Source organism: Canis lupus, chromosome 4 (genome assembly GCF_011100685.1).
Source record: "Canis lupus familiaris isolate Mischka breed German Shepherd chromosome 4, alternate assembly UU_Cfam_GSD_1.0, whole genome shotgun sequence".
NCBI classification, from domain to species: domain Eukaryota; kingdom Metazoa; phylum Chordata; class Mammalia; order Carnivora; family Canidae; genus Canis; species Canis lupus.
Genome location: NC_049225.1, coordinates 75,707,893 through 75,852,071, shown reverse-complemented (window position 1 = coordinate 75,852,071; position 144,179 = coordinate 75,707,893). Strand labels below are relative to the sequence as shown.

Here is a 144,179-nt window from a genome sequence, read left to right as displayed (position 1 = left end):
GGTAGACATTATCTGGGAAGTTGTAAAATTAGGAATCAAAAATTCTGGTTTACAGTGTTTCCTTTGGGTTCGTCTCCTGAAGGATATCTGTTGGGGGGGGGGGGGTGAGTATCCTTTTAGTGGGTCTTTGTCCTTTTTCTGTTGTGCTTCACCCAGTCCCAGGCATATCTGCATCGTAGAAGCATACTTCTCATATAGCTAGAGTGTTTATGTACTAACAAATTCATATGTTTGGGTAGTTGGCTGTTACAGGTTGATCTTTAGCTAATAAAAAAATACCTCCTTATCATCTTCTACTCTGCCTGTTTGTCATCTTGAAGGACCACTTGTTTGCTTCATACAGATCTTAGGTTAATTGAACCTAACCTGTTTTCTTATTCAGGGCTACTGCTGGATTACTCATTCAAGTCATTTCATTGTGCCCTATGCCAGATTTCTTTTTGTTCCTGCAAATGTTTACTAAAACAATTTGATAGCTTTAAAGTCCTTCCAAAGTGTTGACCCACTATGTTCTTCTGCCTTCCTCTCAATTTCATGGTCTCCCAGCAGTTTTCTGAGAAATACAGTAATTCTTCCACTTCTAGTTTATTTCTCTGTTTAGTTTATTTCTCTGTTTGTATAGGTCAAGTATTAGAATATTAGAAGTTCCAAGTGCAAAGTACTTTCTCTTCACATTTTTACCTCTTAAATAGAAAAGACCTGTTATTAGCTGACATTTTAAATGTTTACTTATGTGTCAGATGATAGGCTTTTTATTCAGAGTAACTCATTTATTGACTCACAACACCGCTTTGAGGTGTAAATACCATTTTACTGGTGAGACTGAGGCTCAGATAATATCCCTGCCCCCCCCCCCCCCCCCTTTTTTAAGGTCATATAGTTAGTGATAGGGAGGCTGGTATTTTAACCCGGACAGCAGGACTCCAGAATGCATTTTTAACCACTGTGTACATTCTGAGAACTCCTGTTTGGGTCACATCCCAGGAATTTTTCCAAAATGAAATGAATGCTTCTGGGAGAACTTAGCACAAAGTTGTTCACCTTGAATTCCTATAGAAATTTTGAGCAAATTTTGGAACCAATTAGATACAGAAATGGAGTGTCACATGCCAAATCTGGACCTGGCCACTTAGGCCTGCCTGCTTGGTTGCAAGCTTTTGTGAGTTACATCTTCAAATCATTTGTTCTCACAGGCTATCATAAGTATTATGCAGGATACAATGTTGGACATAAAAATGAACATAAGACTGGTCTGCTCGGGTAATTGTGATGAATATGTAATTAACAATATTTGACTCTCAGTATGGTACCATTGGCATTTGTCTATAAAAAAGTATTTTAGTTGGAAGTATGAAAATTGTCAAAGCTTAAATAGATTTCTGACTTTAAACTTTTAAAACTTTGTTTTAGGTATTTCTTTAAATCCTGAGCAATGGAGCCAGCTGAAGGAACAGATTTCTGACATTGATGATGCAGTAAGAAAACTGTAAAATCAGAGCCATATAAAACCTGTACTGTTCTAGTTGTTTTAATCTGTCTTTTTACATTGGCTTTTGTTTTCTAAACGTTGTTTTCCAAGCTATTGTATATTTGGATTGCAGAACAATTTGTAAGATTGAATACTTTTTTTTTATGTGCATTATTAAAAGTGTTCTGAGTGAAGCTAATTGTCAACTTGATTAAGGAGGATTGCTTTGTGCCCGCCACCTAGTGTAAAATAAAATCAAGTAATACAATCTTAACTGTTGTGGCCTTTTTTCAAAAGAATTGGTACTGTTTAAGGCCAAAAGTAACAGTTTATAGACCTGTTAGTTTCACCATGGCTTTTACATTCAAAAGGATTTGTATTGCATTGAATTTATAAACTCTGACTTGTGAAAACCATAGTTGATCTATTTTCTTCCAGCCCAATGTCTAGACTTGTTGGTATTTCCAGTGATATTTCCCTTCCCCCCCTTTTCTCTTTACATTGTTTTCCTTTTGTAACTTGTCATGTTCCGTTTTCATTTCACTTTTTGCTCTTTTTCTTGAATATATTATACTAATTTGGAAAGTCAGTGAAACTGTCAAAATGTTAGTTATCTCAATAAGGTACTTGTAATTAAAATATATGAGAACTACAATCACTAATTCTACTGTATTAAATATTAGGAGATATAGTTTGATAAACATGGCTTGTATGAAAACTGAGCAAGTAAGTGTATGTCGTTACCTGTAGTGTTCTGTGTAGTTACCTTATTGCTTAGTCTGCAGAGAATAATGACTTAGATGTCTGATTTGCTTTCACTTATTAAACTTGTTCACCATGGGATGATGTCTATAAAAAATCAGATACTGTTATATTAGATTAGGATTTAATAAAAATTGTGAAAGCTTACTGGCCTAACATTTTATTTTGTAACATCGAGTATGGATTATATATAGCCAGGAATATCACTGAGCTTTACTGTCATAGTAGGTCATCTGGTTAGTTTTTGGAAGAAAGAGTATATGGAACATATACTTCTGTTTTTTGGCCTTTTCTTAGTAGACTTGATTCCTTTGCAGTTAGTCTACTGAACAGTAGTATTCTAGACTTAATGTTACGAAGTTTTAGCAGGCACTCTGAAATAATTTTCATTGAAGCATAGTGATAAGCAGATCCAGATTGAGGCACAGATTTCAGGGGCTTTGCAGCAATAAACACGGCATAGTGTGCCTTAGGAGAATTTAAGGGAACTACAACTGAAATGAAAGAAAGTGGCAGTGAAGAAGAAGGAATTCTCTTCAAACTAAATGAAACACATGATATTTTGATCACATTTATAGAACACAATTCTAGATGGAATAGTTGAAAGGTTTAAAGACCTGTAAAAAAAAATTCTTGGTAACATTGTTTTTGGTAGCTAATCTTAAATGGTTTATTGCCATATCAGAGTTGCACTATTATACCAAGTTTGATTACTGCGTCTAAAACATTTTATAGTAGAATTGTCGAGGACTTGATTTCAAAACTAGTTGCCAGGATACACATAGTTACTACATTTTTTTCTGGCAGCTGTTCTGTTTTGAGTATGTTTTTACAGTTTTTAGATAATTTTTCTAGTGTTTTTAGCATTAACCCTAATAGGTGCATAATTGGGGGAATCTCTCCTGGTATTTTAGCCTCCTTCAAATAATAGGTATCAAAAATGTTCAAAATGGTATTTTAGACAAACTATACTTGATTGAAAACTTTCCCCTTATTTGGGAACATATATGTTCTATTAACTTAATTGGATGGATTTTTAAAGTATTCCTTTACTGCATATACAGAAAGGATATTAGAACTCAGAACTTTGATTTTGGTGTAGTTGAAGAGGAGAGGATGGGTCGATTTCCTAGGTATATATGAATTCAGGGTGTATGCACATTTTGAAGCAATCTGCTAATACAGGGATGGTGCTGAAATCTCTTACCTAGGCATTTTCTTAGCTGTATAGCATTATGTCATTAAAACCTTCATATAAGGAGTGCTTCTCTGACATATTTTGATAAGCTGACTGCTAAATTCATTTGAATCTATTACTAGGTATGCAATATACAGAAATTTTTGTCTTCTTTTGGGTATAGGAAATGAAAAGGTTTAAAAGAAGAGACTGGTTAATTGTACTGAGAAGTTAGAGGACTGAGGTTTCCTGTTTAAACTTCCCTTCTTGGTAAGATTTCTTCCAGGAAGAAAACTTGGCATTTTAAGGCAGCGGTTTTTTACTTTGTAATGCCAGAATGAATTTAATTAATGCCAGCCCTGAGTGTACTTGTAGAAGAGTTTTCCTAATGGGGTTATCTTCTTTATCTTTTAAAGTATGAGTAGCTTTTGAGCAATTTCCAGTGCTGTTGGCATTTTACTTAAAGAACAACCATTAAAAAAGAAAAACTATAATTTGATTATTCTCTTTTGCTTTGCTTCATAACTGCTTTTGAAGACTACTCCTACCTCATTAGCTCGTCACGTTACTGTGATGATGTACGTATTTCTACATAGGAAAAAAAGACTTCGGGAAAAAAAAAATATGTACATCCTGGCTTGGCTATTGAGGGGAGAGAGAACTGAGTGTTACATATGTGTTTCTGATTAGGGATGTCAGGAGAGCACTATAAAGTTTGAAATTTTTAAAAAGTGCTGGCTAATCTTTAGGTATCTCCTAAAATTCTTTGCTATTTAGTTTTTATAGAAAGTAATCCAGTGAAACACTTAAGTTTTTTTTTTTTTTAAAGTGGTATTTTCCAGATAAAGTCTAAGGGTATAAACATTGGCTTAGTCACAAATATGTAATTCTGTAATCGTGGAATAACCTGTGTGCTTTGTTCGGTGCATCTTCCATGGAGATGTCAATGAATATAGTATTCCATCTGTGAATATTTTAAATGTTCAAATAAAAATCAGAAATGTGCCCTATGTGTCATCCCAGTTTCACAGACCTAAAGACGAATGGCTTAGTTACCTGTTGAATGGGTTTTGTTTAACAAATAGAATGCCTTCCTGTGTGAGTGCTTTTGGAATGTGAATTCTTAGCATAAATCTTCTGAAGACCTCTGGGACCGGACCGGACCGGACTGGACTGGATGGAGCAGGGTGGGGTAGGATGTGCAGGTTGAGGTGGTGTGGGCCTGTTTTCCCCATCTGTCTAATCCAGGTGGAATAATGCAAATTCTAAGGTGTACAGAGTCTCTTCTCCTTTTTTAACCTTTTTGTTTTGTGGTCTGATTATTCCTTGTTATACTTAACTACATTGAATGCTAGACTCCATTGAGTATTTTAAACTTACATTTTCATTTAGAAAGTGTCTCTTTTCTTAGTACTTTCGCTTTGTTATATTTTGAAATCTCATTGTTCAGATTTCTCTTCAGGGAAACTTACACAGGGATAGAAAGATCCATGGAAGACTACCCATGACTCTTCTTGGTCCATCCAATCAACTGTAAATTTGTAGAGCATACTGAGTCCAGTCAAGAAGGAAAATATTATACTTGGAATTTACACAGTTAATCACTGACTTTACAGTTGTGTAGTATGTCTCAAGTTACGGGATTAAAAATGGATTTAAAAAGCATAAAACATTAAATTATGGAATTATTTACTGTATAACAGTTCATCTAAGACTTAATACATTTTAAGGTACAAGGTCTTGCTACACAGGACTTTTTCCCCAACTTGCTTTTTGTAAGTCCTTTACAGAATTTAGACCATCCTGTACCTGCTTTTAAAGCCATTTCCAAAAAAAAAAAAAAAAAAAAAGCCATTTCAGCCCTAGAGTAACAATGACGTGTTTCTGAGGAAAGGGAAACACTCCTTTCACTCTTGGGCTCTTGATCAAGTTTAAATAGTTTATCTTTCTTCTTGGGTGACTTATTTTAGCTTGGAAATGATTTTAGGGCACTTTCTTACTCTAGCTCAGCCAGGAAAAACACTTATTCTGAATCTCAGCAGTTGGATTCCATATCCCAGGGTAACAAAAGCACTGTGTAGAAAGTGCTTCCTCCTACCAGCCATACCAGAACTTCACTAAAATTGTGTATGTCGTGGCTCATGTGTGTTGAAAGTCATGTGAAGTTCCGATTTGCCCTATTCTAATAACACCAAGTCTTCTGATAGCTCCTACTCTGACTCCCACCCCATACATAGTTATTGCAATAGTGGTACATATGTAAATATATTCTCTCCATGGTAACATCGCTTAACCTAGAGGCCCCATTCAAATTCTGCCGTTTGAATTATTCCAATAATGTCTTTATAGCAAAAGCTTCTTAACCCATTTGATAGTTGTGTCTCTTTAGTCTTTGTTCTGACACACTTCTTCAGGCTTTCCTTGATTTTTACAACCTTGCCATTTCTGCAGATCTGTATTTTGTAGGTTGCTGGTGATGGTGACAGTGGGGAAGGCAGAGGCTGGTTGAACAAGAAGCAGAGATTCAGCAGCTTGGCTGTAAAGGATAAAGAGAAATGAGGGGTGATGGTACCCGGGTGGCTCAGCAGTTGAGCATCTGCCTTTGGTTCAGGGTGTGATCCCAGGGTTCCGGGATCAAGTCCCCCATTGGGCTCCCTGCAGGGAACCTGCTTCTCCCTCTGCCTGTGTCTCTGCCTCTCTGTGTCTCTCATGAATAAATAAATAAAATCTTAAAAAAAAAAAACCTAAATGACAGGTGGGAGGATGTGGGGTCAGGGGAAATCAGTGTGTGATCGAAACAGTGCAACATCTGGGGGTGGCTACGTCAGTATATGTTTAAATTGACTTTTGTGTGTCACCTACAGTTTCAGTCACTTCCCAGTTTGGTTTTCTGGTAACTTCTTCCTAAGTGCCACCTGAACTGTGAATACTTTCAGGTTTTTTTTTTTTTTAAGGAAAAAATCTCTGTCTACTTGATTTTAATGTGAATGAGATCATTTGGTTCTCACTTTTTGCTCTTCTGAGCAGCTCAGCTGTTCAAGTTCAGAGCATGGACTTGTCCAGCAGTGCGTGTTGGCCACTGTGCAGTCATCCCTGGTGCATGAGCCAGTCACAAGCCTCTCCTGTTTATTGCTTTTTGAGGCATGAGCTCTGTTTCCTCTGTTCACTGTTGGTCTTGGAAGATGAAGAGAGAGAACGTTTTCATGGATTCACGCTTGAGTGATACAAAAGGATGAAAGGGTAGTGAGAAAGGTGTATGGTAGTAGCAATCTGAAGATTTTCAGGAATTTGAGGGTTTCAACCTTAATCTAGGGTCAAGAGTATCTCCTGGTGGTCAGGTTTGAAGACCAACCCTTTATGTTATTAATTGGGAAGTAATTTCAGAAGCTTTATGATTTTCCTTAAAATTATTAATTTTTTAAGATTTTATTTTTTCATGAGTGACACAGAGAGAGGTGGAGACATAGGCAGAGGGAGAAGCAGGCTCCCTGCAGGGAACCTGATGCGGGACTCCATCCAGGATCTCAGGATCACGCTCTGAGCCACCCAGGCTTCCCTCCTTAAAAGTCTTTGTTCAGAAACAAAGGTTTTTTTTTTTTTTTTTTGTCATCCAAGCACTCAAATCTGTCTTTGATCTATGACTTTTTTTTTTTATCCCCCCCCCCCCCACAAATACAGGGAAATGCTTCTTGCTCAGCATAGAGTCATTAACTGGTAGGCAGAGAAAGCTCTCAAACAATTGAGAACATTTTCAACGCATTAGAGTCCTGTAACAGTGGTTCTTAAATTTTTAAACAGAAAGGAAGCTATTAACTTGCTGTAAAGCAACGTTCAGAGCAGTGTTGTCTCAAGCCACTTCCATTAGAAAACCGCCTCCAGAAGGTCAATGGGTGTGAGAACTTGGAAAGAAATTTAAAAATGCACTGAAGTCTGGGTCTGTAAGCTTTTCAACTCCAGCAATCTCCAGGAGGGAGAAAAGGAACCGGAGTACTTACATTTCTTTCCTGTACGTATTGAAAAAAATTTGGGTTAGACTCCTTTTTAGAAATTTTTTTTATCTTCGGAAAGGCGGAAGCACTAAGTTGAATTATGAAGTTCATGTACACTGTCCCTTCCTGTAAACTACCCAGTGGAGTAGCAACCACTTGGATTCGTTGAGCGCCAGGGTGGAGAAGTGTGGTGAGTCGGGGGCATTTTACTTCTCTTCCCATCCAATATTCATCATGCCATGAGAAGGTTCTCTTCTCACTTTACAAGTGGCAGTGGAGGTTTCCAGAGAACAGCTGACTTGGTAAAGCAACAAAGAACATGGCAGAAGCAGAGTTTGAATCCACGTCTGGCTAACTCCAAACCTGAGACTGTTTACCTCACTATGTTCCTCTGATGCAGGCCATGGCCAGTGGCGGAATTCTCTCGCTTCATCGATTGGGCGGCGGACTCGACCGCAGGAACCGTCGTCCTGATGTTCACTGGCATCATAAGCTTGGGTTGTTGTCTGACCCAGTGAATCTTGTTCATTGTCTTCAAACCACATTCACAGCACCAGCGGGAGGGGCAGTTGTTCATCCTTGCACCCCAGCACGTAGTAGCGTGCATGCTAGGGTTAGGTTGACTTTGCCGAACCCTTTAATCAAGGCTGAACTCCCCCAAAGGGTCTGTGTTGGATTGCACCTGTTAGGTTTTGCCACTGGCCAGAGCTCCTAAAATTGAGACAGGTTGAATTTTTTTTTTAAAGTATTTTAAGTAATCTCCACACCCAACATGGGGCTCAAATTCAGGACCCCAAGATCAAGAGTCACATGCTCCACCAACTGAGCCATCTACGCACCCCAGGTGGAACTATTCTTGAGTATAGGGACTAGGATTTCCTTTTGTCTTGGTCTCCACTAACTTCAGGCACCATGGGCTTTGTGATAGTGTAGGAAAAACAACCGGTGATGATGATACTGGGGAAAAGAAGAGGATTATATGGGATTTGGCCTTATGATCTCTTTTCCCTCCTCTCAACTTTTAAATGGGTCTAATGAAATTGGACCTGGAGGCTCTCCACTGTATGTGGGCTGTCTTCCAGTGCTCTTCTAAATCCACTCGGCTCTCTGGCCCTGCAGGCTGGCCGGATGGCCACAGCCCCAGGCGCCCCTGCGCTCTGGCTTCTGGCTGGTGCGGAGCCTCACTAGGAGATTGAAGAGACTTAAGAATAGAGGGAATATCTGTTCCCTTGAGTTCCTCCCTCCCTCCCAGGTCCCCTTGGGCTGGCTGTGTCCCTCCACTAAAGGTGACCTCTCAAGGAGCTTTACCCAGTTCTCTCCTGATTTCCAGTAGTCACCCCCTTACCTCGTCCCTTTGGGCCTAATGTTAACTATCTCTGTGGTCTTCTACTCGACTCGTGTTTGTAAACGGTCTCTATTAAACCCTTCTCATGCTGCGGTGTGAGGGTGCCACCTGCTTCCTGTTGGCCCTGTCACTGCTCTGGGAATGGTACCAGAAACGGCCCCAGGAAACACCGTCTAAGTTGCGTAGCGGGCACATGTATCTGGAGAGGACAGGGCGAGTGTCGGTGGGGGCATGAGACCTGAGGAAAGCGTGGTCTGCGGCTGTGCCACAACTACCGACTCCCAGTGTGGTAGCGGGAGGTGCAGTTGAGGGGCAAGGCTTCAGGGACCAAGCCGCTGGGGCTTGGAACCCTTTATCGATGCGGCAAGTGGGACTGACAGCCCGGAGAAAGTACAGAGGGAAAGAAAAAGTAAAAGCCGTGCACATAAAACTAAGATCCTGAAAGAGCTAGAGAGGCTCCTTGGCAGCTTTGGTGGAGCCTCATCTGTGGGGGCAGAGCAGTGCTGGAACGAGCCCAGGACTGGCTGGGGGGGGGGGGGTGCACCATCGTGGCTCCAGTTCGATGCTTAGTGCTCCTAGATCTCTTAAGGGTGCTCACTGGGGAAGGAGGCGGCATTGAGCTGAGGACTCGGAACCTCCAAATTTCCCTGGACCTCTGTTGCTTGCAGAGGCAGCCACAGCACCTCCTGCTGCCTCCAGCTCCACAGCCAGAGTGAGATCCTGATGTACCCCTGTTAGAGTTACAGGGCCTGCTGGGGGAGGGGAGCCTATAAACAAATGGAGGAGGGGCTGAGAGGGCGTTTGTGGGGGGAGCTCTAAGCATCTAAGACCAAAAGGGGTCCTAGATGGGAGTGGTTCCTGTCACTCTCACATCCAGTAACCAGGAGAAGAGTGTTTGCCTACCATCCCATGACCTTGGACTTGAAACCCCTCACCCCCCAGCAAACACACATTCTTATTTGGGGAATTTTCAGACCTACAGAAACATTGAAGGAACAGTAAAAAGAACGTCCTTATATCCTTTACCTATTATTTTGCAACATTCTTTTTTTTTTTTTTCTCAATTGTTTGAAAATAAATTGCAGATACATATGTATACGAACACACACTCATCTATACATAATGTACAAATCTTTCTGGATGGACTATTTGAAGCGAACCAAACCATAGATAGGCTATTATCTCGATACCTCAGTATGCATTTCTTAGGAATAAAGACATGCTAAACACAATAGTTTTAAAAGAAAAATAACCATGTTTTCCAAAACAAAAAAGGAGGAGTCACATTACCTATTACCATTCTCTTTAATAGAAGAAAGTGGGATTTATCCTACCTGCTTCTGTGATATGTTGTTTGGGTTGAAGTATGTGAAGAGAATTCCACCTCAGAGAAATAAGTGATTGGAAAAGAGAGGAGTATTTTAGTAGCCTTTGCAGATAAGGTTTCATAAGAGCCACCAAACTTGACAAGTGGTAGTTTCTGGAGGGTTAGTTGCACTGTGTGATTTTTGCTTGAAAGCTTGAATCCCACCAGTGGCAACAAATGTGGTTTTTTCCTTGAAATGAGAGACCCAGTTTATTTATATTTGAGAATGTCTTCAGATCCACAAGTCTGGATAATCATAGTTTGGCAGTCATTCCTGCAAGCAAAAATGGTGCTCCATGGAGGGCAACAGCAGTGTGGGTTCATAATCCAAACAGTCGTGTTTATGCTTTTCCTTGAGACAGCCATTGGCCCTCCGTATGCATCTCCTAAAAAGAAAAATATTCTGCCTAACTTCACTACCTATTACCACACCTTAGAAAAATTCACTCACTTTATTCAGTATTCAGTTTATATTTAAAGTTCTCGAATTGTTCCCCAGGGTGTTCTCGTTTCTTCCCCTGATGCAGTCAGTATCTGGTTGAGGTTCACGCCCTTCAGTTGGTTATTAGTGTCTTTTTTTTTTTTAAGATTTTATTTATTTATTCATGAGAGACACACACCGAGAGAGAGGCAGAGACACAGGCAGAGGGAGAAGCAGGCTCCATGCAGGGAGCCTGACGTGGGACTCGATCCCAGGTCTCCAGGATCACACCCTGGGCTGAGGGGGCGCTAAACGGCTGAGCCACCCAGGCTGCCCTAGTGTCTTTTTTTTTTTTTTTTTTTTTTTTTAAGATTTTATTTATTCATGAGAGATGCAGAAAGAGAGGCAGAGACACAGGCAGAGGGAGAAGCAGGCTCCCTGCAGGGAGCCCGATGTGGGAATCAGCCCAGGACCCCAGGACCACAACCTGAGCCAAAGGCAGATGCTCAACCACTGAGCCACCCAGGCATCCCTATTAATGTCTTTTAATCTAGAATAACTACCTACGATTTCTGTTTTCCAAAACACTGTTTTTTAAAGAATTCAAGCCAAGTATAGTGTATCTTATAGTATATCTCACCTTCTGGATTTGTCTTTTCATTTTCCTCATGGCTCCCTTCAGGTGAAATGTCTTTGGCAAGAAAACTACGTAGGTGAGGTTCTGTACGTGGGGCACACAGCACGCCCTCAGGCCCATCGGGCCAGGTTGCTTCACTCTGATCACTAGGTTAGTGAAGGTAATTGCCAGATCTTTCATTTAAGGCTACCTTCCCCCACTCTTAATTCTTTTTTTTTATTTTTTATTTTTTATTTTATTTTTTTATTTATGATAGTCACAGAGAGAGAGAGAGAGAGGCAGAGACACAGGCAAAGGGAGAAGCAGGCTCCATGCACCGGGAGCCCGATGTGGGATTCGATCCCGGGTCTCCAGGATCGCGCCCTGGGCCAAAGGCAGGCACTAAACTGCTGTGCCACCCAGGGATCCCCCCCACTCTTAATTCTTTGAGAAGCAGCTAAGTTTGGGGGACTTAGTGTGGGAGGGAGGAATGGTTCCAGTGAATTGGTGGTGGACATTGCCCTTGGCCGTCTTGGACTTATGCCACCGAACCAGTGGACTTGTGTCAGCTGAGTTAACTGATCTTGATTGTCTAGAGGAAGCTGGGCTATGGGGAACTATGGAAACCTAAGATTTATTGATGACCTTTTATATCCCCTTGACCAGTTGTCCTGGTGAATGAAAAATTGCAACAACCCATAAAATACTCCCAAGTGTCCCAGACGCTGTAGCGACGCAGAGTTTGAACCCTGGTCTGGCCAAGGTGCTGGGAGAGGTTAAGGAGCCCATGAGTGGACGGTGGGAAAGGGCAGCCACAGTGACCCGACACAGGCCTCGCAGACGTCAGGAGCGTCGCAGCAGTGGTTTATGTTACTCGGTTGTTTCTTGTCTCCCTTCTCTTTCTTTCTTTTCTTTTTTTTTTTTTTCAAGTTTTAATTTAAATTACAGTTAGTTCACATACAGTGTGATATTAGTTTCAGGCCTTTTCTCTGAAATAAGTTATACGGGTAACACCAGTGTTGGCTAAAGCTTTAGGTTTAGGTGGGAGTGTGAGAAAAATCAGTATCAACTTGTAACGACACGGTAGTTGATAGAACTTCATGCCCACCCTGTGGTGGGGGCTTAGTCCTACCAGATGAAGGACCAGAGAGGATGATGGGGAGTGTGTGTGTGTGTGTGTGTGTGTGTGTGTTACATGTTCCATCTCCCTCCAGATCCATTGTACCTTGTTCTGTGTCCTGGGAGGCTGATACGTATGTATGGATCACATCAACAGGCCATCCTCTCTAGTTTCTGGTTGGGTTTGGTCCATCATGGAAGGAGAAAGGGGTGGAATGGAATCGCTTCAGGCCTGCTGTGCTTCTCATCACTGCTCTTCTCAAGGTGACTTCTATGTGAATTTCTTCCTTTGGGTTCCAGTAACTGCTCTTTCCCCTCTTTTGGCTGTGGACGGTAACAGTTCCTCCATTGCTACCAGTTCCGTGTTAGAGCATGGTGACCTTTGGTTTTCCCGTGCCTTTTGCCCACACCTTTATAAATAATCTATTTTAATGAACACACTGCTTGAATTAGCCTAATTTACGTGCGTCTTTTCAAACTGGGAACCTGAGTGATAACAGGCAGATAGGGTTAGAGAGAACTAGTACTGGGATGAAAGCTCTGTTGCTTGGTCCTCTGGATTAAAGTCAAAGGAAGATCAAGTGAGTGTGTCTTCAAACCTTTCCTTTGGCCTTGCGAAGAACTTCCTTTAGTTATTTTCTCCGTGTGTGTTCTCCTGGCGAAGAGTGGCCTCTAAAAACAGTCATATTAATGACCAGAAACAACTGCTAAAGTCATCAACTAAAAACGATCGATTTCCCAAGGAAGAAAAGTTCTTCAAAGTTGGGTCCACCAATTTAATTGGGCAAACTCCTCTCTACCCAGGCCGCAAATTTTCACCATCTCAGTACCAGAGAATCAAGGTCGTGAGGAGGAACCTGAGATCAGCGGCAATCTCATGTTGCTGTGCATCAATGATTAGAAGTCGCCTGCCACTGTCACTGCCACTGCCACTTGACCAGGAAGAGGTTCCCAGCACATCCAGCCTCCGCAGCGGTTTGCCAAGTGGCTCTGGCAAACGGAGAGGAAGAGGAGGGTGTTTGGGTGCAGGTATCTTCTGCTTTTCAAAAGGTCGCAGTAGGCCACTTCACTTTTACAAGAGACCTTGTACCTGTTTTGGATAACTGAAAGAAATTCAAGGAAGATTTTCTTTTATATATACATATAAAAATTATATATATAAAGACAAAAAGCAAAAATAGTGCTCAGTGTTTTGCAGCAAGCTCTTACAGAGGCCCTGTGCACCCAGAGCAGTGAGGGTGGCGCCACCCAGCGGCTTCCCTGGGAACTACACGCAGCATCTCCGCATCAAGCTGCCAGAGCTTTGAACTGTGTCTGTGAACGTCTGTGCTTTATCTTGATAGATTCTGTGCAGCTGTTAGCAAGATGGGTACTGAGGTATCAGAAAAGCTTAAGGCTACTTTTTTGTGCCTGGGAATGCTCCAGATTTTTTCCATTATAAATTAATGGTGATCGCTTCTTTGCTTTCCACCCTTTTGGCTTATGAAAGGTTTCAGAGGAGTGCTCTGTTTCATGAGGGAATCTATACTTGGAAGCGGTGGGAGATGTTGGCAACTTTGGAAAAATGGCCAGAGTAAATTGTCAAGGCAGGTAGACAACTCGGACATTAGCTTGTAGTCGCAAGTGGCAGGCTTGGAAGCCTTGACAGTTCATCATGTGAGAGGTCAACTTCTGCCATAGACAGATTTTTATTCTCTTTGCTGTCTGCCCCACTGGTGCAAATCGTTTTACAAGGAAGGAATGTATTGAAAGGTAAAGGACTTGGCAACTTATAAAAGTGTTGGTGGTAAGGAAGTCTTTGTTATGACCCTGCCAGTGTGGCCAAAGGAATGGTTTGCTTTGGTGAACTTCGATGTCCGTCATAGGTTATGGCCGGGCTCATCGGGGATGGCTTTCCATACCTGTGAATGGAAAGCTTTACATACTTCATTTGTGTTTTTAATAGAATCCTGCATATCTTTAAATATCGGACTATTCTGTTGTGAGTGGCTCCTGAGGGAACAGCAGTAAGTGTCATGGGCCGTCTATTAATGTGGGGAGGTTGTCTTTCTATTGAACGTGGATCTCATATTTCATATTTGTGAGAGCTACATGCAAGGCATGTGGCCTCTTGAATCTGTTCTGTGGACTAATTTCAGCCAGTTATTTTTCAGAATTCCCTCCCACTGTTCCACTGTCCTGCTGATTCTGGGAGCTGTGAACACTGAAAAGGCTTTGTTATAGATTTCCTTTGTAATTTGACCTGGATGTAGTTGGCTTCTGTTATTATCGGACAAAGAATCTCAAAGAGAATCTTCTTGATGACAGTTGTTCTAACAGCTTTAGTGTATAGACATGCTTCAGTTCATGCAGGAAGCCTATTAGCAACAATTAACAAAATGTATTTATATGAAAATACACGTCTTCATTTGGGTCCATCTCAACATTTACAAATGTCCCGTACAAGGGAGACTGAATTGCCTTCTCTGTGGGCTTGACAAATAGGAAAGGTATGACAATATTGCCAGATAACGCTGGAAAAGTTCATAGCAAAGTGCCTGTTCCTTCTCAGTTGGAGATGCCATTCCAAGGGCCACACAGGCTAAGTCGATGAGGAGATCCTTGGACACCACCTAGTGGCCATCTAGGGACTGTCAAAGGCGACAGCAGCGCTGCTCAAATTACCTGTGGTGAAAGACATGTCATCTCTCCAATTGGTTGTGCACCAGTACTTTTGTAAAATACAACAAAAAATTATTAGAAAAGTTATATAAAAATACACACAGAATACAAGTCGCAATTCTTAATTATTAGATTCAACAAAGAATATAATTTTAATAAATATAATCAGAACAAAAAGTAGAAAGAAAATAAAAAATATCCATCATTCACTGCAAATGTAAATAAAACTGAACAAACTGTTAGGGTGGGATAGCTATCTTCCCATGTTAAATGCCTAAATGCAGTTGTGAACAAATGCCACAGATAACCAGCATTTTAGTTTTGTATCAAATGTTTGTTATAAATGTACTAATATTTGCTATGCACAAATATTAAATTTTTAACGTGATAAGTGAACTTGTTTTCTCACTTGTTCAAATTTATTTAACCTAGATTGAAAATTTGTCTAATCTAGATTTATCTGATCCCTTCTTAAAATGTATCTAGTCTAGATGATGATGTTACTCTGGGGATAATGTATATTATGCTGTTTCTATGTTTTGTTTTTAATAACTTACATAATAGGAGAATCAGCTCACAGGGGCTAGTTTGAGATGCTCATTTGTTACTTTAATGGAGATTGAGACAAGGGAGTTTATATTTTCAAAAGTCATCACCAATCCTTCACAAGTAATCAATTTTAACAATATTTCCTGTATTGCTATAGTTAAAATTAAATCATCTTTTGATGAAATGAATTCAAGACCCATTTCCATCTTTTGGTGGAAAATAAAATTCAAAATATTCTATCTAGTATCTAAAGTATTGGTAATTAATGTTAAATTATGGTAAATGTTATTATAGCCTGTAAATTTTGTCTTTCCAAATTATAACTTTCGTTTTTGCCCTCAGATCTTATTTGTAGCTGGAGAACATGTTGCATAAAACTATTAAAATCATTAAAAGTATTGATGTTACCAGGCAAAGAAGTAAGTAAAGCTGTTCAAGTCACATCTTTAAAAAGTAGGAACCAATTTCTATTTTTTTTTAAACTAAGAGCTTGTTCCTGACTTTGTCAGTGAAACTCCCCTCTTGAGTAACTATCATATCCAGTAAGAGACAATGATTATTTACAATCAGCTTCTATATTATCACATCATAGTATTTATCATGTCGAAATATTAGCTTTTATGTCATACATGATTTTTGCTACTTAATAAACATACTATTAGGATTATCTGGTTTTTTTTTTTTTAATATACCAAGACCTTCTTAATTAAAGGAGCAGCGCACTGCATTGATTTAAAAGGGTAAATACAGGAGGGTAAGGGGTAAGGGGGGTTGGTTTCAAGGGGTCATACACACACACACACACACACACACACAGAGAAAATTATAAAGCGAATGGGCAAAATGTTAAAAATTGGTAAATCTGGGTAAGGGGTAAAAGTCTTTATATATTCTTGCAACTCTTCTGAAAGTTTGAAATTATTTCAAACTAAAAAAAGAAAAGGAAAAAGATCATTATTTGACTGGGAAGTAACCACAACGCCAAAATCTATCTCATGATTACAAGTATTATTAAATCTTTCAACCAGGTAAAAATAAATAAGTAAATTAATAAACAACATAAATTACTTCCTAATTTAGCTGGTAGTATGAACCATAAATTTAAAAGAAAGCTACCTTGACTAAAATTAAAATTATTGTATTATTGTATTATTATAACAAGTTGTGAAAAGAAATACTTACATTTTCTAAGATTTGCACATGCTTTTTTTTACAGCTGACGAAATGTAAAACAGTGCATCTTGTAATATGGTTCTGCTGCTCAGGACTCCTACTCATCTCTGGCACACAGCTCACCAGCGAGTGGGACAGCCCTGGAATGTTCTTTGCCCTTTGTCACATACCCAGTGCTTGGATGTTGCACCAATGTCAAGTTACTTGAAGTGTTCCTGGCACCTCCTTTCAACTTCTTTTTTTTTTTTTTTTTTTTTTTTTTTTTTTTTCCTTTCAACTTCTGTACTTAATTTGTTTTGGACCAGTACTACCCTTCGATCAGCACTGGTGTAAGGGACTCTGGAAGGAAAAATGTTGTTTTCCTTCTCTACACACAACACTCACATTACTGGTCTCTATGTGGGGCTTTTCCTGTATACCGAGTGATTCTCCAGTTGTCCGGACAGCAGTGAGGTATCCTGCTGTGAGGTTCAGTTCCGACACTACCTGGAGTTAGCATCAGGTCCCACAGGACTGACCCCCTCCCTACTTCAGATGCTGGCAAGTCCGAGGTGTCACCTGGGCTTCCAGAAAGTTCTATAATTTGCCAGAATGGCTCACAGACCTCGGGAAAACAGTTTACATACTAGATTACCAGTTTAGTATATAAGGATATAATAACTCAGGAACAACCAGATGAAAGACCTGCATAGGGCGAGGTGTGGGGAATGGGGGCTCCATGCTCTCTCCAGACATACTGCCTGCCCACCGTCTCCACATATTCACCGACCTGGAAGCTCTCCAAACCCCTTCAGTTAAGGTTGTTAGGGTTGTTATGGAGACTTCATTACTGTAGACATGATTGATTAAGTCATTGGCCATGAGCGATTATCTCAATTTCTCCCCTTTCTCCTTCCAGGAAGTGGATGGGGGTAAGGGGGGTAGGGCAGGAAATTCTAACCTAATTGTATGCCCGGTTCCCCTGGCAGCCAGGCCCCGTCCTGACGCTAGCCAGGAGCCCCCAGCCACTAGTCAGCTCATGAGCATTCAAAAAGACACCTCACTTCAGAGATTCCAGGGGCCAGGAAATGAGACAGACACCAAATATATATTTTTTATGTCACTGACATCCTGTTGTTTTTCAAGAGTCTTCTCTGAATTTGAGACTTGATTTCGGAGCACAGCAACCAGCTAAGGGAGACTGGTTGGTGCATGTGAATAAAGACAAGAGTTGACCTAAAACTTGCAGAATTCATTTTGCAAAGTCCTGGTAATTTTTCTTTTTTGGTTCCATTTGCATGGTGACAGTACAATTATTCAGATGAAAAGAAAGTAAACCACAAAGACATTCTGTGCCCAACTTTCACTTTCTCCCAGCAGTTATTGGAATGCCAGCAATGAAGTCTCTTTGAAAATACTGATCTAAACACAACCCAAGCTTGGTTTCTTCAATGGTGGGATTGCATATTTATCAGGGACATGAAGAAGGGTTTTCTGGTCGTGTTAGTGCCTGTTTGAATATTACTGCCCACCTATGTTCACGATTTCAAATGGCACCAATCAGCATGTTAGTATGATTTTTCCCCCCTAGCAACATTGAGCTGTTTGGGTAGATAGTGAGTTTCTGTGACATTGAGTTTTGCAGGTAAGTAGAACAGAGGGTGAGATGGCCAAGGGGGTTGAATGTTTGAATGTTTGCAAGAGAGCATTTAAAGTGTTGGACATGGGATATATGGTGGGTGAAGTAGGCAGACAGTGTATGGTGCTGGGGGCGAGGGTAGGTGATGGATCCTGGAAAAATGGTCATGTCAGTAAATTGGGGGGGTCTCAACGAACTCAATGTTTTTGGAGTGGGACTTGGGGTCAATAAGCTATAGTTTGGGTACTTTAGTTCAAGATTTGAGAGGTGGCTGAGAAGCGGAGGAGATTTTTAGATGAGAGGGTTGGGGAAAGGAGGGAAGAGGATATTAACAGATGAAGTCATCTTTGAGGCATGAAGAAAGGGTGACCAGGGGGGCTTAGGTGGCTCAGTGGTTGAGCATCTGCCGTTGGCTCAGGTCATGATCCTGGGGGGATGGAGTCCTGCATCGGGCTCCCCGCAGGGATCCTGCTTTTCGCTCTGTCCATGTTTCTGCCTCTCTCTCTTGGTCTCTCATGAATAAATAAATAAAGAATCTTAAAAAAAAAAAAGAAAGGGTGACCAGAAGGTCAGTAAGTGACACTAACACAGAGGCTTAGTGAGGGCTCTTTAAAATAATCTGACTTCAACATAATCTGTAGTTTAAAAAAACCTTTTGTTTGTGAAATAGTTTCGGACTTTAAAAAGTTACAAGAACAGCACAAAGGATCGGGGTAAGCACCTACTCAGGTTCTTACAGCGTTAATATCTTACATAACCACAGTATAATCGCCAGAATCAGGAAATACGTAGTCTTATAGACATTACTTGAATTTCACTAGTGTCCCACCGAAGTCCTTATTTTTGGTGCAGGTTCCAGTCCAGGATCACACACTGCATTTTCTCGTCCTGTCTTCTTTGTTTCCTCTAATTTGAAGCACTTACTCAATCCTTCTTGACCTTGATATTTGGGAAATACACTGGCCAATTATTTTGTAGGGTATCTCTCGATTTGGGTTGTGCAATGTGCGCCGATGATTAAATTCAGGTTCTGCATTTTTGGCAAGGATGTAGCCTAATTTTAGAACATCTTATCAGGAGGTCCGTGGTGTTTATTTGTCCCACTATTGGCGATCACTTTGACAGTTTGGTTAAGGTGGTGTCTGCTGGGGGTCCCCTGTGCCGTTACCCAAGGGGAAGGAGGAATATACGGGTGGGACAAGGAGCACACTTTGGAAGGAGCAAGGAGGACCCCTATCCTCCACCCCTCAAGTGAGGGAAGCCCCAGCATCGGTGAAGAGGGCTGGGGTGGTGGTGTCCTCAGAGGGCACCGCGCCTCTTGTAAGACAGGGGTGAAGGGGCGCCTGGGGGCTCAGTGGTTAAGTGTCTGCCCTCAGCTCGGTCATGATCTCCAGGTCCTGGGATCGAGCCCCATGTCAGGCTCCCTGCTCAGCGGGGAGCCTGCTTCTCCTCTCCCTCTGCCACTCTCCCTGCTTGTGTTCTCTCTCAAATAAATAAATAAAATCTTTAAAAAATAATAATAAAACATGGGCATGATGGGATCACTTGGAGGAGAAGCTGGCAATGCTAGAGGATTTGCTGCCAGCAGAAGCTGATTCCGGAGGACCCAGGGAAGGAAGGGAAATTGGGTGAGATGGGGTGCAGTGCAGGGCCACCTGGGGGTATGGACTGTGATGACAGGCGACCTGGGGGCTCGGTCTGCAGGTGGTGGCTGAGGGGAGAAGGCTGGTGGGGTGTGGTGGGCTCAGGCCCATGGCCAAGCCACCGAGAGCTCATCGAAGTGTGAAATTTGGGCCCAACTTCAGACACTGAGAAGCAGAATCTCCAGTTTTCATGAGATGTCCGAGTAGGATGTAAACATCTTTTCTTTTTTACGATTTATTTATTTGAAAGAGAGCGCCGGTGCGTGTGAGTGGGGCAAGGGGCAGGGGAGAGAGAATCTCAAGCAGACTCCCCGCTGAGCACGGGGCCCCATGAGGGGCTCAATCTCACCACCTTGAGATCGTGACCTGAGTGGAAATCAAGAGTCAGATGCTTACCCTACCGAGGTGCCCAGGTGCCCTAGAGTCTTTTTCTTTAGCCGTCTCAGCGATTCGGAGATACAGACCTACAAACAAATCTCTTTTTACCTAAACCGAGTGGGCCGGATTCTGTTGCCTGCCACTGGGGAGCTTGACCAGTATACCTCCTCTCCCCAAGCAGGTAAGTCACAGCAATGCTCCATGGTGAGGTGAAGGAGGAAGCCACCTGTGGGTGTGTCCTGCTTCATGGATTTTCTCCTAATGGGACCACAGACAAAGGGGATCTAGAGATGGGATCTAGCCCATTCACAGACTGGAGGCCATGAGACTCCACCCATGAGCTGGCCTCACTCCTGTTACGAGCTGAATGTGTTCTCACAATATTCAGATGTCGAAGCCCTAACCCCCAGTGTGGCTTTATTTGAAGATGGAACTTCTAAGGAAGCGAGTAAGGGTAATGAGGTTGTCATTAGAGTGGGGCCTTGATCCAATAGGATTAGTGTCCTTATAAGAAGAAGCACCAGAGCTTGCTCACATTCTCACTCTCTCTCTCTCTGTCTCTCACTTGCACCGAGAAGAGGTCATGTGAGCACACAGAGAGATGTATAAGCTAAGAGAAGAGGTCTAGGAATGAAACCTACTTTACTAACACCTTGATCTTGGACTTTCCAGCTTCCAGAACTGTGAGAAATAAGATGTCTGTGTTTTAAACCATCCAGTGTATGGTATTTTGTTATAGCAACCCAAGCTAACACGATTACCGTAGCTGTCCCCACACATGATCTTCTGCAGAATCAGTACTGTTTATGCTGCACAATGAGGTCTTTTTCATAGTGAGTAATGAATAACATGGTTCTGTATTATGCTATTTTTCAGCAGGTAAAGATTTTGTCACAGAATTGGTGCCCATATACATCAAGAATTTATATAAAACTATGTATATATATTTATTTATATATAAATTATAAATGCATTATTTTTATATAAATATATGTTATATACATATTTATATATTTTAATGTCGATAAGAAGGGAAAGCCTTGAGTGGAAATATCAGGAGTCGAACTCTGGGAAACAAACAAGGGGTGGTGGAAAGGGAGGTGGGCGGGGGTGGGGGTGACTGGGTGACTGGCACTGAGGGGAGCACTTGATGGGATGAGCACTGGGTGTTATGCTATATGTTGGCAAATTGAACTCCAATTAAAAAAAAAAAAATCAGGAGTCAGGGGGCGGAGCTGTTCCCCAGACCCAGCCTGGTCCCTACAGGGTTGTCAGCGCTGACTTGTCACAGCAGAGTCTGGTTTTGCCTGCGTGGCTTTAATGACCTGTAGCTTTCTGCAGTATGCGTCCTTTTCCATCCGACTTCGTGGTCTCAGCATTTGGCTTGTGAATCCATCCACGTTGTGATGTGTGGGTGTAGACTGCTCGTGGTCATTGTGTTGGTAGTCTGTGTGCCGTTTCTCTGCATGTTGTTTATGTTTAACGTGGGCAATTCTGTGAAAACCTAATTCCTCTTATATGTACCGTGTGGGTAAATCTTCCTTGACATTTGCTCATCTTGTGTAGGGTCTATTTATTTGAGTGACAGTTGAATGGCTCGGTATTCTTTCCCTTCCTTTTGCTGTGTTACAACAATATGTTTTCCTTGTGGAGGGCAGGGTAGGGAGGGCAAGGTCAGATCTTGGGACTAAGTGAAGCCATTGGTGAGGATCCTGATCTTTCATTCTCTTCTGAGCCATTGAAATGTCCAGGACAGATTCACACAGTCATTGGTGTGTCCCACCCCAATGGGCATAAGTTCGGTCTCCTGACTCAACCTGTTGCCCTGGATGAGCTACGGCAACACTTCTTGCTTTTGTTTTTAACCTTGACAGGTTAAAACAGGTGAAGTAAATAAGTATAGAACAGAATGAAACAAAATTGTGGAAACTCATTCTAGTCAAAGATCGTAAGATGTTCATTATTTTGCCAGAAGGTGGTAGCAAAGTTACAATCAGAACGTGAGTAAAAAATTTCAACACTCAATGAAAAGCAAACAGAACCAAATAAAAACAAAACAAAACAAAAAAAAGGAACTAGGAAAATTGTAAAATGGCACCTGCTTATTTAATACGTAATTTTTACCTTATAATCCAGTTATTAGAACTCAGTATTATTAGAAGAAAATACTCTACAAAATAAAGATAATTCTTACCTCTTAAGTCTGATGAAATGAATGTGATGAAAAAATTCTTGACGAGTCCAAAGTCTTTATCAGACTAAACTTCTATCCTCTCAACAACATTTGCTACTGAATTAAGAGATTGGAAACCAAAGTGGTAAAGTAATAAAGTTCACAACATGCTACAAACTTTCACAGTGGTATCCCATTTGGTGTCCATTTACATTATTCAACACATTGTCCAACAGGACAATGTTGGGAAAGAAGCTAAAATCTAATAACTAACATGGTCTCTGTTGAGACGATCATGATTAATTTATGAAAATTTAAGTAAAGAAATGAGAAGAACCTAAACAGACACTTCTCTTGCTTCTTTTTTCTCTCCTGTTCAGGATACTTTCAATGCTCCTTCATTTCCTTTCCCACCTAATGAACTTCCAGTTCATTCATTCATTTGTTCATTCATTCCTTCATTCCTTATTCTTCACTGAGTCTACCATATGCCAGGCACTGTTCTAGAGGCTACAGAAATCATGGTGACCAAGACAAATAAGGACTCTGGCTATAGTCATGCTGGTATATTACTAGTTTTTAATAGACTGAAATAGCAAATGTTGTCTTTAAGATTTTCAGAGGCTAAGCCTGTTACCTAACACATTATATGACATGAACTTTGAAAAAATTTTACAAAACCTAGTCTCTTTTTGCTGTCAATCAACAAACAAGTTCCTGTTGAAGGTCTGATTGGACCTCTCTGTGCTCTAGCCATGAACACAAGAACCGGCTCCACGTGGGGATCTTTCTTTCCTTCTATTTGTTAATGTTTTTCTTCAGAGCTGGCAATTCGTCATGGGGTTTGGTGGGCAGAGTAGGGATGAGAAATGCCTTTTATCTGGGCAGAGAGAAACACAGAAGGGGAGTTGTTAAGAAAAAGTGCCCCGAAGTTTTAGAACAACCTATCTCAAAGGATGGCTTCCTGAAGTGCACTTTCCCTGCTCTGTTTCTCTAAACCATACAGGCCAACCAGTGAATACACACACCGGATCCAAGAGCCCCCTTTCTCACCTGCCTGACGGATCTGCTTTGTCTTTGAACGTTTGAAGCAAGAGTTGGTCACTGTGACTTCCTGAGGCCAACAATTCCATTTGTGGAAGTCAGGAAGTCTTCAAGGGTCTCTCCATCTATCGAGCTGTAGTTTGTTGCTCTGTAAGGTCACCCTAATTTGATACTTTGAGAGCTAAAAAAAGGAAAGATCTGCTTTTCCTTTCACAGGAGGAAATTCATATGTTGGGAAACCCATGGACACACTGGGTGAAATCCACTTGATGTTCTCCAGGGCGCTGGAGTCTCTCTGGGGCAGAAGCTGCTTCCCTGGGGGTACATTTCTCTGAGACCCCCTTACTAATGACAGCCATCATCACCTTGGCCTTAGGAGGGCCTTGACCCCAACCTATGGGTCAAGACCAAGAGCAATTACCTCCCATCGTCCCCACAATTTTTTTGGTACACAATGATTTCCAACAATGTCTTTTGCTTGCTCTCTGGAAGTCCCCTGCCCATCAGATCCTCCCAGGAGGCCAAAGAAAGACGCACGCTCAAAGATTTGACCCCTAATGCCTTTCTCTTTGAAATTCTGTCTTGCTCTTACCTTCCTTGCAGCTTCTGGGCAAGGGCCCTGCAGTGTGAGCAATGGATCCAAAGGCAAGGGCAGTTGCTGTTGCTCCAGACCATCGTTTCCCCCTCAGGCTCGGAGGTAGCTCTCTGGGGTTCCGAGGAGATGGGAGCCAGAAGCATGAGAGGCAGCCAGGCAGCTGGGCTGGGTCCCCACCAGCCTCCCGCCCACCCACATTCTTAGTCACATCATAGTTACTTTTGCATTCACTCCTTTTCTTGATTTGGCAAGGGGAAGGTGAGGTCTACTTAGGAAACCTGTTATGGCCTAGTTACTCTTTCCGAAAGGAAAATAAATAGTACAACGAGAAGATGAAGAAGAGAATCGAGCAAAGAAAACGTTTGGGGGGTGAGAGATACGGGATGGGAAGGAGCAGCATGTTCGCAGGTGCGCGTCTATCAGAGGAGCTTGGTCTGGCCCAGCCCCTGGCAAGCATGGACTTGGGAGGTTTCCTTTAGCCTTGAGATTCTGTGATTCTATTTTCACCGAGCAAAATCCACAGACTCCTCTGGCAACTTCCAACATCTCACAAACCTTAGAGTCAGGAAATTTCATGGAAATCCTCAGGAGAGAAGTTATAATCCGTGGCACGCTTCTGAGCCTTGCACACAGCAAGGTGTCCTTAGCGTGTAGGGGTGTGGGCCGAGGCGAGACCCAGGAATTAAAGGACACTTCTCTGCATCGATGAACTTCTTCCGTGTGAATTCTCGGCCTGGAAGTGGGAATGTTTTAAGGGAAGGGAAGAACACCTCTGCCCCTGAACCTCAAGTCACTGCACGCGCTTTGCTTCACGGTGGCGGGACCTCCCTGCCGTGTGCAGAGGGGAGCCTCGATCTGCAGGGACTTAGGGCGGAGGATGGGCGCTCCCTGGGTGGCGCAGAGGCCCCGTGTGGACCTTGGTGCCTCGCACCAGCCCTGCCTTTCAAAACACTAGCATGCTCAGGACTCCGATAATCCATCCAGTAGCTTCCGTGGTGCTCACTCTCAGAAAGGGCTCCGTGGCGCACGAGAGGACGGCCGGCCTGCTTGTACAGGGCTGTCTTCCTAACGACGGCCTCACCGGCCGCGAGCTCGGCGTTTGGAGTCAGGAGACTTGGATTTCAGTCTTAGATCCTGGTTAGCAGGGGGGCCTTTATCAGGTCGCCTAACTTTGCAGAGCCACGATTTTCTCATCTGCAAAAGGGGATGATACTAGCAATAGTGTTTGCTGTTGGAATGAAATGAATATTTCATCATCTATGATATGTCACAAATGTATCGTAGATACTGTATAAGGGACTCTTCAATGACCAGTTGGACACGGCAAGACAAGCCCGTTATGTGGTGCACCAGCCACACTCCTGGCGGTCACGGCTCGTCCTCTTAGTTCGCGGGGGTTGGAGTGTGTCTTGTAACCGCCCGGAAGGGTTGGAGAGGACAGCCTGGGTCCTATTTTAGGAGCAGAAGGAGGCGGTAGAAAAGAGCTCTGGTTCTAAGTATTTTGATGGAAGCGCAGGTGCCACCAACTTCAGGAGACCACAGCTGCTGGCTCAGGCGGAGGGTCAAGTGGTCTTGCCTTTGGTCATTCCTCCTCACTAAGCGCCCTGCCCCGGCGTCTGTCCCCTCTCCCTGAGGCTCCCTGTCTTCCACGGCGTCCAAATCAGGCCTGGACTCTCTCAGGAAAGGCTCCCAGATCACACTGTGCCCCTCGGAGGAATGCTCTTTGTTCCTTTCTTTCAAAGGTTTGCTGTGCTTTCCAAGCTGGTGAGGTGGGGCCACTGCGGCGTCTCCCAGTTCCCTTCCATGCCGTGCGACAGATGTCCTCCCTAGTCGGGGTGCCTGGGAGGCAAGAGGGCCGGCAGGCAGAGGGGGAGGCTCTGGAGACGGGGAGCCAGCCCAGGAAGGGGGCGCTGCGGACTCCTGTGTGCTGCTCAGTGGGGGCCGGAGGGACAAGCCGGGGGACTGGGCGTCGTTGGGCCTGCTTGGCTTCTCTGTTCCGAAGAGGGGAGCACTTGTGGCAGCAGCAGCGGTGAGGCAGGAGCACCCAGAATGAAGACGCTGGCTCTGGGGCACGTGGGTGGCTCAGCGGTTGAGCGTCTGCCTTCAGCCCAGGGCGTGATCCTGGGGTCCTGGGATCGAGTCCTGCATCGGGCTCCCTTCAGGGAGCCTGCTTCTCCCTCTGCTTGTGTCTCTGCCTCTCTCTCTGTGTCTCCCATGAATAAATAAATAAAATCTTTAAAAAAAAAAAAAAAAGAAGCCTGCTCTGATCCCATGGAATGTCATAGACTGACATTTGCCAGTGGAGGACAGATTCTTTCATTCTTATTATCTCTCTTGGTCTAGACCAGCACTATCCAGTAGAACTTTATGCTGTTATTTTAAACAACTATGAAAAATTAAATAAAAAAAATTTAAAGTCTATTTTGTGGTCACATGAACCACATTTCCAGCACTCAGTACGTACGTGTAGCTACTGGCTACCATTTTGGAAGCCCAGGTCCAGACCAGCCACCCTGTGGATGTGGGATGGACATTACTGTGCTCCTTGGATCTGCTGGTCCATGTCCAGATTGAGAGAAGAGAGCATGGACTCGAAGGCCCTCAGGAGCCAGGCGGGTGAAGAAAGGGAGTGTGGTGGGTGGGTGAGCTGTGGGAGTGGGGGGCCCTGGGCCAGACAGACCCCAGAGTATGCGCCTTGTCCTAAGAGCAGCTGTTACTTGGCTTTGGCTAATTGCTGCCATTTGGAACTGTAGGTCGTGCTGGGCGGGGTTGGCGGGGGGGTGGAGCAGATCTTTCTTTTCTGACATTGATAGATGAATTTTAAAAAATTCAACACTATATAGGTTAGAGACAACAAAAACTGAAAAGCCAAAAAAAAAAAAAAAAAAAAAAAAAAGAAAAACCACATTGGAGCCCTGACATAGTCCAGGAGCCCCCAATTTCACATTCTGCAGATGGACTACACCACTGTACCCGAAACAGCCTCGTGGAGGGAGGACTGCGGGAATGTGGGCTGTAGGAGGCCGGAGCTTGGATGTGAGCTTCTAGAAATGGGCAGACTGAATGAAGGAGATTGTGGTAGGACTAAAAGGAACGAAGAAACAAAACACTTTTTTTTTTTTTCTTTTAAAGGCCAAAAGTCGGAGAAACCTCCAATATGTACACAGGCTGATGGAGAAGAGGGCTAGGGATTGGCCTCCAGCTACAAAGAGTCTCTCATTAGGGGCAGAGGGTTTCCCTGGTGATCCCGGTTTCCCCCATGTCAGCATTTTGTAAGTGCTGTGGGCTCGTCCACGGACAAGGAGGGGAAACGTGTTTCCTTGCCCCAGGACACACAGCTGTCAGGTTTGGGCCCCCAAATCTCCCCTGTGGGGGTCCAAAGCCATAGCACAGCTCAGCATCTCAAAATGACAATACTAACGTTTCAGTGAAAGGAATGGATGGTGGGGTGGGAGTGGGGTGGGGCGAGATTTAGTTTAGAGACCCCAGTTATCTTTTTTTTTTAATTTTTTTTATTTTTTATTTTTTATTTTTTTGAGACCCCAGTTATCTTAATGGATAATTGTCTTGCTGTTCCTTGGTGAACGTTAACCATATTCAATTCATTTTTTAAAAGATTTTATTTATTTATTCATGAAAGACAGACAGAGAGAGAGAGAGAGAGAGAGGCAGAGAGAGGAGCAGAGGGAGAAGCAGAGGGAGAAGCAGGCTCCATGCAGGGAGCCCCATGTGGGACTGGGGGATCACACCCTGAGCTCAACTGCTGAGCCACCCAGGTGTCCCAACTATATTCAATCCAATCAATTCTTCTGACATATAAGGGTTAGAGACAGCTTTCAAATGATCAAAAAATAAAGTGCATCATGCTGAATGTATCTGTTCTACAAATTCAAGACTGCAAAAAAACGGCCTTTTTAAAAAAAGATGTATTTGTTTATTTCAGAGAGAAAGAGCATGAGCAGGGGGAGGAGCAGAGGGAGAGAATCTCAAGTAGGCTCCCCACTGAGCACGGAGCCTCCCTGGGGCTTGGTCTCAGGACCCTGAGATCATGACCTGAGCCAAAATCAAGAGTTGGACGCTTAATGGCCTGAGCCATCCAGGCCCCCCCACCCCGCAAAATGCTGTGTTTTAAAAGTTCCAGTCTCTTTGACCATCTGTATTGCTAGATTGCATTCACTATGTGTTTTGGTTCAGATGCTTCAAGAAAAATGATTTATCTGTGATTCAAAGTCCTGGGTTATGTTTTAGTTATGATCAGATGTTCTGCTGATTGTATTCACACTGCGGTCTTTTTTTTTTTTTTTTAAAGATTTTATTCATTTATTCATGAGAGACACAGAGGAGGGGGGGCAGAGACACAGGCAGAGGGAGAAGCAGGCTCCATGCTGGGAGCCTGACATGGGACTTGATCCTGGGGCTTCAGGACCATGACCTGAGCCAAAGGCAGATGCTCAACTGCTGAGCCACCCAGGCGTCCCTCACACTGCAGTCTTACAATGCTTTTCCCACATGATGCCAGGAGTGTTGCAAAAAGCATCTTGAGAGACGTGAGGCAAACAGAGGCAGACATGAGCAAGCGTCATCCAAATGGAACTAGGGTTGGCAGTTTTCAACCAGGTGTTTACAGTGGCTGAATTTTTATTCTGCTAAAGTTCACCGAAGGCAACGTTTATGGAGTGAATATTGTAATCTCTCCTAGGTGCCCTGGGATTGGGATATCAGGAAAAATCCAACACTTTCCTTCTTGTCCTCAGCAAGTGTGAAACCCAGGAATGCAGTCTTGGTGATTTCCTCCTGACGTTCACTGGACGAGGACAAAGGCGGGGGCGCTCTGGTGGCATGGGAAGCATTTGAAAGTCGCCAGAGGACACAGACGGGAACTTACTGGGTGATATTGTAAAATGCCACCAAGGTGTTTGCAGATCCGAGAAGTAAATTCTTCTCAGAATGTGAATGTTTTCTGGAGAAGAAAATGCCGTGCAGTGACAAAGAAGTTCTTGCCTGGGGATCGCGGAGCCCCTTTGCTGGTGGAGCCTTGGAGCTCGTACTTTACTTTATTCAAACCATCAGCAAGTTTGCCCCTTTCCCCGAGGAAACGTCCTCAGAGGACTTGAGTCCGGGAACACAATGTCTTAACAGGCGCCTCAGCAAAGGGCAAGACTCCTCGGGGAGCGAGGGGCCTGGGCCTCCGTGTTGGTGGCATGAGCTGCCAGGACGAGAGCCACAGACCCAGTGGCCTCAGCAGCAGAAAGGGATTTTTTTTTCACAGTTTTGAAGCCTAGAAGTCCAAGGTCAAGGTGCTGTCAGGGTTGGTTTCTGGTGAGTCCTCACTCCCTGGCTTGTAGACCGCTACCTCTCTGTGGCTCACTGGAGAGAGATCTCTGGTTTCTTCCTCTTCCTTTTTTTTTTTTTTTTAATGAAGATAGATAGATAGATAGATAGATAGATAGATAATAGATTTATTTATTTATTTATTTATTTATTTATTTATTTTAGAGAAAGAAAGCCTGGGGGACGGCAGAGGGAGAGAGAGAAGGACAGAAGCAGACCCCTCACCGAGCATGGAGCCTGACACAGGGCTCGATCTCATGACTCTGAGATCATGACCTGAGTTGAAATCACAAGTCAGACACTTAACCCAGTCACCTCTCTTCCTCTTTTTCATCTTCTTCTTTTTTTAAAGATTTTATTTATTTATTTGAGAGAGTGCGAGAGACCAGTAGTGATGAGAGGGGCAGAGGGAGAGGGAGAAGCAGGCTCCCCGCTGACCTTGAGACTGGATCCCGGGACCCCGGGGTCATGACTGGAGTCGAAGGCAGATGTCCAACCGACTGAGCTACTCCAGCGTTCCCCTCTTCCTCCTCCTCCTCTCTCTGTCTCTCTCTCTCTCTTTTTTTTTTGTTAAAAGATTTTATTTATTTATTCATGAGAGACACACAGAGAGAGGGAGAGACACAGGCAGAGGGAGAAGCAGGCTCCCTGTAGGGAGCCCCATGTGAGACTCCGTCCCAGGACCCCGGGGTCAGGCCCTGAGCCGAAGGCACTCAACTGCTGAGCCACCCAGGCATTCCTCTTCTTCCTCTTCTTATAAGGACACCAGTCCTATAGCAGTAGGGCCCCATCTGTATGACCTCATTTGACTACGATTATCTTTTTAAAGTTCTCTCTCCAAATACAGTCAAAATGAGGATTAGGGTTTTAACACAAATTTTAGGGGGAACAAAATTCAGTCCATAAAAACTTCTTTCATTTTAGGTATCAGATCATTTCTTTTAGGAGCCAGTGGTGCCTGGCAGTCATTGCCCACCACCCCTAGTTTTATAAAAAAGACTCAAACAAACCAGGTCCTTCAAGGTTCACCCTGGAAAGAAAATCTCCTGGAGAAGAGGAACGGCTGGATCCTATAGCCCCTTTGTTTGTACCCCAAGTTCCACCATCCGGTGGGGGATCTCTTATATGCACCCCTGCTACCAACTCCATGATGACTGGGGGTAGCGGTGAGAGTGGCAACGATTGTTTCCCTTTTAACAAAACTGGCCTAAACAGGGAAGTGTGACCTTTCCACGCATGCCTACAGCACAGCGGAGCCAAGGTCACGTCAGAGAGGCCTTCCTGAGAGCTAAGAAGGGACAAAAGGCAGAGAATTACTGACTGCTACAGGAAGCCAATAGGCCCTTGGCCAAGTCTTCTCTGCTTAGGGTCCCCTGGAGCGAGCTGCCTCGCTTCCTAGTTCCTGGGCTACTAAAGATAACCTAACCTTCCAAATTCTATCCCAAGAGAGAATTCCTAAACAACTTTTTTCTATTTCCGGTGCCCCCCCTTGCTGGTTACCCCAGCAGTGACCAGCCCTCTGCAGGGGAAGTCATGGAGGCACAACCCTAACGAGACAACATCCCAGCCCTTTGCTGGGAGTTTCCCCTCTTTGTCTCCATGAATGTGGCTAAATGGCGAGTCCCCATTATCTTCCTAGTTGTTCTAGATTAAGTACCCATGTGTGCTAGGCACCCTTGGCAAGCTAAGTTGCTCACATGCCATCTTTCTGTCGGGTGCTAGATGATCTCTACTTCATTCCAACTGTTTACTCTTGCATCTTTCTTCCTTCCAGATGATACATCCAATGTTCCCCAAAGAGAAGTCAACGGGCTGAGATTCAATAATCCTACCAGACCTTGCTTGCAGAGTTTGTCATTATTACGCAACAACCTCAAATAACATGAAAACCCACCCTGAAATCCCTATAGGCTCCCCAAGCAGTTGCACAGCAATAACGAATGGACTAAAACAACATATTTACATCCATACATTCTGAGCATCTAGTCTTTGTGACAACATTTAGAAAATACTGTTTCCCATACATGCATTTTATCTTTTTTTTTAAAGACTTTTTTTTTTAAAGATTTTATTCATTTATTCATGAGAGACACAGAGAGAGAGGCAGAGACTGAAGCAGGCTCCATGCAGGAAGCCCGATGTGGGACTTGATCCTGGGAACCCAGGATCATACCCCGGGCTGAAGGCAGACGTTTAACTACTAAGCCACCCAGGCGTCCCACATGCATTTTATCTACCAAATAAAAATTGATGGAGAGAGCCTTCATGAAGAAAAGGAGAATGTTAGCAGTAAAAGCCAAGGTTATTATCCTTTTTTTTTTCAAGGTTATTATCCTAAATCAATTGCGACTCTGATTCCCAGCCTTCTGCTGTCACTCTTCAAATCAGGCCCCCAGTCTAAGGTCTGGGAGGCCATACCAGTTCCTGATTCAGCTCCTGACAGTGCACAGGATTCCTCTTTGAGCATTCCTCTGGAGAACTGAAATCCACTTCCTTAAAGAGAAAATTATGGAAATTTAAGGCACTGTGTTGTGATCTTAGTGGAGACAAATGTTAAAAAGGAGTTCCTTTTTTATTTTATTTTATTTTCTAAGGATCTTATTTATTTGAGGGAGAGAGAGCATGAGTGTGTGTGTGTGTGTGTGTGTGTGTGTGTGTGTGTGTGTGTATGGGTGGGGGCGGGTCAGAGAGAGAGGGAGAAGCAGACTCTGTTGAGCCAGGAGCCCAACACGGAGCTCGATCCCAGGACCCTGGGATCAAGACCTGAGCCGAAGGTAGACGCTTAACTGAGCCACTCAGACCCCTGCAAGAGTTCCTTCTTTAAAAATTTATTTTAATTTTTAAAAAATAGACAACGATAGAAAAGACCAGGAAGCCAGACTCAATTTTTCCTTGAAAATATTTAATTTCCGTGTTTCCAATTTTGACTCTTTGGGCCTGACGGTAGCTAAGAGCAGAACCTTTTCAATCTACGGCTGTTCTTGAATTAAAACAGGCCTTTCCATCGTTGATTCATACAGTAAGCATTTATTAAAGGCCACCAGGTAGGTCTGAGGGATGCAGAGGTGGGAAGTGACGCTCTCCTTGCTTTCCAGGGTGTACGTTAGGACCTACAGTGGGGTGAGCAGTCCCCCGAAGCAGCCCACTCAGTAGCACGGGCAGCCTGGTGGCCTTTGCAGGAACCCCGGCGCCTGGGAGGTTTAGGGCGGCTTGGAATGAAGTGGGTCATGTGACTTTCTGTGTATAAAGTAGGACGTGAGGGGAGACTGTGGCTGCATGGCTCCCTGGGATCAGCAGATGTCAGAAAAAAGTTGTTCCCATGACTCAAAAAAAAAAAAAAGAAAAAGATAGTAACCCCAGCTTTTGATCGAATATAGCTTGTTTGCCAGGGGATGGGGCAGGGAGAGGACAAAATATGGAGAAAAGCACACAATGCTGAAGAGTCTAACAGGCAAATGCAATGGAGTGTCCAGGGGAAACCTCCAGGCACATGATGCCAGGGGCATGAGCTGAGGGACACAGAAAGGCTCTAGCGCCTAGCGCCTTTACGGCAGCTCTCCTAGAAAGGGCTCAAAGGGCTTAGCCCTTTTCCTTAGTAGGAAATTAGTTTTTATTGTCTGTAACACCCTATGATACTTTTTAATATCTATGCTCTCCCTTCTCTATTAATCTCTCTCCGGACCATCCATGGGAACTCCCCCCGCCTGCATTTTGCAGTCTTCAAAGCTTAGCTGGCTCTTATTTTATCCATAAGGTGGCAGTGTCTGACACAGTTAGTAGAGTCACTGTCAAATAGTTGAAGGCGTCTACCCAACCAAGCCCTTAGGTCAGAAGCTTCAGGTTCCCTTGGATGGATTTACTCCCTACTTGGTTGGCTCCGTAGGGTCCAAAATCTGTGTAGAGTATTTACTTAAGACACTGGTGTGGCCACCTCTCCATTTCAGATGTGACGTTTGAGGCTTGGTTTGCCCGGGGTCTGTGATCACAGGCTGTCACCGGCCTCCAGCTGCAGAGCATTGCCTCATGCAGTAGGAAGCCACAGTTGCCCTTCAAGGCTGATTCAATGGCATTTAATGGTATCTAACCCTGGCCCATTGCCCTCTGGACCTAGATCTTTAAGTTGTGGCCAAAATCTTAGCTCTGAAGATGGAGACAGGATCAGATACCACATGGTCTCGCGCGTAGGAGCCAGTCTGAGGGTGTCCTGTCACTTGATAGCAGACAGACACTCTTCATCAGCTACTCAGGACTCCAGGCGCCAGGAAGTAAGTTGAGGTCAGGGAGTTTGTTTTATCTACTGATTTGGAAAAATATTTAGCCTCCCTGGAGCAGGGATGTGCATTCCGTGTGCCTGAAGCCATGAAATTTGGCAAGTTCCATATCAGATGCCTAAAACTGTTATACAACTCTGTCTAATTTAGATTGTAAGGCTGCCAGAGGCAACCGGGTCTCTCCTTTGGTCCAAAAGTCCCCTCTGACCATTCTTAGGGCCCAACAATCAAAACCAACCCACAACAATAATAATGATAATAACAATAGTATCCATTGCTTAGGTCCGATGACACAGCTCTGGATAATCAGAAGCTAGAGTTTGGTCCAGAGGGACATGTGAGAACTTGTGCAATAATTTGGCCCTCTTGCAAATGAAGACAAAGGTATCTGACGGTGTAGGTTAGAAGGAAAACATCTCCCAAGCTAGTGTTTCTTCTAAAATTGGCTCTGGCGATCCAAAAAAAGAAAAGGCATCTTTCTTATAATTTTTCAAAGAAGAGGCTGTTGCATGTCCCAGATCGTTTTTATTGAGAATTTTCTTAAGAAGGTCTAATTCTACTTGATTTTGCATGGCATAAGTGAATCTGCAAGAACAAGCGCTCAGAACTTTGTTCTCTGGCAAAGTTACACTCAAAACAGAAAAGCAAACTCAAAACCTGTATGTCTAACACTTACCTTCCGGATGGTTAGTGATACTTCTGTTGTGTTTGTGTGTATGTGTACAACTATAGAAAGGGCGTATATTTTAGATTCAAAGAGATGTGGGTTCAACCTGTCCCTCAGCATATTCTTCAGCCTTCTTGTCTTTATGCTCTGTTTATCACACCAGCGTGTATCCTGTGGAACACTCATTTTGTAGAATAGAAAACAAGGATCTCGGGAAAGAAGAAAAGAAACCGAATTAAAAATTAAGTTTGGAAAGTGCTAGGTTGAATAAAGCTCAACCGGCTTTTCGGTTGTAGGGTCACTCAGAGCCTTTACTATATTCACATCTAATGAGACTATCAAAGAGGGGAGGGATATAAATTAAAATACACAAGGAATATCTAAGAGTTGCTCAAACTTATGTATGGAAACTCTTTCTCCTAGAGCATCACATGGAATCCAGGAATTTAGAAAAATCATGACTACATCCCTCAGGATGCTTCAGGTTGCAAATAATAGAGACCCAACAGTAACTCTTTTCTTTTTTTTTTTGACCCAACACTAACTTAGACATTTGCTCGGATGACCAAACCAAAGGCAGGACATAGTGGAGCAGGTTATAATAGTTAATATTTATTGTGAGATGATCGTGTGCCAAGCACTGTTCAACATGCTTCATCTGTGTTAATTCATTCAATCCTCACAATAGCCCCACGACTGAAGTACTATTATTATCTTTTTACAAAGGTGAAACTCAGGTTCGGAGATCTTTCCCAGCGTTCCCCAGGCAGTCTGACTCCGAGCCCACTCTTGGAAGCACCGTGCATTGCACATCCCTAGGGACTTCAATCCCGTCAAAGTTTATTTTCTCAGTGTGACTCTTGTGTCCTTGGATCTGTTTCATCCTCTTCAAACAGCTTTCCCTGTGAGATTAGAGACCTCTTAGCTTGCCCTTCCCCTCTTTCCCAGGAGAGGGATCCTTCCTTAAAATGCTCTGCTGGAAACATTTTGGAGCAGGGCTACTATCAGCCGCACTGGAGGTCACCTGCCCCGTCTTGGTGGGCAGGAGGGTGAGGAGCTCTCATGAGCTCAGCTCACATACCCCTACGGTGGCTTGCAGAGCGGAGGACGTCGTTGACCACATCCACTACAGCTACATGGTCTTCGTGGTGGGGTGGTGGGGAGCGGGTCTCTGAAAGAAGGAAGGTGTGTTTTTCTAGAAGAAGGCTGGGGCCTTGGTATTCCGATATCTGACACACCCTGGGATCTTTTAGGACCCAACGGGCTGAGTATATAAAGCTGCCAGCACCGTTCCTGGCTGTGAAATAGGCCATCCGTTTGTTGTGGCTACTCTTTTTAAATTTATTTTTTATTTTTTATTTTTTTGTTGTGGCTACTCTTCCATTCAGGTTGCAGAAGAGATAGACCTTCCATTTAATGAGGATACCTAACTGAGTAGTGGCTGGGAAGTGCGCTTAGTGTAAGAGTCTCAGTCAGTCATGCCCAGCTCTAGGCCTCGGAGGTCAGACCAACCCGCAGGACAAGCAGAACCAGGTGGCAAGTCCAGGGAATGGGGCAGCAAGATCCACATTTGTCATAGAGCAGGGACATGCGGAGATGGAACAGAAGGGGTCTGTGTGCAGAGGTTTCCGTCTAAGCGAGAGGCCCAGGCAGGAGCCCCCCAGGCCAAGGTCAGGCTCAGAGCCAGGGTCCCAGTGCAGGATCCCAGGTGGGTGTCCCCAGGGGGCAGCCCCCAGACCTAGAACAGGGGGACAATGCCTCAGGTTCCAAACTCAGGGGTTGACGAGGGAGCAAGGGATGCCAGAGAGCTTCCTCCAATCCTTAGATGCGGACGATCGCACAAACAACACCCTGATTTCCCGCCACCCCCACACTCACAAATTCTAAAGGTCTTTGACTACTTGCAGGAATGGGTCGCCAAGTCCCCAATGGGGCTGGGGAGCCCTGGTGGCTGGGGCTCTGAAGGGACACTGCGAGTCCTGGGACCCACGAGGTGGGTCCTCCTCCATCCTCGCTGTTGTTCCTTCCAGGTCACTGTCATAAATCACCATAAACTCAGTGACTTAAACAGCACAGATCCACCACCCTGCAGTTCTGGAGTCCAGAAGGAAACACTGGGCCAGATCATGGGGCTAAGATCAAGATGTTGGGAAGACCGTGTTCCTTCTGGAGGCTCCGGGGGAGGATCCCTTTCCTTGCCCTTTCCAGCTTCTAGAAGCTGCCACATGCCTCCATCAGTGGACCCTCCTCTGTCTCCAAAGGCATCCTGCAGCGTCTAGCCCTGACCCCCCTGCCTTCCTCCCTAGGGACTCCTGGGATTACGCTGGGCCAGGCCCCGTCCAGGTACCGCAGGATGATCGCTTCTTCCCAAGGCCCTTTAACTTAATCGCACCTGCGCGGTCCCTTCACAGGTTTCAGGGCTTGGATGGGGAAATCTTTGGCAGGGGAGGGGCATTAATCTGCCTGTCCCAGCTGTCCTGTTCACTGGGAAACCTCCGGACGGCTTTGGCTGTTTGTCACATGCACACATCATTCCACGGTGCTGGCAGCCGTCTGTTGCAGGCTTTAGGGGCAGCGGGCGGGCACCCGCAGGGCGGAGAGCTGCAGGCCCTGGATCCCCCGTGGAGGAGGTGCGCTGGACGGTCCCTGCTGCTCCTCCAGGGAGCTGGGCTTCTGCAGGGGTCATTGCATGGTAGGGGCCCAGGTCACCCAGAGAGCCCTCCCCGACCGTGAGGTTTTCCTCCACGAAGGGAAGAAATTTCTTGGCAACCTGTCGCTAGCTGCAGCCATATAAATCTGCTACATTTAAGCAACCTTTATGGAAAAGCAAACGCGATGGATAGGTCTCTGGAACAACTCTCATGCCTGTGCTCCAAGAAAAATGCACCAGACCATCCATCACGGTCTTGTTTGTAATGATGTAAAAGTGCAAACAACCGAAATTTCCTTCAGGAACAGAATGGATATAAACGATTGATACACCCCATGGTAATCAGCACAAGTGACTTGGAAGTCTGTATAGTAATATGGAAAAAAACCAAAACTACAATATGAAGTGAAAAAAATCCCCAAGTTATAGAATTATACTGTTTATGTACTTAGGAAGTAAAAGTTTAAAAATATGCTTGGGATGGAAATACTTCAGCTTTAGGATAGTGAGCTGCTCTGGGCTGGGGGCAGGAAATGACCCTGGGAAAGGCCACGGAGGAGACAGCGGCTGCAGTGCTAAGTTTCACTTAACAACAGAAAAACCTGAAGGAAATATGGATGGCAAAGTGAAGATATTTATTATAGCCAAATGGTGTACTATACTCTATTTTGTGTATTTTGAAATAGTTAATAATAAAGTAATAATTAATAAAAAATTTACGCATAAGCCATAACAGATTTAGATTTTTTCTTTGAAGCAAACTTTTTAAATCTATAATATAATGTTAAAAGGAAATTTGAGGGCAGCCCGGGTGGCTCAGCGGTTTAGCGCCGCCTTCGGCCCAGGGCCTGATCCTGGAGACCTGGGATCGAGTCCCATGTCAGGCTTCCTGCATGGAGGCTGCTTCTCTCTCTGCCTGTGTCTCTGCCTCTTTCTCTGTGTGTTTCTCGTAAATAAATAAATAAATAAAATCTTAAAAAAAAAAAAAAGGAACTTTGAACTAGTCCCATTAGGGAATCAAACTGCATACTGAGCCAGTGAATGATTTGTAGATTTTCTTTTTATTTATTTATTTATTTATTTATTTATTTATTTATTTATTTTTTAACCTTTTTTTTTTTAAAAAAGATTTTATTTATTCATGAGAGACACAGGAAGAGGGAGAAGCAGGCTCCATGCAGGGAGACTGATGCGAGACTTAGTCCCAGGACCCCGGGATCACGCCCTGAGCCAAAGGCAGGTGCTCAACCACTGAGCCCCGATTTGTACATTTTCAATTCTACACCCTGACTTAGCGCTCAAGTCTCAGGCCTGTAATTATAACACTACAGCTAGTAATCTGCCTACTTGTCTGGCTATATAGCATGGCCAGTGAGAATGTATTCTCTTGTACAAAATCCCACTTGAAAAGGGAATGAGATTTTTTTTCTTCTTTGTTTTTACCAACACTAATTTTGCTAAAAACCTGTCTAGTATGATAGCATGATAATTCCATCATGAACTTGCTTTAGCAGGGTAAAGTCCATGTTCCAGATTTTTTCCTCCCAGGGACTTATGCAAGAGACATGAGTTTTCTCTGTGGAACTCAATGGAAACATGTGCTAGGTAAAATTTTTTTATAATAAATATAGAAAAATCCCTACAACCATTATGATCATATTGAATTTTGAATAGGACATCATCCAAATAATGATGTAAGAATGCAACTTCCCCAGTGCTACATTTCTGCTTATACAAGATGTTACAGGCAAGTTTAAAAGTGACCGCTACTTCGAAATTTGATATAGTCGTCCTGTGTCTATTCTTTTCCAGCCACCTAGTGCTTTGTACTTTTTTGTGCTCTGCAAGTACCATGTTGTGCTATTTCTCCAGTCTTACCAGATTGCAAGGAGTGGTTCTTGACACCGTATGGAAGGAGAATTTATAGTTGAAAAACGAGATTTTAAGGAGTTGAGGTAGTGGAGTGAGAAGTGAACATATATTTATACAATTTCTCCTTTTAGGGACGCCTGGGTGGCTCAACGGTTGAGTGCCTGCCTTTGGCTCAGGGCGTGATCCTGGGGTCCTGTGTTTCATGAATAAATAAAATCTTAAAAAAACCCAATTTCTCCTTTTAAAATTTAAATCCAGTTTGCCAACATATTATTAGTTTCAGATGCATATTTTAATAATTCATCTGTCACGTATAACACCCATGCTCATCACATCACGTGCCCTCCTTAAAGCCCAGCACCCAGTCACCCCATCCCCCCACCCACCTCCCCTCTAATAACCCTCAGTTTGTTTCCTAGAGTTAGAGTCTCTCATGGTTTTTCTCCCTCTCTGATGACTTCCCACTCAGTTTTCCCTCCCTTCCTCCCACCCTCTGTGCTGTTTCTTATATTCCACATATAAGTGAACCCGTGTAATTGTCTTTCTCTGATATACAATTTCTTGTTGTTGCTCACTGAGTCAGAGTGGTAAAGATAATACATCCATGGCTGCTGCTAGGCCATACAGACTCTCCATGCAAAACTTATAATGCCCCATGTTCTCTGGGTGGACACAGCCTCAATCAGCCAGGTGCCCTTGTGCAGGGCACAACCCACCTAACCATCCATGGCAGCTCTGAGAGGGATTATCCATAGCATCTTACACATCTTTAAACAGTAATATGGTTATGCTACAAATAATTTAAATGTGCTCGATGGAAACTTTTTAGGGTCTTTCTTCTGCACTTGAAACAATGTGCATGCAAATATCTTTGCTGAGATAGCATGTGCAGTGAGAGACATGTTGCTTTCTCCTTGTCCATGTGTCCATCCGAATAGCCAGCCAGTGGGGACTGCAGGGTCACTTCCACGCTCACTGTGGCTCCATGGGGGCCGCCTGGGGAGGGTGGGGGGAGCAGTAGTCCCCAGGGGCTGATGCGGCCCCAGTTGGCAGTAGGGCAACGATAAATTGGGCCAGACAGATGGCACCTACCAGTAGAAATAAAGTAACTTGAGCGCCAAGCTGTGTCTCCTGACTGTGCTGCGCACACACACAGTCGTCCAGTCACTTGAATGTGAGCTGTCCCAGGCAACTGGGGTCCGCAACCCAAGGAAAGCATGGCACAGGGAGCTTGGTGCGGATGGAATGGATGAGGGATGACAGATTTCTTTTATTATTTAATAGACCTCCCAATAATTGGCTAGAATTAGAAAATCCCAACAGGAAACAACCACCAGAAAAGTTGGAAATGTTCTGTTTGAATTTTTTCAAGCCACTGACTATGTTTTGGTCAGAGTCAAATGAACATTTCTCATGCATTTTAAAAAATATTTTATTTATTTATTTGAGAGAGAGAGAGAAAGAGAGAGAGAAGCAGACTTCCCACTGAGCAGAGAGAGCCCAGTGTGGGGCTTGATCCCAGGATCTTGAGATTATGACCTGAGGCAGGACACTTAACCAACAGCGTTGGGACCCAATGCTGGGCCACCCAGGCGTCCCTCTCATGCACTTTTAAAAGATAGAATCTTGGAGCAATCATGTAGGAAAGCTGCAAGTACAACACAGAACATTATTACCTCCGAAACTTCTCTTTTCCTCTCTGGAAATTAGTAAGTAGATTAGTAACTACTTTTGTGGAGAGCTGTATATATCCTGTACCTCGTTAAACGAGGAATGACAATTCATTGATTGTGTTTTTCCAATATGAATATGGGTTCACGTGTTTGGGTAAGAATCTATGATTACCGTAGCTTATCTTGATAAACTGTCCCCATTTTGGCCCCCATTCAGGCTGGCTTCTGTTCCTTTTTGGCATGTCCCCTCATCCCCTGAGCACTGTTTGCTCTCTGGTGTCAGAGGCTCATCTTCTACTTTTCCTGCCCAGCCTGGGGCGGGCTGGCCATTCCTCAGGGAGCCCTGGTTCCCTTCAGTGCCCAGTGGTGGTTAGGATTGGGTACTGGGTGTGCTCACTGTTACTGGGGTATTGTTACTCCTGGGCCCTTTTGGTAGGTAGATTCTCTCACTGTCTCTCTTGATATAGGTATGTGCAGAAACACACTCTTAAATTTATATTAATTTCTGTATCTGCTATTTGTTGAAACTCATGACCGCCCACCAATGCCTCCAATCCGAATCCATCACCGTAAAAGTTCATTCCTTCCTTCCTGTATTTGTACCTCTCCTCTGCATGAGAAGCCTGGCTCCATTTGCTTTATAGTTGTTCCCCCTCATTGGGGGTTTCTGTTTCTTGGGGTTCAGTTAGTCGTGGTCAGCCGTGGTCCGGAAGTAGATGATCCTCCTTCTGACCTATTGTCTAGGGTCACTAGATGCCTAATGCTATGGCACCACGTCTCCGCCATCGCCTCACCTCATCTCATCAGGCAGGCGGTGTATCATCTCACGTCATCACAAGAAATAGAAAGGTGTGTTGGCAAATCAAATTCCAAATTCCAATAAAAAAATACAAAAAAAAAGGAAAAGAGTAGTTTATCAGATTTCAAAAAAAAATAGGAAAGAGTACAGTAAGATATTTTGAGAGACCACATTCATACAGCTACTCCTCTCCCCCCACTTGTGTGCTCTCTCTCTCTCAAATGAATAAAATCTTTATTTATTTATTTATTTATTTATTTATTTATTTATTTATTTATTTATTTATTTATTTTTAAAGAGCAGTGGGGAGGGTCCAAAGAGGGAGAAGCAGGCTCTCTGCTCAGCAGGGGCTGGATCCCAGGACCCTGGGATCACGACCTGAGCTGAAGGCTGATGCCCAACTAACTGAGCCACCCAAGTGTCCCATAAATAAAATCTTACAAAAAAAAAAAAAAAAAAAGGAAAGAAAGGAAGAATAAAAGGACCCTAACCTTAATCTCACTAAATAAAAATGTTGAACCATTTTAAAAAATAGTGCTGATTTGGAGACAGGCCAAGTTGTTGGCCTTCCTGGGGCGCCTGGTGTCTACTCAGCCCTGGCTGTCAAGCCCTCTTATATATGTCTTAGTTCCTTCCTTCTGTACAATCCCAGAGCACAATCCTGAGGAAGTAGGCTTCTCTCCACTTCCTTTACCTTCCTGAGTTTTCATTGAAGACATGCTCTGGGTCTACCTTCATTTTCTATTTTCAGCAGTCCAGCTTCCACGTGCATTCTTCCTTTTCTAAATATGCCTGTCAGGAATGACTTGGGCTTACTGGCATCCAAATTCTCAGGCTTGCCAAAGAGATGTATGGCGGTAGGTTTGTTACTTGAATTTGTTTCTCAGGAACTTGTGACTGAATTTCTATACATGTTTATTCCTCCCATCCAAGTACTAACCAGGCCCGACCCTGCTTAGCTTCCGAGATCAGACGAGATCGGGCGCGTTCAGGGTGGTATGGCCGTAGACTACATGTTTATTCCTGAATCTAAAGATCTAGAGAGCTGTGTTCCTTTTCTTTCTTTCTTTCTTTCTTTCTTTCTTTCTTTCTTTCTTTCTTTCTTTCTTTCTTTCTTTCTTCTTTCTTTTTTTCTTTCTTCTTTCTTTCTTTCTTTCTTTCTTTCTTTCTTTCTTTCTTTCTTTTTTCTTTCTTTCTTTCTTTCTTTCTTTCTTTCTTTCTTTCTTTCTTTCTTCTTTCTTTCTTTTCTTTCTTCTCTTTCTTTCTTCTTTCTTTCTGACTTGGCATTGTAGCTGACACATAAGAGGCAATCAGTGTATGTTTGGGTTGTAACGAGTGATGTTGACTGATGCTGTACCCCACAGTGTTTGAACACCTGATGAGCTGAAACTGGGAAAACTTCTGACTTTTAATTTGTTTGGTCAGCTGTCCCTTTGTTCTGGGGGAACTAGTTGAGACAGGCCTTTAGTACTGAAAGGTGAAGCAAAGACCTTTTGGAACTGACAGGTGTTTGCTAAATGACTAGTCTGTGTACACGGGGGGTGGGGGGCGATATGGTGGGCAGAGCCGCCTCGTTGCCCATTATCTTTGCATCAGTGGGGTTCTTCCAAGTACAGATCCAGGCCATGGAGTTTTGTACGTCAGTGCTCCAAACACTGGAGCAACGTGTATCTATTCTTGCTCCAGTATCAGGAGCAGAGACTTTGAAGAGTGTGGGAACACACACAGGCCCCAATCTTCTCTTGCCTTATGCTGGAGGAGAGACTGTGCCAAAGAGCTTTGCTTGGAGCAAAGCGACCTGGGTGGGACTTGGCTGACCCCAAATGGTGTTATTAAAGATTGAATACCCCATTTGGCAAATGTACCAATACAGAAATGCGTTCTGATGTCTTTGGGGGCTAAAGAACAATACTACAGCCCTGGGAGTGGAGGCTGGAGTTTCCTGTGAAAGGAACGGACAGTCTCACCACCAATCAGTCATCCTGGAAAGAGGTCAGCCTTGAGGAAGGAGGTGGGAGCATAAGGGGTGGGTCTTAGCAGAGGCAGAGGAGGAGTGTCTTTTTCCTAAGCCCTCAGGTCAGTTAGCCTGGAGCACTTTAGGAACTATTTTCTGGAAAGCATCTATTTCACACACTCTTAGACTTACTTTGAGCACTCCATTCCAACTGCCTTTCCCCTCCAAAAAGCCAATTCTTTGCCCCACGATTCTTTATTTTGGTAAACACGTTCGTGTGTGTCCTGGTGGCTCACAGCACTTAATTACTGGTTTATCCAAGATGATTGTAAAGAAACAATGACATAAAATAAAATGCTGAAATATCAAAGTGAAAACATCAGTGATGATCTATGTTAGTTTCACAGCAGGGCTATGTTGATTTTCTGATGGAACAATTCTTTGTCGTATGGGACTGGCCTCCCCATTATAGGACATTTAGCATTCTTGATTCCCTTAATTTTTATGACAACCAAAACCTACCCCACACAAATCCAAATGCTCCTGGGTGTAGGAAAGTACCATTCCTGTTGAGAACCATCAAAGCCTTCATTGCCTAGAAGTTATGACGTCTGAAGTAGTTGTGAGATTGCCAAAATTCCAGAGTGAATTAGAGAGCCAGAAAAGAAACCAAGTCCTCTCACTCCTATAAGTGAATCTTATTATCCTCTTCACCTGAAATTAAGAAACTAAAGTTCAGTCCTTAATTGGTTAATTAAGGACATGTATGGTCACAGAATTCATAAATGGCGAAGCCTGTAGTCAGCCCCAGGCCTGGGTGCTTTCAAAGCTCATCCATTACACTTGATCACGTGATGCTCATAAATTAGCTCATATCCAGTTAGAAATGAAGACCCTGACATGCTTGGCACTTTCTACAGGATATCTTCCCCCAGATTACAGCTAAAAAAGTGATGATCCATAGATTTTTCTTTATATATATATATATATATATATATATATATATATTACCGATTTATTTATTTAATTGAGAGAGAGTGAGAGAGCGCATGAGCAAGCAGGGGGAGGGACAGAGGCAGAGAGAGATAATCCCAAGCAGACTCCCCACTGAGATCAGGGCCCAAAACAGGGCTCAATGCCGAGATAAGACCCTGAGATCATGACCGGAGCTGAAATCAAGAGTTGGACGCTCAACTGACTGAGCCACTAGGTACCCCCATAGGATTTTTCTGGTATTTCTAAAATGTTCTAATTTTTCTCATGTAAGGTACAGTAAAAGTTGACATCTTTAAGTGACAGATGGTGCAGAAATCTCTTATATTTTTTTAGTTATTACTCAACTATTAACTCATTTGGAATTGTGCAAGTAATTAAACTTGCCCAACCTTGCATTCTTTCAGTATGACCAACTGCATCATGGGAGTTTTCATACAGATACAAAATGTTGACAAACATGTTATTATTATTTTTTAAAAGATTTTATTTATTTATTTGAGAGAGAGTGAGAGTGAGAGAACGTGAGGTGGGAAAGAGGAGAAGCAGACTCCCCGCTGAACAGGGTGCAGGGCTCGATCCCAGGACCCTGAGATCATGATCTGAGTGGAAGGCAGATGCTTAATATACTGAGTAACCTGGGCACCCCAAAACATGTTATTATTAATGTATTACTATTAAAAGCAAATTCTTTGAATTTCTAACTACGGAAATTAAGGGCTATATATAATATTATGTGTAAAATGAAACTAAATATCTTAAAAATATTTTATTTATTTGAGAGAGAAAGAGAGAGAGAGGGAGAGAGCGAGCGAGCATGCTCATGAGCTGGGGGAGGGGCAGAGGGAGAAGCAGACTCCCTGCTGAGCATGGAGCCAGGTGCATCACCAGGGCCTGAGATCATGACCTGAGTCGAAGTCAGACGTTTAATCAACTGAGCCACCCAGGCACCCCAAAATGAAATTGTATATTAAGAAGATATTTCTGTATTGCCTCTTTTCATAAACCTAGACCATTAACTACTTCTCTTGATCTATGTAATCAGGGTCATCCTGGGATTTGGAACTAGCACATGCAAGATTACATTTTTCTTATGTGGGTGATATGAGAGCTCTTCTTCACTGAAATATTCTAAGTGCTATTTGTTCATGTTTCTAAGACACTTGTAAACAAGGCATAATTATAGATTAAAGAGACTGATGCCATCAGTGATAATCAGAATCTTTCTGTTATAGATGATCACCCAGATAATCATAACATGCTGATATTAAACTTTCTGAGATTATTTTAGAAATATAAATGCACAATTCAAACATTCTTGAAGGACCCTATCTTACCTATGGAAGCATTGCTTTTCAGCCATCAGTGTTTTGTTCCTTATTTTTTTTAAAGATTTATTTATTTATGATAGAAAGAGAGAGAGAGAGAGAGAGAGAGAGAGGCAGAGATACACAGGCAGAGGGAGAAGCAGGCTCCATGCCGGGAGCCCGATGTGGGACTCGATCCCGGGACTCCAGGATCATGCCCTGGGCCAAAGGCAGGCCCCAAACCACTGAGCCACCCAGGGATCCCCTGTTTTGTACCTTATTAAGATGCTATAATTCTGATTCTAACTCAGCCATAGAATTTAGAATAATTTAAAAAAATGTATTTAGAAAGTCAATACTTGCAAAATCTGGTTGAGTTGATCTTTTTAAAAGGAGAAGAATGTCATTTAGTCTTACTGGGTCAGAAATATTTTAAAATCAAGTGCTGTGTTTCACAATCACTAGGAAGCCAAATTCTCCACATGTGCATTTACTCAGAATAGCTGGATAATTATTAGCCATTTCATAACTAGAGGAATGGTCAGAGTCCCAACCTCTACTAACTCAATTTACATGCTTTAAAACTACAATTTGACAAACATGTATTACCGTATTGGTAGAAATTGGAGCTTTCACCCACTCCATAGAGGTCATTACGAGGCTATAAGGTGTTTCTCTCTCTCTCTCTCTCTCTCTTTAAAGACAACTTGCAGAAGACCAAGGGCATAAGAACTACCAGATGCATATGGAAATTTATACACCATACATATCTAGGAATTCATAGCAGCAAATCATTGTGATACCCTTTCCAAGGGGTTCATCACACATTTATTCTAAGGATGATGCCATTGCTCGAAACACCTGTTCCTCAAACTGGGGCTCATGATCCCTGGGGTTCCAAGGATATAGTCTCAGATATCCATGCATTCTCCATAAGAAAGTTTAAAAGTTGCATTTAAATTTCTAAAATACTCTAAAAAATTTTAATATCAGCATGTTATGGAGCATCTGAGTGATCATCCCATATCTGACCATTGTCAAGAATTTTTAGGTCTCTGTTTGCCTTTGTGTTTCTGATTCATTAACATCAAATAGTGCTCCTCTAATTATTGTGGGTTAATAAGAAAAGAGCACAGATATGATGGTCAAGTAATGACCTGGCCCTGCTGCCCCAAGGTGGGACAATCCCTGTGGATTGAAGGGATAAGGGGTGGGAGAACTGAGTCATGGGCAAGCACGTCACAGCACAGCTCTGCTGGACTCTGAAATGCCTGCAGTGAGGCAGGCAGGACCAGATGCACGTTGGCAGTAGCAGCTCTGCCTCCAAAAAATATCAGCTGTCAAGTTCAATTTATGTAAGTAACTTGAATTTCACTGCTTTTGTCGTTTTGTTTGGATTGAATTTTAAAATTTGTTGTGGCTTCATGATCCTATAAGTGCTATAAATCCAAGGATTTCTACCCCCATTTTCATAGTCGTACACATCTAAGTAACGTTGTAGTAAAAAGTAATTTAAGACACTGGATGGTCCGTGAACTTTTTTAAGAAAAATATATATTTTAAAATTTTTATTTATTTATGATAGTCACAGAGAGAGAGAGAGAGGCAGAGACACAGGCAGAGGGAGAAGCAGGCTCCATGCACCGGGAGCCCGACGTGGGATTCGATCCCGGGTCTCCAGGATCGCGCCCTGGGCCAAAGGCAGGCGCCAAACCGCTGCGCCACCCAGGGATCCCAAGAAAAATATTTTATTTATTTTGTTAGAAGCGGTCCTTTTGAGAAACAGTACTGCAAACAATTTGGACCTTTTCTCTAGCATTTGCCTCTGGTGTGCCTTTCCTTGCCTGTTTTCAATACTCCAGATCTTTCTCCTCTGAGCGTGGATGTGCTGAGGTCACTGCAGCAGACATTTTGTTGCCTGTTCAGCACCCACGCAGCCTACCGATGGCTCCTGCCCCTCCGTTTTCCTTTCTGGAATGCAGTCTTGGTGGAACTGCCAATCCCGATGCCCCCTCGCACCTCCACCCCATTCCCCGGCCTGGGGCTGGACAGGGGATCCAATGATGTCAGACAGCCTGTCACTGGAATTTGAGGCTTGACGCAGAGTGACACCAGGACTGAAAAGGTGGAGGCCCAAGGCAGGCTCCTGCCTGTTAGCTCCTGCTTCTTTATTCCCTGGTTTTGCCTGGATTCCGTCCTTTCCAAAATTTGCCGGTCAGCCATTGCTTTAATTCTGTGGGCCGACGTTACTTTTCAACCAGTCACCTGTTCCTCCTCCTCCTCCTGAAGGAGGAGGTAGAAGAGAGAAAAGAGAAGAGGAAGAGAGAGAAGAAGAAAAGAAGAGGGGAAGAAGAAGAGAGGCGGAGGAGGAGGCTGGCGGGAGGAGGGGGAGGAGGAGGGGGGAGGAGCGACGGATTCGGGAGGCGGAGGAGGAGGAGGGGAGGCGGGGGGAAGGGGAGGAGAGGGAGGGAGGAGGAGGAGGGGAGGACTTCTCTCTTTCCTCCTCCTCCTCCCTTCTTTTTCTTCTCCTTCTTCTTCTTCTTCTTCTTCTTCTCTTTCTTCTTCTTCTTCTTCTCTTCTTCTTTCTCTTCTTTCTTCTTCTTCTCTCTTCTTCTTCTTCTTCTTCTTCTTCTTCTTCTTTCTCTCTTCTTCTTCTTCTTCTTCTTCTTCTTCTTCTTCTTCTTCTTTCTTCTTCTTCTCTTCCTCCTCCTCCTCCTTCTTTTTCTTCTCCTTCTTCTTCTTCTTTCTTCTTTCTTCTCTTCTTCTCTGTCTTCTTCTTCTTCTTCTTCTTCTTCTTCTTCATTCTCTTTCTTCTTCTTCTTTCTCTTTCTTCTTCTTCCTTCTTCTTCTTCTTCTTCTTCTTCTTTCTTTTTCTTCCTTCTTCTTGCTTCTCTTCTTTCTTTCTTCTCTTCTTCTTCTTTCTTCTTCTTCTCCTTCGTTCTTCTTTCTTCTTCTTCTTCTTCTTCTTCTTCTTCTTCTTCTCTTCATTCTGTCGTCGTAGCCTTATCCATTCGTATTCTCTGATACTTCTTTTTTTTCTTCCTTCTCCTTCTCCTTCTTTTTCTTCCTTCTTCTTCTTCTTCTTCTTCTTCTTCTTCTTCTTCTTCTTCTTCTTCTTCTTCTTTTCTTGTTTCTGTTACACATAACCATTGATGGAATCACAAGGGCTAAGTCTGGTAAAAAGGGTCAATGAAAAAAAAAGGTCAATGATAATGGGAGGAAATTTTGTCTGGGTCAAAAAAATAATGTAGGAATAAAGTCATATGTATAGCATTTATTGTGGCTCCTCATCTGGCTGTTCATTCCGTACACACAGCTGAAAAGAAGCTGTGGAGCCTGGTGGCATTAGCGTCAAATGGTGCTGGTTCTCTCACTTACCAGCTGTGTGTGTAACCTTGAACATGTGCCTCAAACTCCCCAAGCCTGTTTCCTCATAGGTAAGTTGAGGATAATAATAGTAAATACCACATTTTGTGTGGTATTGTTGTGAAAATTAAATGAGATAAGATACATAAAACTGATACTAAATACTTAAAATATAAAGTGTTGTTATTACAATTTTGATATGGCTTATGAGATGGTCATTGAGCTCCATGCTGGGGATGCAAAAGTAGTAAGAGAAAAGAAGTCCATTCACATTTTCTTGGAGAACACATTGACTTTGAAGAAGCACATTGGTAATCTGCCTCAGGTGGAAAGCAAGGAATTAAACACCTCCAAGGAAATGCTTAATTAAAAGTTGAGTGAGAATGGGAAGAGGAGAGAGATTAGTCCAAGAATGACAGATTGGGGATTTTAGAGTGAAAAGTGTAATATGATGCAGCCTATGTAAAGTTAGGGGACAGTTGTTATCTGTGTTTTATTCCTGTAGTTCTTTGTGGGGTTGTGGAATTAAGGAACAACTCCAGGTTTATAATTCATATTATCCTCAAAAAACAGACCCTTGCAACAGGATTTTGGGGTTGGGTTGTGTGTCTAGTCAAGAAGCCCAGAGATCACGTGCTTGGTAGGGGTGAGTGGAGAATGAGACATGGATAATTTGTGGCACCTAGCGGCACCATGACTACCCAAATGATCACTGCATGATGAAGAAGTGCAGATGGAGGGCAAGGCAAGGCAGATGGGGATCATGTGGCTGTGGGATTTAATCGCTATAGTGATAGTCGTGTTTGTAAAAATCATGGGGACACCTGGTTTCTTCTAGATAGTCCGAGGGAAATGAAAAGCTTTAAAGATAAACTTAAGAATACACATAGGGAACCAGAAGGCCTTTATGACAGCTTGGAGGGAATCCTTTTTTTTGTAACTGCAGGGTTGATATGGCTAAGGGGTAAAGGGTAAGGAAGGTAAAACCTGCTAGACTTCTTACCCTAAGGCAAGGGCACTGGTGAAGCTGGAGTGGGACATGAGGCCTGGCTGATTTGAAGACACTTAGGCAGACATGGACAAGGCTGAGAACTTTGAATCTGTAAGTTCTCCTTATCTCCCCAGCCCGCAGAGGAAACCGCACTCCTCTCTGAGAGAACAAGCCGTCCCCTCCTAATAGCCTTTTATACTTGGCAATTGCATCCCAAACCAGTGTCACCACTCGTTGCTTCCAGGCCCATAACAAGAGTTAAAACCAACAGAGCCCTGATGGAGAGGCTCAAGGGCTGGTCTGGGAAGACAGAGTTTATACACAGCTACAAGATGTCACCAATCTGAGTTGGCAAGAGTCTGGGGAGGAACTGTGAGAGTGGATTCTAAAGGTGTTAGACCAAAAAGGACACTATGTGAGGCTCTTTTGGTCTGAATTATTAACATCGGAGCACGCTTCTGGGATTCTAGATGTAACGCGTTGGCTTCAGTGTGCTACATTGGCTAATCAAAATCTGGACTCAACAGCCATGGCATGGCAGATTGTGTTTTCTGAAGTGTTTGGAATATATATCCCGTCCCATGTGCTTAGTCCTAGGGCTAAGTCAGTTCTCTTGCTCTCTATCACAGTAGAGTTTGGAGGAATATTGGTCATTTTGATATCCCATAGTGGATGGAATTATGCTAATGGCGAGGATATAGCAAACCACTTTGATGTCTTACCAAGAAAAAGGTATGCCTTAGGGTGAAAAATAAACCCTGAGAAAGTTTAGGACTTTGGTATCTTGGTTAGTTTTTAGAGCCTAGTGATCTGGACATTTTGGGATATTCTTCTAAAGGGAGAGACATGTTATTGCACCTTGCCTTGCTCGCCAGTAAGAATGAGGTATGATGCTCAGTGAACCTTTCTGCATTTTGGAGGCATGTGCCCCATTTGGGCATGCTGCTTTGACTCACTTACTGGGTAACCCATAGGAACAGTTTTGAATAGGGTCTGGAATAAGAAAAGGTTGTGCAGCAGGTCTGGGCTGAGGTCCCAGCCACCCTGTCATATGAGCCTTATGATCCAGTAGAATCAGCAATAGGAGAAAATTTCTTTGGGAGAAGAAACTCCAATATAAGAAAAATAAATAAGATTTTTATTTTCTAATTTTTATAAAATAATACATGCTTATTGTGGAAATTTAAAATATACAAGGGAAAAGAAGAAAATAAATCAACTATAACCCTACAACTCATATAACTGTGGATCCTATTTTGGTGCATATCCTCCCGGTGTTTTGTTTCATTTTGTTTTGTTTTTTTCCTAATGGATGTTAGTACTTGTCTCTTTCTACAGAAGAGCAGATTGTATAGAACATAGAATTCTATAACTTACATTTTTCACTAAGTATGTTAAAAGCACTTCCTTATTCTTCAGCAACATTATTTCAAAAATGTGTTTCATGGTTCCTTGTATGGATATCTCATGATTTACTTAATTTCTTAGCCGTGGATAGTTAGAATGTTTTTGATTTTTAGCTATAATGACAGGTTTTGCTGACCAACATATTTTAATTTTTATTCTATTAAAACTAACCCCACAACCTGTAAAAGAAAGAAAACTATTACTTGAAAAGTAATATATATTTAAATTTTTAAAAATGTGAAAAAAATACAGATAGATTTTAAACGGGAGAGGAGGAAGGTAAAGTGTGCCTCTATCCTTACGATAATGTGAAGCTTTCTGAATGTAATACTTTTGTGATTTAGGTGATGGGCTCAGTTTCATATCCCACCAGCTTTGAGCAAAGTCTGGGACAGAATTATATGTCAAACCCCCAGATTGTATAGATTTCCTCTTGTGTTTCTCCATCAGAGTAGATGAATGTCAAATAGCAGTTCTACATGACATTTTGGTTTGAGTTAATTCTGCCAAAAAACCGACTTGCCTGAGAGTGGCCTTCTGTATTAATCATGATTTCTAGTTTCTGTATTTTACATTTGACATCTTGGGAGGCCTTGCTGGCTGGGGAGAGACTGCCCCTTCCCGGGCTAGCTGGTTTCTAGAGAGCACCAACGACTCCCCGGTGAGCGGCTTTCTCATCGCATCCAAAGTCTGACTCCCCAGCCACTTCCTTTCCTTAACTCACACACCAAACCACTGCTTCCCGTGCCCTAAATCAGGTCCTGGACAGCTGGAGACCACCCCTAGAGCTTAGAGCCCTGTGAAATTATATTCAAACTATTCATCTTCAACTTGTTCAAACCTGTCAATCCTGCCTTACTCATTCCTTCCCCAAGAATTAAGGGCCTGGCTCATTCTTTCTTTGCTCCTTCTGCGTCTTGGTGCTTTCCTACACCCTGTGTGGTGTGGTGGGCCCCCCTCTCCTTAACGGTAAACATTTTAAAGCTGCCTAGGGTCCCAATTCTATGCCCTTCCTGAGCCTTTCCCAGTTTATAGCAACATCCACGCAGGGCTGGTGTGCATCTAGCATTTTATAATTATTTATTTATTTATTTATTTATTTATTTATTTATTTATTTATGATAGTCACAGAGAGAGAGAGAGAGAGAGAGAGAGAGGTAGAGACATAGGCAGAGGGAGAAGCAGGCTCCATGCACCGGGAGCCCGACATGGGATTCGATCCCGGGTCTCCAGGATCCCGCCCTGGGCCAAAGGCAGGCGCTAAACCACTGCGCCACCCAGGGATCCCACATCTAGCATTTTAGGATTGCCTGAGACCTGAAGTTCTGTGAACAGAGATTTCCCCCCTAATACAGAACGCCTTTTGGCTATTACAATTTGTTTTTTATTTCTCTTGTTTTATTATTATTATTATTATTATTATTATTATTATTATTATTTAACTGGATCTTCATGGTTTTTCCTTATTCAAAAGAAGAAAACAATCCATTATTTTGCTTCATAGTCTTTGAATAGCTGCATAAAACCAGAGGACCCCTGGATTTTATATGACGAACATATGTCTATAGAAAATGTAAATTTTATCCACTGTGAATCTTCCCCCAAAGCCCAGTAATTGGGCATATAAAAGATGTCAACCAAAGCCTCTGTTTGATCTCCATAGCTCTGGCAGTTTAAAAATGACTCCTGCTGAGAAGGAGAAAAGTGTCTGCTTACAATGAGACTAGGAAGCACAGGGACTTCTAAGATGAGTGATTCCCCAAGAAAGCATAAATCAAACAGAAGTAGAACCTGAGGGCTTATGTATGTATTAAAAATATTTTTTACCCTGCAAAACAAACTTGGTGGATTTTTTTTAAATGGTTTACTTGATAAAATGCTGAATTTAGAAAATTAAAAAAATTCGGTCAAACATTAAATGCTCACTGAGTAGCATGTCTACACACTGCAGGCTCAGAACAAGAATTGCAAAAGTTCTTAATAACATAACATATGATAACACAATTAAGATATACTGAGGAATGATGGAGTCCCTAAGCCTTCGTGCTTGGCTTCCCCTAGTGGCAGTGGGTATTTTTAATCCCTTCACTTTCCAGGCCCTCCTTCACCCATGAGATGAAAGAATTGGACTGGTTCCTTTCAGTACTAAAATTCTGACATATCAATAATTTACTTGGGATTCTTTCTATGACTATTCCAAGCCCATCTTTAAATCTTTAGATTAGAAAACTCTCCGGTAGAGACCTTTCCTCTTAATAGATTAGCAGTCCCAAACACGTCTGATATATGTCAAAATGTAGATGCATGCATTTACATTTTATATGAAGAAATGAAAAAAAGGAGGCCCCCTGGGTGGCTCAGTCCGTTAAGCATCTGCCTCTTGATCTTAGCTCAGGTGATGATGTTGGGGTTGTGAGCTTAGGCCTCGAACTGGGCTCCGTGATGGGCGTGGAGCCTCCTTAAAAAAAAAAAAAAAAGAAATGGGAAAAAAAAAGATTAATGGCTAAAATGGAAAACCTTTGACAATGATTTCTCAACGCAAAAAAGGGTAGATGGCGTTCAGCAGGGTTGTGGAGTTGGGGAGCCCACCTTGTTGGGAGGCTCTGAGTTGCTCTCCACTATAATAGTGACACTTGACACTGGCAAGTTCAATCCCAGTTCTGGTTGAATCCAAACCCCTTGTTTTGCCTATGGAGTACTCCTTTAGGAATGTGGGCTTTTGAGTTAAATAACTGGGTTCAGATTCTGGCCCTCTCACATGCTTCCAGTGCTACTGCAGGCAAATTATTCCATTTTTTGGAGGCTCAAGTTTCATCATCTCTGTAAGGAAGCTGATACTAATGCCTACTTCAGAGAGTTACTGTGAGATGTCAACGAGCTAATGCCTGCAGGGCACTCAACAGTGCCTCGTTCTCACTGAGCAAGTGCTCAAAAGGTGGCTCCTCTTATTATGCTTTATTGCCTTCTTGGATCTCAATTCCATGTCCTTATGCTCTTGTGGGATTAGGAAAAGTACAGAAAAAATGAGATATGATTTATAAATAATATAAAGGAAGCTGAGAGGGTGGAAGTACGGCATCTGGTATAAGAGAAAGATGAACTATTTCATGAAGGTAGAAACTAAATCCTAATAGAGTTTACAAAGGCAGAGAAATTAACTTATGAAATGACAGATCAAAAAAAAAAGTCAGTCTCAGATTGGGAAGGAACAAGGTATTGTGACTCTCATAAAGCTTTCGTATCACAGACATTTTGATGAGCAGATGGCTTAGGGTGTGATTGTTATTTGGGTGGTAACAGCAGGGTGTTTCTGGGTAATCATCCCTTCTTCATAATCCTGGAGAATAAAATGAAATAGATTCAAGGCCATTGGGCTTTTTCCTGCTTGGAGTTATAATTTGTCTTTTTCTCTCCTCTTTTAAGAGTTCAACCCTTTGTAAAAGCACTTGGCTCATGTTCTAAGTCTTGATGGGAGAAGACACCACCTTCCCTCATCAGAAGCCAAAAGGAACATTTTCTCTTCTTCCAACCCTCGCACACGGCCAGAGGCAGCCCTCGACCTGAGCTCTGCAACGTGGACACACTCTCAAACTCTGGCTCCTCTAGGAGGGATACAGTGACGGGTGGACTGGGCTCTTCTTGCCAGGACTACCCTTCCTGAGTTCTGAGGATTATCTATTTCCCTGTGGCGAGCTCCCCCTCCCCTCAATTCTTGGCACCTCGGGTCACCTCTCATTGAAATCCCTTTCTGCAGAAGAGAACCTGTGCGTTTTGGTTCCCTCCAGGAGCAGCCTGGGAAAGAGCTTGAAAGCAAGAAATTTCTTTGGCTTTTTTACTGGTTAGGAGAGTGGAGAAGTGAGATGGGAAGAGAGGCAGCTGCTAGAAGGTGCATAATCACAGCCAGCACAGTGGGCCCCTGGAAGGTGCCCTCCGCGGAACTCTGTGAGCCTGTGGGAACAGGGATCTTTGAGTCATCTTGCTCTCAGGGGGCAGGCCCTGGGGGAGTGGGCCCTAGCCTCAGGTCCCTCCTGGCTGCCCTTGGCGCAGGCGGCCTCCTGCTTCGGGGAGAGCCTCCAGTCGGAGCTGCAGCCGCTGGCAGTGGAGCCCGGGCTGCAGTTCACGGGGGATCCAGGTGGGCTGCCAAGAGCACCTGCTGCAGAGCCAGCCGGGCCCAGTTGCCTGAGAATCAGAACCGGGACATGCGCCTGCTAGAAGCAGGCCGGTAGCGCCAGCATCTCTGGCTCCCGGACATGTGCACGTCCTCCTGACAGCCTCAGCCACTGGGGTGCCCCTCCTTCCAGATGCCTGGACCTCGGCAAAAACAGGCCCGATGGTGGTGCGCTGGCTGCCAGGGAGTGGGGACAGGAAAGGCTCCCTCTGACCCTGTTCCCACGGTAGGAGGCAGAATACTGAATGCTGCCTACTTTGTCCTGAAGTTGGGGGGTTGAGGGCCGGGGAGGCCTTGGGGGGAGAGCCCCGACAGATCCTCATTGCAGCCGCCACTTGGCATCTCCGTTTTCACGTTCACTAGCATCCCCAAACCCCACAGCCAACCCGGGCAATCACCCGCCTAACATGATGGGTTATTCTTCATGTGACTAAAAATGCCCTCACTTTTCCTCCTAAGGAAGACCAACCTGAATCACATGGGTTATGACAAACAGCTCTGGCTCAGGACTTCTCAGTGGGGTCTGTCCTTTCTCTAGTTCTACGCTGATCCCATCTCAGTATTTCTGCAGCTGGAGAGCAGAACAAAGGGTGAAGCCCTAGGGTGTGATGAGAAGAGTGATAGCGCTCCGGAGGTGGCTGAGTTCCCAAAGTAGACAGCCTGTGACACCAACGTCAGGGCCACGACTGGGCAAGAGTGGGGCCCTACGACTTGGGATGGGGAAAATCTTGAAGTCCCAGACTCGTCTGGGCATCCTGAGCCTGAGGAAAGGGTGTACTATTCCCATGAAAAGCCACCCTCCCTGATTGCTGGAAGACAGCACATGGTGTCTGCCAAGCAGCCCACCACACAGCCCTCAGGATTCATACCCATCTCCTCTTCGGGCCGCGGCTCAGAAAAGAGCATGGGAGTGGACAGAGACTCTAAGGCCAGAAATCCCACCTGCTGGTTACGTGCTGGGGAAGGTCCCAAAGGACAGTCCATTGAGCAACATGTTAAAGAATGCTCTGTTGAGAGGGCACCAGATTTGCTGAGAGTCTCTTTGGTTGTTGTCCCTGTAGGTGAGGCTGATGACAGAACTGAGCTTCCTGATAACGGAGGGATAAAAGGACTCCAAAATAATAAAGAACAGCAGGTCTTTAATCATCAGGAGCAATGAGGCTACAGGATTGGAGGGTCATGGGGGTGGGCAGGGCTGATGTCCAAGAAGGCTACAGAGTTAATAGATGCGCTCCCCGGGAGGGAGGCAGAAGGGCAGGCAGTAAGGGTATTGCTTAATTTAAGCCATGGAGAGAAATCAAGGATGGAAACTAAAAGGGCTGAATGCAGCCAGACCTAAAAGTCATGATCCTTTGGTCAGTTTTCATACCTGAGCTGTTTTAAGGCAGATGCCCTGAATTAAGGACAGGCCATGTCTCCAGAAGGAAGGATACCCAACACCGTAGCAAGTAGACATGGTGATGATTCCTCTAATCCCTTTCCAGAGAGACCCATAGCCATTTGCTCATATAACCAATCACTGGGAAAAAGGGGATAACCAAACATTTCCAAACCTGTCGGACATAGGGTACAAGGTGACATTGCTGTCTGAGAACCCAAAGCAGTTTTGTGGACAACTGTTCTAGTGGGGGCACACGGGAGGCCAGGAAAGAGAGTCTTGACCCAGGTCTACTTCACGGTGGGTTGGCTAGGTCTATACCAGTTAAGCTGGTTCCTAGCCTGCTATATGGCAGAGACTCTACATTGGCCTGAAAGATGAGAGCACCACAGTGAGGATTCCCTGAAACTCCTCACCCTGCCTCCTGCCACAGCCCAAACAACACTGCATCCTCATGGGAAATAGCACAGGCTGATGTTACCCTAAGGTGTGCAGGGGATAGCAGTCCTCCTGCATCCCTATTTAGTTCGCAGATTCGGCCCCTACAAAATCTAGACTAATCCCGGAGGATTACAGAAGGTTACTCACACCCAGCCAGGTAATATCTTGGACTGCAGCTGCTGTGCCAGATGTGGGCCTCTAAACAAAACCTCAGGCGCATAGATAGTGGATGAATGATGGATGAATGCTGATATGAATGGACACTGAAGAACAGTGAGGAATGTGTCCTTTTCCATTCCTGTTAGGAGATTAGAACAGTTCATACCCCGCTAGGGGTGGACAGTGGTGTACATTTGTGGTCTGTAAGTGTTCTTACCTTGGGTCACTTCTTTTTCCACATGACGTGGATGACTAAGTGTGCGGCCCTACACTCTGCTTGTGTCACTACTTTCCTTCACTGCTGTGTTTGGGGCTGTCCCTATGGCACAGTGGAGGCCCATTTTCAGTCCTGTATACCGTCATCAGCTGGTCATCAGGGACTCTCCTCCATACTCCTTGGGGTGGGAGCTGAAAGAGGGGAACCTGTGAACCCACCTAGAATGCATTCTTCTGCATTATATATCTGTCACCTCAACTTTGTTGGACATTGGTCACCATAGTTTAATACTGGAAACTCAAGCTGCTTGTGGTGACACACTAAATCCAGAATCTTGGGTGAAGTTACCTGTATTAGTCCAGATGTAACCAAAGAAACAGAACCAATAGGAGATATGCATTAAAAAGTTTATTCTAGGGGATCCCTGGATGGCGCAGCGGTTTAGTGCCGGCCTTTGGCCCAGGGCATGGTCCTGGAGACCCGGGATCGAGTCCCACGTTGGGCTCCCTGTGGGGAGCCTGCTTCTCTCTCTGCCTATGTCTCTGCCTCTTTCTCTCTGTGTCTCTCATGAATAAATAAATAAAATCTTAAAAAAAAAAGTTTATTCCAGGTGCCTGGGTGGCTCAGTCAGTTAAGTGTCTGCCTTCAGCTCGGGTCATGATACCGGGGTCATGGGATGGAGCCCCACCTCTGGCTCCCTGCTCAGTGGGGAGCCTGCTTCTCCCTCTGCCTGCTGCTCCCCCTGCTTATGCTCTCTTTATCAAATAAATAAATAAAATCTTAAAAAACAAGAAGAAAAAATAGAGATTTACTCCATAGAATTGGCTGACATGTTGTGGGGCAGGGAAGGCAAGTCCAAAATGTATAAGGCAGGTTTTCAGGAATGGCAGGTTGGACTTCTTGAGTAAGAGCCTTATCTGCTATCCACAGGTGGAGTTCCTTCCTCATGAGAGCCTCAGGTATACTCTTTAAAGCCTTTTGACCAATTTAATCTGGCCCATTCAGGTTATTTATCATCTCCTTCACTTAAAGTCAATGGACTGTGGACTTTCATTACATTTACAAAACACCTTCACAGAAACACTTAGATTAGTGTTGGGTTAAGTAACTGCAAGACTATAGCTCAACCAAGTTGATGTATAAAATTGACCATCAGAGTATCTATAACATTAAATTTGATCCCATTTAAAAATCAGATCTTAAAAAAAACCCCACCAAATTTATAGATGCAGAGAACAGATTGGTAGTTGCCAGAGGAGGGGGTAAGGAGTGGCAGAAATGGTTGAGGAGAGTCAAAAGGTACAAACTTCCAGTTATAAGATAAATAAATTATGGGGATGTAACATACAGCACGGTGACCATAGTTAATATAACTTTATTGTGTATTTGAAAGTTGCTAACAGAGTAAATCTTAGAAGTTCTCATCACAAGAAAAAAAAATTCTGTAGCTACGTATGGTGACAGATGTTAACTAGACTTATGGTGGTGATCATTTCCCAACATATGCAAATATCCAATCATTGTTATACACCTGAAACTAATATGTTATATGTCAATCATACCTCAATAAAACAAAATATTAATGTTTTTAATTTCTTTTTAAAAAAGACTTCATTTTTTCCTTAATTTTTTATTTAAATTCCAGTTACTTAATGTACAGTATAATATTAGTTTCAGGTGTAGGACTTAGTGATTCAATACTTACATACTTCTTTGACATTGGCCATAGCTACTTCTTATTAGATATGTCTCTTATAAGGAAAAAAAAGCAAAAATAATCTATTGAAACTTCATCAAAATAAAAAGCTTCTGCACAGCAGAGGAAAACAACCAACAAAACTTTTAAGGCAACCTGCAGAATGAGAGAAGATATTTGCAAGTGACATATCAGATGAAGGGATAGTATTCAAAATATACAAAGAACTTATAAAACTCAACACCCCCAAAACACATAATCCAGTTAAAAAATGGGCAGAAGACATGAATAAACATTTCTCCAAAGAAGACATCCAGATGGCCAACAGACACATGAAAAGATGCTCAACATCACTTGTCGTCAGGGAAATGCAAATCAAAACTACAATGAGATATCACCTCACACCAGTCAGAATGGCTAAAATTAACAACATAGGTAACAACAGGTGTTGGTAAGGATGTGGAGAGAGGGGAACCTTCTTATACCGTTGGTGAGAATGCAAACTGGTGCAGCCACTCAGGGAAACAGTATGGAAAACAGTTCCCCAAAAAGTTAAAAATAGAGCTATGCTACAATCCAGCGATTGCACCACTAGATATTTACCCAAAGGATACAAAAAAAGGAAAAAAAAAGACTTCATTTTTAAAGGGCAGTTTTAGATTCATAACAAAATTAATAGGAAGGTAGAGAGATGTCTCATATACTCCTGCTCTTACACACGTATAGTCTCCCCCGAATGATCAGTGTCCCCCACCAGAATGGTACATGTGTTACAATCGATGAACCTATACTGACACATCATAATCACTGGAAGTTCATTGTTTACATTAGGATTCATTCTATGGGTTTGGACAAATATATAATGACATTTATCTACCGTTATGGTATCAGACAGGTTATTTTCACTGCCCTAAACATCCTCCACGTTCTGTGTATTCATCTCTGTCCTGTCCCCAAACTCTGGCAGCTAGTTATCTTTTTACTATCTCCATAATTTTGTCTTCCTAAACTGTCATATACTTGGAATCATACAGTATGCAGCCTTTTCAGATTGATTTATTTCCCTTAGTAATATGCACTTAAGCTTTTCCCATGCCTTTTCGTGGCTTGAGAGCTCATTTATTTTTAGGCAGAATAATATTCCATTATCTGATGTACCACAGTTGATTTATCCATTCACCTACTGAAGGACATTTTGGTTGCTTCCAAGTTTTAGCAATTATGAATAAAGCTGCTATAAACATCTGTGTGCTGGTTTTGTGTGAGTATAAGTTTTCAATTCCTTTGGGTAAATACCACGGAGCATGATTGCTAGATCATATGGTAAGAGTATGTTTAGCTTTGTAAGAAACAGCCAAACAACCTTCTGATGTGGTTGCACCATTTTTCATTCCCATCAGCAATGAATGAGAGTTCCTGTTGCTACACACCCTCACCAGCATTTGGTGTTGGTAGTGTTTGATCTTGGCCATCCTGTTAGGTGTGTTGTGGTTGAATCATTTTTTTGACCCGGAAATTTTTAGATCTTTCCATTACTTTTGAGTTATTTGAGAACTCTTTTGAATAAAGAGTTCACCAATACCACAACAAAAAAACCCAAGTGTTATTGGGTACCTGGTAGGACATTTGAGTTTTCACCTGTATTGTCTCATTAAATACCATGAGATCTATACTCTTGTTACCATCTTTCATTTTTGAGGAAAGTGAGATTTAGGGAAATTGCCTAAATTCACTCAGCTGGAGTTCAGTCTAGTTCTATTTGGCTTCAAAGTCTATGGCTTTTTATTTTGGAATAGTTTTAGGTTACAGAAAAATTGCAAATATAGCACAAAGGGTTCCTGCATTCCCAGTGCCATGGGCTGAATGTGTGTGTTCCAGAATTCATATGTTGAAGCTTAAACCCCAGTGTAATGATATTGGGAAGAGTGACTTGGTGAGGTGATTAGATCATGAGTGTGGGGCCCCAATCATGGGATTAGTGCCATTGTAAAAGAGATTCCAGAGAGCTCCCTCACCCCTTCCACAGTGTGAAAACATGGCAAGAGGATGGCCCTCTATGAACCAGGAAGTTCACTAGACCCTGAATCTGGTGGCACCTTGGTCTTGGACTTCCAAGCCTCCAGAACTGTGAAAAATAAATGTTTTTGTTTAAGCCATCCAACCTATGATATTTTTATTATAGCCACCTGAATGGACTGACACATTCTGTTTCCCCTAACGTTAACATCTTCTGTAACTGTGGCACATTTGCTGAAACTTTGAGCTTAACATTGGTACTTTACTATTAAGTAAGCTCTAGACTTTATTCAGATTTCACCAGTTTTTCCACGAATGTCCTTTTTCTATCTCAGGACCCAATCCAGGATACCAAATTGCATGTAGTGAACTTGTTGTTTTAACCATTTCACTCGGATTGCTCTGCAGAGATTTATCATCTACAAAAAGGTATAAAGTTCCATAATTGTTCTATCAGACTAATATTGGAACTGTTCAGGTCAAACATTTCTGGTTTTCTTAGAATATGCCAATCACTTTGATTTTCAGATATGCTTTGATTTTTGGCCTGACCTAAAACCTCAGAAACTTTTCTGAGCTTTCTGTAATAGCTTTCAGTTACACTTTTTGAGTTTCTTGGTTTTCCAGAGAAACAAACTCCCAAGTCACCATGTTAATGTTATTCGGAACTCTGCTGTCCTCTTGTCCCGATGACTTCCTTCGAAAAGGCTTTCAATGTCCTTTTTGTCTCAGTTCCTGTTGCTATCACATTGGTCCATCCAGGAAAAGATTATTTCACATCTGGGCTATTATATGAACCCTTAAAGACTCTCCTAACCTCTAGATTCCCTTCAGTTCCAAACCCATCTTTAATGTCAAGACCAGACTAATCTTTTAAAATCATTAGCTTCATCATATTATCCCCCTGCCTAAAAATCCTCAGGCTCTGCTCAATGATTTCAGGAGAAATTTTCAAGTTCTAATATGTTATTAACAGTTTTTCCTATTCTTTTTCCATTCCATCTTCCTATGACTTTCCCATATGAACTCTTCACCTCAATGAGTCCATCCTCTGAGTCTAGCCAGCACACCGTTAACTGACTCAAAGCTCGTGAGACTACTATAATTTGGAGTGTCCGTTGTCTTTTCTTTTCTTTCTTTACTTCCTTCCTTTTTTTAAAAAAATATTTTATTTATTTATTCATGAGACACACACACACAGAGGCAGAGACATAGGCAGAGGGAGAAGCAGGTTCCCCGTGAGGAGCCCGATGTGGGACTTGATCCCCAGGACCCCAGGATCATGACCTGAGCTAAAGGCAGATGCTTAACCACTGAGCCACTCAGGTGCCCCTGTTGTTATCTCTTTTCTATGTTCAAATATTTCCCATATTTTTTTTTTTAAATTTCCCATCTTTTAAAGAATGGTTCAAGGTTTATCTGATGGCTCTCCAGGACATGTAAAGAGTAATTCTCGCCTCTTAGTCATTCAGAACTTCCAGCGTTTAAGTTTATCAATGTGCCTGAGTGATGATGGGAAGCTGATTTGTAATTCTAATTATGTACCCTCATGTGTCTTCTCATTTTATTATTACCACCACCCACGTATACACAGTCTCTGTCTAGGCAAGATTCTCTTGCCTTGTGCTCCCTGGATACAGCTGAAACAAGGACAGAGCTTTGAAAGACTTTCTGTAAAATAGGAAAAAAAAAAAAAGGAAAAAATAAATACTATGTTTCAAAAAGCCACAAGTAACCCAATGTACATAGTACCAATTACTCAATTTACCTTGATGTACTAGTTAGGATTAAGTTCAGATGTATTTGTTAAAAACTCAAACAAAAAGAGTGGCTAAAAAAAAAAAAAAAAAAAAAGAATGGCTAAAAAATATAGTTTGTTCACTCTTGTAAAAGAAACCTACCAGTCTACCACTGGAGACTCAGATACTGATTTTCCTTCTCCACCATCCTTGGCACAAAGTCTCCATCCCAAAGGTCATTTCACAATGTAATATGACTGCTGGAGCTCCAGCCATCATGTACGTATTCCAGGAAGGAAGAAGTGAAAAGGCTGACAGATTCATCCATTAGTTGATGGACCCTTGGGCTGTTTCTACAGTTTGGCTCTTATAGATAATGCTGCTGTAAGCAGGGGATGCATGTATCCCTTTGAAATAGGATTTTTATTCTTTGGGTAAATACCTAGAGGTGCAATTGTTGGACTATAGGGTAGTTCTATTTTTAACTTTTTGAGGAAAATCCACTTTTTTCCAGAATTTGATTAGCTATATTTAGCTTCACATTGTCATACTTAGTTTCAAGGGAGGCTGATCAATAAAGAAGATTATTGCCTTGAATAAAATGGGGTTCTGTTAATAAGGACAAAGGGAAGAATGGATATTGGGCAGAAAACTAGCCCTCTCTGTCACAGATTGCTTCCATGGCTGAGAATTCCTGTTCAGTAGATGTCCTCCAGCTCCAAAGCTCGAAGTCTCATTGCCTATTTTGTTTGTACCTTGAATTTTTCTCCAGTCCTCATGTGGGGATGTTGTCTTAAAAACCATTATCTCAGTGTTCTCTCAATCTTCTGGGCCAGCTCAACCCAGAAGAGTTAAATATTTCTCTAGGTTTCAGTTTTTGGCCAGGGAGTCATACCTCTTTCTAGGTGACTCTCAGTAAATCAGTACTTTTAGTGTAGTATGCTGTGGAACTGTCCTCTAGAATAGTAGATTGTTATTTTAATGGCTCCCAATGAAGTATGCATCTGGCACTCACTCTCTTACATGGTACCCTCCCACGTGGATGTTGGGTTTGGCTATGTGACATGCTTTGGCCAATGAGACATCAGCAAATGTCAAGCCTGATGTCCCCAGGGCTGGAACTATCATTGCACTGACATAGTAAAGTCTGTAATATGAGAAGCCCACAGTCAATATCATACTCAATGGTGTAAAGTTAAGAGACCTTAGGATCAGGAAAGGAAAAGGATGTCCACTCTCACCATTTCCATTTAACATAATATTGGAAGCCCAAGCCAAAGAAATTAGGCAAGGAAAAGAAATGAAAAACATCTAAGTTGGAAAGAAAGAAGTAATATTATCTCTGCAGATGACATGATCCTATGTAAACAAAACCTAAAGATTCCACTAAAAAACTGTTAGAACTCAGTTACTACATGAATAAATTAATTCTGCTAAGTTGCATGATACACAGTTAACATATAAAACTCAGTTGTGTGTTTCTATACATTAACAATGAACTATCTGAAAGAAAAAAAGGAAACCCATTTATGGTGGCATAAAAAACAATAAAGTAGGAATAAATTTCACCAAGCAACTGAAAGTCCTGTGCACTGAAAACTATAAGACATTGATGGAAGAAATTGAAGACACAACAATTGGAAAATATACCAACCCAATGTACTTGGCTTAGAAGGATTAATATTGTTAAAATGTTCACAATACTGAGAGCAATTTACAGATGCAATGCTATTCTTATCAAATTCCAATGGCATTTTCCACAGAAATTAAAAATAAACTATCCTAAAATTTTTATGGAGCCTCAAAGGACCCCTAAACCAAAACAATACTGAAAAGAACAAAGTTACAGTATTGCACTTCCTGATTTCAAACTATATTATGAAACTATAATAATCAAAACAGTATAATTCTGGCATCAAAACAGGCACACAAACCAGTGTGTCAGAATTGAGAACCCAGAAGACCCATGCATATGCAGCCAACTAATCTTTGACAAGGGCATCAAGAACACACAATGGGGAAAGGATATCTCTTTAGGATGATATTGGGAAAACGATATCCACATGTGAAGGAATGGGATTGAACCCCTATCTTGCACCACTCACAAAAATTAACCTGAAATGAATTAAATACTTATATATCAGACCTGAAACCACAAAACTTATAGAAGAAGACAGGGAAACAGCTCTATGACTTGGTCTTGGTAATGATTTCTTGGATAAGATACCAAAAGCATAGGCAACAAAAACTAAAACAAACAAGTGGGACACATCAAACTAAAGAGCTTCTGTTCAGCTAAAGAAACCATCAATAAATTGAAAAGGCAACCTGTGGAAGGGAAGAAAATATTTGTGAATCATGTATTTGATAAGGGGTCAATATCCAAAATATATAGTGCCCATCCCAAATAGCGAAAAAGTAAACAATCCAATTTAAAAATGAACAAAGAACACGAAAAGACAGTATTTCCAAAGAAGATATATAAATTAATGGCCAGCAGATGTATGAAAAGATGCTCAGTATCGCTTATCATCAGGAAAATGCGAACCAAATCCACAATGAGATATCACCTCATATCTGTTAGGGTGGCTTTTATCAAAAAGAGGAGATACATGATGAAAATGTGCATAAAAGAGAAACTTTATACACTATTGTTGGGAGTGTACATTTGTGTAGCCATGATGAAAAGCAGTATGACAGTTTCTCAGAAAATTAAACATAGAACTACCATATGATCCAGCAATCTCACTTTTGGTAATCTTTCCAAAGGGAGTAAAATCAGTGTCTTAAAGAGATATCTGCACTCTCATGTTTACTGCAGCACTATTCACAATAGCAAAGATATGAAAACAGCCTAAATGTCCTTCAATGGATGAGTGGATTAAAAAATGCGAGATCTATTTGTATATACATATTTACATATATTTACATGAACGTATATAATGTAATATTACAATGAATATATGGTGGGATATTACTCATCCATAAAAAGGTCATAACGTAATTTGTTTTTTTCTTATTTTTTCTTATTTTTATTTTTTTTTGCATAATGTACTTTGTAACAACATGGAGGAACCTGGAAGACATTATGGTAAGTGGAATAAGCCAGACAGAGAAAGACAAATACTGTATGCTATCACTTATATATAGAATAAAAAAGAAAGCTGATTCCATAGAAACAGAGAATGAAATAGTGGTTGCCAGGCGCTGGGGGGAGAGGGAAATAGGGAGATGTAGGTCAAAAGGAATAAAAACTTTCAGTTATAAGAGGAATTAGTTCAGAGGATCAAATGTACAGCATGGGGACTATAGTTAATGATACAGGACTGTATACTTGAAAGTTGCTAAGAGACTTTAAGCGTTCTCACCAAATACATAAAAAGAGTTAACTGTATGAGGTGATGCATATATGCATTAATTATCTTGAACTTGGTAACTAGTCTACAATGTATATGTACAGCACATCAGCACATTGTACACTTTAAATATGTATAATTAGACTTGTGAATTATTCCTCAATAAAGTTGGGAAAAAAGAGATTACCAGGTCTAAAAATTAAACCAAAGTAATGATACAAAATTTTCACCTAATAGTTAAGATCTATCTGTGTTACTCTATGTGAAAATAAGAAATAGCATAATACAATCTCTATATTAGAATGACACAGGCATGCACAAGAAATATTCTTTTTCAAGAATATAGACCTACCTAATGCATATATTAAACACATAAAGAGGATCCCATGCAGTAAAAGGAATGTGAAGAGACCAATGAAGGAGAGAAAGTAAGACAAGAATCTTGCAGATTAAAAAAAAAAAAAAAGAATCTTGCAGATTGATAGGTGCCAGATTGAATGTGACAAGAATTGATGATACAGTTAACTAAAAAAAATTTGTGCCTGAGGTGAAAAAAACCTCATAGTGATCCACTATGACATGAATGATTTGCAATTTGAGACAATTTTGTACACTTACATACACTGGAATATGAGAAATTGCCCAGGTAGAAAGTCATTTCCATGTCATACCTCGAAACTTCGAAGAGTCTGCAATGTAATGGATTCAGGTTAAAATAATCTTTACTATTTTCCCCAGATAGTTAGTAAAGGGAGAAAGAGACGAAGTCCTGAAAAGAGGACATTTTCTGTAGGATGGATGAAGAGGAAAAGAATATTTAATGCCAAAAGAGTTACCAACAATTGAAAAGTAACAATGTCAGCTTGAAGAAGCAATTTTCTCTGTTAGTGTTAGGGCGAAATTTGATGTCACAACATGATCACCGCAAATATGAGAGGGCAAATGTCAAGAATTTTCCTGATGTTTTCCTCATGGCATTCTATTCTATTTTAGTCTCATGTATCAGCTATCCAAGATTTAATACCTAGTGGAATGTACTTGCTGGAAAGATATTAAAAATTATATTTCACAACATTGCACATAGTGTAAAAAAATTTATCCTCATCACCTTAAATTCCTCTTCCTGACAAAAGATAATGTACTGATTTTTTTTTAGGATACTGTATTTTTCCCACGAACAAGGAAATAATCAAGAATGGAGTGTGAGTGATGAGATGTTGGTGAATCAGTGTGTTAAAGACGTCCTAAAATTGGCATTTAGGATTTTTGGCGACTTATATTGTTTGTGTATTCAGAAATCCAACATGGTCATATATGAATGTCTTGAAAATTATGGGCAGCCCGGGTGGCTCAGCGGTTTAGCACTGCCTTCTTCCCAGGGCCTTATCCTGGAGACCCGGGATCGAGTCCCATGTTGGGCTGCCAGCAGGGAGCCTGTTTCTCCCTCTGCCTGTGTCTCTGCCTCTCTCTCTCAATCTGTGTCTCTCATGAATAAATAAAAAAATAAAATCTTTAAAAAAAAAGAAAATTATGAATTTAGAAGTTTATATATATGAGTTTGTGTCTACGAGTGAATTTCTCTTTGAATTATCTCTTTTTTCCCTTTCTTATTTTGTTATTTCTCTTCTAAATTATGTTTTATGGAAAATTTATATTCTTTGGATTTATCATTGGTGAGAAAAATTTTAAGTGCCTCCTGTGCCTTTCTTGAAGGAGGGAATGCAGGATTAAAGAAAAAACTGCAGCTGTCATGAAGCTTATATTCTAATAAATTAATGCTCATTAATTCAGAGTATAAACCATTGAACATTGTGATGTAATAACACCAGGAAAATTATTTTTATGTTTTTGAGATTTGATAGAATTTTGTCCTGATATTGTTTCTCCTGAACATAGCACAGTTGACTATTATAACGTGATTTTCTATCGCATAGAAGTAAGTATAACTTGGGTCAGATCACAGCCCCAAACAAAACAAATGAATGTCTGATACAGTAGGTTTAATTAAGCCATAGAACACGATAGTCCTTGGCTCACTGTAGGTATCTTAAAATGTTTGCTGAATTGCACAAGAGCGTTAAACCCTGGGCCTGACATTTTTATTACCTGGGTACTTAGCACATTAGGATATGTTTTATTCTTTTCTCATTATTTGTGATAAATGCCCATGATCTATAAATTAAATACATTCCTTCCAGCACAATCCTCTGTGCTTCCATACAACCTGCTTATTGCTTCCCCATCCCCAAAGTCCTGCCCCTCTGTGCAAGCTGCTTAATTTTTTCCCAAAAAGGGAAATCACTCTCTGATGTATCCCTGGCTCCCCTGGCTCCCTTTAGCTCTCTCAGGCTGGAGGCCGCCTGACTTTCTGGAGGAGCCTCTTAGATGGGAAGGGCAGCCGTGGGGGGCAAACATCGGCTCCTGCTCTCTTTGCTCTCCTGTGTAGAGGGAAGGACATTGAACACGCTCTTGTCTCAAGCTTACCAGGAAATATCTGAGGTTGGGAATCACAGTGATTGCCCAAAAGGTTCCCCCAGGGAAGCCACTGTCACCAAACATTATTAAGTAAGGCCTGGTGATCAGGCGATAGATAATTCCAAGCAAGTTACACGGAAGGCTTACTGTTTGGGGTTTTGAATTAATTCCTTCATTCCATAAACATTTATTGAACGCTTACTTGGTGCAGTACTCTCTACCAGGCATCGAAGGGAATTTAATAACGAGAACTGCCATTTATTAATTTCCTACCGTATACAAAGCACTCTGCATCTATTTTTTCTTTCATTTCTTTAAAACCATTTTATTTATTTATTTGAAAGAGAGAGAGAGAGAGCGAGAGCATGAGGGAGGCTGGAGCAGGGGCAGAGGGAGAGCCAGACTTCCCACTGAGCAAGAGCTGGATTCGGGACTTGATCCCAGGACACTGGTAGCATGACCCGAGCAGAAGGCAGATGACTAACCGACTGAGCCACCCAGGCATCCCCTCTGCATCTCTTTTTTCTGATCCTTACTTTTACAATACTAGGACAATATTACTATCTCCAGTGTAAAGAAATGCAAGAAAATTGAGCTCAATGAAGACACCGAAGGTCGCACAGGGAGGGGATAACCTGCCCATGCGCTGGAAGGGTCATCTGTGGGTGCTCTTTCCCACGAACGAATCCATTTCCCAAGGATACCACTTGGAAGCCCAGACCCCAGCCCAGACGTACCTCCCTGTACAGGGAAATAACATAGAGTGTGGTCATGACCCCGAGGAACACTGTGGAAGCCCAGAGGGGAGAGATGAGTGTGGCTGAGGTTTGGGACTATTAGCAAAGGTGTATGGGGGAAATAGCATCGTCTAAGAGAGTAGGACCCAAAGGCCGTGGACTTTGCCCTAAGGAGATTTTCCCAAAATTCCACTCTATGTATTTTTACTTGTGCCTTCACAAATCCTTTCTGGAAAAGCGCAATGCAATGTACAACTAAAGACACCAGCTGAATACAACAGTAACGGTATGCATGCAGGTGAGGCACGCACACTGCTTTTCGTCACTGTGCTACTCTACACATTAAATAACTTCCCTCTAAATCAATGATAGGAAAATTCTTCGTGTGGCTTGCAAATCCGAGGGAACATAGGCCAGTACTCGGGCTAAAGCAGAGCAGCTCCACATTTTTCAGAAGTCTTTCTCATGTCATTTTGTCTCAGGACATCTTCAAAGAAGTGAAAAGAGATCCTGGTTAATGGGAACCTAAGAGGACAGGCCTAAGAGGACAGGACACAGAAACAAATCTGGCCTCAAGGAAGCAAGTCCGTTAGAGCTGTTTTCAAAAGAATTCCCCCGGGCCATCTGGAACTGCAGTTTCTGGTGAAATTGAATCACAAATTCAAATAGAAAAAAATATGCAATTGCTATTATTTATAGCGCTGGAAAAAAAATCAGAGATTCGTAAAATAGAAGAAAAGGGGTCAATGAATAGAGTCGCTGCTAAGGAAAGCTGAAACCCAGAGGCAACGTCGTCGATTTAATTTTTTGGCATTCACGGATTTCTCTCCCAGGTCTTGAATGGTCTCCCTCTAAAACATCAACTATATGTTAAAACTAAAACCTCAATGCTCATTAAATTACAGAAATGTTCTGAACTGTGTGTAATATTCTTTCATCTTTTCTGCCTCTAGGGGGAAGTGTGTTTTCACCAATTCTGTCCCCGGAAGATATTTTCTCTGTGGGCCGCAGGCTGCACAGGGGTATCCTTCGAGGTGACCTCAGGGCTGGCTTCAGGAGGGAGAAGATGTTCTCCTAGAAAAATCTTGAAGCCGCCCCCCTCCCCGCCTTTTTTCCCTTTTTTGGAAGGCCCTTTACTTTAGAAGTTGCCCCTGGGGTTGTGGGGGGGAAGTTATACAGAGTATTAAAATTGGTGGAAAAAACTTCCTTATGATAGCTTCTAGCACATTTCACAGGATGGCATGTCGAGGTTCTCTGGACAACGCTGTCTTTCCTGGTGGCAGAGTTAACACGTAGACACTGGACACGTCAAAGAGTTGGCAAACGAACACTGCATATAGAAAAGTGGCCACCTTATTTTAGTAGCTTAACCTTAAAAAATACAGTTTGTGGACATGGATGAAAACGTTTCTAAATCCTATAAAAAAAGTCTACTAGCTTTTGTAATAATCATGTTAGAGCTAACATTGCCTTTCATGTGGTTAATTTTATTTTGCAGAATTTCCCTGCAACTTTCTTTTGTTTTTCTTCAGCAATTGTAGCCAGAAACAATGTACTAAATGAAAAGGTTAGCGATCTTTTTTTTTTTTCCATTTTACTGTTTTATAGAGTTGAAAGGAACATGTTTAAAAATTGACTCTAAGGGATGAATTATTGCTATTTTCTTTTTTCCTTCTTTCTTGGCTTAATCCGTCTTTATGTTTATAGTGCTGCAAAAATTCTATTATACTCTATTAATAGTTATCTTAGTGTACTGTATATCCTCAAAACTTAGCTGCATATGAAATAAAATTTTATTTTATTTTTTAAAAGATTTTATTTGTTTATTCATGAGAGACACAGGGAGAGAGAGAGGCAGAGACACAGGGAGAGGGAGAAGCAGGCCCCATGCAGGGAGCCTGATGTGGGACTTGATCCCGGGGTCTCCAGGATCAGGCCCTGGGCTGAAGGTGGAGCTAAACCGCTGAGCCACCCAGGCTGCCCGAAGTAAAATTTTAATACAAAGAATGTTATTACTTGATGAAAGTTAGCTTTGTTTCCAAATCTCTTCTACACGGCATAATAGGTGGTACATGCTTATTTCTAATTCAATCCCATTTTAAAATATTCTCAGGGATGAAGATGTATTTAAATACCTCATTTTTAGTCTTTGGCCTTAATTTACCATCTAGTGAGGAAGGGATGTCAGCTTGAGTGACTTCTTTTTTTTTTTATTTTTTTTTTTATTTATTTTTTATTTATTTATTTTTTTTTTTATTTTTTTTTTAGCTTGAGTGACTTCTAACATCTTTTCCAGTTCTGAGATTAGAGAACTTCATGGTATTCAAGAAATTTATACAGACTTTCCAGCCTCTTAGAAAAAAAAAATCTAATTTGATGGAAAGCAAACAAACTCATAACATTAAAATTCATATACTTATATTACTTCCATTAATGTGCATATTTTCAATTAAAATTTTTTTCTTTAAAAATCCTAATTTCTCATTGAACAAGTCCTGGGGAGGTAATGTATAGCACGTTGACTATAGTTAAGATTGGGTTGCATATTTGAAATTTGCAAAGAGATCTTAGAAGTTCTCATCACAAGAAGAGAATTTTTGTACCTACGCATGGTGATGAAAGTTAACTAGACTTATTGTGGTGACCATTTCCCAACATGTACAAATATGGAATCATTATGTAGTGCACTTGAGACTAATGCAATGTTACATATCAATTATACCTGAATTAAAAAAATCCTAATTTCTGCTCACAGGAAAATTTTAAGGGGCGCTTTGAGCACCAGCAAGAGCAGTAACACTGGCCTCTCGGGTTCTGCTGTTTAGTTTGGGGGCCCTTCCTTTCCACAGCTTGTCGGTGCCCTTGGGTGACATGCTGGAAGTTGAGAACTCTGATCCAAAGGCCACGGAGAGGCTATGATACCTCAACGTAAATGCACTGCCCTGGGCGTGACCCTTGGTGTGGCTGGGGCAGAGGCGTTCACGCCGGGTGCCACTGAAACCCCAGACTCTCCTAATAAGCCCACACCACTCAGTGTGCAGAATCATATCGCCATTGGCCGGTGTTCCCCAGACACAGGGCACAGAAAGCAGTAATAGGAAACCTCGGTCCCTTCACGTCTCCTGGCAACCAGTTTTGAAATCCATTAAGACCCTTGGAATTTGTGATTTAGTTGTGTCCTCCCTCTCTCCCTCCCTCCTTTCCTTCCTTCCTTCCTTCCTTCCTTCCTTCCTTCCTTCCTTCCTTCCTTCCTTCCCTCCCTCTCCTCCTTCCCTTTTCCTTCCCTCCCTCTCTTCTCAGGAGTCCAGGAAGGGTTTAATCGCTGTGAAGTGCTAAATCTCCATTCCCAGCGTGTGCCAATGACTCTCTCTGTGGGATTAAAATTTTATACAGATGCCTCTTTTGCTACTGATTAGCAGCTCTAATTAAATACATGAGACTTCTTGCAGGAGTAGGAAGGTCCTACTCGAAGATCCAGGGATCATAGTGCATAAAACCTGAAATCTAAGTGACCCAGAGGGTGAAACGTTATCCATAATTACACTTTCGGTGCCAGAAAGAACGTCAAGGAGGTGCTGTTGCTTGAAGTTGCCACGTCTCCTGAAACCCCACTTGCCTTTTCACCATGACAAATGAGAGCGATTGTTCTTTGGGGCCTCCGCGTTGAAAGAAAAAAAGGAAAAAAAAAAGGAAGAGCGAGGAAAAGAAAAGAGAAAAAGAAGAGAAGAGAAGAGAAGAGAAGAGAAGAGAAGAGAAGAGAAGAGAAGAGAAGAGAAAAGAAAAGAAAAGAAAAGAAAAGAGAAAAGAAAAGAAAAGAAAAAAGAAAAGAAGAGAAGAACAGAACCACCGCTACCAAACCCACCGAAGGCAGCGCCTGGGGCGGGGGCCTCGGCGCTGGGTCGGCTGCAAGTTTCTGCCGAAAGAGGGCGTCGGCCTAAGACTAGTAGGAAGTCGCGGACACAGTCTAATGAGAGACCATTTGAAAACATTTTCAATTTATTTTAATCTGCGGCACTTCGGCATCAGCATTCCCCAGTCCCAGGCAGCACGTTCGCCCCGCAGGTGACCTCGGTGTGGCCGGGCTGCACGCGCGCGGCAGGGCTCCCGCGGCCCCCGCCCCCGCCCCCGCCCCCGGGCGCCGACCCCGCCGCGTTTGCAGCCTGGTCTCCGCCGCCCGCGACCCGGGCCCTTCCTGGGCGGTGCGGAGCCGCGAGCGCGGGGTCTGCGGCGGCCCCGAGGAGAAGCGGTGGGGACGGGGGGAGGCGGTGCTCCTGCCCGGAGGGGACCCCCGGGTGACGACTTGGGGCGGTGTCCTCCGTTACCTGGCTCGGCCGACAAAACCCCGAGGACGCTCGGAGATGCTCGTCAGACTCCCCGCCACCTCCAGAGGCCGAGCGCCGCGCTCGCCTTTGGGAGCCACAAGTTTCGCTTTTCCGCGCGCAGCTCGCGGGCCTCGGGGCTGTGCGGTCCCCGCGGTCCTGGGGACGCGGCGGCGGCGGCGGCGGGGCGGGGGCGGGGGCGCAGGTCGCGCCCGGGCTGGCTGCGAGTTCCCGGCGCCCGGTCCCGCCGTCGGCCCTGGGCCCCTGGTCCCCGTCCCCTGACCTTGCGCCAGGGGCCCGGGAGGGGCTGGGGCCCGCCCCGAGCCGGCGCGTCACGAGGGAATCTGGCCCGAGTGAGAAAGAGGTGAGAGGGAGCGCGGGATTTACGCAGTTTTGCAACGAAACTACGCGTTTGGAGGACCACCCCCTTCCTCCAGTCCTGTTGTGTTTCTGCCCCGCGCGCGCGCGCGTGCGTGTGTGTGTGTGTGTGTGTGTGTGCGCCCGCGCTCGTTTCTTCCCTTTCAAGCACGTTTCCCCCTTTTCAAGCCTGGAGCTGGGGAGAGCGCGGGGGCGCGCGGGCCCGGGGTAAGGCGGGGGGACCCCAGCGTCGGCGCGGACGTGGGCGCCTGCGGCCTTAAGGACCCGGCGGGGCGGGCTGGGAGCTGTCGGGGTTAGGGACCCGGGAGCGCTGGGAAGGTGCGCGTGCGGGGAGGAGCCCTGATGTCAGAATGTTAATGAGAGGCTCCCCCGGCCCAGCCCCCACCGGCCCCCACCCCCGCCCCCCCCACCCGCTGGAACTACAAGCCCAGCCTCGGAGCGCCCTGTGTGGTAACACGCTCCGCGGCCGCTGCCACGCTATTTAAACGCGGGCTATGGATCCAGGAACCGGCGCGAATCAATGAGATCAAACGCGGGGGAGATGCACCGTCAATTACAAGCACTGGGACAAGTCTAACTTTTTTTTTTTTCTCTTTCTCTTTTACAAATACGCTTTCAAAAGCCATCTTAGCAACGCCCAAATAAGAAGCCACCTCTAAGCAAAATAGCATATATAAAGGGAGGGCGAATATATATATATATATTTATACGTATATATAGAAATATATTACAGGCGTACAGGTTTACGCGCGGTGAACTTTTTCTTCCTTTTCTTTCTTTCTCTCTCTCTCTTTTTTTTTTAAACGGTTGACACGGCCAGGAAGGACTCCTCCTCTGTCTTTGGGCGACGGGGGTATTTACTCTGTTTTCTTAGAGCGCCCAAGGGGGCGCAGGGACCTCGGAGAGAAGAGTGAGGCGGCGAGAGCCGGGGTGGTGGGGGGCGGAGGGCGAGCCGGCGGCGAGGCAGGCCTTCCTGCGGCGCGATGCCGTCCCCGCTGGTGCTCACCGGCCCCGCGTGCGTCTTGCTGGTCTGGGCGTTGCTGGTCGGCAGCAGCGGCGGCGGCGGCGGCGGCGGCGGCGGCGGCGGGGGCGCCAGCCTCGGCGGAGGGCGCCGGGAGAGAGAGGCGCTGCAGCCGCAGAAGATCGAGGTGCTGGTGCTGCTGCCCCAGGACGACTCGTACCTGTTCTCCCTGGCCCGGGTGCGGCCGGCCATCGAGTACGCGCTGCGCAGCGTGGAGGGCAACGGGACCGAGCGACGGCTGCTGCCGCCCGGCACCCGCTTCCAGGTGGCCTACGAGGACTCGGACTGCGGCAACCGCGCTCTCTTCAGCCTGGTGGACCGCGTGGCGGCGGCGCGCGGCGCCAAGCCCGACCTCATCCTGGGGCCGGTGTGCGAGTACGCGGCGGCGCCCGTGGCCCGGCTGGCGTCGCACTGGGACCTGCCGATGCTGTCGGCAGGGGCTCTGGCCGCTGGCTTCCAGCACAAGGACACGGAGTACTCGCACCTCACGCGCGTGGCTCCCGCATACGCCAAGATGGGTGAGATGATGCTCGCCCTGTTCCGCCACCACCAGTGGAGCCGCGCCGCGCTGGTCTACAGCGATGACAAGCTGGAGCGGAACTGCTACTTCACCCTCGAAGGGGTCCACGAGGTCTTCCAGGAGGAGGGCTTGCACACGTCCGCCTACAATTTCGATGAGACCAAAGACTTGGACCTGGACGACATCGTGCGCTACATCCAGGCCAGCGAGCGAGGTGAGCAGGAGCGCGCCCCGGCCCCCGGCCCTAACCCCGCCGCCCCGGCGGCTCTCCCTACACACCCGTGCGCTCCTCTGCGGACCCCGCTGCCCCCCTCCCGCCCCCCGCCGCACCGAGGACCCGGGACGGACGCGCACTCGGGGATGCCGCCGGGCGTGCGCTGCTTGGCTGCGACAGCCTTTGACCGTCGCCCTCCGCGGTCGCGAGGTGAATGCAGAGGTCCTGGGGAGGCGGTGGACCCGGGGGAGGGGCGCCTGAGCCGCAGCTGCGAGTGCCCAGGTCCGACAGGTGCTGTCAAGTCGCTTGGGTTTTCCTTCTTCTCTGTCCCATCGCCAGCGCCGGGCTGGTGACTGGGGGCGCACTCCCGGCTCCCTGCGGCAACCAGGGTCTGCAAGCGTCCCGACGCCGGACAACTTGTTCCCCAGCCCTTTACCAGCGCGCGCCCCCTCCCAGTGCGCTAGCCTAGGCGTTGGCTCCACGGCCGGCCGCCGCTGCCTGGCTAGCTGCCTTCGCCGGGTTTCCCTGGCTGCTCCTTGCGCAGATCCCAGCTTTCTTTTAAAGGGTCATTGTTTCGCCCTTCTCATTCCTTCCGTGGCGCTTATAAACGAGCTTCTGTGGTTTCCACCAAAAATGCATCGCTGTGTCTGGACCCAGGCGACACTCCGTCCGCCCCCCGCCCCCGCCGCCCCCAGCCCCGAGCCCCGCGCCACCGCACCTTCCGCACCAAGGTCTCTAAAGCGCCCCGAGCTAGGCTGTGCGGGAGCGCGCGCTGGGCAAGTGGGCGCTTACAGCCTTTGCACGTGCGCCCCAAGTTTTCTCCTCCCGTCTGTGGGAGTTTGCATAACCAGCAAAACCGGACAAAGCTCGTGGCTGAGGATGGCGGCCGCGGCTACCGGGAGCGGGAGGGGAAATGGGTGGGGGGGGCGCGGATACCTAATCTCAGAAGCCCCCAGTGCGGCCCATTTCACTGCAGTGTAGGGTGCGTGGAGGTGGGCTGAGGTGCCAGCATAGGAGAGTTGCCTCCTTCCTGGTGTCAGGTTTGGGGTGCACCGTGCTAGAGGAATCCCCCCTCGGCTCCCCCCTCGGCGTGCACGCCCCTGGATTGCCGGTGGGGCAGTCCCGGCACAGCTCCCCACGACCCCGCGCGGGGAGGCCAGAGGCGAGAAGGGCTGCGCCCCACGCAGGGCTAGTCCACGATCTGGCACGGGCAGCGCCGCCGGAAGCCAGGGGCCCCGGCGCAGGTGAGGGGGGCAGGGGCCCCCCGGGGGGCGCGCCCAGGCCGCCCCCGAGCCCGGCTTGGCCGCTCGCACGCGGGAGCGCACGCGCTCCTCGGAGAAGCGGCGGGAGCTGTTGACGGTGGGTGCGTGACCTGCAGGCTGTGGGCGCCCAGTCCCTGCCCGACAGGCAGGCGGGCGCAGGGTTTGCTGAGGAGGATGAAGGGCCCTTGCGTCCCAGCCCCGCGGACTCGCCACGCCCGGCGGACAAACCCACGTGTGCTTCCTCCCGCCCGGTCCCGGGGTCCTGCGCAGCCCGGTAGACCCGGGGTTGCCCCGTTCCCCGAACCTGACTCTTCCCCGCTGGGCTCTAGGGGGCCTGGCACGTCCGGGGCCGGCTTTGGGGCAGGAGGCGCGCGGGGTGGTGGTGGTGGGGGTTGACCTGCGGGCGGGAGCCCCGGCTGCCAGGGCGCCTGTGCGGCCGCAGCCCTGCGGGTCGGGACGCCGGCGGCCTCCCCTGCGCGCGCGGCCTGAGAGTCATGGCCTAGGGGCGCCCGATGGGGGCGGATCGCGCCCCCGGACCCCTGTCTCCCGAGGCTGAGGCTGAGGCCGGGGGCAGGGAGGCGCCGGGGCCCTGGTGGGCCTGGGGGCTTCGGAGAGCTTGGGCTGCAGCTGGGTGCCGCGGAGTATCTCTGATGACCGAAGCCTCATAGCTGTTCCCAGGTCTTTTTGCTGCAGCAGCAGCAGTAGCAGCTGCTTTTATTTTGTCCAAGATCGAGTTTAGCGGTCAAAGTTCGCGGGGCTGCACTGTGTATGTTTTACAGGTGATGAGGCTACCATTCTTACTCTGAAATATATTTCCGACAGTGACTTGGCAGAAAGAGAAACATTCATAAATAATAAAACAAAAGCAGTTTCGCTCCTAAGTCTGTTAAACACCCCGATTCCCACCCTAGGTGCTCGGTAACAAAGCTCTCTCCAGCGATCTTTGACTAATCACCCTTACTTTGCCCTAAGCGGTTAAAGTGTTTCATAGGGCTTCGGTACAGGGGTTCGGTGGAGTTTGACTTCCAGAGCACCTGCCCCGGCTCAGGCGTTACTGGCATAAGAGGTTGACCTGCTACTACATCTCACACCTCAGGCTCCTCAGGTAAAGGGGAAGTTGTTGGGGTGGCCTGTCTTGGGGATGCCGAGAGGGTTAAATGAGCTGACCCACAGCATGTGCTGAAACAGTGCCAGACACATACCTAGGGCTCAGTAAACGTCAGGTTTGATTGTGGCTCTTATGATTTTATGTATATGATAATAATCACCCTCACCGAGGTGAGGCCACGTCATGGAGAAAGAGCCCTGGCAGGAGAAGGAGGTGCTCTGGCTTTGGCATCTCCACTCGGCTGCTGCTGCTGCGTGGCCTCTGCAAAGCATTTACCTTCTCAGAAGGAGAATTTCCTCCTCCTAAAACAGTGAGGTCAGATGAGAATCAGGCTTCTTCACACTGATCTGTGGTTTGGATTTGTGCTCATTCAAATATTAAAAACATAACTGACCACATTTTTGTTCTTGAAAGCTCCGTATTAAAGATCATAGAACCAGAAAGTAGCCTCCCCCCTCCAGCCCCCGTTTTTTGGAGATAACATTTTTAGCACTTTTTCTGAACTTACTCTCATCTTTAAAATCATATCACAAATGTTTGAATTTCTTAATGGGTAAAAACTGATGTGCCACCATCTCAAATAGTAATGACTAGAATTTCACTTGTCTGTGTGCTGTAAAAGGAAGAGCTGAGGAGCATTAATTATCCCTTTCAGGGATTTACCGTTGAAGCAAATAATTACATTTTTCCCCCTCTTTTGTTTTTAACCAACATGCATCATCACCAAAATACACATACCTGAGTCTGTATTAGTAAAAAAGTGATGATCTTTACTTAAAACTTATTCAATTCTACAGTCCACTACTGCCCTCAGTATTCTAGAGTCAGCAATAAATTTATTTTTAAAAAGACAAGTTTAAAAATATTTTTTTTTCAAGCAACAGAAGCTAGCAATTGTCTTGTCTATACACCTTAGGAGGTGCAGAACTAGAGGTAGTATGTACACACATTTTTGTATAATGAACTGCAGTTTTATCCTTTTAGTCATTAATGTTGATGTGGGCCTGCTAACAACTATAGAGATAACAGTATTTAATCAGTACAAGAGTCATTTATTTTTAGAATTAGGCTGGAGTAAATGACCAAGTGGTTGATAAGCAGAATTTTTAAGCAAAGAATGTATGATAAGTGTAAAATAACTAACAGCAGGGGGAAAAAAGAAGCATTGTAAGCTGCAGGGTAGAAGCTCTGAAAGCCTTTGGAGTGGATGGACCTTTGTGAACAACAAAAATAAAAGTGCAATCTCTATTTTGCAAACGAAACCCAATATATAGTGTAGAAATGGCCAGAAAGAAGTCCTTTTTTCAAAAATAATATTAATTTTATGGGGGTTGGTTATATAGCTATATAGTTTAAAAAGTCAGAAGATTACAGGAGCCTAATTAGGAACAAAAGTTTCCTGTCTCCTGCTTCCCATGCCTTACTTCCCCAAGGAAAGCATTTGCAACCCTTGCAGCGACTTCTGTAGGTATTTGACTTTGTACTTCTAAATGACATGTTACATTGATTATTTCAGTTGGAGGTTTTCTCTCCTGCCATCCCAGGGGCAGATGATAATTTAGTTCTCTTCCCCTGCACGGGTAATCACATGCTCAAGCTCTCCTTGCAAACATCCTTTCAGAATGGTTGTATAAAAATTTTTTGGTTAGCTCAGCTTTCAATGTCTATATCATTATTGCCTTCTAAATGCTATTTGTAGTTGGACCAAATGGGCTATTATGACAATATTTTCTTTATTGTTCTGGTTTTCTTCGGGTTGAAAAAAAAAAAAGCCTGTTTTTGGTTGTTTGCTTAGTTTCCTATGGACTTGAAACTAAATCATCCATCAACTCTATTTTAAGCCCTGAGATGTTCCAGTTTGATTCTTTTTTTCTTTCCCTTTTTAAAAAAGATTTTATTTCTTTATCTGAGAGTGAGAGAGAGAGAGAGAGAGAGCACAAGCAAGGGGAGGGCCAGGGGAGAGGGAGACATAGGCTTTCTGCTGAGCAGGGAGCCCAATGTGGGGCTCAATCTCAGAACTCTGGATTATGATCTGAGCTGAAGGCAGATATTTAACTAACTGAGCCATCCAGGTGCCCCCAGTTTGGTTATTTTCTAAGAAGGCTGCACAGTTGTCACTCTGGAGTCTTTCTTTAATACCCCCTACAACTTCCACGGCCTCCCTTTCTCTCTCTCTGATTAGATCCCTATGTGTTCCTCTTTCTTGGTTTATGCTCTTGTTTGGTGAAGCACATCCTCCGGGAGCTTTCTCTGAAAGGAAGGATGAGAGCTAAAACTGGATACCTTTCATGACCAAAAATGTCTTCATTCTACGCTTATACATTATTATGGACATCTAGGTTGGAAGTCATTTTCCCTCAAGATTTGAAGGATTGTCTTATATGTAAATTCCAATGTTGCTACTAGGAAGCTTGAATTGATTTGGGTTCTTGACCTATTGTTTGTTATCTGTTATTATTTTTTTTTTCCTGAAAAATTTCAGAATTTTCTCTTTGCTCTCAAAGTTTTAACATTTTGTTATGATGTATTTTCATGCCAGTATCTTGCCTTATGCACTTCAGAGTATTGGGGGATACACCTCTTCAGTTCAGAAACTCATGTCTTTCAGTTCTAAAAAAATTTCTTAAATTATTTCTTTTATCCCCTTAATTTTCTCTGTTCTGTCTGGAAAGAGAGAACAGAGATGTTATTTGTGTTATTTGGATGTTAGACTTCTTGAATTGAAACTCTATCTTATCTCTTTTTTCCTACTTCCTACCTGTTTTTTAAAAAGAAATTCCTCTTATTTAGATATTTCCTTGACTATTCCCCAAATTTCTATTAAGTTTTGGTTTCTAATTTCTGCTATCATGTTTTCAATTTGCAGTACATTGCATATCTTGGTTTGCTTCCATGAAATAACATCTCTCTTCTTTTTTTGAGCTTAGAATCAAATGGAAGATAGGTGCAAGAGTCAGCTGGAGAATATGAAAGTGTTTCTTTTTTAAAGATTTTATTTATTTATTTGAGAGAGAGAGAACGAGCAAGCACATGACTGGGGGGAGAAGCAGAGAGAGAGAGAGAGAGAGAGAGAGAGAGAGAGAAGCAGACTCCCCCTGAGCAAGGAGCCTGATGCAGGACTCCATTCCAGGACCCTGAGATCATGACCTGAGTAGAAGGTAGATGCTATATTGACTGAGCCACCCAGGTACCCTGAAAATGAAAATATGTTTTTATTATTGATAAAACCTATTGGAAAACAAGGATTTAGATTTGTTGCCAAAAGGGCCTACTTACTGTTACTTCTCCCTTAATATGTGCCCTCTGCAAGCAGACACATACCTGAAAGAGGAAGGGAGAAAGGACTGGCATGCCATTTTTGTTTTTAGATTCACCAATCCAATAATTTACTCCTTTTCCTCCGGTGGGAGAGAGGATGAATGAAGGCACTTGCGGGATGAGGAGGGTCACCCTCTTAGAGTTTGCTCCAGATGAAAACATGAGACTGGGGAAAAGATACCCCCCTAACTCAGATATGGTACCTGGACTGTTTCTGGTTCTCTGAGTTGGCTTCTTGTGGCCACCCCCTGGCACTTCTCTCTGCCATTCTTAGGGTGATCGCAAAGTCACTTACAGAGGACACTGGGAGTCAGATGGTGGAAGGTGCCATGGGACATCACAAGTTCTCTGGCAAAGAGAGAGAAATAGAGCAGAATGCTGAACAGTCCATCCAGAAACTTAGAATCACACCATCATCCCACCTTCTACAAGTTCAACAATTTGACCAAAAAAATTGACTATGTATATATTTAACTGTGCTTAAATACAGCATAAATTGTCTTAATTGACCTTCATTTAAGCAGCCTGCAGCATTAACTGCAGCTCTCTTTTTCTCCATACACTTTATTGACTGTTGGTGAATGCTGGTCATTGTATACTTCTCCTGATTATGCCCACACGCTTCTCACACTTGTCCACGTTCTTTCCAAGAGTTGTCACCAAATCCGTTTATACCAGTTGTACTTATTATAATAAGTGTGTAATTTAATTAGTTATTATATAAACTGAAGAAACATGAGTCGGAAGAGAAAGCTATTTCAGTGAAAACTATTTTAAACCTTCTGACAGATTGTATAAAGGCAAGTTGCTAAAAATAGTTGCTGTTGAATTAGGCATGAATGAAACGGCCCTAAGAGATTCGGGAACATCCTAGAAATCTAAAAGGATTCTGCGTTCCCTCCGCTTTGCCAGTGTCTGTAAAGTGCTTGTTCCAACTTAAACTGGATGATAATGTGCATTACGGACTTCTTTTATGCAAGAAAAAACAATATCCTGCCCATGAACTTCGAAACTAGAGAGTTTTGAGAGTTGAACTGCATGGTCCACACAAAATGGATGAAATCTAAAATAATCAAAGTCTGCTCGGAGAGCCTCAGTGCTGTCCTGTGTCACTCCTGCTCAGTCCCAGCAGGTACTGACATTTAAAGAAGGAATTTGTCTGTCAGAAGCCTATCTTGGTGGTCATGGAAATAGGGAGAAGGAGATGGGCCAGAGCTGTAAAAATAGACAAAGAAGTGATGGGGGGCAAGTGTTGGGCAAGGGCCCAGCCAGGACTTAGGGAAGCCTGTGTTCCATCATGAGGGCACAGCGGTTAGGTCCTGGGGTGGTAAAGCACTTACAAGGATGCTTAGGGTTACCAAGGCTTGATGCCTTTGGATGCCTGAATCCTCCAACAGACCTCCCTGGTTAGGATTTCATCCTCACTAACATACTGCTGCGTACAATTTGGCTTCTCATTTGGCATGCCCAGGTACATGTTGACACAAATGTGTTTGTGACAATTCTGGCCCTCATTAAAATGAAGGAATATGCATTTGAGAGTATCTAAAAACATCTGAGTTAGGTTATTGGGATTCTGACTCCAAACAAGGACTCTACTCTTTATGCACTGACAGGTTCTCTATCTGGGGGTTTAGGGCCAGACTCCAGACTATGATCAGCTGATCACAAGATGACGAGGGCTGCTGGTGGACAGTCAGCTAGAGCCTCCGGGGGCCTTCTGTAGATGCCCACTCTTGGAATCTGCACTCTTCAAACTTGTCCAGCCTCCGCCTTTTCCTTATTGGCTGCTCTGTTGCGGGCACTGTGGCTCTTTCATCATTTCTGGGACTAGAATTTGAATCCGAGCTAAAATAAGGGTCTAGGTCATAATGAGTGATGAAAAGTTTCTTTCAAAGCTTCCTTACTGAGGCATCTTGGTATTTGACTCTTTATCCCAAATATATAACAATATTTCGAGGCACAAACAACACCTACTCCCACAGTTAGAGACCTTTTGGAATTTTGTATTGTTAAAACTTGTTCTCTAGACCTTTAGCCTGCACAGCAAGCCCTTCTGTAGTAAGAAATGTCAGAGTCATGATCTAACACTCTGAATTAACATGTGTAATAAATGAAATATCAACAGGCGCCTAACCCTTCATGGAGGTTGCCAAGGTAGCTTTGGCACAGCCTGAAGTTTGCTTTATGTCTTTCAGCACCCATGCTTTTACAAAGAACAGACACATCTCGGAGGGCTGGCGTGCATGGTGATAACATGGGGACAGCCCCCAGGGTTCTCCGGGTCACCTCTCTCCGTGTGTGCAGCCAAACTCAGTGGTCTGCATGGTGGGGACCAGGCCGTGGACAGCGATCCAGTTAACTGGAGAACGGCCGGGCACCCACTTCACCCTAGCCTGTTGGAGCTCTTGGGGGGCGGACAACCATGTTTTGGAGCCACTTAAAGCTGCTCAGGTTTGGCAGTGTGGGTAGAAACTGAGCGAACGTGAGGAGGGACCTGCAGTCTTGTTAACTATTTCCTATATATGGTGAGACAGCTTGAGAAAAATGTTTCGGAATTCAGGCAGAAAGCTTATACTGCTCACCGCCTCCTCTGATTTGCCAAACGACAGTTCCCCCTAAAACCACTCAGTTTGCTTTTTTGGGAAAATGTACTTACTATGCTATTCAGTACAAAAAGCAGGTGATACTCTTCACTGGCTTACACTGGGCAAATCTGATGACAGCTTTGAAGTATTTTTTAAAAACTTTATTTCGAAATAATTTTATACTTTTGGAAAAGATGTAAGAAAGTATAAAGAACTTTCCCCAGCCTTGACCCAGACTGTCACCAATAGTTAACATTTCGCCCTATATGCTTTCACTCCAAATCTCTCCCCAACTCCTTCCCTTCCTACCCCCTTTCAACACACACACACACACACACACACACACACACACACACACACTTTTTATGAACCATTTGAGAGGTAAGTAGGGCCATCATGCTCTCTTACTCCTAAATACTTAAGTGTGTGATTACAAGAGCGAGGGCATTCACTTACATAACTACAGTGTAAGTATGAGAAGCAAAAACTTTTTTTTTTAAAGATTTTATTTATTTATTCATGATAGAGAGAGAGAGAGAGGCAGAGACACAGGCAGAGGGAGAAGCAGGCTCCATGCAGGGAGCCCGATGTGGGACTCCATCCTGGGTCTCCAGGATCCTGCCCTGGGCCTAAGGGAGGGCTCAACTGCTGAGCCACCCAGGGATCCCGGAGATGCAAAACCTTTAACACAGATGCAATACTGCTAATTTACAGCCCCATCTCTCCAGTTGTCTCAATGATGCCCTTTCTAGCAAAACATATATTTTTAAGATTTTATTTATTTATTCATGATAGACATAGAGAGAGAGGCAGAGACACAGGCAGAGGGAGAAGCAGGCCCCACGCAGGGAGCCCAACTCGGGACCCGATCCCGGGTCTCCAGGATCACGCCTTGGGCCAAAGGCAGGCGCTAAACCGCTGAGCCACCCAGGGATCCCCTCCAACATTTTTTTTTTTATTATTACCTTTCTTTTAAGGATGCAAGATCACACATTTCGTTTTCTGCTCCTCGGAGTCTTTTAGGCGTAGAGCATTCCCAAAGCTGGGTGTTGGGGGCCCCCGCCCAGCTCCCCGGTGCGCAGTGGACCCCGAGGTGCGGGGGGCAGGCGGGTGGGCGGCCGCGGCCTCGTGGTCCCCGGTTGCGCGGGCGTCGGCTGGCGGCCTCCCGGTACAGCCGCCGGTCTGTCCCTCCGCCGTTGGGAAGGAACGAGTGGGGGGGTGGCTGGGGGCTAGGTGAGCACCCCCGCCGGGCCGGGTCTGACGCGGTGTGCTCCTCCCCCGCAGTGGTGATCATGTGCGCGAGCGGCGACACGATCCGCGGCATCATGCTGGCGGCGCACCGGCGCGGGATGACGGGCGGCGACTACGCCTTCTTCAACATCGAGCTCTTCAACAGTTCTTCGTACGGTAACTGTGCTTCCAGCCCCCCAACCCCCAACCCCCAACCCCCATCAGGTGTCAGAACAGGTCCCCAGGGCGGCCCGGGTGGCCCAGCGCTGTGGCGCCGCCTGCGGCCCAGGGCGCGACCCTGGAGACCCGGATCGAGGCCCGCGTCGGGCTCCCTGCGTGGGGCCTGCTGCTCCCTCGGCCTGGGTCTCTGCCTTTCTCTCTCTCTCTCTGTCTCTCATGAATAACAACAACAACAACAAAATATTAAAAACAAAAAAGAAAAAAAAAGGAACAGGTCCCCAGGAAGCCAGCAATGTGAATTCCCTCCATAGATTCGGTTCCATTAAAAGGATTTTTAGAAATTTTTGATACTCTCCTAAGTCCTCAAGCTCTTCTTCTCTGGGAACCCCGAGCAAGAGGGTGCCTCATACTGGGGGGTGCCAGGGGACTTGTCCGGGTGAGAGCATAGCTCTGGGCGCTCCAGATGGTCACAAATCCAGCCCCAAAGACCCCCCCTTCCAGGGTGTTTCCAGCTGCAGGTTACCACCATGAGGGGCTTTGGGAATATTTTAATGAGATGTGGGCATGATTTTTAATAGAATAGACTAGAATATGTCAAGGTAATAGGACATGTCAAAATGTGTCGCACATTGCATGCATATTATTACTTCATAAAACTTATTAATATAATTGTATGTGTGTATCTATTTAAGCACGTTACACATATGTTTGTAATGGGCTGCAGTGTGAAAGCAAAATACTCCTTATGGGCGAATTGGGGTAAAGCATTTGAAAGCTACTGCTCCCAGCCCCTTCCTTCCAGATGACCACAGGTTAAGCCTCCCCTCTTTAGAAGTTTGAGATCCACCAACGCCTCTGATTGAAAGCATAGGATTCTTTAAAACAGATCTGGGGAACTTCTGGGTGTTTCTGTGCTGGAGGGTGGTTGAGAAGGCCAGGGAAATCACAGGTTCAAAACACATCCTCCACACGTGGTTAGGGCTCTCTCCAAGGGGACAGCATGCGACAATGGAACATTTTCTCAATATTTCTCAAATACTGCACATTGGCTGCTCAGAACGGAGCAGTGATAGGGAATCATTAGTGTACTTGTAACAAATGGCTTGTTTATGCTGAACTCTTCTTGCTGTCGAGAGACAGACAGGATCTAAACCTTAAAGGATACACCTCAGTTTCCTGCTCTGATTCCCTGGCTTAGTCAAACAACTCAAGCAATAGAACATTGTGCATAAACAGATAATAAAACAGAGTTCTCACAGGGCTAAAGAAAAGTTGACGAAACAAAAGTAGCTCCTGCTTCCTGTAGTGGATAAGGTTGAAGAGTTGAGGCTTGCAGGATGAACACCCATTTTTTCCTCCTTGCTGTCATGGTTCTCTTTCCCCTTCTTTGGCATAAGCCAAATGGTGGTCTCATTTTTTGACCCCAGATCAGAATGTAATTATATTATTGGCTATAATATTGAGTTCACAGAGATAGTGACAGAGACTGGTGAGAATTATTAAACATTTATTCTGAGTTTTGCACATTGGTGATGCAAACATAGTATTTATTTGGAGAAAATGCATGTGAATGCACATTATAAATGGGCCAGTGCAGTGCAAATATTAGGTATTGGAATTCCTCGCATCCACAGATAAAGTTTGTAGTACTTTGCTAATCACCATACGTGAGTATTACAGAACATTTGAGAAACAGAAAATCACAGGGAAGAAAATAAGCTACCGCCCGGAAAATTCTGCCGCCCAGCTAAAGTTTAATCATAATATTTAGAAGCATGTGCATCTTGCTTATTTTATAAAAAATATATTTATAAAAATATTTTTCAATAAAATGGTTATACTATTTGAAATGTGGCTACACAGGGTTTTATAATGCTGATAGGCCATCTTTACCTGACCAGTCTCTCATTTTTCAATATTTATGTTGTTCTCAGCTTTTTACTATTAAGAATAATGCTATATTGAGTAGTCTTGTGTGTGCGTCACATATGTGTATATATATATAAATGCTTTTGCAACAGACTATGAGTTTGTATGTTTTCCTGCATCCTTACATCATCTAACTTTTAAATTATTTATTCAAATTTCTTTTTATGCAAAGTTTTGCAGTTTCTTCATTTATATTCTGTACCATTCTTGTTGAATTCATTTTTAGATATTATGTTCTCGGATATTATTAATGATCATGTTCTTTTCCCATTACATTTTATAACTGTAGTTGCTTTATAGAAAAGCTAAGAGATTCTGTTTTATTTATCTTGCAAGGGTTCCATATATTAAATCCCCTATTCCAATAGCTTTTATATCATTTTTATATAGCAACAAGAGTTCTTCCCCATTTTGTCAGTTGAACATTTTCTTTTTCTTTTTTTATCGCATTGGCAAGAACCTCCAGGATAATATTATATAACTATGATGATACTTTAATTTCTGACTTCTTGAATTGAAGTAGATGTTAATGTATCCTTTTATTTCTAGTTTGTTAAGTGTGGTTTTAAAAATTGGAAATGAGTGGTGAATTTTATCACGTACATTTGACCTATTCTTTTAATACATTTCCTAAGACTGAACCAATGTAGTGTTCTTGGAATTAAGTATACTTTGTCATGATGACTTTTTTAGGTGTACTGCTGATTTTAACTTTTTAGTATCTTATTTAGGATTTTTGAGTCTATATTCATGCGTGAGGTTGGACAGAGTTTTCTTGCCTTGAGGTGGTATTGCCAGATTTTAATATCAGGTTTATATTAGCTTTATAAAATTAATTGGGACACTTTCCATTGTTTTTGTGCTCTAGAACAGTTTATATACCATAAGAATATTCCTTGAAAGATGGAAACAATTCAACTCTGTATCTGGACCTAACTTCTTTTTAGAGGTAATTTTTGAAAAACTTAAAAAAATTTATTTTGAAATAATTTAGACTTACAGAAAACTTGCAAAAATAATAGAGTTCATATATACCTTTTATCCAGATTCCTCTAATGTTAATAATTTAAATAGCCATACTATAATTATCAAAATAAGAATATTAACATTGATACAATACTACTAACTAAACTACAAGCCTTATTTGAAATTGACTGCTTTTCCTCCTCATGATCTTTTTCTGTTCCAGGATCCAATCCATTTAGTTGTATCTTCTTAATCTTCACCAATCTGTGTTATTTCCTCAGTCTTTCTTTGTCATTCATGACCTGACACTTTTGATGAGTCTGTTATTTTGTAAATTGTCTCCCAATTTGGATTTACCTGTTGTTTTCACATGGTAAGATTGAGTTTATACTTATTTGTCAAGAATACTACAAAAATGACATCGTGTCCTTCTCATTGCATGGTATCACGGCATAAGAAGTCATAGCCATGTGACTTACTCTTGGTGATTTGGGGACAACTTTTTAAAATGCATTTTTCCTTGTGTTCAGTTTTTCTGCTTCTTGAAACTTAAACTGCGTAGAGTTTATACATTGTGCTCCATACAACTTTCAGAGTATCCTTGGAGTTTCTGATTAGACCTCTTTTCATTTTTATCTTTTATGTAATGGTTGCTTAGGCTTTGGGCTCTGGTATCAGTCTGGCAAATTGAGGTAACCCTGCCTTCCCCTGCCGGCCTCAGTTTCTTTTAACGGTAATAATAGTACTTACCTCATGGCATCAAGCTGAGTAATAGATGAGGTAATGTATGTGAGATACATAGCAAACACCTTGAAACATAATGAGTGTTTAATAAATGTTAGTTATATTAGTAGTCTCAGTTTACTTTGATGATTATATATAGTTCTTAAAAAATGGTAAGTTTATACATTTTTCTTGGTGTAGTTTATTTTTAAAAATATTTATTTATTTGAGAGAGTGAGAGACAGAGAAAGTGAGTGAGGAGGAGGGGCAGGGGGAGAGGGAGAGGGAGACTCCCACCTGAGCAGGGAGCCCCAGGTGGGGCTTGATCCCAGGACCCTGAGATTATGACCTGAGCCAAAGGCAGACACTTAACCAACCCAAGCACCCCTCTTGGTATAGTTTTATAGATAAGTTTAGGCCATATAGTCTGTTAACAGATTGGCCAACTTTTATCTAATACGGTTTAAAAATGGATGTAGGTGCATTAGGAACTACATTTGCATACAAATAACGAAGACTTCGGCCTATAGTGATTTAAACAAATGTAGAGGTTTATCCTCTCACCTGTAAGAAGTCCAGAAGTGGGCAGCCCGGTGTAGAGGTGGTGGTTCCATGTCATCAGGGATCCAAGCTTCTTCTGTATTTTGGCTCCCTTAATCTTAGTGAACAGTGTCCATCCTCAAAATCATAAGACGGTGGCTAGGACTCCAGGGATGGTGTATTCATTCTAGGCAAGACGAAGAGGGAAAGATGACAGGCAAGCAGAGACCATCTCACCATCTCAGTTGACTCAGTTCTGTTTGAAGGTCTCTCTGGAAGCCCCTCTCACTAACTTCTACTTACTTTGCTTCTCCTAGTTGTGAGAGATGCCAGGAAATGTGTATTTTCAGCTAGACTCAGTGTCACCCCAAAGCAATTTAGGAATCTGTTACTAAGGAAGAAGCAAGAATGGGTATAGGGAGGCAAATGTCTATGCTTGCCACAAACCCTGAAGCCCTCCCTGTTCCTCCCTAGGGCAGAAGCAGTAAACAGAATCTTCTGGCAGGCAGAGAGACCTAGATCAAGGTTCTGGTGTCTATCATCAGTAAGGGATCTTCTCTGAGATTTTTTTTAAAAAGATTTATTTATTTATTTGAGACAGAGAGTGTGTGAGCCCAGGTGCACACATGTGCAAGAGTGGGGGGAGGGGCAGAGGGAGAGAATCTTCAAGCAGACTCCCTGCTGAGCGTGGAGCCCCACACGGTGCTTCATTCCACGACCCATGAGATCATGACTTGAGCCAAGACCAAGAATTGTAACCTTAACCGACTGAGCCACCTAGGCTCCCCATTGTGCCCTAAGAATCAGATACATGTTCATGAAAAGTTCTTCAACATCCTTTTCTACCTGTGCTTCCTCACACCAAACTCTACACCAGTTCTAGAAAAAGGCTGTATTTTAATTAATACTTACTTGCTATTAGATCTTAAAAGAACCCCATATTGATAGTGTCCATATTTACTAATTACTGGATTGTTTGTTCTTGGTGAGAACTCAAAAAAATTCTCAGATCTGCTCAAATTATGGTTATAGGAATTCAGAATATATTATGGAGGATTTCAAATGATGGAGAATAAGACTGACAGGATAGGTTTAAAAAAATCTAGAGAAGTGGTGTCTGGGTGCCTCCCTCAGTTGGTTAAACATCTGATGCTTGATTTCAGCTCAGGTCATGATCTCAGGGTTCAGGGATTAAGTTTTCTGTCAGGCTCTGTGCTCAGCATGGGGTCTTCTTGAGATTCTCTCTCTGCCCCTTCCCCCTGCTCACACACATGCTCTCTCTTGTAAATCAATAAATCAGTATATCTTTTTTAAAAATCTAGAGAGAAGATGATATTATATTGCCCTGTAGAGTTCTAAATAGCACCTATCAGCATTCTTATTCACTGGCATTATCGTCTTTGGATGTAAGTTAGGTGGCAAGTTATTTGGGCGATCCTGTCCAGGGCTGTTAAGATTATTGTAGAGCTTTCTTGACTTCCTGATAACTCAGAGGGCACTAATTAAGGTAAACATGGAGGTATAGTAGAGTTAGAGGATGCACATCAATTATTTGACTTGCTAGATTTATTATGTTTTACTATAAAAGTAATACATATGCACATTAAAGTCAGTTTGGGATGATGTGAAAAGAAAAAGAATTCTCACACAATCTTTGAACTGTAACGGGTTTTTTTTTAAAGATTTTATTTATTCATGAGAGACAGAGGCAGAGACACAGGCAGAGGGAGAAGCAGGCTTCATGCAGGGAGCCCGACGTGGGACTCGATCCCGAGTCTCCGCAATCACGCCCTGGGCTGAAGGCAGGCGCTAAACCGCTGAGCCACCCAGGGATCCCTGTAACAGTTGTTAAATCACATTTAGACACTTCCTCTTCTGATCTTACTTTCTGTGTTACTTTTGTTTTTTTAACATTTTGTCATCCCATCGTATGTTCATTTTTAAAGCTTGGGACACCTCAAAGTCTGATGAGATGAATATGGAGCAGGGATGGCATGGCAGCAGTGTTTGGAGTCTGGCTTGCATTTGAATCCTGCTTTTGTTTATTATCTAAGGGACTTAGGGCACATCAATCTCCTTGAGTTTCCTCATCTGTATGGTGGCAGTTATACTTACATCTTCCTCATGGAGTTTTTAAGAAGATTAAAGAATGAAATGCTACAGCCAATGCCATTCACAATGGCATCACCCACTAAGTGGTGCTGTTATTACTGTTGGGAGCAACTGGACCAGCCTAGTTCGTGGCAAGCATGTAACACCTGGATGTTTGGAGAGGGTGGGGTGAGCCGAGGTCAAGAGCCATAATGCTACACAGCCAGCCCAGGTGAGCTTCAGGCATTCATTTCTTGGACATCTTCTGTGTAGTCTCGGCTAGTTATCCCGGTGTGGGTGCCCCTTGCCAGCGCCAGCTCCGTGGCCACGAGATTGCTGAGTACAGGGCTTGGTGACGAGCAGGTTATCTCTTTCACAAATATTCTGTGCTCTTACTCTACACACAAGTTTGGGGCTCCATGATGTTTAATACAAAACAAAGCAAATTCACTTTCCTCGTTTCTGAAACAACTGCGAAGAGTCACCTTCCTTACTTTTCACTCAGTAGACTTCTTTTTCCTCTTCTTAATCTCGTGCTCAGGACCACTGGAAGAATATGACGTTAGTGCTCGCCACTCTGCAAGTGTTATCATCAAGGTCACCGACGGCCTTCTCCGTGCCTCTAAAGCAGTGCTGTCCAATGGGCCTTTCTGTGATGCTGACTGTGTTCTGTGCTGCCCAGGGTGGTGGCTACCAGCCCCATGTGGCTACCGAGCACCCAACGTGTGGCACGCGAGACTGGGAAACCGAATTCTAAATTGTACTTAACTTTAGTTAATTTAAATCTAAATAGTCACACATGTGGCTGGTGGCTGCTCTCTTAGGCAGCACAGCTCTAGAGCATTCCATATTGTTTCCACCAGTTTCTTTCTGGAGACCCAGGTTTTCTTAGTGCTGGTCGGCCCAGCATTCTTTGGTTCCGTGTCAGCTCCTCTCTGTCTCCTCATACTCCTCCTGCCCACTAGGAACACCATCCCCAAAGTGTCTGTGCCCGGCCCTTCCCCCTTCGCTTTCTTATCCAGTGCAGTCAGGCCCTGGTCTAACTCGAGGCCATCTGGAAATGACATCCAGCTCTCTCTCTAGCACTCACTCCTCTTTCTGGCTTCACACCACTATTTCCAGCTCCAGCCCGGTGTTGTCACTTGGGCATTCTGGAGTTGGTCACCTTGGATTGACCGTGACCCTAACTGAAATCATTACCATTTCCACATCACTTCCCTCCTCCTCCATCTGGCTCTGCTCTTTCCTCTAATTACAACCCCTTTTGCTTTCCTCTCTGGCGTCACCAGCGATGTGCCTCCCTTCCTGGTGTCCCTCACTCCCTCACTGTGGTAGAGTCTTGAGATTCCTTCACACTGTCCTCTCCTTTCATTCTCAAGGGCTCTCCCTCTTCTTATGATTCTAAAAGCAGTAAATATTGAAAATTCACTAGATTCACACACCCACATATGCAAAAAAAAAAAAAAAAAGAAAGAAAGAGCAAAAGAACACTTGCTCGTGGTTCTAACTATGCAGAAAAGCACGTTTGGCTTTTTGGAGTGTGACTTCCTCGCATAGCCTCCCGTAACCTCTTGCCGGGACGGCTGTGGCTGTGAACCCTCCATGTCTCCCCATGCGAATCCATTGCTGCTATTTCCCAAGGCGTGATTCTGATCATGTCATTCTTCTGTTACACTCATAAATCTCCAGAGGCACCCAGTTGTCTACTGAATTAAATTTGTCCCTACTGATGGGGCATCATGCCAAGCCAACTCTGCTTTTCCAGTGTTCAACAGCCTGGGTGTGGGCAGTGTTACTGACACGTTAAAATAAGGGGCACCCACAAACTCAGGCAGTCACGGGATTGATTATGGTGGTGACCAGATAAGTATTTAATTTGGATTAGATTTATTAAGCATTACTGTTTTCCTTTTTTTTTCCTAGGAGACAAAACTCCAAAGTTATTACCCTTTAGATTGCGGTAGACAGATGTATTGTATCGTATTTTTTTTCTTTCAGAAAAAAAGTGTTTTCCTATTTCAGTAAGTGAGATACTTGCTGTTTCCAGTTCTGTATGTGTTTTCTAATTCTGCCCCTGTAGGGTTAAGTATTTTCTTTCTTAGGCACCTGGAGAGTACTCTTTCCCAGAGCTAAGAAACTCTGACCCTCTTGGCCTGCAGAGCTCACTCCTGTTGTCTTGATATCTCAAATCAATGATAAAGAATCAATAAATTTTGATTGCATGCTTAAAAGAAACGGGTTCCTCCTTGGGATGAAGATGTTCTGGACATTCTTAGAATTGGGGGGGAGGTCTTCCTAGTGAATGGATTTGGCTCCTCAACAAAGGCCACGTCCGTGTCTCGAGCACCCAGCTGGCTGTCCCCTGGCTCAGGGCAGGACCTGCAGTGAGGTCACTACAGGCACCGCTGCCTGCCCTGCATACGGTCGCCTCCTTGGTGTTTGGGAGGTTTCATACGGAGGAGGACTTTGTCAGGTTTGGTTTAGTGGCCTGAAATTTAGAATGGATCTAGTCTTTAATGAATTCTGTCCTCAGCTCTGTCTTATTTATCTTTTAACAGCTCCCTGGCACATAGAAACAATTAGTAAATGGTTGCTATTATGAGGATTATCGTTAGACAACACCACACACAAGCTTTTGCCTCTGCCCCTTCTCGAGCTGTGGACTGGGGCTCCCAGCTGCCTACTGGGTGTCGTATACATTTGCACCTTTGCCTGTGCCATGGCTCTGCCAACCACCCCTTTACGTCTTTCTGTCCTTCTATTAAAATCCTGTTCACACATTTAGGACCCGGGATGCTGCCTCCTCCTTCCTTCCCTTGCCTCTTCCTACACCCTCTGCTTGCTTCTTTGTACTCTTCGGCGCCTCCTGCCCAGAGTGACCTAGCTGTTACCCTGTCATAACTTCAGCTATTTACATGGTGGCTCTGAATCCCTTTTTTGAGGCTGGCGGAGGCTGTTCCAGACATTCGTAATGCCTACCGTGGTGCCCATCACAGAACCTTGCGGGGCATACGTAGTTCACTGATATTTGTCTGATTTAAGCACTGATAGGAGTGCTTCACCAAGCTCTGTCTGGAAGAGGAGAGGGATGCCCTGGAGCCCAAGCATCCTCACTACTCGGCCGCTGGGCTCCAGGTGTCCGGCCGTGGACTAGGGCTCGGTGCGCACAAATGACTCTGATGTTGGACTCCAGCAGGTTGAATTCTTAGAGGTGATTCCAGAGATCTGTAGGGATCATAATGATGATTGATAGAAACAACAGTTCATTGCCAAACATTTCGTTTTGGGGTCCTACAGGCCACGTGTGCCCTCAAAAATGAAATCATAAAGAGAAGAGTAATATATCTTATGCACATCATTTGCCTTTGCTTTTGTGAACGGGAGCACTGTGAGGCAAGGGGCACTCAGTTTCTCAATGCCTCTATTTCCCCATCTGTGAAAGGGGATGATGTACCTGAACCACAGAGTCTTGTGAAGAGTTTTTAAAAAAATATATAAAAAAATATTTTAGTTAAATTCAATTTGCCAACATAGACTCTTGTGAAGATTAAATGAGTTTATACATATGCAGTGTTCAATAAATAGAGCTTTGTTATTATAATAGTGCTCAATGAATGTTAGCAATTTTTATTTTATCACCATCGATGCACTGATGGATATGGCCCAATAAATAATTTTTATATGACGTTGCCAGCACTGGAGAGAGAGAGATAAGTCCTCATGTTCACCTAAGTTACTTTCATTCTGAAGAGATTCCAGAAATATTTCAAAAAATATCAATAATCTCAAACTTTTTTCTATGACTAGCGCCAACTTTATCATACTTGTGCATATCCGTTGTCATACGTGGCATTCCTGTCATTCCACATCCACATAACATCAGGTTTATTGTACCAGCGTAACAACTCGGTTGACCTCCACAGTTGATTGTAGGTATTTAAAAAAAAATGTGAATGGAAAGGAGTAAAAACTTTCTAATTATTTCTGCAGTGCTGCAGTTCTCAGAGGCTGAAAATGACAGTTACGTGGTTATTATAAGGCAGTTAACTCTAGCGTGCTTTTCTTTCTCTCTCACATTTCAAAAGAACACGTGTTCACAAGGCCTTCTCCTTTGAGGATCTTGGCATTGTCAGGTTATATCCAAGTGCAAAACGATGACAATACCACTTGCCCCAGCTGCCAAAAGTACCATGCAGTGACACACTGCAGTCGAAGAGGGAGAATGGTTCCTTTATGGTGACTGCCTTGGAATTATAAATGTTTTTATTTCTCTGTAGGAGATGGCTCGTGGAAGAGAGGAGACAAACATGACTTTGAAGCTAAGCAAGCATACTCGTCCCTCCAAACAATCACTCTACTGAGGACAGTGAAGCCTGAGTTTGAGAAGTTTTCCATGGAGGTGAAAAGTTCTGTTGAGAAACAAGGACTCAATGAGGAGGATTATGTAAGTGCTTGATTATGGGCCTGGACCTTCAGCATCCTGAAAACAGTCTTCTAATTAAATCAGAGGTGACAGTGTCCCACTCTGAACCATTCAAGACTTCCTAGGTTCGTGTCTGAATGTCACTGAGCTTTCTGTGTGTTTTTTTTTTCTGGCCTGTTCCCGCACCCCCAGCCACCCCCACCCCACTTTTTCAACTGCTGCAGGAGGGAAAATTGCTCTTTGTGGGTACTTGTGGTAATGCTGAGCAGATGTCCGTAGACTTCCATCGCCTATTTGGCTGTGAGCGTGTTTGGGGACAAGATGGATGATGGAGTGCCAAAGTTTTGCATGCTTAATTTTTCCAAAGCTTGATGGCAGAGATGTTTTGAATTTCAGAAGTCCCTTCTGGCAATCTTTTTGGCGAGTCTGCTTTTCTCTCTTATGGCAGTGTAATGTTTCTCAGGTATTCCAGATCTTCCCACTCCATGAGTGCTGTTGTTACGGATACATTCTTTGGACACACTATGGACCAAGCAAAGGAACTCATCTAAGAGGTGGCCCCAAAGACAGCTGACCATACCAGGGTTGACACCATTGTTTTGAGGCCTCTGGCACACTTTGCTATGTGGCTTCTCAAAACTCTGCATTACTCCTATAGATTTTTTCTCAGAGAAGGATGAGCAGTGGACTCCTCAGACTGGTTGGGTTGGTGTGCTGATTTTCAAAACTGTTAACTCCTCAGTGTCTAAAGCAGAAAAGGAACACCTTCTCAGCAATAGGTAGATCACTTTGGATAGTTCTTGCCCGAAGTGGATAATGGCCATTTTCGTATGACCAGTTTCACTTGGGCACTTCCAAACAGGACCTCTCTCAATTTCTTTATTTGAAGTATTACTGGCTACAGACATTGGCCTCAGACAGACCTACATTCAGAGCCTGAATCTAACACTTAGCTGTGTGATCTAGGGCAAATTACACAATCTCCCTGGTCCAAACTACTCCTCCCTGTAGGGAGGATTACTGATAATTCTATCTGAAGCATTGTGTTAGCTCCATCAAAAAGTTGGAGCTCAATAAAAATGCCTCTTTTATACTATTGTTATATTACACCTGTCTTTATAAGAATTTGCTATCAAAAGATATATAAAGGGTCTTAAAAGCCTATTTATTCATGTCTTAAATGTTACATGTAATACACATATCATTTAAAATACCTTTTGTAGATCCCTGGGTGGCGCAGTGGTTCAGCGCCTGCCTTTGGCCCAGGGCGCGATCCTGGAGACCCGGGATCGAGTCCCGCGTCGGGCTCCCGGTACATGGAGCCTGCTTCTCCCTCTGCCTGTGTCTCTGCCTCTCTCTCTCTCTCTCTCTCTCTATCATAAATAAATAAAAAAATTAAAAAAAAATACCTTTTGACTTTCTAAATCAGTACTGCCCAGTGTGTGTGTGTCTGTATGTATATGTTATATATATATTTGTTATATATATATGTATATATATATATATATATATATATGCCACAGATGTAATTTAAAATTTCTAGTAGTTACATTTTTAAAAAGTTAAAATAACCAGGTGAAGTTAATTAATTTGAATAACACATTTTATTTAAATATAAATTTAAATATATAATGTTCTTTCAACATTTAATCAACGTAAAAACTATGGAGGAGATTATAAATTCTTTTTATTATGTAAAGTCTTTGAAATCCAGTGTGTATTTTAGCCTTACAACATATCTAATTCTGTTCAAATGCTCAGTAGCCATATATGACTAGTGGCTACCATATTGGACAGTGGGTTCTGAATCATGAAAGAAGTAGAGCTTCTGCAATAGAGCCCAAGTTTGAGGAAACCTGTGACAGTATTGTCATCATCCAAGTCCTTTGCCTCAGGAATAGCAAAGAACATAAAAGCACTGAACATTTTTGTTTGGCCTCCTACCTGAGGCTGTTGAAGTTCAAGTATTAAAATAGAGGCTGTTCCACATAATCATGTTTCTTGGACAAAAGAAGTATGTTCCTCTGTACCTACTGGAAAGATCCATAATATTTTCCAAGCCAAGTGCTTTAGAGATTAGGTGTAGTTGATTACAATATTGTTTCTCTCTGATGATGGGATCATTAAAAATGACTTTATAAGTAAATAAGAATTATAATTTTAGGTAGAAATTAGAGCTTATAAGAATTTATGCCAATTTTGAACATGTGTCTACTCTTCATATTTTATGTGTTTTTTAAAGATTTATTTATTTTTAGAGAGAGCGCTTGAGAGCAAGCAGGGGTCGGGAGAGACGGAGGAGGAGGGAGAGAGAGAGACTCTAAAGCAGACTCCCTGCTCAGCACAGAGGCCTGGCAAGGGGCTGGATCTCATAATCCTGAGATCATGACCTGAGCTGAAATCAAGAGTCAGATGCTTAACTGACTGAACCACCCAGGTGCCCCAGCATATGTTATGTGTGTTCTGGTTGGGCTCTTTTGAGCGCCAGTTGCAGATGTTCATTGGGTTAGTTTATTTATTTATTTATTTTTTTCTTTTTTTTTCATTGGGTTAGTTTAGACAGGAGGTTGTGGTGAGTATTGTGGAAGAGGGAGATAGGGGAGTCAAAGACCCGGGAGCTGCTGTAGCTGGGAATCATAGGTGCTAGACCTTGATCTAACGCAGCAGGAGATGCTTAACACAGCTAGCAAGGCTTGGTGGTCTTCATTCTAGGACTCAGCTCTTTTGTAAAGGTCTTTTCTTCTCTTCTTTGTACTAACGGGTTTTCTTATCTACTTATTTAGAACTTCAGTTCATGACACTCATCATGGGCTTTTCAGCCTCTGGTACTGATTTCAAATCCAGCAACTTTGGTGGACTCCCTTATGAGTTCTAAAGTTTACCACTCATTTTCTAAACAATCACATGACTTGTGATTAGTGGCAGTTTTGTTTCTTTTCAATTCTTTTCCTAGGTATGCCTAATTAAAAGTATACTTCATTAAATTAAGTATAACTAATTAAATTAAAACTTTTAATGGCACTGGCTAGGATCCCAGTACAGTATTAAATATAAGCAGTGATAGTGGGCAACCTTGCCTTGTTTTTAACTTTAGTATGAAGAACACATAACATCTCATATCTATTCATATCATCATTTTAGCATAATGTTTTAGTGTGGAATTTTGGGGAGAGTCCTTGTTAGATTATGGAAGTTCCCTTCTATTCTTTGTTGGTGAAGTTTTGTTTTGTTTTGGCACAATTGCATCTTTTATTAGAATAACTGAAACAAAAATAGCACAAGTATTGAAGTTTATATAGTGTAATTTAGGGAAAGACTTTGGACACAGGTTTTTATCATAGGCACTGTGAATTGTAATATATCCCTGACACTATGTCATATGTGTTGTACTGCACTCATCATATTTAGCATGTTGGTAGCAGCCTTGAAAAGGTTCTGATTGTCTCAAAATGCAAAAATTTGAAACTTTAAACTTTTGTCAGTCTATACTGAAACATTGAGAAGTTGAGTGGCTCTGATTTTTTAAATGAAATTACTATAGTAATTTTGATTTCAAATTTTGATTTCAAAATTTTGAATTCAAAGATTTTGATTTCAAATTTTGATGGATTAATGCAATTTTGTTTCCATAAAATTGATTTTCTTTTCCTTTACCCCACCCTTTTTCCCCCCATCTCTACCTCTTGGCCTCTCTTTTTAAAACTGAATTTTTAAAATTGAGATACTTGCAGTTTTAAGATGCAGTACAAAGAGATTGGTTGTATATATTGCCCAATTTTCCCCATCGGTAACATTTTGGAAAATTATGTATATGATCACAATACAGATATTGATACTGATACAATGCATTGACCTGTGTGTGTGTGTGTGTGTGTGTGTGCGCGCATAGAGTGTGCATATTAAGTTCTACGCAATTTTATCATCTATGTAGATTGGGGTGTTTGAAATTCATTAAATGCCTTTTCTGTATCTAATGAGATAATCAGATGATTTTTTTCTTAATTCTGTTATAATGTGCTAAGTCGCACTACTAGATTTTTCTCTCTTCCAATTTTATAGAGATAAAATTGACATGTATCATATAAATTAATATTTTATATATGTATATATGGCACAGTGCTTACCACAGTAAGTTTAGTTAACCTCCATCACCTTGCATAGTTACAAAACATTTTTTTCTTGTGATGAGAAGTTTTATAATCTACTATCTTGGCACCTTTCAAATATACAATATAGTATTAACTATAGCTATCATACTGTACATTAGATTTCCAGAAGTTATTTATCATATAACTGGAAGTTTGTATCTTTTAAACATCATTTTCATTACTAGATTTTTCTATGTTAACAATGTCTGCACTCCAGGCATAACTCTGGTCTCTGTATACTTCAAGACTTTGAGCTTCTTTATTTCCCAAGTCAAATTGTGGGGAGTAAGATTATGGTTGAACCTATGCATGTTTGCCTGGGTACAGCTTCTTCAGCTGCATCATCTCAGAGGCTATTTATTGGAAACCTCTACATTAGCATCTCTGGGTCAAATATCTACTCCTGTTTTCCTCATCTGTGGTGGGTAGTTTGGTGGATGCATGTGTGTGGCGTGATAGAAAATCAGACTGCTTAGGGCAGGGCTATCATTGGAGCTGTATCTGTTGCATGGACTGTAATGGTCTAGTTCTTAGTACATGTCTTTAGGATGATGTTTTCACCATTCTTACAGGTAACATAAAAATATAAAATATATATATTAAAATATTTATTTATTTATTTTGGAAAGAGAAAGAACACGTGCAGGTGGGGGGAGGGGCAGAGGGAGAAGGGGAGGGAGAGAATATCAAGCATATTCCCCGCTGAGCACAGAGCCCCATGACTTGGGGCTCAATCTCAGCACCCTGAGATCATGATCTAGGCCAAAATCAAGTCAGCCACTTAACTGACAAATATTTTTAAAGTACATTTGTCCTTTTACTAGTGAAGCTAATGGAGACCTATTCCATTCTGATACATCATGTTTTAGTAGAGCCCAGGGGCCATTACTGGAGACAGTGCAGCTTGATGGTTAAAATATGTGGCCTTGGGGTTTTGTAGACCTGCCTCTGCCTCTTACTGTTCTTAGCGTGGGCACATTTCTGAAACTCTGTGCCTTAGTTTACTGACTATAAAATGAGGATAATAATTTTTAACTGACAAGGCTGTTGAGAGAACTAAAGAATTGTATATAAATAATATTTAACACAATTCCAGGCGCTTAGTAAATATTCAATGGACAATAGCTATTATTTCTCTTACTTTCGTTTCTTATACTCCATACCAGTGTATATGATGCTTCTGCATGTCTGTGGTCCCTATTACTCCTATTTACCCTTTAGATCTCAACTCAGATACCACCTTCTCAGGACATGTCTTTCCTGACACTCCACACTATCTTAAGGCACTCTGATCCTTTCCATCATAGCCTCTAGCTATGTGTGGGCTTTTCTAATTAAATCTGGCCTCTTCTACCAGACTGTAACCCCTGTGAGAGGAGGAACTATTTCTGTTCATTCTTGCCTCCCTTTGTTGTGTGCTTGGTACAAAGGAAGCAGCCAATAAATGTAAACTTTTATTGTCATGCTTATGATTTTAGTTATCATTAAACCAGAGAACATCAAATCCGACCTACTCTCATCACAGTGATGGAAAGGTAGACACTGAGGCCCAGGCAGGTGAGGTGACCTTTCCAGACGTAACTAGTACGCTTCACTCAATATAACAATGTTGGGTGGTGATGGAACCCTGTACCTAGACCTTGTTCAGTCCACAAAATGAGGAGTCAGTTTCACTTACGCTGTAGGAGATGGTATTGGGGGATAGTAATGGGTTTTCATAATGGGGATTCTGAAGATTCTCTGAGAATCATCAGAAACCTAAAGTTAGAAGTAAGACTCCACTGGAGAGGCCCCCAAGTATCAGAGGGGCTCCCACCTTGGCTCAGACAAGTGTTTGGAAAGTGCCTGCTTGGCCTTTTCTGGTGGAGCCGCATGGGCAGTGGATCTCACTCAAGGGTATCTTAATGGGTGTTTGGCCTTTGCCGTGTGAGTGGTTGCAATTCTAGAGCCCTGGCATTTGGTTTTAGAATGCACTGTGTGGTAGCCAAGCCAAGATTAGTTGCATCCCCTGACTCCTGCTTCAATGACTTTCTTTTTCCACTACATCAGTCTGACCCCTTTATTAACAACGTGCCCAACATGGAGGTGAACCCATGACCTGAAGATTAAGTGTCTCAGGCCCTACAAGTGAGCCTGGCAGGCAACACAGGCTGAAGTACTTCCTTCCTTTTCCTGCACCCTGCCTGCCCAAATACGCTCTTTTAAGATATCAATTTCTCTTTACTCTTTTACACGCTTGACAAAATCTGGCTAGTAGTCTGTCTCTTCATCTGCAGCAACCTGTTTTCCTTGTTTTCTTCTGCAGTGTAAATCATTATTTTCTAGATCATGAGATGCTGTTTACTGAGTTCTCCAGATATCATGGTTGTGAGCTTGATCTGTGACCCTGCAGTGGTCCTACCTGGGGTGAGGTCCTCTTTCCCTAAAAATACTGAAGCAGGTATATCCATGGCCATGAGCTCTGGAAGCCCACCAGAGCTGCATCTCTATGCTAACATGGTTATAAAACATTATGCACCACAACGTAAAGCATTCTGGTACACTGACAGTACTCACAGAGGTGTGGACAGTTTATCTTGTAGCAGACCCTGTGTGGTGTATATGTGAAAATATCCATGGTCCTAGTATTTTTAGGTGATGATCTAGGGAATAGCGTGCAGGGTGCAGGAAAAGGAAGGAAGTACTAGGGAGTAGGTGTATGTTTCTAGAGAGAGGGGCCAGGACCCTTCACCTGATTCTTAATGGGGTGAAGAATGTCACAAAAAAGTGTCACAAGAAAGTAAGAGTCATTGAACTAGACGATGGCTAGTCAGCATTCCATTTGCCCAGTTATTGTCAGAAGCCCTGTGTATTCTCATGGGTAGGGCATAACATTGTGCATGTGCAACTGCATTGAAAAATCACTCCCCTGGAAGAAAATGAAGAAACACCTAAATGTTTGAGTATTTCCTAATTTTAATTTCTAAAACCATTAGTTTATTGCTGAGATGAAAGAGATACTAGGTCATTCCTTCCTTCCTTCATTTTGGACTAGAGAGTCAGTCTAGTCTTTCTAGTTCCTAGTGTTTTCATATTATGACTTTAAGAGGTAGACTTAAATTTGTCCTTGCTACTATTTCTCAATTTAGACTGAGCCAGGGCTGGAGACATCTTTTCCCCTCTGGCAGCCTGTCTGACTTTTCAGTCGTGTAAATCCCACTCTTGGCCTTGCCCCATTCTCCCTATTGTGTTTGGCACTTCTGCGGCCCATTCACTGGCTGGCCTCATGAACAGTTGGCTCTGCCTTTGGGTGAAGCTCACCTTCTTCCCCTGATGTTGTTGTTGTTGAAACCAAAGTAATACAGGGCTTTCTAGATTGAATACAACAAATGAAAAAAGAACCCGACTGAATTAAAAATAAATTCATGGTACTGTAAGAGTTATGGACAAACAGCAGTGTCCTGTTCTTCTCTACTCCTGACTCCCATCCCTTAGAGGCAATAATCCTTAATGTTTTTATTGGCTTCTTCTGCTGTTTCCCTCTATATTTTTAAAATAGCTTATTTATACTGCTGTCTTTGATATGAAAAATTTGATATCTCATTATTTTCTAAAATGGAAAGAAATTTACACACTTTTTCTACAAATACTAATTTTCCTTCCATCCTTCCATTCTTCCAGTATTTTATAACATAGTTTTTAGTTAAAGGTACATTCTTAAAAAAAAATTGAAGAAAAGCTACCCCCCCATATTCGGAGTTATTATTATGACTGTATAATATTGAACCAGGTAGCAGAAACATGTGGTATTTTATGATTACATTTCCTTTCCTGTATAGCCCTTTTCCTCTGAAGTTAATAATTTTCTTGTTTTTTTATTTGCTTCCATGTAGTTCTCACTATTTCATTCTCATTACCTATAAGGATGGTATTGATTTTTCTTTTTCAGTTCCTTGTTTTTCTGCTCCAGTTTAGAGTAATTGCTTCCTTTACTATCAAACTGGAAATGTCCTTCAGTTTTTTCCTGTATTTGTTCTCCTTTTTCTTGGATGTCAAATCTTCTTAGTTGAATTTTATTCTAGTTTTGAGGGAGAAGGTGGTATGAGTGGAAATCTTTTGAGACTTTGAATATCAGAAAACATTTTGTTTTATTGTTTTATATAATCGATTATTTAGCTGGGTATAAAATTTTGGTTTGAAGATTAATTTTCCCTCAAATTTTGATATCATTGCTCTATTGTTTTGCAGCTTTTGGTGTTACCATTCTGATTATTTATCCTTTTCATGTCACTTTTTCCTCCCTCTACCTCTAGAAGCCTTTAGTTGTTGTCGATTGTTTAATCAGGGTCTGGTCAAGAAAAACTAGGTAATTCAACAGAAGGAGTTTAATAGGAGAAGCTAAATTTAAGGTGTAGGAAAAGCTGAAATGCCAAGTGGAATAGTAAGGCAAACCAGAAACTGCAACAGCAAGAGCTATTACTACTTCCAGAGCTAGCAAGACCAGGAGAGAAATAGTTATACCAAAGAGGGGCCAAAGAGTTAGGGCTGGTCACAGGAGCTAGAAGCATGGAAGAAATACATCCTTTGCCAGAGATGGTTGCTACCTAAGGCGAGATGGGAGAGAGGAAGAAATATCCTGGCTTTTCCCTTCTTCCTGACTTTTCCACCAGTGCTTCCTGTTGGCTGAACCAACCAGAAGTCAGCTGACAGGGCTATGCAGCCTGGAAGAATTATCCTCCTATGATACAGAGCAGAGCAAAGCAGATGTAGGGAGGGGAAATGAATTGGAGGCCACAGGCAGACAATTGGCTCACTGGTGCTCTGCTGTTTCACAATGATGTGTCTTGGTGTGGGTCTTATAAAATCTTTGTGCTCGTCACTTTGCTCTTTCCAGAATTTTAAAGTTGGATGTCAGCTCTTTTCAGTTGATTCTCCAATTTTTTCTGTCATTTTCAACTCTGCCTTTTTCTTTTCCTTTCTGAGAGATTGCCTCAACTTTATTTTCCAAACTTCCCATTGAATTTTTAAATTTTGCTATCATAGTTATAATTTCCAAGAGCTCTCTCTTATTATCTGAGTACCTCTCTTTCTAAAAAATAGTACTCTTCTATTGTTTCCTGGATTTAATATCTTATCTTTCTGTATATACCCTTTCATCAGTTCTAGAGTACACTTATTTCACATTTTAACTTATCTGAAGTTTCACATTTTAACTTATCCATTTATAATTGGTAGACTGTCATCATTTAGTAAGTAGAATATTTTCTAAGGGAACATAAAACAGGTGATTTTTGTAATTCTGGTATCTTTTGTTGAAACAAGTTGTTTTTTGTAAGTTTTCTTTTACTTTCTTCATTACTTATTTCAAATTCCTTTAAAAATATTACTTTTGATTTCTTTCTCTTTCATATTACAAGGTTTTCTTAAACTATTGGTAATCCTTAGCTATTTACATTTAAGGGTGATCCATGAAAGAGGCTATCTAGAAGCTCTGTGTGCATGAGAACTTGTTTAGAGGTAGATATTATTGTAAGGTGATAAGATATTGAGCTAGCTTTTTCAAAGGGTTATCCCAAATATGATTAGCTGGAGGTTGTTTCTCTTAGGCTTATCGAGTTAGCTAAAGAATTCTCCTCCAAATCCCTTCCTGAGAGTCATAAGGCTTCTGTACATTCTGGGAGACCATGGTGGGGAAGCCTCACCTCTAGGATTGTAGAATTTTCACTTAAACCTCACTTTCAGTTTTATGGTCACTGGGACTCCAGCTGTGTCTGATATCTTCCTGTTCAGATATTTTTTGTGTATCAACACTTTCAGCCGATAAACCTGTTTTCTGCCTGGATAGAAAGGGATAATTTCTTCTCTGGGTAAGGTTTGGCGGTGGCTGGGGGAGGGATGGGTTCATCTGACTTGAGGTGATCTGTACAGACTTTCACCTAATCCTGCCATTTTCAGCTGTATGGCATCCCTGCCTCCAGAGATAACTAGTGTCTCCAATTCTAGAATCTCTTTACAAGAATTCTTTGTTTTCTAGTGGAGCTCCCTGCTCTGTTCCTGTGCACACTCTAGCTTTAGTTTTTTGGGTCTGTTGTGTTAGTCACCCCTTTCTAGCTTTCAAAATTTTGTTGATGTTTCTCATCTACTCTTTCCTTCCTGCACTCTTTCCACTTAGAAGTTTGCACCTTAAAAAATTCTTGTAATGTTTTTTTTTTTTTTTTTGGTAGGGATTTTGGAGGGACTTTGTGTTTTTCCAGAAGTCTCCTTGGATTGTTGAATCTCAGGACTACGCAAATGTTCAAAGATGGCAATGCCATCCTGTTTTGTGTGTTTGTTTGTTTGTTTTTGGTAGTGACAGGTGTGGGTGAGTAATCTTGCTATATTTAAAGCAAGGAAGAGAGTTGTGTGTGTTTGAGAGAGGGATCTATCATGTTTCTTTTGGTCCCCAATGCTGTAGCTCCTTTAGAAATTCCTGTTTGGTTCTAGTTTCCCTTCTAGTGGCTACTTTTTCTTGACTTAATAGCTTAGTGCTCACTTTCTCACCCTCACAGACATGCTTGCCTTCTATGATTCTTTAAAAACAACTATACACAAACAACACACATCAACAGTAATACTAAGGAAAGGGTTGTTCTTTTACAGGTTTATTATACTGGTGTATGAATTTTTTTTTTTTTTTTTTTTTTACTTTATGTCTAGGGCTAAACTCCTCTAATATAACTTATATACCAGCTTCACTTGAAAATGATTCTTTTGTACATATACAGGAACATCAACTAGGGATCCTTTGGCCAGTCAGAGTAGACGTTTAGGTTTTAAAGTAGATGTTTTAAAAGCCAAGTGGACTTTTAAGGTTAAAAGATGGGATATTTAAATGACAATAACGGGGGCTGTTTGCATCCTGGTAGGTTATTTGTAATTTATTACAATGCAGTGGCAAGGGTTTAAAACCCTTTCTTTCTAGAATCTGTTAGGACTCTCTTATTGTAAAACAAAATACTCTGAAAAACAAGTTAAAAAGCATTTAAAGACATTAAACATGTTAAGATGTCCCCATTGTGGGGCTCAGTTACCTTCCAAAGCAGGGACTGTCTCCTCTGAATGTGATCCAACCCCTGGTAATCTCCAGTATTGCAGACAGCATTATTCTAGAGCCAAATGCAATCCAGCTGGGAAAGAGCTGTAGGAGAGAAGGCAGATTTCCTGACCATGGACTAGGGCAGTGGCCTTGGGCAGAGACAGCCGTTGGCCAGGTCCCTTTACCTCTTGAGGCTTCCTCTATTGTAAAACCAGAGATTCGGGCTACCGCGTCAAGGAGCTTTCCCATCCCCGGGTTTCTGTTAATATGTATTGAAAGTGTTTTTCTGACTTTAGTCTTAATTTAGAGGCTGCCTTTCATTGTCTGTATCTGGGTTGGAAGGTACCTATCCCTTACTGAAAAATCACAGTGTAACAATCATCACACACACACCCCTTCCAAACAATCCCCTTTTAGGAGACTTTTATTACAATGCACTATGCTGCTGCTTGCGACAATACCTCAGAAAAGTCTCTTGGAAATTTTTATTACTGTAGTTTTTAAAAACAAGAGACCAACTTTTCTTTAGGTTTGAAGTGGTTGCCATTCTATGGCACGTGTTTGTATTCACAGAACTCCTCTCTGCATACGTAAGTAATTGCAGTGTTTTGTGTTCAATTTGCACTAGCAAAGATACAGCTGCAAGTGTACTTTTGCAAGCGCAAAATTAGAGCCTAGTTTTTAAGAATGGACCAGAACTGTTTTTTAGTATTTCTCCAGTTAACCTCAGAAATGGCTTTTTGTTTTTAAGAAAGGGTGTTCTAGTTATAAAGGATGTATAGAGTCCATTTTTTAATGAAATAATGCTGCATCCTTAGTGCTTTGGCTTTCAAATTCAGTTTCAAGCTTCTTAATGCCACCTCTGTTCTTGACTTGGGGTAGAATTTGGTAAATGCTGTTTTCATTTCTAACCAGGTATTCTGAGCAGGGGGTGATTTTATAACCTTGAATATTTGCTCGTTTGAGGTTAGCGGGCCACCCATAGCTTGTTTTTTCTCCTTATTTAAAAGTTGAAAATTTAACTAATTAAACAAATATTCCGGCAGTGTTTGATGCACAGCAGTATTGTTAGGGAGGTGGGATGTGTATCTGGGCACTGACTCTCTCCCACGTTTCCCTCTGACACTCAAAAATGAAATGGGAGCCTGGGGAGCAGCCGATTTATCTAGCCAAGGTATTTGAACAGAGACAGGTTTAATAAATCATTGTTTAGATAGGCCACACATTACATTTTGGAAAGTCCAAAATGTTGAAAAACAACACTCTCATTTCCTTCAATGAGGGGATGGCCTAGCAGTAAAGCTGTCTAAACCAGCTTGTATTTTGACACTGGTTTTGCACAGGAACAGAGTGGGAGGTGACATCAGTTGAAAAGTTATCAGGTCATCAATAAAATCTTGGCCAGGCACTTCACTCCCTCTTGTCTTAACATAATATCATTTAATGGACTCTGTATACTTTTACCGAGATTTTTAAAAGTTCGCCCTTCAGTAAAAGAAAAAAATGCAGCTGATGGATGCAAGCCGTGTTTGCCCCACTTCTGGTGGGATTGTGCACAGGCGAGCTTTTGTGTCTGCCAAGGATGCATCAGAATAGAGGAGACCCTCCCCCTTTTGCCCGGCCATCTCCCCTTTTTGTCCTCACCCCCTTTCTTTAAAGCCAGCCAGGGAATAATTTGTCCAAATGAAAGGGCCCTTTCAGGCACTGGAGAGCTTTGCTAATTGTATTTGAAAGAGTAAAAGCGAACCACAAGTTGGCTTTTAACAACAGAAAAATAATGAGTTCACATGCCAACATATTAATAAGATTAGTTTTATTAGGAAAACGTAATCAGGCAGACAGTGGCACTGCAAAAGGAAGGGCTTATTAAAAGCCATTCTTTTTGCTAGCTAAAGAAATACCAGTTGGCTTTCAAAACACATTTAAATAAAGATGCCCTGAAATCTAAAAAATAGTTTCCTTTTCTTGAAATAGGAAAATTGTTCTGAAATTTTTTATTCCTATGGTTTTTAAATAGCTTTAGTTGTGCTAAATTAGAATATTTTAAAAACTTGGGAATCTCCTATTTCAAGTGCTTTCTGTTTGCTTGTAAGTAATTATCCATATGCTTGTGATTTTTCACATTTTGGCAGGTGTGGATTTATTAATTGCAAAAATACTATTGAACAGGTGCGATCTGAAAATGTTTAAGGAAGACCACAGTACCTGTGAAAAAGGATTTTTTCCAAACAGTAGGTTTCATTTTGACCTTTTGAAAGACAATCTTTGTTTTTTAATTTCCATTATGTACAGTGATGTAATTTCAGTTAGAAAGATATTTTGCAATAGCCGCGACAATATACTCAAATACGCATGACTAAAATAGCAATGCAGTGGGGAAATATGTTTCACAATTGGAAGCCTAAGCTGTTTTACTTTTTTTTTTTTATTTGTATTGTCACTGCATAGAGTAGAGGATATTTTAGCACATTTGTCCAAATTCTTTACAACGAAAATACAATTTAAGTTCTTTTCAGAATAGTCAGATCACTTAAAATATGGACTGTGGCTACGTTACCAGTTCAGCTTGCAAAAAGAACATGCATCAGCTCTAACAATTATATCCGTTAGTGCAAGTGAAGGAACAGACAACAAAATTGGAGAGGATGAAATGTCTGATTTTTTGTTTTTCCTCCCCTGATGCTCCTGGGGGCTCAGAGTCTCAGCATCCCTCTTTTCCCATATGGTGAGGAATTCATTTACACAAAGATTTTGGGGTTCAGTAGATTAACATTACCAGGATGTCGCACTTACAGGAAGAACCTAGAAAAGGAAGACTTACAGTAAATGAACCTAAAGGTGATATTTTGCTGTCAGGAGGAGGAGGTGAAAGAGTCACCTGTAAGCCAGGATTCATTCTTTCAATGAGAGCTCTGCTCAGGAAATGTTGCTTTGGTCACATCACCCCCCACCACCCTCCAGCTGGAGCAGCATGGCACTTTCAGAACTTCAACTCCCTTACATGAAGCCTTGCATTTCACGGATAGAACAGCAGCAAAAGGCCTCTGCAGTTGACATAATGTGACAGGAGCCAGAAGAGAATGCCTGTGTGTTCAGCCTTCGAGCTTGGGAGAAGGGAGGAGGGCGGCGCCCAGGCCCCGGGCAGCTTCATGGGCCGCTGCACTAGCCCCGGATTCTGGTGTTTGATGCTGACAGCAGCCACAGGTTTTTGAAGTCCGAGGGCAGAGTGTGGTTCATAAGGCCTGGCCATTGATGCTGCTTATCCGGGTGGGTGGATGTGGTGGAGGAGCCCAAGGTAGTGGTTCAATAAATATTAATTAATGGGCATTAAAACAATTGATGACCTCGGAGCATGCCACCTTGTGTGCCAGAGACTTTAATCTGCGAAATGGAGAAAACCACACTGAGTTGCTCTTGGAAGTTATGAAAAATGATTGTAAAGGGGTTTTATAAGCTTAAGCGCCTTGAGTGATAGTGTCCAAAGAAAATAGCCCGGCAGCTGAGAGCAGAACATCCCATAGCCCTGTGAGCAGTGTGCAGTAGCAGTTTTAAATGACATCCTTTCTGGGGTCCAGCCAATTGTTAAAAGAGAGGAACTAGGATAATGTATTGCTGGGGACTCAATCCTCTTCCCAGTTGTGAAATCTGAAAGTAACTCAAGCTGTAGGAAATTATTTTGGATTAGTATTTGTCTTCTGATTTTTTTCTCCCCCTGGAGTGAACTTGCTTCATTTATAAAGTTCTAAAAATCTTGCTCCCACAGGCTGTGATCAGAGGTAGGGAGGAGGTGAACGGAGGAATTTTTTTCCATATAATAATTTGATAATTGGTCTGAATTTGGGGATCTTTATTAATTACTTCCTTTATTCTTTCCCTTTCCTGTTATCTCTAGGTAAGATAATCACTAATTCACTGAACTCAGATAGCTGTGTTTCTATCCTAGACTAAAGATCTTGAAGATTTAATTTTTCTATTAGCAAATGGCCTCATGTCAGATTGGTGCCCCAGTTTGCCCAGTGTTGGCATACAAATGCATTTCAATTTAAGGACACTTTTCCTTTTCTATACACAGCAGTGACACATATTATGTTAAACCTCCATCCAAGAATTTCTTGGGGAGAACAGATTTCAGATATAGTCTATGCACTCTCTCGGTGCACATGTATTCTTGCGGCGCACTTGAACCAGAGTATCACCGTGCATATAGTTGAGCCTGAAGATGGTTATTGTGTGAATCTGTATGCATACCATCCAGCCTTTACCATGTCCTTCCTTTGGTCAAGGCATTGTGCCAGGTCCTGTGAGGATGATTCAGCATCTGTGTGGATGGCTATGGAAGTACAGGGAAGAAGAGATAGGTACAGATGAGCCTCGTAAGTGAGGCTAAGTGAATCCAGGCTTAGAAGTAGGAATGCCATTAGACACATTTAGGGAATAGTGAGCAAAATAACCTGGCTTGACCGGACGGATTTCACAGAGGAGTAGTTTGGAAAGGTCTCTTTCTGTGGTGAAATTTGCCCTTCCCTTGGCTGCCAAGATGCCGCCATCTCCAAGTTCTCTGCCTACGCAGCAGTCCTTCCTAGTGTCCTTTCATGAATCCTCTTTCCCACTTGCTCCACAAATATTGGTGTTTCCCAGGGTTCTTCCCTTGGCCCTTTTCTCTCTAAACACAATTTCTGGGCAGCACATCCACTTGTCTGGGCAGGATGTTCATCTCTATGTGGATAGCACCTAAATTTATATCACCAATTGCAACCTCTCTCTTGAGTGACAGGCCCCTGCTTCCAATTTCCCACCAGTACCTCTGCCTGAATAACATGGTGTCTTCCCGCCTCGTCCTTTTATTGGGAACTGCTCAATTTCGGTGCTTGGCTGGACAAAGCATAGAGGGGAGTCAAGGAGGATGGAAGTTTAAATTCAAGGAACTTGTTCTATGTGCAGAAGGAAGTAGGAAGTAGGAGACTAGTCAAAAAAAGATTGTCAAGGATTTTGAAAGTAGAGCAGCTCCAGGTGATAACAAGGTCTAGGGTCTTGCTACTCAAAGTGTAGTCTCTGGAGCAGTGGCATTGGGATCAACTGGGAGACTGTAGAAATGAGGCATCTTAGTGCCTCATTCCTTGGATCTACTGAGTCAGAACCTGCATTTGGATGAGGTTCCTAGGTGACCTGTATGCACATTAAAGTCCGAGAAGCATTGGTTTAGGGTGTGTGCATGAAAGTGAGTTGAAACTGAGTGGAGATGAAATTTGTCAAATAATGGCAATCAGGGAACCAAGAGGCTATAGTGTTAAATGAATGAATAATGCACAGGGACGTTGAAATGGCCCAGTATGAATGCAATAATGTGGGTGGAGAGGAAGAATGTGAGCTGACTGCCAACCTCCTTAATGCATTCATTATGCCCTGGGAATGAGGGAGGGTCCTTGAATCAGATGACAGTGAGATTTGAGAGAGGATTTTTGACATTTCAGTTCTTTGAGAATAGAGTCTCTAATTAGGACTTTTCCTCTTTAAGTTCCATGTCTCAGCTCTTAAAATAACATAGCAGGTTCTTAAATGATGATGGATGGGCTTTCTGAGCAGTGGACCTAACAAGGCTAAGCCCTTTTTTCTGGCTTTATGTCAATTTATAATTTTTCTTTTCTTCTTCCTTTTTTTTTTTATAGCAGCAAGAGCTGGCTTTAATAATCTGATATCCGATATTCTCCCTTTGATCCTATTTTCCTGACGATTAAAAATGTGTTTGCTAGGATAAACTTTCACATTCTGTTTTTTCTTCCTCCCGATATGCAGATAACATCTTGGGAATCTTATGTTAGAGAAGTTATATTAGTCTTTGAAAGAAGAGGCCAATATCTGTGGTGCTCTATCTCTGGTGCCTTGCTTGATAACACTGATGATGGAGGTGCTGGTTTAGAGTCAGGAGACTTGAGTTCTGGTTATAGTTCTGTCCTGGTATCTGTGTGACTTTGAATGAATCAGGCCACTGCTGCACGCTTCAGTTTCTCATGTGTACAATATGTTGGTTGGACTGTATGAGCTCTAAATTCCCTTCAATTTGTGGAATTTTTAAATTCTCTGATTATTTTGGGCTGTACCCAGGAGCTTCTTCTATTGTGGCCAATAATATTTATTGAGCTCAGGGTTATTGTGCCTTGCAAAATATTCGGGCTACCACCATGATTCAAAATCATGACACATGTGCATCCAGAGTATTTTACTCTGACCATTTTGGTGACTTTCTTAGAAGTATTGAGTCTCCTCACATTAGCCGAGAATGTTAGCTCTACATGTTTTAAAAAAGAAATGCAGTATCTTTTAATTGTTTAAGGGAATGAAACAATTTTCTTAATGAGATAGGCTTAAAAAGATCAATCTCTTCAAAATGTATAATAAGATGCAGCATGATCCATCCTTGTGAAGACTATGGGGCATTTCTTGAAATTTGAAGACTTAACTGAATTCTCAAACTGTAGACCTGAAGGCGTACTTTCGGGATAATTACAAGGGATGACTATTTTTCCTGGTAGTTAGTAAGCATATGAAACTCATTATTTGCATAGTTTCCAACGGCTGTCCTAAAATGCGTTCCAGAATGATTTAGATAAGTTCATTATGATGGATTCCAAATGGCATTGAGAGCATGTTGATCATTTGGTGTGTTGCTGTGTTGCTCTATTCTTTTAGGTTGATATCTAAGATCTACGAATATCTTTTTAAAAAGTATTGATTTAAAAATTTTTGATTGATGATAGAAAACAGAACTAGATAAAGCATGCATGTTGACCTGATTGTTATGTATTTTCATATGTTCTAATAGCACCAACTCTGAAAATTTCTACTACTTTTCAGGCTTGAGTTGTTCATCTAGGGAATTGATTAATAAAGAACACTTTTTATTGTGGGAAATTTCAAATATATACAAAAAGTAAAAGTGTGATATAGTCAAGCTCCATGTCCCTGTCACTGAGCTTCAACAATTACCAACTCAGTCTAATTTCATCTATAAACTTGCCTGCCTTCACTCCCAACACCTGATAATTTTGAAGCAAATCAAAGGCATCCTCATGTCATCTGTAAATATTTTAGTTTGTATCTAAAAGATAACACTCTTTATTATTTTTACAAGTATACAATACAGTGTTGTTAAGTATAATTACCATGCTATATATTAGATCCCTAGAACTTACTCATCTTACAACTGAAAGTTTGTACGCTTTGACTAGCATCTCCCCATTTCTCCCATCCCCAGCCCCTGGCAATCAGGCAATCATCATTCCACTTTCTATGAATGTGACTTTCTTAGATTCCACTTACAGGTGAGATCCTCGAGTATTTGTCTTTTTCTGTCTGGCTTATTTTGCTTAGCATAATGCCCTCCTGATTCATCTTGTCATATTGTCACAGATGTTAGGATTTCCTTCTTCTTTTTTTTTTTTTTGATTTCCTTCTTTTTTATGGTTGAATAATATTCTATTGAATATCTACCAGTTACTTTATCTATTAATCCATTGATGGATACTTACGTATTTTTTGTGTCTTGGCTATTGTGAATCATGCTGCAGTGAACATGCGGTTGCAGATATCTCTTCAAGATATTGATTTCATTTCCTTCAGATACATACCCAGAAGTAGTGGTAGTTCTATTTTTAATTTTTTGCGGAATCTCCATACTGTTTTCCATAATGACTGTAACAATTTATATTCCTACCTATGGTGCACAAGTGTTCCTTTTTTTTCCATATTCTCACCAACACTTGTTATCTCTTGATTTTTGTTTTGTTTTTAAATTTTTTTAAAGATTTATTTATTTATCTGAGAGAGATGGAGAGAGAGACAGAGAGAGAGAGAGAAAATGAGTGCTGGGAGAGAGGCAGAGTGAGAGAGAATCCACAAGCAGATTCCCTGCTGAGCATGGAGCCTGATGCCAGGCTTGATCCCAGGACCCTGAGATCACAACCTGAGCCAAAATCTACAGTTGGACCCTTAACCAGCTGAGCCACTCAGTCACCCCTGTTTCCTTTTCTTAAATAATAACCATCCTAAGAAGTCTGAAGTGATATATCATTGTGGTTTGATTTACATTCCCCTGATGATTACTGATGTTGAGCACCTTTTCGTGTTGACTCTCTGTATGAACCTTTTGGGGAAAATGTCTGTTAGGTCCTTTGCTCATTTCTAAACTAGATTACTACTATTATTTGCTGTTGAGTTGTATGAGTTCCTTATATATTTTGGATATTAACCCCTTAACAAATAAATGGTTTGCAAGTATTTTCTCCTATTCCATATGGTGCATTTTAATTTGGCTGATGTTTCCTTTGGTGTGCAGAAGCTTTTTAGTGTGACATAGTCTCACTTGTTTATTTTTGCCTTTGCTGCTTATACTTTTGATGTCATACCCCCAAAAAATCATTGCCAAGACCAATGTCCAGAAGCTTTTTCCCTGTGTTTTCTCCTGGTAGTTTTCTGGTTTCAGCCTCACATTTAAGACTTTAATCCATTTTGAGTTAATTTCAGTGCACAGATCTTGATTAAATTTATTCCTAAGTAGTTTGTTGTTTTTGATGCAAAACACTCTTCTTGCTTTTATTAGCATGAATTTGTTTTGCCCACTCTTAAATTCACATGGCACATACTGTGTGAATGGAATCATACAGTATATACTCTTTGTCTGGCTTCTTTCTTTCATATGCTATTTTTGAGATTTTGCATGATATTTTACTTATTAGTCTTTCTTTTTAAAATTGCTGAGTAATATTTTATTGTGTACCATAATTTCACAATTTATTCGCCTGTTGATGGACTTTTTTCCCAAGTTGGGACTATTATGACTAAGGCTGCAATGAGCATTCTTGTATTAGTCTCTTTGGGGACCGAGGCTTTCATTTTTATTGGGTAATATCTAGGAATGAAATTGCTGGGTCAGAGCATAGGTATATGTTTAATTTTATAAGAAACTGCCAAAGTAATACAGTTTTAAATTTCCACCCACAATGTATGAGAGTTACAGTTGTTTCTACAATCTCATCTACATTTGGTGTTGTCAGCTTTTTACTTTTAGTTATTCTGATGAAGGTAGAATGGTACCTCATTGTATTTTTATTTATTTATTTATTTATTTTTATTTATTTTTTTCTCTCATTGTGTTTTTAAATTGCATTCTCCTGGTGACTAGTGATTTTGAACCTCTTTTCATGTGCTGTGTTGGCTTACTTCATTTCTGTGATGTTTGCTGTGTTGGCTTACTTCATTTTTGTGATGTTTGCTGAACTATTTGCCCAAATTTAAACTGAGTTACTTATCTCTCATTATTGACTTTAAAAGTTCTTTTTAGGGGATCCCTGGGTGGCTCAGTGGTTTAGCACCTGCCATTGGCCCAGGGTGTGATCCTGGAATTCTAGGATCAAGTCCCGCATCAGGCTCCCTGCATGGAGCCTGCTTCTTCCTCTGCCTGTGTCTCTGCCTCTCTCTCCCTGTGTCTCTCATGAATAAATAAATGAATAAATGAATAAATAAATAAATAAATAAATAAAATCTTTAAAAAATAAGTTATTTTTAAATAGTCTGAATACAAGTCAGATTTATTTATAATGAATATTTTCTTTCAGTTTTTCACTTTTTAACATCTTTAATGACAACTTTTGGTGGCATAATTATTTTATAATATTCCACTTTCTTTCAAAGCTTTATAGTTTTAGCTCTTATATTGAGATCTGTGATCCATCTCAAATGAATTTTGCTGAGAGATAGAAATCAAGTTTAAGTTTTTTCCTATATTCTGTTTTTTTTCCATTGTGACTTGCTTAAGTGACTTGGCCAAAACTCAGATAATGATGTAAGTGTGAATTCTGAACTCTTTATTCTGTTCCATTACTCTATTTGTCTGTATTTATACCAATTCTATACTGTCTTGAATACTATGGCTTTATAGTCAATTTTGAAATCTGATAATACAAGTCCTCTAATTTGCCTTTCTCTTTAAAGGAAGTTTTTCATCTTCTAAGTTCTTTACTTGTTTTTTGTTTTTTAAGATTTTATTTATTCATGAAAGACAGAGAGAGAGAGAGAGAGAGAGGCAGAAACACAAGCAGAGGGAGAAGCAGGCTCCATACAGGGAGCCCAATGTGGGACTCAATCTCAGGACTCCAGGATCATGCCCTGGGATAAAAGCAGGTGCTAAACCACTGAGCTACCCAGGCATCCCTACTTTTTCTATATAAATTTTAGAAGCAGCTCGTCAATTGCTACAAAAAAAGATCCTGGGACTTTTTTTTATTTGGGTTGTATTGATCTGTAGACTTATTTGGGGAAAAATTGACATCTTAAAAGTAGTGAATCTTTCAATCCATGAACATGGTCTATCTCTCCATTTATTTGAGTTGTCTTTAATTTTTCCTCAGTAATGTTTGTAGTTTTCTGTGTGGAGGTTCTACATCTTTGATTAAATTTATTGCTGATACTTTTATGTGTTCTAGAACTGCTGTAAGCAGAATAAACAATTCATTTTCAATTTTTTGTTGGTAGAATATAGAAATACAGTTGGTTTATGTATATTGATTTTGTATTGTTTCTGTTCTTTAAATTGAGATGTTTACTATTCATATATATCTTTTAAATAGTGGATTCAATCTGTTTTTAAACTTAACCAGTGGGTATTTATTTTTTCAGTATTGTACTTTTCAGTTCTAGAATATCCACTTGCTCTTTTTTAAAGATTTTATTTTTTTAAAGATTTCATTTCTCTGCTGGTTCCATATTTGGTCATTCTTTGTGGTCATCTTTTTCTTTAAGCCTTTGTAAGTATTTGTAATAACTGCTTTAAAGTTCTTATCTGCTAATTTCAACATTTAGATAATTTCAGGGTCACTTTTTATTCTTGACTATAGATCATTTCTCTTGCCCCTGAATGTCTAATATTTTTGAGTTTGTAGTGGATGTTGTGAATATGTTATAAAAACTGTATTCAGTTATGTTACTCTGAAGAGTAATTTTTGTTCCAGCAGGCAGTTAAATTACTGATTACTTTGAGCTTTTGGAGGCTTGGTTTTATTTTTTATTAAGGTGACTCTCTTTTGGTTTGCTTTTAGCTTTAGGACAAATCCTTAGTCTCTTGGTACAGAGAGGTGTGGCCCAATAGGGTTTTACTAGAAAGCCTGGGTTATTTCCCAAGTTACAAACTCCAAATGCTCTTCTGTGCAGAAGGCAGCAATTTAGATGTTCCTTAGCTTCTTCAACTTTCCAGCTGTTGCTTTCTACAGGATTCCTTGGTGCCTTTCCTGTGTGTGTGCAGTTTAGGAATCAACTAAGGACGGCAGAATTTATGAACAGATTTGAGTGCTCCCTTCTCTCTGGCTCTCTTTTTCCCAGGATTTACTCCCTCATTTATGTCCTCAGTATCAACTCTGAACTACATCATCTGTAAAATGCAGATGTGCATTGGGAGCAAAGAAGGCTGTGACTTTCTGCTTGAGTCCTAGCTACCGCATGTCTTCTGGACAAGGAGTACCCTTAGAGGATATTCATATACATTTAGTTCTCATAAAATATGGTCCTTCTTTTCAAGGATCAAATCTCCTACATTTTCTGTCTCTTTTCTTCAATTAATTCTTTAAAAAAAATTTTGTTCAGAGAGTATAATTGTTTTTGAAATGTTAATCTGATACAAACAACTCTGCTTTTTAAAGAGTTAAAAATAACTCTCTTTTTAAAACAGAACTATGATGCTATTATCACACCTGAAATTTTACAATAATTCCTTAATTTCATCAATAAAGTGTTCAAAATGTTCAGGGAATTAAGTTTCTTGTAAGGTAGATAATCTGTGTGTGTGTGTGTGTGTGTGTGTAGCAAATTTGATGGAAAAAGTTTCTTTAAAAAGTTAATTCATTCACTGGCTGAGAATTATATTGTTAGTTTCAGCATAAGCATCATGTATCAGTTTTAAAATCTGGAGGTCTTTCTCTTAGTAGCAGCTGCAGGATCAATTTAATGGCAATCTCAACTATATTAGATCCAGTCAAAAGCAAAGAAGTATGTGAAAAAGGCCTTTAAGCAGCTAAAATCAACATATATTCATTTTATCATAGGAGAATCTCTCAAATTCTTACTCAGAAACTGTTTACCCCATTTTAAGTGTAGTCATAATGTCATAATGAGCTATGTGATTTCTTCCTCAGTTTACAGAACATTAGTAGTAATAAGTCTGAGAGAAGGAGAAGGCATCAAGAGAGGCACAGTCAAAGTAGTAGGTTAATGACAGGTGACAGTGGAGTCAACTCAAGTGAGTTGTGTTAGATGCAGGGCTAGATCCAGGGAAACTAAGATACCTGCCATAGGGTTTGTGCAAGTAGCTTGTGGAATGTCAGAGCACACAAAAGTGCAAGATAGACTGGTGTGTGAGATGATATGAGTTAGCACTAAGTGCACTTGTGGAAGAAAGGAGGAATAAGGTGGTTCAGCAAAAGATCCAGCAAGAACAAGTTTGAGTGGCTCACAGAAGGTTGATGTGTCCATTAGGATCCTGGAAGGAAATAAAAGACACATTGAAAGGAAATGAAAGAGAACTCAGTGAAGGGATGGTCACAGAGTTATGTGTGGAGTTAAGGAAGATCAACGAAAGATGGCAAAGAACCCCATGACCTGTAAATGTGGGAAGTTGTTACAACCCCTAGACCAGAAGGGGCAACAGGAGGGAAAGGTTACTAGCACCCATGAGGCTTGTGGCAGTTTTGGAGAACCACCTGTGACATCTGATGGAGGAGTGCAGGTGACATCCTGATCTTTATCTCCTTCTACCCTCTCATCTGCTGAACGAACCAGAAGCTAGGGGACAAGGGAACCCAGTTGAGTTGTCCCTATAAGTCAGCCTCCCAGAGCACAGAGCTGGTTGAAGAAGGGTGGAAAGTGGATCTGGAGGGAGTAACCCAAGAATATCCAGTAAAGTTGAGTAGGAGTTTGCTTTGGATGAGACAAGGCCCATGGGGAGGGCATTCCAAGCCCAGGGGCTAATGTGTAAAGGTACCTCATGGCATGCTCTGAGAATCCAAGATATTTTGTAAAGAGTAGGGCATAGAGTTCATTTGAGTCTTAGTCTTCTTTTTTATAGACTCTTACCTGCTCTTTCGAGTCTATATACTCAAGATACTTTTAGAGCTATCAAGCCAATTAAAAACACAGACTAGAGCACAAAGCTGTTTTCCAGTATTAGTTGGCTGAACACATGTGTCAATAGGATAAATGTCATAACTAGGCAGTCCTGGTTTGGACTCCTACTAAGAACTTGTTCATCCAACATTTTCTGGGATTCTGACCCCATCCATTGACTCAGATATCTCCATTCTGTAAGAGTATTAGAGTCTGTCTCAGGGATAATACAGTGCCTATCTATGAAAGTTTTGTAAGGACTAAGTACAATAGAACTTAACTGTTTACGTAGCCCCTAGCATGTAGGAGATGTTCAAGAAAAGTTAGATGTTCTAATAATTACCTGGCACTAAAGAGAACTGCTTGACGTTGTTCAATCTAGCATTCTGTAAACTTGTTAACCACAATCCTGCTATTTATAGAGTCATCCATTAACATTTTAAGGAATGCTGCTGCTGCTCTGTGAAATATATCTTGGGAAACTCTGAATTAAGAATTTAATAAAATTAACCTTTTGACTATTCATAGTGATTGAATAAATCAAGAATGCTTGAACTAGGAGTAGGGGTTCTGGATCTTAGCTCAGTTCTAACTACATCTTGAAATTGCTTAAAGAAAAAGGAGGAGGGAGGAGTTTCATAAACATAAAAAAATTAAGTTAAATAAATAAAAAAAAGATACAGGACATAAATGAAAAGTCCACCCAAGAAAAAAATCCCCAAAGCCTGGATTTTTGCCCATCTTTTACTTACCATCACATCTCCAGATGACTCAGGGGATGTAGTCTGAAGTTATCAGGATGTTTAAAAGGATCTCATCAAGTTGGAGAAATTAGAATTTACCTGTCCCTTCTGATTTTGACCTTTTAGAAATAATGAAGCCAGAATTGTCTTTCTGTGTTTCCCTGTCTCCATCTCCCTTTGGCTTTGTTCATCAGCCTTCCTCTTGTTTTGGGTCTGCCTCACCACCTGGCATGAACACTGCAGGCCACACAGGGTCCTGCTGTCTGGCCCAGCCCTTCTCCCATTGGATTTTGGTTTATGCATTTATCCACTTCAACATTGTGCTTGATAGGACCACAGATCCCTGGGAAGACAGGCCAATGAGTATCCAGAGCAGTCTGTGGGGGTTGGGTCACCAAGCCTTGCAGAGGCACATCTATCTGGTTGGGCACTGGTGGGATATCAAGGCCAAGACCATACATCACTCATTTGATCATCTGAAAGCCAGGGACAATTAGGTCATTATGTATGTGCATTTCTCAACTAAGCCTTCAAGGGTAATGGGTGATGAGAAGTATCCGGATATGACGTGTGTGTGACATATTCAGAGGGCAAACATATCAGATGACTGAATTCTCTGCATGAGCAAGGGGAGAGTTTCTGAGTCATTCTCATTTGCTTGTGCTCCACAGCCACCAATTTGAAGAATCCAATTCCATAGAGTCTTCCTCTACTTTGTTGCTCCCTACCAGGCGGCCCCATGTGGCTTGGGTTGCTGAGGTATGCTCGTGTAAATGGATGCCATATACCAGTGTTGTGGTGCCTGTGTTTAGCTTCCACGGCTGCTGCAATCATTAAAAGGGCAGCCAGTTGCTATAGTAGGGGACGGGTCATAACTTAAAGATCTTCCCAGGACTGCTTTTGTTTAATGATCCATTCTGTTTTAGAGAGAGACAGAGGAAAAAAAATCTGCCTCTGTCTGAGGGCAGCCACATTCTAGGCTGTAAGATCTGAGTTAATCCTGGGGCAGGCATGGCTACAGGGGTGGATCTGAGCCCAGGACAGAGACAGTCATTTGGGAAACTTAGGGCAAACTCCCACCCCATGTAAGTCATAACTTCAGTATAGGGAGGAAGAAATCTGCCAGACATGATGGCAGTGCTTCGGTCAGCACACAGCTGGGCCCTGGCTCTCTCCCTGATGTGCTGCCTAACTGTTGTTAGTAAGCCTCTTGACCTTTGCATTTCCTCAGAGTTCAACTAGGATAAGGATTTAGATTTTCAACTTAACTTTCCTCAAGGCTAAAATAAGCAAGTGACCAAGTGTGAATTCCATGAAGGCAGGCCCAGTAGAGAAGAGGCAGGCATTGGAGTGTCTGCCAGTAAGAATGAGAACTCCCTCTTTTTGGTGTTGAAGAGGTTGTGATGTCACTTGGTTTATGGAAATTCTTGCTGTTACTCTAAATTATAGATTATTTAACTTTATGATTGAACAGAAAGTTGAATTAAAACAAAATCTCTGTTTTTATTGCGTGGAGATCACTTATAAAGTGTTCATCAAATGTATAATATTCTTTAACCTTTGTTCTATCCATGTAGCATGCCCAGGCCATTTCTTTCCCCCATTCACCACCACAGGGACCCAGTAGGTCAGGATAAGTTTCATTTATGAATTAGACAAGCTGTCATTGTTCCTGCTATGAAGGGGAAGGGGCACGTCCTAGACCCAGTTCTTTTCTCACCTTTTCACCACCAAAATTTCCATTTCTTGGGGCACCTGGGTGGTACAGTTGGCTGAGTGTCTAACTCTCGGTTTCAGCTCAGGTCATGATCTCAGAGTTGTGAGATCAAGCACCATGTCAGGCTCTGAGCTCAGTGTGGAGACTGCTTGAGATTCTCTCTCCCTCTCCCTCTACCCCTCTTGCTGTCTCCAAAATAGATAAATAAATCTTTAAAAAATTTCCATTTCTCTCATCTCCCCTTCAACTAAGTGAGAGGTTAAAGGTCATGTCTTTTTCAAAAGACTCTTGAGAAATGTTGCCCAATATCCTTTGCTTTCTTCTTTTGCATTGGGAACCACTGGTTTGTGGTAAGGAAGATAAAATCACTGTGTGATATGCTTGAGTTATGTGAATACCACAAGCAAAATCCCAGGACAGCCGAGCCTTGCATTTAACTTTGGTAGCTCTCTCCCAGTGGCCTCTGTCTGAGAGCTTTACAGGCTTTCTCAGATATCCAGACGACCTGGGGAGCTAGATTACTGCTGTGTTATTCACTCTCACTTTACAGAACAGCTGAGGCATGCAGCATACTCTGCTTACTTGTTTGGAACTCAGGCACTGAGGAATTCATCTATGAATTTGCCCCTCCAAAGAGAAATGAGAAAGACTCCACTCACTGTCACAGTTAGGAGTCCTGTCATGAAGGGCAACTCTTTATGATCAGTTAAAATATAACAAGATTTCAATTCAGCTTTCTCCATGATAGAGGATTAAAAAAATAACACAACACTAATAGACATGTCTGACAGGTGCTCTCAGAGAGGAAGGCCAGCGACAAAATGGCGCTCTTTCATTTGGAAGACCTGCTGCTGGCCAACTACAGAGGACAAAATCAAGAGAATGGAGATAAAATGATGAGACCTCTGTTAGTGCCAGCATGCTATCTTGTTCTGGCAAACTTCCCAGAATGAGTGGAAGATGATGAGTGACTTCCATCTTGTTTAAAGGACAGGCATTTTACTTGATACATAGCATAAGTACTTATTACCTTGAAGCTTGCCCTTCATCATGGTCTACTTCATAACTTTGTTGTGTAAAGTCCATCTGTGTGTTTTTGTGGAGCTGTGGTACTGTTTGGTTGGGATTGTAAACTCCCAGGGCTCATGAACTATACTGTTCAGCATCTAGCAGGGGAAAGGCTGTGTTAAGGAATTTAATTAAGACTATGCCTAATGACAGTAAGGAAGAGCTTTTTGGCTAGAAATGATGCTAAATATTAGAATACTCAGGTGGGGGAATCCTATTTTCTTCGATTAGTAACAATAGCATGATCTGTCAGTCAGGACTTTGAGGTTCAAATTTTGTTATGACCAGAAGCAGGGGGACATACCAGATGACTTTGTTCCTTTTAGCCTGGAGGTTGAGTGAAAAATGTTTCAAGGCAACTGAGTACTCTGGATCATTTTCTCCTTCATTAAAAAAAAAATTACACTTGCGATTTTCAGTGCCTATAATGTGCTAACGGGCTTTCCTCCCATTAAAAAACACGTGTGGATGTGAGAATGTTCTCCTTGAGAAAAGATGGTCTCTAGGGTTTTGCTTCTGGCTTGAAGTTCTATGAGGTAGGTGTTATGAAACCTCCCCCGCAGCAGGCTGGGGTGCCAGTGAACCTCAGTGCGGGTCAACAGCTCTCCTGCTAATTTTGGCAGGAGAGGGAAACACTCAGCTACTTTGGGAGGAAAGAAGGTAAATTTTGCGATCCATTTGCAAATCAAGATAGAATGAGTTTTCAGACCTGGACACGTGTCCAGAGCTATCTGTTCTCTTTTCCCGTCAAACTTGTTAGAAAAAGAGTAATTTGGATGCCTGGGTGGCTCAGGGTCTGCCTTCAGCCCAGGGCGTGATCCTGGAGTCCCAGGATTGAGTCCCACATCGGGCTCCCTGCAGGGAGCCTGCTTCTCCCTCTCCCTGTGTCTCTCATGAATAAAAAAATAAAATCTTTAAAAAGAAGAAAAGGGTAATCCAAGTTCGTGTTTCTCAGCCAGATAATTGGGGAGTGTACAGGGGGCAATTGAGAGGGCCTATCAAGGAAAGAGGATGGGCCAGAAGGGGGTTGGTACTGGGGCACATGTCCTGTGCTTTGGGTCACCAATGGCAGCATGATGGCCCTAGGTTAGGATTTTGAGAAGGAATCAAGAGGAGGAGGAGGGAGAGAAGTGGACAGCTGATACCCAGTAGCCGGTACTTTACAGTGTAAGCAGGGGCCATACTAGCTCCCCAGGAACAAGGACTAGAGAGGGAACAACCCTCAGTGAGCGAGTGTAGGAAGACTGATAGGGAGTGATGCTCTTTTGGTTCCAAGACTAAGGAGATTAGACCAGAGCTTTTTATTTTATTTTTTATTTATTTTTATTTTTTTATTTATTTATTTATTTATTTATTTATTTATTTATTTATTTATTTATTTATGATAGTCACACAGAGAGAGAGGCAGAGACATAGGCAGAGGGAGAAGCAGGCTCCATGCACCGGGAGCCCGATGTGGGATTCGATCCCGGGTCTCCAGGATCGTGCCCCGGGCCAAAGGCAGGCGCTAAACCGCTGCGCCACCCAGGGATCCCTAGACCAGAGCTTTTTAAAGGTGTCTTCCATCTCCCATATGCCAAGGTTCTGTGACTTCCTTTTGTAGCAGGTTGAGTTTTATACAATTAACAAAGGGAAGATAGATATTTTGAAAAAAAATATTTTTATCATGGTCAGAGAAACTTTACAGCTAAATTCCACTTACTAAGATGCATTAACTCATCAGCACACACACTTTTCAAGCCATGGTGACTTCACGGCTTAAGTGAAAATTTCATATTTCTTTGGAAAATTGAATTAGCATATCTAAATCAGCATATCTGAATTAGCATATCTAGAAAATTATCTTTGACTAGTAGATGTTATTTCTACTCCATTCTTCTTTGCCTAAGAAAATAATGACTGAAACTTAAGTTTGATGACTCAGAGTAAAAGCCAGTGTCTACCATTTGTTTTTGTGGCCCCAGAAACTGTTTTATATGCACTAATTCATTTAATTCCCAGAAGAGCTCTGTGGGATGAATAGGTGCTAAAGTCCCATTTAGCCAATGAGGAAATTGAAGATTAGAGAGATTAAGTAATGTGTCAGGGCTAGGATTAGACTTTGGGTCCAGCAGCTAACTCTGAGCTTTTCTGTGAATCAGCACTCTTCCCTTCCTCCTTCTCTCCTAGATGGTCAGTGGAATTGACCAGTGTGGGGTGCACACTTCATGCTCTGGCAGAATTAGGGGTGTGACCACTCTGGAAGTAAGAGAACTGCTTGGCATGTTAAAGCATGAACAAGGAGCCTTAGTTTCCATGAAATGTAAAATGGGTCCACAAAATATGTTATACCATAAGTGGATTGCTTATTTTCTGAATACTGCTATTAGGAATTAAAGGCTAAGCAGGATCCCTCGGTTTATAATTCTCTATAGGTACACAATAACAACAACAAAACCTAACTGTGAGCACTGACTCTGTCAGGCACTGTTGGAGATCTTTCACATCTAGTAATTCATTTAAACCTAAGAGCAACCTCATGAGACAAGTACTATTATTTTCCTCATTTTCCAGATAGGGAAAACAGGCTCAGAGTTGCGGAGAAACACATCTAGGAAGTGGCAAAGCTGAGTAGTGAGCCCAGGTTCTAGCCATTATTCTAAACGGCCTCTCAGCACTGGGCTTTGGCAAATCCAAAATATTTGCTTCTGTGATGAAAACTCATCATCCTTAAGGGCCGGATGAGGCCACCTAGTACTGGACATTGGGCTGTGTCTGCTGTGAATGCTTGTATTTGAATGAGGTGATGCAGGTCAGTGTGTCTCTCTTCCTATGGGATCTCTTTCTAGGGGAGAGCATAGAATGCCTCCTCCCCAAGACTCACAGTGGTCATCTGTGGGATGCTGAATTCATTCTGCTCCATGGCATTCCATTCTTGTCACTTTCTCCTGAAATAAGACTTGTTTTTAGTTTTATTTTTTGTACTTTATACAGAATTTGTAAGCTACTCGGTTTCAAGATTGTATTTGCTCATTTCGTGTTCAATGAATGTTCAGTGGGTTTAAATATAATATCAGAACTTTCAAATGGTACTTACGGAATGAAACAAGGCTCAAAGAAATTAAGTGACTTCCCCCAAAGTACTTGCAACTTAAGTTTCTTGAGGACAAGGGGTATCTTATTTGACCTAGAACTCTGCTGGGATAAACCGGTCGGGTCCAGGCCTATTTCCATTCCTGTTGTTAGAGCTTAGTAGGGTAGGGGTGGGTCCAGAGTTGGGAGGGAGGGGTCAGATGCTCAGGAACCACTATGAACACAAGCTGGAAAGAGAAACTGAGATGGAAGAGAGGACACAGATGCTGGGCAGGTTAAAATGGCAGTGCCTACTCTTTTTTGAATCCTTTTGAATCCTAGAGTAGGTGTTCAATGGTGTCTGAAAATGAATGAATGGACCTGCACTGTTCTTTCAGTCAGTGTCACATTCAGAGCATGGAGAGATCGTGGGGACTGTTGAAGATGGTGAAGACCTCAAGGGAGAGGTTGGGCTTCAGTTGGCTTGAGGTAGAGAACAGATGTGAGGAAGGAGGAGGGCACCTGTGTAGAGGCCAAAGGCAGATGCACCTGGAATACTTAGCCTCACCAACAGGTACAATTTCCTCGACTTCTGTAATATCTTGTCTGCTTTCCAAAGTCCCCAGCTGAGGTATGGTTTTCCTTCTAAGCCAGGGCCAGGAAAACCATGGCGTGATTCTTGTTAGCTACTCTTCTGCTCATCTCTGCCACTGCTTGTGGACCTCAAGTCTAACTTGTTAGCTGTTTTGATTTGCCTACATGACTCATGAATGTTGAGACGTTGGTGTTTGGGCTCACCCAACTGGGGTTTCCTTTCCAGGTTAACATGTTTGTTGAAGGATTCCACGATGCCATCCTCCTCTATGTTCTGGCTTTACATGAAGTACTCAGAGCTGGTTACAGCAAGAAGGATGGAGGGAAAATTATCCAGCAGACTTGGAACAGAACCTTTGAAGGTGAGGATTCAGTCTGTAAGGTGACAACACTGCAGGCGATCCAGCTGCTTCTTCCCTGGTTCTGCTTTTCTCTCTTGCACCTGTGGTACTTTGTCAGTTTCTTGTTTTTCTCAGCTTTGAAGTAAGGAGAGTAGGTCAAGATCAACCCACCTCACAGGCTTGTTGTGAAAATTAAATGAGAGAAAGCTTGTGAAAGCACTTTGGTAGAGTCCCACTGAAACAGGAAGTGCCTTGTCTCCTTCTGATTTTTAGATAACAACTCTGCTTCTTCAAATTAAATTTATCGCAAGCCTCATTCACAACAAATAATCAGTTTGTGAAGAGTTCTGTGATGTTTTAAAAGAAATTATACCAGGTAATATATTTATCTGTTCAATCCTGGGTGGTCTGAGATGGTAAGCAAGTCCAGTCAAGTCCTGTGCTTTTATTTTACTTTTAAAATGGTAAATATCAGCTGTGGGCTTTCTTAAGGACAAAGAAGTGTAAGAACCTTGGAAAAAAAAAAAAGGCCTATAATCTCATCACTCAAGCAACCTCTGTTGACACTTAAAAATTGTACGAGAATGAGACTGTTCTTGGCTGGAAAATTTAAACAGTACAAAAACGTACAAAATGAAAAGCGAAAGTTTTCCTTCCCACCCTAGTCTCCTTTCCCTAACGTAACCACTATTAACAATTTCCTATGATTCGGTCTAAAAATATTTTGTGCCTTCTGCCAGCACATATGCATTTGTATATCTTATAAAAAATTGTACAAAAGGAATATATAATGAATGCCACTCTTCGTCTCAGCTTTTTAAAATTGTATATCAAGTAAAAAAAAATTGCCATACGAGCACTCAAAGATTCAGCACATTTTTAAATGATAGTTCCATGGATTTTGGCCATATGGCTGCACAAAGATCCCTTTAATCAGTCTCCTATTGATGGATAACTTCAGTTTTTTACAGTTTTTGCTGTTATGCAAAATGCTATCACAGGCATCTTATACGTCTTGATGAATATTTGCGAGTACATCTGACAGGGAACATTTCTAGTCATGAGATATCTGGGTCCAAATGTATGTTGGTGTCTTTTTTTAGTGCCTTTGAAAGTGCATTAAATATTGTCAAATATCAAGGTCTACTAGTCTAAATTCTTGCTAACAGCATACAGAGTGCTTGTTTCCTCTCACTTCACTGACACACTCAAAGAAAATTGACATGAGAGTCAATGAGAATGATCCAGCTGCTGGAGCTTTGGAGCTATCAACTTCATATTCATTCAGTCATCAAATATTCTTAAGCACCTACTGTGTGCCAGGCATTGTTCAAAGTGCTGAGGATTCAGCAGTGCACTAAAGAACCTCCCTGAAATCAACTGAACTTTCAGGGTAGTTGGGGAGGAATTGATGACAAACAAATAAATACACTATTTCTGGGGCTATATCAGAAAGCAGGGTAGGGAGACAGAACGTGACAGGAGGGGGTGGTAGGAGGACTGTTACTTTAAGGAACAGGGGCCAGGGAAGGTCTCTAATAATGTTGCAGTTGTGTAGAGACCTGAGGGAAGTGAAAGAAATTATGTAGATATTTAGGAGAGAACATTCTAGACAGAGCAGCAAACACAAAGACCTTGCATTGCCTGTTGAGAGAGAGAGTGCTGAGTTCCCCTGGAAGAACGAAGAGGCCTGTGTGGCTCAAGCACAGCGTGTGAGGGGCAGTGTGTTAGTAGCCACCCTCAGAGAAGCAGCGGGTGGGTAGAGGGCAGATCCTGTGCACCTGGAAGCTGTGCTGAGGACTTTGGGTTCCACCCTAAGTGAGATACAGAGCCAACTAGAAGGTTTTGAGGGACATGGTCTTTCTGGAGTTTTTAACCTTATGGGGATCATGTGGATGGGTGTCATTTAAAACGCCTTGATACAGAGTATAGATTGCTGGACCAGGGTTCAGGACCTGCATCTTAGTCCCTGACACAGTGTTTTGGGCTTCTCTTTCATTACCTGTACAAAGGGGTCAGACTAGCCAATGACTGATGATGCATCATGCTAACTCTTTCCTTGAGCCCTTTCATACACCGGGGCTATGTCTACATTTATTTGCAATTCAACTGATAAAATTTTTCAGTGATGCAAACAAGTAGTGCCAGGTCTGGATTTGGGGCACATATATATGGTTTCTCATTTGGGACTTCAGTGTATTCAACTGCCTCATCCTGTCCTTGTCAGGTTCTAGCTGCCTGGGCAGCAGCTATGGTGATAATTGGATGTGGATGTAACTTCTCCTTGGTGGATTTAGTGAATGCCACATCTTACTTGAAACTAGAGTGACATCTACTTTAACTTTAGATAGATTGTAGGACATGAACAAGTAAGTCTCTAGGATTGTCTTGCTCAGCTTCTGACTGCTTCAGTTGAGGATCTGGAATCAAATAGGATAATTCAGGGGGCATGTTAGGACAGAGTCAAATTTCCCAGAAGTTGTGCCCAATACACTGAGAAACTGGCGTGTGTGGACATAACCTTGGTAGGCCACATCCCGTTCTTAGCTATTCCTCGCTACATGGTGTGGTCATTTGTTCTTGGTCTTCTAAAGGAGGTTGTTAAGGGAAGGGCAGGTGCCCACAAGGGCTGGAATTCAGTTTTGTATAGAGGGCATGAACTAAATTTTCCCATAGACTATCTTGGTGCTTCCATTCTAGGGCCAGGTCTACACAGGCAATATGAAATGAGTCCAAAAACAATTGACTATATAGTTCAGTCTAAACTTAGAATCTTATCTGTCCGAATGTAAAGATAATTGAAGCCAATGTAAGTTTTGAGCTTGAAGTGTTTGGAAAGCCCATTTTATTTGCTAAACACTGATCAATCTGAGGGTAGCCCCCAAAAGAACTCTGAGAAATAGTCGCTCTGTAAGTGACCATTAAATTGTCAAAGGAAAAATACTCTGGATGTTATTTGACAAATTTGGATTTTATTACCATGAAACCTATGACCATCATTCAAGGCTCTCAATAAATGGCTTGGGAAGAAGCTGAATTTCCTCTCTGTGTGAGAGGTCAGGGTGACAAGGTAAATAGGACTGTGGCTCAAACCTTGAGGTCCACTACAGGCCAATAGAAATGAGGGTGGAAAGTCTCATTACTTAGGTACAGGAAAATTCTGCTGTCAGCCTGACAATCTCACCTTATACACAATACTCTCAGGTGAAGTCTCACTTGCTAATTGGCCACCTGAGGGTTCTCACCCCATTTCTTGGCAGAATTGTAATAGCTTAAAGTGTAATGAGGTCTTGGATTACTAGGGCCACTTTGTCTCATACACTCTGCAAAAGCCTTAGCAGAACACACCTTTATAAACACCTCTGAACGGAATGACAGATGGTTTGGGGTAGGAAATATGTTTGGAGACAAATACGCTTTTTAAAAAAAAGATGTTTCTTATTTAAAAGTTGTAGAGGCTGTTGAAGATAAACACGTTCAATATAGGTGTATCCTTTGTAACCAGTCTATATTAAAAAGACAAATCAAGATGAATGGTAGCTCCATTCTGTTTGTGGCAAAGTAGACCAAGGTCTGGAAAAATCAGTGGGCCTTCAAACCACAACCCAAAGGACAGTAAACCCAAATACTTGCCCTCTCCAAACCACACCAGAGGATGGAACTTTCCCTTGGGATCCCTTTTCCCAGACATTCACTTTACTTCCGGAGAGAATCAAATCAATAGAAACACTAAGAATTACACTGAACTCTATTACAGTTTAAAATGAAAGAAAACAAATAGCCTTAGTTAATTAGGATGTGGCTGACATATGCATTCTCTTACTTTAGTTAATGAAAATTACAATGTAGACATATTTAGTATCAAGTAATGATACACACTTGCTTTTACTGATGAGCTAAGCCACTGTTGCTAGCCAGGGCAAAGTCAGATCCTTCGTGTGGGCACTCTGGCCACCCTATGCCAGTCTTACTACCCCTTACTGCTTCCTTCGACACACCTTCGGCTACCTCCCCCAGAGCCTCATGGTCCCTCTGCTTCCTTTCAGCTTTCATCTCCTTAAATACTCACAAGGCTAGCCTTTCTGCTGAGAGAGCTACTCCCTGATGGCTGCTTGTCTAAATCATGGACTTTTACTAACATTCCTATAAAGACCTGCTCTTTTACTGGGTCTTCCTTGAGTCTCCAACTAGATGCCCGTTCCTTCTCTGAGTAGTGTGGGCACGGTCGGATGTCCTCTCTCAGATTGCAGGCACAGCAGTAGTAGCCACAGCAGAAGAAGACAACTAATGTCTTTCACACCTGTGGCAGAAGTGCTCAGCCTGTTGTCGCTCACTTAATCTTCTCAACAGCCTCTTGGCTGGGAGGTGCTAGTGTGCCTCTTTCACAGTCCTGAAGACTGAGGCCCAGAGGGCTACATCCTTGCCCACAGTCACAGAGCTCATCGATGTGAAAGCTAGGTTTCAGATGCACGTAGTCAGAAATGCTTAGTCCAGGCTGCCCCTGTCTTGAGTGGGGAACGTGTCCGGTTCATCTCTGCCTCAGTGGCAGCATTAAATTCAGCACCTAGTCATGGCCCAGAACTCATCTGGATAAACAACGAATGATTTAATTATCTCTATGAGGTGGTGGGTGTCAATTACACTTATCGTGGTCATCATTTCACAATATACAGAAGTCAGACCTTTACGCCATATCCTTGGAACTCATACAGTGATGTGCTGATTATATCCCAGTAAAAGCGGGGAAACAAAACCCCCAAAACAAAATATAACAAAAAGGAATGAACACAAGTGGGGTAAAGACTAGCTCTTCTTCAGCGCTTGGCTCCCATGACCTGTGAAGCAGGCCCTTTGCTCTTCTGTGCGTCACTGGAGCCCATAATAAAGTGCATTTGCTGAATCCTGGGCCTGGAATGAGTTTTCTTTTATAATGTTTGGCCAGTGATAACACAAACTCATGACAAGTCTAGGAGCTCACGGCACCTCCAACCTTTCTCTCCTTGAAGTTGTTTTTTTTTTTTTAAATTAATACAAAACTCTGGGATAAGCATGCTACTTTCAGGATTAGCCTTAATCTTTTTTTTTTTTTTTTGAACATATTCCCCAAAGAAGGTCATTTATTTCTTTTTCTTTTCATTTTTAAATGGAGAAATGTTAAGAATTTAGGAATGCAGACACAGATGAAATTACAATGTCTTTCCAAATGCCAACAAAAATGCTCAGAGTCTGATGAGATTCCCTGTGGCATGAGTTTGTTTAAAAAATCCTGTCAATTCATTTTCTTGTTTTTGTTGGCGGACGGAGGTCTTTTAAGTCACTAACTTGGAGTTCTTCACATCTCATCCTCTAGGTATTGCCGGGCAGGTGTCCATAGATGCCAATGGAGACCGGTACGGGGATTTCTCTGTGATCGCTATGACAGACCCAGAAGCAGGCACCCAGGAGGTGAGCAAACGAGACTGTGCCTCAGCTGCTCCTTCTGCTTGTTGAGATTCCAAGGAATGCATGTGTCCTGGTGTCCAAATAGCTGTCCCCAAAGCAGCCTTCAAATAAAAAATGAGCTGAAAATCTTGGGAGTTTCCAAGTAGGGAAGGCTCACTTCTGGTCGAGGGTATTTTGGAAGATTTCAAGAAATGGTTCCATGTTGACCCGAAGTGGGGAAATCCCATGTTTCCAGTGGTCAAATGTCCTTGTTGGTTGGCTCCCACCCAGAGTTGATGTCCTTGTAGCGCTTGATGTGACCTGGCATAAGGGACTTGCTGCTTTTCTCTTAGTATACATGTTTGGCCTTTGTGGGAGGAGCAGAGCCAGCAGGCACTTGCTACATTTCCTGAATGGTTTTCTAACGCTTGGAGTGGTCTGGGTCTCATGTACATTCTAGTCTCTCCCTCTGTAAAAGGCAGATAGTAACAGTCCATTATGGGGTCGCTGTCAGCACTCAGGAGTGAATGTGTGTAAAGTACTCAGTAAGTTCTCAGCACATGCCAGCGATTGTTATATTTTGGTGATTGTCTAGTCTTCTTTTTACTATGACATGAAATGGCCTGTGGACGCTGGCTGGGCCTCCTTCTGGAGAGAGAGGGATGTCACAGGCCACTCAGGAGCGGTGTGCTGGTGCCCAGAAGAAAGAGAAACAGATCCCGAGAACCTGGGTGGGAAGGTACTTCTAGATCAGGGCTCCGGTAGCTGGTGAAACCTCAGTTGGAACTAGAAACTGTGGACAGACCTTGAATTGAGTCTCCAGGAATACCGAGCCAGTTGAAAAAGAGAGTTCAGTCTGGAAATGGGGGTGCAAATAGGTAAATTCATCAGAGAGGAGAATGTAACTCCCAAAGTCATGGACTAATCTTCCAGCCAGAGAAAGGTGAAACAGGATGTTCCTAAAAGAGACTTCTTGACTTTTTTAAAAAAATATTTTATTTGTTTATTAGAGAGAGAGGAGAGAGAGAGAGAGAGAGAGGACAAGCAGGGGGATGGGCAGAGGCAGAGGGAGAAGCAGGGTCCCCACTGAGCAGGGGGCCTGGTGAGGCCTGATCCCATGACCCCGGGATTCATGACCTGAGCCAAAGGCAGCCGCCTAACCAGCTGCCCCACCCAGGTGCCCCCTTCTTGACTCTTTATAGGGTGGTCTGAGGCTGGGTACCTCTAATGGCTTAATCTGGCTCCGAGGTGGACCCCGACTCTCTCCCACATCCCTGAAAGTAACTTGGGCTCTACTACAGCTGACCGCGTGAGAGCTGTGTGCCAGATGGCAGAGGAGTGGAGCAGTGCCTCCTCCCGTGAGCAAGAGAAAAGCCATAAATTCCGAGGTTATCGTTTTCTATGTAACCACTTTCCTGCCATGGGAGCCACAGTGCTCCCTAAATTCAGCTTACCTTAAAAGCATCACCAGTGACCGCAAATCTTGACTGACGAAGTCCTCAAGAATGCAGCATCATCGTCTGCGTGATAGGGGAGCCCACCCTGTGCCTCCTCTGGAAACAGAGAACTTTGAGCTTTCAGTTTGTGTGTGTGTGTGTGTATATATATATATATATATATAATTATTTTTTTGCCTTTACATAGGTTATTGGTGATTACTTTGGAAAAGAAGGTCGTTTTGAAATGCGGCCGAATGTCAAATATCCTTGGGGACCTTTAAAACTGAGAATAGATGAAACCAGAATTGTGGAGCACACCAACAGCTCTCCTTGCAAATCATGTAAGTTTAGAGACTTAATTGCTCTGTGTTTCACCATCTACGGTATTAACCATAATGCAACTTTAAAAGACAGATGTTATCTAGGAGCTCATGTTCCGAAAAGTCCAGCTTGCTTTTGGTAAAACCCATGGGACGAATTCACAAACTGGCAGCCCACTTGCCTCAGAGGTTTCTAGGTCTTTCTTATTTTTTCATAGTGGTAGAAGGCTTCTCCCCATTATTACATGTATTGCCATAATATAGTCCCTTAACATTTGAGACTTCCACTTAGAGAAAATAAAAAGATCAAATTAAATGTGTAGCAAGTCTCCTTCTGATTTTGAGTTTGTACGTGTCCTCCTACCCCCTCAGAACCGAACAGATAATGTCCCTTAAACGCGACCAAATTTACAAATTGGCAAATATGTGTAAAATATGCTATTTATGAGCAGCCTTGCCATACATATAGAAGCAAGTGGACATTCTCAGAAGGAGCTTACAAAGAGGAAAGTGTTGGAAATCGTTGCTTCAGAGAGACCCTTTGATAAGCTGGTGAGGGAGAACCAAGTGAGTATCGGTATTTCAGCCCAGTTCGTCACTGCAGGCTAACATGTGTGTGCTTCCTACTTTGGGACCAGCCTTCAAACCATGTTATTTGTGTGTATGTGATAGTTATGGGAAGGAGAAAGGCAGAAATGTGTTAAGAACAGTCTGTGGAGTTACCGGGCGTGGATTTGAAATCCCACCCTTGTCATTTACTGGTTTTGTGACTGTAGGAATGTTCCCTTACGTCTTTAAACCTCAATTTTCTCATATGTAAAATGAAAAAAGCATACCCAATCCTTTGGGCTGAGGATTAAATGGGATAATGCATTATTTATCATGTTTATGTAATAAGTGGGACACTACTGAACTCGATTGTTTCAGATTGTTCACATTTTCACAAAGCTATATAGGACATTTTGACATGAAACTCTGGCTTTGGTGAGAGAACATCTAAAAACAGAACACTAGCCCAATGCATTTTTCACCAAATCTTCTACCACTTCGAAGTGTCATCATCTGTCTGAGAAAATAAGATGTGCTGGGTCAGTGCCATGGTCTGTCCAGTTGTCTTCTCTGACTAGGAGCTCAAGTGTGGATGGACGGACCTGAAAACCTCCATTTCCAGTGTTGCTCGGATCCTCCTTGAACCTGCTTCATTCCCATAGCTCTCACTCTTTTAGCACTGTGTTCATTCATCTGGTCCTTCCTTAAATGCTTATTAAGCTTTGTACTTGGTAAAGAAAGGAAAGTGCAGGATCCCTTAGAAAAGCTTTCTTAAAAAACAAAACGAAACAAAAACAAAAACAAAAACAAAAAAAAGGAAAATGTGCCATAAGTGGGAAATTGAGATAAACCCTCCAGGGACTGAAACTTGAGACATTTCCAATTGTTTCTCCAAATGAACTCTGATTATCTATGTTTCTTTTTTAAGCAGGTGGTCTAGAAGAATCGGCAGTGACAGGAATTGTGGTGGGGGCCTTACTAGGAGCTGGCTTGTTAATGGCCTTCTACTTTTTCAGGTTAGGACTGCTTTATCAAGTTTTAAAATTCACTTTCTTTTATTGCCTTAATCACTCACCTTTGCACGGTCCTTCTTATCACTTGTCTGTATCTTGCTTTTCCCCCAAAAGCATGGTAATTAAAAAATGGAGCCATTCATTCGTGATGGTATTCGTGACCCAGCTGGTTTGGTGGTTGATGGGTTAGCATCCTGGGCAGTGGCACAGGATTCTATTGCATCCCTCTATGGGCCACAGAGCCACGGCTATCATTTGATCACAAATATCCTGATGCAAATTCCTATCACCCACCAAATTCGTAAGTGGAGAGGGAATTTGGACAAAGGAAAAACAACTTAACCTATTCTTAAGCTTCCTCCAATTCAGAAATAGGTGTCTGGGTTTGCCTTCCAAAGAGGAGGAGGTGGGTCTGAGCAGTCCACATTCTTGGGCTGGTCTGTGCTCAGTATTTGGAGAATCCACACATTTAATTGCCACTGTGGTTAAGCCCCAAAGCTCATAAAATTGTAATATTTATGTGTGTTCAAGATACTGATAGTCCCAAATCATGAGGGCGGTCCATTCCTTTGTAATCTTTGGTGATTGAGTTTGTGGCTTAGTCCCAAGTCATTAGACCAAGATTTCTTCATTTCTGTATGGAAATGTAACCCTGAGTGTATGTGACTCTTTGTGGGAACAATTGTATTCCTGTTCCTTTGGTCACAGTCCACTTAATCTGATCTTTATCTCGGACATATCCTGGGAGTTAGGGAGAGCTTCTGTGGCAGAAAGACAAGACTTAACCCACAAGGCACCCAGGGAAAAAAGGGGAGGGCTTGTTCTTTGGCATTTCAGAAAGCATGCCAATTTTCCTTGTTGAGTAAGGGCATAACGCCTTGGGGCACACTGCTTTAATCTCTGACCAGGGTTTCATATTCTATCACTTCTCATTTATCAGCCCAAACCCAGATGTCCCTTGAGGGCATTCTTTGTAAGAGAAACCATAGTATTTTGTAGCCAAGGAAGGTTTTATTACTACATTCACTTTCCCTTTACCCAGGAAGAAATACAGAATAACCATTGAGAGGCGAAGCCAGCAAGAAGAAAGTAACGTTGGAAAACATCGAGAGTTACGGGAAGATTCCATCAGATCCCATTTTTCAGTGGCTTAAAAGAAAGCCTTTTCTTTTGGCCCGAGATTCTTTAAGGAGATAGATGGGATGAAAGACATCAATGGAACAGAAGGAGCGCTCTTGAAGAACTCATTCTTTTAAGCAGTTAGTCATTTTGTTGTAAAATTTCGTAAGAAGCTCAGGAACTGTTATTAATCACCATAAGCCTCCTGGCCTTTCACCTCATGACAAACTAATATGAGAATATAGCCTCACTCTGTTAAATGTTCATACTGTTTCAAGGGCATATGATTAGATTTATGTTTGAAAATCTGATGTCTCCATATCTTGATGGTTTTGGGGGGCATGTCACATAAGGCTACAAAAATGTGGTTTTCTTAAATGAAATGTTTTATAGCTAGAATAAAGTTTTTAAAAGTAGAATATTCTTGGAAAAATTTAACATCCAAAAAGAGGAAAATGTAATGAAAAATCTCAAGGTTGGAAATACAGTGTTCCTTTTTCTAGTGCTGATGGACAGATTTGAAGTTGAGGACTGCTCTGTCCAATGTATATATTTAGGTCCTGACTTCGTATCTTGAAAAAGGATTTCCTGCCTGTCTCCTTCAGTGTCTCATAAAAGCTATTCTGGAAAGTTGTAACTATTAATAAGATAAGAGGATTTATATAAGAAAAGCAAGTCTAAAATGTTTCACTTTTTAATGTAAAAAAAAAAGCCCTATTTCACACTAACACTTTATTTTTAGGTATTTTAATCTTATATTTTGCTATTAGAAAATGTGTCTATTTTTTCATTTTGAAGATTAAATTCCACTTATATTTTAAAAGCAAAATATAAGTGTACAACAAACCAGCAATGAAAGATGCTTCACTTTTTCCCCTTGTTTCCCTCTCCCCCTTGGCCATAGCCAAATGCCAATTGCTGCTTTAATTACGGAGATCTAGAAATGTATTCAGATCGCAGACTTTACAGGAGTACATCAATTTATCTGTTTTATTTTTTTCAAAAATTTTTCATTTGTTTTCATTGAAGTTCAATTTGCCAACATATAGTATAATACCCAGTGCTCATCCCATCAAGTGCCCTCCTCAGTGCCCATCACCCAGTTACCCCACCCCACCCCATTTTTCTGTTTTAAATGAAAAGTTATTTTAGGGATAGACCTCTTCCAGTTCTGGTCAAATGATAAGTTTCAACATAAAGGGGTGGAATTTATTAGAATTAACTAGGGTTTAAGGCAGCCCTTTTTCCTCAAGGACAACTTTATACAGTGTTATAGTCATCCACTAATAACCCATGCAATAGCGGGTTAGGTGTAGATATAAGGGATTTGGACAAAGTTAAATAAGTATTGAATATCTGAATATCTCCTTTGTACCCAGTACTCTATACATAGGTTTAAACTCAGGTTGCCATTTTTGCTGATAATTTTTAGAGAAAATGGTAAGAGAATAGGGAGTTGCCAAATTAGTGTACCATCTTGTAATTATGTCACTCGGGGCTTTCCTCAGTAACATTTTGAACATCTGGAAAATAGTTTCTAAAATTACCTTAGTGACTATAAAAGACCATGTATAGGGAGGAGAATAGGGGAGTTCAAGCAATTCCCTGGTAGTGATGAAGGTGGTAATCCACACAGGTAGTAGTGGAGGCAGGCAGGGTGAAAGCTGAATATCTTGGAAGCTGGCTGAGCATGCTTCCCTGAAGGAGTCTGCCTCTGTCACTATTATTTCAGCCAGCCAAGTGGCTTATTTCAGTGAATCGATGATTTCTGTGTGAAGCATAGTTCCCCTCTACATTTAAAAAACGGGATTCGGGCAGCTGGAGAGCATGATAACAGAATGAGTTATGATCAACAGAAATGACTATGTTGTAGTTCTCCAGGAGGATGCAAAGGAAAAAGTGCTGACTTCAAAAAAAAGATGGAAAAAGAAGGCAAGAAAGGCAAGCTCCAGAAATTCCAATGTAGGCGGAGAGTTTGGGAAGTGAAATATAGGAGAGAAAACATTTAACAGCTCAGAAATCTTCAGAGTGAAAACAGAATGGAAGGTTTGCATCCATATTTTTTTGTGTGAATTGAGAGCTTATTTCTCTCTCATTTTTATTTTTCAATGATGTTTTCAATGTGTTTTAGAGATATTCATTTTATACTATCTTGTGTTTGTGAAAAAAATGTAAATTTCAAGCCTATGTACAGGGAGAAAATCACTCTACCTGGTTGCAGTCTTTGGATATAAACATTTCGAACCCTTCTGGAATTTATATAGGGGCCTGATAACTGTAACATTTTTAAAGCAAATATCTTTTATTTCTACTTCAGGTAGAGGAATAGTTCTTTTTTTTTTTTTTTTTTTTGAGGAATAGTTCTAAACTTAATATTATATCCCCAGATAAAATGGTAGAAATAAGGCATTAGTTTTTTAAAGATGGCAGGACAAATCATGAGGTTTCATAGATACATGCCATTCTGTTCCAAAGTTAAAGCAGTTCTGGGGTTCTTAAGATTGATTGCTTATTTACATGTCTATTTCCACTTCTTTCCTCCTGAAAATCATCATATGAGTCACCAAAACTCCATTAAGTTGGAAAACTTCGCTTGTAAAGAGCATGTAGATCTCACAAGTGTAGGTGTTTGTCCCAAGCGTACCTTGGGTTAAGATCGCTGGAGATTATAATCTGGGACTTAAATTCCTAACTGCTAAGCAGCATCTTTGACAACTAATCATTCGTATTTCACCAGAAGCCAGATATCATATAGCAAAGTGAATAGGGCTTTAGTTCTTAAATCAGCCTATAAATTTTTACCCTGAAGTCTAGGGTGTTCAGATTTTAAAAGGGAAGCTTTATCAGTATTTTCTCATCTGGCCAAACAAGATGATATTTATATAGGTCAAAATGAGTATTTACTTTCTGTATATACGGCGTATATATGGCGTATATACAGAAAGTATATACTCATTGTGTTGGAAATAAGTATAGGTTTTACGGTTATCATTGTCAACTTTGTAGATTTTTTTTTTCTGGGCTCAAAAATAAAAGTTTTCTCCAGATAATCACTTTTATCCAGAAATAATTTTCTGTATCAATCGCGTATCTGCCCGCAGATGACTATAGTTTCCATGAGGAAGCCCCTACAACATTACACTTCCCAGAACTGTCAGCTTATCCTTTCCTGAACCACAGACATAGTTCCATAGGCTCTGAAATAGTTTTTGTTTTTGTTTTACATTTCAGAAGCTATATTTAACAGAGGGAGAAGAGAAATGTATGGAAAGAGAATGTCTCCTTTTCTCCTCTTCCTTAAAATTCAGACTTTTGCTTTAGAATATCCCATCAGTTCTCCCTGTTTACAGGTTCTAGGGTCCTTAACTTATTCAAGGAACCTGTGCCCCTTTTGTCCCAGTTTTACCACTTTCTTTCTGATTATTCCTGATTTTGGAAGTGTAAGTTATGCCATTGGCAGTAAAATTGAAGCTATTGTATAGACCTCAACAGACAGTGACAATTCAGAAATGAGCTTCCCGTGGCATCACCACCTTCTTGTGAGTGAGTATACAGGACTATTTGTGGAAGTCTCTTTAGGAGGCCAAATAAAATATTATACCACCAGTATTAAGGGAGTATTTATAAACTGAAAAGAATGCATACTTATGTTTCTTGGGACACAAAGAGCCCAGATCCTGAGTGGATACAGTATAAAACCAAACGCCAACCAAAATTAGGCCCCTCGATCTATATTTCATGGGTTCTGTTTAGTTATGCCCTGGTGGTTAGCGCTTTATGGGGAAGCTGAAAACGGGCTAAATTTCTTCTTCAGTGGAAAAAACTGAAACTGAAAACATGGAATATGTTTTTGGGGCAGTGTGGAAGCATAGAGAATGAGAAGGTGCTGTTCAGAGGGATCTGTTTCTTTTTCAGTTGGTCTTTAGAACTACAGAATACCCAATAATTTAGCCCATCTTCAACAGCCAGACTCAGCAAGAAGCTTGGGACACACCCAGCCAGAAGAATCAGGAGCTTGATCCTCTGAAAGAAACAGAAGAGGGTGGCATCGCAAGCTGCCACTGTCCTTCCCACCCTTCCTCCCTCACTCCCCCCTCCACCATCCATCGTGGCTCCAAGATGCATCGGCATCTTGCCCAAGCAGGTAGCAACTTGTGAGTAGGACCTCTGTGCTTCCTCAGAGGGAAAGAAGACAAAACAGTGCTGCCTATAAGAATGTAGCTGGCTTTGGATCAGAACCCTTATGCTAACTTGACCACACACGCAGGACAAGCCTGTGATGTGCATATATTCCAACAAGCCTTGCTTTGGTTTTCAGCATGTAGATTTCACAAATGTCTCTTACAAGCATACCCCACAGCTAGACTCTAGGATTAAAATGACTTTCAAAAGGTGCTGGATTGGAGTTTGTTCAAATTTTTCATTAACCACTAATGTTAATTCAGACCAAAGGTAAAGCAATTCTAAACCAGCTGATGCAGTTAATGTTCATGTTTTAAGCTACTTCAAACATGGTGAAAGGGTTTCAATGGAAGCTGAATCTCAGAAGTAAAAATCCATATGTTATAATAGCTCTTTGATGTATCAGGTGTGGATTGATTCTTAAGGGAGAGATTTGAACAAGCAAAACTAAGAGTTAGCAAAAATGCTGTTGCTTTGATTCACGTGTTTAAAGACCTACATTTTATGCACAGGAATAAAGGCCCTTCCAACAAAAGGTGTAAGTCGTAACATGGACTACCAAATTGTTTATTTGCTAGGGGACCAAAGCTGTGATAGCACACAATCACTGGGCAGAAAATGTCGAGAAAGAGGAAAATTTGGATTTCAAAACAGGATACCCTATTTAGTATTCAATGCCAACATCTGAAGAAGTCCAGTGTGGTGTGTCTTACTTACAAGACAGCAATGGGGTGCCCTCAACAACCTGGAGATGCTGTGAGTTTGCAGACTTTTTGTTGGGTCCTGGGAGTCTGAGCTTTGTTCCCTGTTTGTTCACGGTGAATAGTTGAAACCAAGAGGACATGGAATAGATACTGTGGAGGATTACTTCTGCAGCCCTTGTCTTCTGGGCCATATTACTCATTGTTATTTTAAATATGGGACTACCAAACAATACAGATCTACCAGAAGTATGGTAGAAAAATAAAATGAAAGCCGCACAAGCTACAGTTTATTATTCTAATGTAAGTAGAACTATCTGCATATAATGTGATTTAATTTATTGTTTTGTGTAGAAAATGAAGATTAATGACTGTGGATATAACCCCTGTTTTGTATAATATATTTTATTTCTGGTGCAAACTGGTCATTTAAAGTATCTACTTCATTTGGTGTTTGGATATAAATGTGTATGTGTTCTTGTAAATGTTTCTCTTAAGCAAGAATGCCACATGCTCGCAGTATAACAATGTGTTCTCATTAAAAATACATCCCACAGAAACCTTTTCCTGTTTATGATTCAACCAACATACACTGCACATATCCATATTCTCTGAGGACTTTCTGTTTTCCTAGGGCAAGTTTAAGTAAAGATCAATTAGTGGTTGTGATGAATCGTACTGCTTGAATGGTACCCATGAGAGAACTCAAGAATTTCTGCCCAGCAAAGGGGAAGTTTATAGGAATTAGAAAATAATATATTATAATGAATGATAAACCTTGATGTGGCAGGTAAGGAAAGAACTCTCAAGGAATACTATTATCATGCATCTCTACAGCTCTACACAGTTACACAGTTGGCCTCAGTGACTCATATTGTTAGGTCGCTTGCCCAGTTTGAAGAGATTCTAGGTCAGTTTTGCCACTCCAAAGAACTCCTTAGGTTCTGGCATTCTAAGCAAACTGACTAGCTTCAAGCATCTCTAGTTGCCTCAGGATTGTAAA

The 144,179-nt window shown here is 42.3% G+C and overlaps 2 protein-coding genes across 4 annotated transcripts in view; both read left to right on the top strand.

Moving 5' to 3' along the window:
- The window catches only part of SUB1 (SUB1 regulator of transcription), an 18,462-nt gene extending 16,085 nt beyond the window's left edge, over positions 1 to 2,377 (top strand). For both annotated transcript variants that reach the window (XM_038535399.1, XM_038535398.1), the window contains exon 5: positions 1,411 to 2,377. In XM_038535399.1, the coding sequence (XP_038391327.1) occupies positions 1,411 to 1,490 (80 nt within the window). In that variant the 3' untranslated portion in view covers positions 1,491 to 2,377. The remainder of the gene's footprint in view (positions 1 to 1,410) is intronic.
- A 72,499-nt stretch (positions 2,378 to 74,876) lies between these two features.
- On the top strand, positions 74,877 to 143,736 carry NPR3 (natriuretic peptide receptor 3). 2 transcript variants are annotated; one of them, XM_038535397.1, is made up of 8 exons: positions 74,877 to 76,212; positions 85,773 to 85,895; positions 96,425 to 96,591; positions 128,318 to 128,453; positions 133,783 to 133,877; positions 135,498 to 135,633; positions 137,093 to 137,177; positions 138,217 to 143,736. In XM_038535397.1, exons 1-8 carry the CDS (start codon positions 75,441 to 75,443, stop codon positions 138,326 to 138,328), a joined length of 1,626 nt encoding a protein of 541 aa, XP_038391325.1. In that variant the 5' UTR covers positions 74,877 to 75,440; the 3' UTR covers positions 138,329 to 143,736. The 2 variants fall into 2 exon arrangements, with proteins under 2 accessions (XP_038391325.1, XP_038391324.1); XM_038535396.1 differs by having other exon boundaries at positions 137,090 to 137,177.
- The last annotated feature ends 443 nt before the right edge of the window (positions 143,737 to 144,179 follow it).

Bases quoted from the DNA above. Each gene is read 5' to 3' on its own strand.
- NPR3 (XM_038535396.1), top strand. From the start codon at position 75,441: ATGCCGTCCCCGCTGGTGCTCACCGGCCCCGCGTGCGTCTTGCTGGTC. The intron at 76,213-85,772 runs GTGAGCAGGAGC...CCTCCCCCGCAG, and splicing joins CATCCAGGCCAGCGAGCGAG to TGGTGATCATGTGCGCGAGC. The intron at 85,896-96,424 runs GTAACTGTGCTT...ATTTCTCTGTAG, and splicing joins CTTCAACAGTTCTTCGTACG to GAGATGGCTCGTGGAAGAGA.